The sequence below is a fragment of the Haliotis rufescens genome, unplaced genomic scaffold (genome assembly GCF_023055435.1).
Source record: "Haliotis rufescens isolate VD_foot unplaced genomic scaffold, xgHalRufe1.0.p SCAF_6, whole genome shotgun sequence".
Taxonomy (NCBI): domain Eukaryota; kingdom Metazoa; phylum Mollusca; class Gastropoda; order Lepetellida; family Haliotidae; genus Haliotis; species Haliotis rufescens.
In genome coordinates, this window is record NW_025964334.1 from 31,649,288 (window position 1) to 31,765,188 (window position 115,901).

The window sequence follows — 115,901 nt, forward strand, 5'->3', positions numbered from 1 at the left end:
TACGAGCACGGGTATGGTGCTGGCAAACCTAGAAATATAATCGGGGCGAACCAGGATTCGAACCCACAATTATAGGTTTCTGGCGTGTCCAAGGGACGCAACTCTGCACAGCGAATTTCAGAGCCTTAGACGACTGGGCCACCGGGGCGAATTCGAGATTCGAACCCATGCGCCAAGCTGTATGTCAAGAGGGATGATTTCGAATTTACAATCGTGAAGTTCCCCCTTCGTGTCGAGCAATCTAATCTACTAGTTCCTTACTAGATTCTTTAGAGCATACACATTGCATTCAAATTAAGTGGTTAAGTCTTTCCAGATATTTTAGGGCAGACATTCAGAAGCAATAATTTACAAAATATAGCATGTTGCTTGTCACGCGAAGCTATTCTGGTCTATGAACTTACATGGCGTTTTCACACCTTACACACTGGCAATTACTTTAAAGAACCACATGGTCAATCTCGGTGACTTTGGTTGATTCAGTGGCGTTATATCCCAACAACTTGGATCATTGTGTATAGTATCAATCACTGGTTTGTTTGGTCCAGACTTGATTGTTTGTAAGTGCGGGGTAAGGCACGTTTATTAAAATGTTGTTGCATGGTCGGTGCAACTCCTGTGTGTGTCCCACTTCCGTATCGTGTTGTCAAGGATGTCCCAGTCGTGATCCATCGGGTTAAGATCTGTGATCACAGTTGTCAGTGGGCCATCTAGTTATCCTTCCAAAAGGTGCTGGTGTCACAGGGTTGTCGCCTGACAAAGCAGAGTAGATCACGATTTTCGCAGCTTATATCTGAATTTCTGAGCCATGTTGAACAAGAATATTTATTTCTTCCAAATGTTCTATTGCGAACACATATAGAGTCAGCGCTCATGATTGTCCTATCTATTGCACGAATGAATGAACATATCATCATTATAAACTTACCTGAGCTCACTGTGTGTTCTGAAGTCAAATCTCTGTAAGGCTTCCTGCACGGCTTCGTTCACGTTTACTCGCAAATGTAGGATAGAAAATCCGAGATTCTGTGTGTTCAATGTTCGACTGCATATTTGTGACAGTCGTTCGTTTATTTATTAAGATTCAACAAAATCATAAATCACGTTGAGTTGCTCGCCTCTCTTCAGTTGCTCACACTCTCCACTGATGCTAGCTGCCTTGGTTTACTGGAGTCCGGATATAACTAATAACAAACTCTGTCCTAATTATGCTAATCGCGGAAGTGCATTGTACTTGATGAAAACTTAGTTATCATGTCACACTAATCCTTGTTTACAATGAACGCATGTCAATTGACTAAACTAACATCCCTTTTTATATACTTAAGTAGAAGTATCATGATGGACAGTGCATACAACTGTTTGTCAAATAATATCAAGCAAAATTTTAGATTTAGAATCACCATACAATGACATATCAGAATATATATAGATTAAATTGTATATATTCATATTTGCCGCTAGTCATGGCATATTTATTTTACCGTCATTGTTTAAAACTACTCTGAACTACTTGTTTGTATAGACCATTTTATTTGTAAACAGTAGAAGTACGTATTATATATCTAACTGTTACAAAAGTCTGCTCAATTGTTCTATTTCTTTGTTGTGTAAAATGCTGTCAACATGAATAAATGCCAATTATTTCATAACACTCCAAATATAGTTGTCACAATGAACCTAGTTTTAAAGTATTATTGTCCCATGCAATAATACTGTCCGGTATTATTAGTAATATTTTCAATATCAACCACATATTGTGAGAATTTATGTCTGGGGTAAGAAGAAACTGATTGAAGCAGTGGTAAAATGTACCCATATATACAAAATTGTATATTTTTGGATATACCATCTATACAAAATTGTATATTTTGTATATATTGGAATTTTCCCTTGTGTGGGTTACCTTTTTTGGTTACACTTGATCACACCGGTTAGGTATGCATCTGGTATGTTTCCGGTAGTGAACACGGCATTAAAGTTATGAATATATACGGGTGCTAATAATTCTAAGGGGCTTATTATATACCCAATTACATGGAGATCTATACCAAAAGCTTTGCTATTTTTCAAGCTTTTTACAGCTTTACGTATTTCTTCTATTGTGATATCACTATTGAGCATTTGATCATCGTGCATGGTAGTATTTGTAGATTCTTCATCAATAAGTGTGTGTGTATTCATGTCTTTGTTTATAACTTTATAGTTTTCATAAATGTCTCGATATCAGGCTTAATGTTATTCACCTTACTCTTATTCTTGATAAGAGCCTTCCAAAATTTACGTGGAATCTGTTTTCAATTGGCTCTAAATAGATGGCATAAATCGTTTCTATGTTTCTTTATATGTATATATGCCTTAGATTGCTTAGATTGTGTTAGTTTTTTTAACTTTCTGTTTAGCCTTACGGAAGTAGTTCCTATGATTTTTACATTCGTGGCCGAACCAAGGTTCTTGCTTTCTCTCAGTAGGAGCGTGCGCATTACGCCGGAAACAAGGTCTCGACCTGAATGTTGCACGTGCAGCATCGACAAGCACATGTACGATTTCGTTTGTTATCTCATTCATGATGCTGCAGAAATAATGGTCTACAGAGATTAATCGACGTTCCTTGAATGTGTCAAAATCAGGAATGACACACTAAAGGATGTATTTTGGTGTTAAGTTTTACAGACATTAACGTTCTTTCATATGATATTTGTCGTCAACACTTTTCTTCGTTCTAATACTTGTTATTACCATTTATATTTCATGATCCCGTAATTTTTCAAGGACCCGTGAAGATCAGGGGTAGAATAGGTCTTCAGAGACCCATGCTTGCCGTAAAAGGCGACTTTGTTTGTCGTAAGAGGCGACTAACGGGATCGGGTGGTCAGGCTCGCTGCCTTGGTTGATGCCTGTCATCGATCCCAATTGCGTGGATCGATGCTCATGATATCAATCATTGAATTTTCTGTTCCAAAATCGATTATTTGCACACCGCCGTCATATACTTTTTCAAGAGCATGTATTGTTTTTGCACACTGAGTAGTTCTATGTAATGCCATTAAATTAAACATTTTTGACTCTCACACAAATCGCACAAATACTGTAGATCTCCGTTGCAAAGCACTGTTTCTTACCATTAATATTATGAAGATCGTCGGGAACTAACAAAAAGTGAGCGAACGTTCATCGTTTCATATTACGCTAGCCGAAGGTTGCGTCACATGGACCAGCCACATGGGCCTGGTTATCATGGCATTTTAGCTTAAACGCAACGACGTCCACTTTAGTTGAGTCTCTGAAATGAAAATAATACACAAAATCTCTTGAAATATGATAGAAGCAAGTCGTTTGTATGACTTGATTGACGACATCTAGACTTGCTAAACTATTATAAGACTTGCAAACATAGTTTAAATATCTCAGATCACATACTTTGTTTGTAGTTGACTCAGCATAACTGATAAATGATCCTAAGCTTCAGACAACCAGCAGAAACATCGACCCTGTTCAAGAAAATATAGAACGTCAACGCCAGAGAAAAAACAGTCCCGTATATTCCATTGGGCATAAAAGGCAAAATAGCGGTGACATTATATGAATGGTTCACTGAAATTAGTGATACCAGGTGTTCGCGAAAATGGTAAGCATGTCCTGAACTCGCGGTAGCGCCCGCCCCTTACACAATTTGCATTAAAAGTGTATTCTGTGGCCTGAATCATGAGCTTATGCATCAATATCGAATAATGGTAGTTCCAGGTGTACGCGAAAAAGATTCGTATACATGTGAAAACAAGGTTGATAATCGTGTATTAGTGATATTTCTTCACTGAAAACGTAGTTTATATACATGTGCTTGTCATCAACATTCAATAAATGACACTTATGTCAGCGGCAATGTCTAAGTTCTACCAGTGAGTTAGCTCAAGCTTTACTAAATACATCTGAAATAAAATGTGTTTTGGAACTTCTCACGATACAGGTTTAATGATACATCGCGTGTTTACACTTATGTTTGATAACAGCCTAGTGTCTGGGTGTTGCAGCAGTTTAAATTGCTGTACTTGATGTTGTTAATGCAAATTTGATACAACAGACAATATACAGGTTTCATGAGTTGATGGTTTTAGAACGGTAACAGGCGTTAATATATATGTGTATATATATCCAAGATTACATACATAGAAAAATGTGTGGTTCATCCAGTATCTATAATTATATACTCCTTTTAACTCATTTGCCCTTATTTGAAAATACACTCAAAAACATAACCGTGCTGAATACAATGTAGTATTGTTGTACTACCATATGACTATATAGCATACATGTACATTTAGCATTAACCTCACCGCTTGTACTGGCTTCGCCATCGGTTTGGGTTTCAGCCCAGTTAACCAAATAATAGACACCTTCGGTTCAGAGTGTTGTGATAAGTAATTGTTACAATAACAGAACGTAATCGACTACATTATGATATTACATAGATCACTTCAGTTGGATTGTTTGTTTGTTTGTTTTTTTAACGCCGCACTAAGCAATATTCCCGCTATATGACGGCGGTCTGTAAATAATCGGGTCTGGACCAGACAATCCAGTGATTGATATCATGAGCATCGATCCACGCAATTGACATGCATCAACCAAGTCAGCGAGCCTGACCACCCGATCCCGTTAGTCGCCTTACGACAAGCATAGTCGCCTTTTACGGCAAGCATGGGTTTCTGAAGACCTATTCTACACCTGATCTTCAAGGGCCAGTATCTTAGTAAAAGCCTTTACTTGCAAAGTCTAAATGTGTCCCCAAATGTGAATATAAACTTCATCTTCAACCATTTTGAAAACCTGATTGAGTTAATGATGCACATTACTGTATGAGGGTTGTTCGACGATAATGGCTGAAAAACGGTAACGCAGAGACTAAAACTTAGATTTGCGCATCTCGTATAAAACTTAAAAGAGACGCTTCAAACGTCAGTATCGAAAATCATAAAGGTCCAACGAAAATAAACCCTAAGGGAAATTGAGAGGTCAATTGATATAAATTCTTTTTAGATTTTTTTTAGAAAACGAGTATGACATAGATATTGTTAACTATAAGAATGAAAGTGGCTCCACACCCTTATATCTACATTAGGGGGTACATATTTTTCAGATTTTGCCAAACCCTATCATTCTGAAAGATTTGATTCTAATAGGTATTTAAATAAGACATATCTTGTAAGGTACAGATATTTAAAAAAGATACGAGAAAGGCCTGACGGGGAATTGCAAAAAGAATTAACTCTCATTGCTCACGAATATTTCATCTATATGACGGCGGTCTGTAAAATAATCGAGTCTGGACCAGACAACCCAGTGATTAACATCATGGGCATCGATCCACGCAATTGGGAACGATGACATACGTTAACCAAGTCAGCGAGCCTGACCACCCGATCCCGTCAGTCGCCTTTTACGACAAACAAAGTCGCCTTTTACGGCAAGCATGGGTTGTTGAAGACCTATTCTACCCCTGATCTTCACGGGTCAAATCCGCCAGCAGGAATAAATACCCAGGTCCGGGTGAGATTACAAAATAACATATTATTCATGCAGAAAAAAACCATCTTATTTATTCCTTATGTATTCTTTTTAATCATGTGATAAAACCGCAACAGGTACCTTATGATAATAGACTTGGCATGGTTATACCAATATATACTGGAGAACAAAAGTTCCTGTGACATTGAAAAAGATTTAATGCAAAGTTATGTTCTTTTACCAAATCGGAACAATTTCGGTTTGCAAAAGATAAAAGACTCATGTACGTGTTCAAATGGTTTAATTTGCCATACTGACTTCAGAAAATGCGTGATTTCATAAAAAAAAATATGAACATGCCAAAATGTCAATTTACAAATCAATAGCGTGTGTGTCCACCTCTGGTTGCGATGCAAGCAACACATCTTCGTCTCATGGAATGGGGGCGGTCGGGTAGCCTAGTGGTTAAAGCGTTCGCTCGTCACGCCGAAGACCCGGGGTCGATTTCTGGTGTCCCCCGTCGTGATATTGCTGGAATATTGCTAAAAGCGGCGTAAAACTATACTCACTCACTCACTCACTCATGGAATTGGCCAGGCGTCGCACAAAGTCCTGTGGGATATCTGTCCATATCTGCTGGAGCATGTTTCGAAGTTCCTGATGTGTCTGTGGAACACGTGGTTGACGTCGAAGGCGCCGATCCATCTCATCCCACACGTCCTCGATTGGTGAGAGATCAGGGGAGCGAGCCGGCCAGGGGATGACATTCACGTTGTTTTGTTGAAGAGGATTCTGAACAAGTCGAGCAATATGAGACCGGGCGTTGTCATGTTGAAAGGTAATGCCTGGGCCATGACGACGCAAAACGGTAGAACAACAGGGCCGATGATCTTGCCGCGGTAGCGCTGTCTATTGAGTTTTCCCTCTACCACTATCAAACGGGTCCTCTGTCTTGCTGTAATCCAATAACTTATTCCCACTGCATTGCCGTCCAGCGTAGACGCTGTCTGCACCACTGTAGACGTGCTTAACGGTGGTTTTCTGTCAAAATGGGACGTCTGGCGGGTCTTCTGGCGACAATCCCTGCACATCTGAGGCGACGACGTACGGTTTGTGAAGATATTCGTCGAAGGCCAGGGATGCCTCTTGCAGTCACTGTTGTTGGCTGGAATCGATTTCGTAGGTGTGTTGTTCGAATGTCGAGTATTGGTTACTCGTGGCCTGCCACTCAGAGGATGGTCTCTGACTGCATTCGTCTGTTGCCAACGTTGCCATAAACACCAAATGGTGTTTCTGTGGATGTTAAATTGTCTTGCAACATCACGTTGACTCGATCCTGCTTCAAGCATACCAATGGCACGCAGACGCTGAATTTCGGACAGGCGTGGCATTTCGTAATGTTGAATAATTGCGTAATTTTGTTGTTTTTCTGAGTGGTTGTTGTCAGCACGATGCTAAACAATGCATATGGAATCCCGTTAACGCACATGTTTCTTTACCCATTTTTGGGAAGTGAAATGCATGGGGCTTGCATAAAAGTCAACTTTTGCATGGAATGCATGCTTTTCTGTAGCAGTTGCGTTTTTGTGACTTAATTTCATACATGTGCTACAATATTGAAAACCAAACTTTACTTGTTTGAAAAACAGGAACTTTTGTTGTTGAGTACATAAGGGGAAGAATGGGAAATCTAATCATTGGTATTATAGAGGTATTACTTTAACATCATGTTTTGGTAAGTTCTTTGAAATATTACTGCTCAAACCTATAGAAGACAATAACTGTTTGGTTTTAGAAAGGAACACTGAACTATTATGTCAGAATTTACTTTGATCGAAGGCATTCAGAATTAGCGCACAGAGCACTAATGCACAGTGAATGCTGCGCTATACAAATGCATATAAATTTATTATCATTATCATTATTATTATTACATACAAAGGGACTCCGGTGTCTATGCTGCTTTCTTTGATAATGAAAAAAGCATTCGATAGAATAGGGTGGTTATGCAATAGATTCCAATATAGCGATTCTTGGACTTTGGATAGCAAACCAACTGCATATATTGATAAATTCACAATTTTATTTCTTCGTCGTTTATACATCCTGAACTGTAAAAACTCTGCAAAAATATATTGCAAGCCCTGTCAAATCAAAGACAATATGTGGAGAACTTATATCAACACTTGACAAATACAGTTAGGGTTATCTACCTTTGTTCCATACGATACTTTCTCTCCAAAATTAAAATGGAGCAATCTTGTTAATGTGACTATATGCAAATACGAAGAACTATTATGGCTCACAAATGTATCAAATAACAAAGGCATGTCCCGTTACAAGAGAATTCATATGACATTAACAAACAAATATACTTTTGCAATTAGCTTTGTGCATCCGGAATAACGACCTTCTTTATAACATTGTGTGAAAGTCTCACCAAGCAGTAAACTTGCAAAGAATGCAAACTCTGTAATAAGCATGCTTTCGACAACGACAGACACATTATTTTCATTGTGAAACGCTTTCAGATAGAAATGCATTTTTCTTTTATTTGATGTTCAAACATATGTTGATTTAGAAATTTCATACTCGAGTATGAAACAGAATTTACGGGCCAACATGTGTGGGGAGCTGTCATACAACAATAGCCTCACATCTGTACAAACTGAAACATCTTTTGGCAAACAACTTGTATCATCACATGAACACATGCTCATGATAAAGTCGGTATCGTACAATCGACTCCGTTTTTGGCAGATAATTTCATATGAATATGGAAAGGGTTTTGTAGCTTTTGTTCACAGATATATTTAACTTGTGTGGAATTGTAAATATGTTATGCCTCTTCATTTTATCGTGTACGCCACGTGAAATGGAATATATTTTCATTGTAATCTTCGTAATGACATCTGGAGGAAATAATGAATGTCTTTCACAACTCCGGACTCATTTTGCATGTCATCCCTTGGGACACCTTGTTTGGTCCCCAGTAACCTCGCGTAAGGCCTTCCTACTTCTCTCTCTCTATCTCCCTCTCTCTGTCTCTCTAGCTCTTTCCACTTTCTTTCCACCTCCCCTGTCTCCCTCTCTCTGTCAATCTCCCTCTCTCTCTCTTAGTCTCTCTCCATCTTCTCTCTGTCTCTCTAGCTCTTTCCACTCTCTCTCTTTCCCTCTTTCGACCTCCCCTGTCTCTATCTCTCTGTCAATCTCCCTCTCTCTCTCTTAGTCTCTCTCCATCTTCTCTGTGTCTTTCTAGCTCTTTCCGCTCTCTGTCCCCATTTCCCTCTCTCTCTTTCCACCTGCGGTTTGGAGGCATCCTTTCACGACTAAATTCACTTTCGTTTTGTTCTCAGGTTACAGCCATAAAACGTTTGCAACTACCTGTGATGTTTGTGGAAGTACGTATACGTCTGCTGGAGATAATGCCACTAATAATGCACAGAAATGCACGTAAGTCATAATATATCTAATTGATATTGTCACATACTGTCCGTCATGTTTCTTTTCCGGAGCATTAACTCAGAAACCGTTCAATATTTTGTTTGCACATCGGGCATCCACTGAACTGGTGACTTTCCAATTAAAGAGTTATAATAATTTAATTTTTCATTGTTGCGAGATGCACTTAGGGTCAAATTGGGTTATGGGGCGTTTCTGTAGCTTATAAACCATGCACTGGTCAACTGGTCATTTGTCTTGAAATGTTGTATGCACATTAGGCAAATGCTGCACCGTTACTGGTGCCATGTACTATTCAGGATTTTTTAAAACTAATACACATTTTATTTTGCGTTTGCAAGGTAAAGACTCTTGTCGATTATAATCGTATGATTTAATACAGTGGCTGTTCGGTTACAGTCCGCTTTAAAATGTTATTATATCAACAGAAAACAGTTTTTCCTCATTTGTTGAAGGCCCTTCATAACCAAAACTTGCGCCATCCTACGTGGAATTGAATTGTACAGTCCTAGACAAAAGTCAAACTCATTTACAAGCCAGGCTGTATGTATCATCTCGAACAACTTATCAACCGTGGTAATGTCACTGACGAGCTCTTGTATTTTACTTTGCAATTTAAGCAATACATGTTCGATCACATCCTGTTCGTATTGATGTCAGTGACGACAATGAAGTTTTTTTTAATACTAGTTGCTATATTAACCGGAGCATGGTCGTCTTGAAAGACTTGAATGTTTGTTTGTTGTTTAACGCCGCACTCGGCAATATTACACCCAGATGACGGCGGTCTGTAAATAATCGAGTCTGGTCCAGACATTCCAGTGATTGACATCATGAGCATCGATTAATGCAATTGGGATACGATGACATGCATCAGCCAAGTCAGCGAGCCTGACCACCCGATCCCGTTAGTCACCTCTTACGTCAAGCATAGGCGCCTCTTACGACAAGCATGGGTTGCTGAAGACTATTCTTCCCCGGATCTAACATACATGCAGTCATCATGAGGGAAATGTATTTCAGAGCATTTATTTTGGCACGGGTCAGTAACAAATTCGACTTCAAATGAGATTAGTGGTTGTTTCCGGAACTCACAAACCGTTCACTGTTTCTTGGTGATCAGATATCGCACATCATGTATATCACCATGTGGGGATCCCTCGGTATGTGTGAGGCGACGAAATAAATTCGGTGACGTGGTTGATTGTGAGACATCGTCCCCCGACAGCGTGGCATGTTGCTCCCGTTGTTCCCGTTGCTCACATTGGCCTGGATTGTCAGATCCTGACTCGACTATTTTCAGGCCACCATAAAATGGCTGGAATATTGCTCGGTGCGGAGTTTCTTAACAAACAAACATATTTTTTTTAAAACCCAGGATTATTAATGACTTTATCTTCCGATTTAATATCTGATTCACAAATATCATTTTTGCCATAAAACCAACAACATGTCTACCAAAAGCACGTGTGATCATTAAGAACTGAATGTTCCTTAGGGGAATTCAGCAAACGTTAACATGTATTATCGCAAGGGTCTGATCACAACTTGGTAAGACTATGAGCTCATATATATGAGACTGAGCTCATAGTCAGCAAAGTCATCGAAGTTAACATTGTATGGCGTTAAACACTGGTAGACAATCCATGAGATAAACAAAGCAGTAAATTGTGGTCATCCATAATAGTCACATCTTGTTTTTTCAAGTTGTCCTGTTGTGATATTATAGTGCCATGCACAGCATTGCACTGTCAGCATTATTTTAACCACGTTATAGAAAAGTAAATATCATAGTTGTTTGTGTATTAAAAGCCTGTCGATGAAGGACAGTTAAATAGCGGGTAACATATCACATATTTACCTTTAAAAGTAGTTGGAGATTTCCAATAGCAGATGACGCGTATGAACAATAATCATGTATAGTTAAGGGATACATGTCTATTTGAAATACTTGTCATGGGAACATTGTGGTGTTCAAATGCGAATATATTATTTCTTTTACAGTGCCCTTGTGACATATTTGACCTGTCTGGAGGGGTCAGGGAAAGGTGACGACGGGTGTCCGCTGCAACCTGCAAATGCTGCCGCCATAGAGACTGATTTCACCTCAGCTAATTGTAGTACGGGTATGTGAAAATATTTAAGAAATAAACAATAACTGGGAGTTGTTTATCTTACAATAAAAAACTACATTGATAATGAACCATAAGGGGCGGAGCCCCGAGTGCTTAATCGTCCCTGCAGTATCTTATTGTACCATAAACAACTCCCACTCGTCGTTTATTTCATATATAAGATATCAGCATTATGAACAACCTCATAACCTCATAAATTGTACAATCATTAAAAATATTTACCCTTATTTAAATAATGTAAATAACTTCCTGTATACAATTCGACCCCGGCAGTCGAACAAGTCCATTTTATGAACAGAGGAGTAACGTTTGGTATTTCACAGATATTCTCACAATTTTCACGACGATTATCTGTAACTTATCTCCCATTACCGATTGTCATATCTCTCCCCCTTTCGGATGCGATCGTTCGGCCAATGCGTTTATCTGCGTTGCCCAGCTACATCTATGGGGGACAACTCACTGGACAGTTCCCTCTAAAAAATAGCGTCGTCCGTCAAGTTGCAAGCGCATTTTCGAATGTCCAGAAACGACGTCATGATAGAACAATGTTTTATCGTGAAATAAATCACGTTCGTTCTTCATGTTTCTTTGCGATTTATCGCGTAGCTTTTTAATATACCAAAATAATAAATCTTAATACTTGCTTGATTAAAATAAAGGAGACCAGTGAGACCACTTCATCTGTTTCATAAAGACCCAGAAGTACAAAACACTCTCCCCTTCATATCGAGCAATATTCCAGCAGCTTCAGCCTTTGGTGTTTACATTTCACAACTTCTGGGATACAATCGAGCATACTCTTTCTACCAAGATTTCAAAGAGCGTCTTACAACTCTTGCTCAGAAGTTGTTCGATCAAGCGTACAACATTCAAGGCATCAGTAAAGCTTTCAAAGCTACCAAAAGACATTTTGAGCACATTTCCAAATTTGACGTATCGGTGACAAAAATGGTGTCCGATGCATTTCCCCATTTTGACTTGTACCATATGTACCCATGTTTTTTCATGTGTTTGTGATGGGTGCCACTGGTGGCTCACCTTTTCGCGAAAACCTGGTATCATTACTATTTGATAGTGATTCGTAAACGCATGCTCATGATATAGTCGGAATCGTACAATCGACTCTGCTTTATGCAGAAATTTCTATTGGATATGGAAAGGGTTTTGTAGCTTTATTTATATTATGTACATGTGTAAGCATGCTACGTATACATATTTAGTCACATCCTGGGAGGTGAACGAGGAAGGGAGGATGAGGTCGAGGTCTGAGAGGTTGATGATGGCACATAATGATTTGAAATGTACTTTGAGTGATGTTTTTTTTATTTTATAGAGGCAGATTTTACGAACACCTGTATATGTCAGAAAGACTTCTGGAAGACGAATCAAAATACTAATGCTACCAAGTGCAGGTAATCACTCTATGCTGTTAGATATCTCAAACAAAGTGACAATTCTGCTAATATAACATGATGGTGAGATGGTGTTGAAAGGCACTTTTCATAACATATAAACTCGTGATAACATATATCTAGTAAAATAGGTGACAGAAAATAGTGGGTTCGAGCTTGTATATCTTGTGAAATAGGTAACAGAAGTCAGTGGGTTTGTCCTTTTATATCCAGTAAAATAGATAACAGAAATTAGTGGGTTCGCCCTTATGTATCTATTAAAATAGTTGACAGAAATTAGTGGGTTCACCCGTGTATATCTAGTTAAATAGATAACAGAAATTAGTGGGTTCGCCCTTATGTATCTATTAAAATAGTTGACAGAAATTAGTTGGTTCGCCCTTGTACATCTAGTAAAATAGGTGACAGGAATTAATGGGTTCGCCTTTATATATCTTGTAAAATAGTTGACAGAAATTAGTGGGTTCGCCCTTGTATATTTAGTAAAATAGGTGACAGAAATTAGTGGGTTCGCCCTTGTATATCTAGTAAAATAGTTGACAGAAATTAGTGGGTTCGCCCTTGTATATTTAGTAAAAAAGGTGACAGAAATTAGTGGGTTCACCCGTGAATATCTAGTAAATGGGTAACAGATATTAGTGGGTTTGCCCTTGTGTATCTAGTAAATAGATATAAGAAAATAGTGGGTTCACTCGTGTATTTTCTTACAGTATTTATGTCAACAAATACAAATGTGTCAAGTTGACATTGTAATATTCATAGCGCCACCACTGCTTACATTGCGTGCTTGAAGTGGAAGACAAAGAAGGCCTGTGATGGTTCCACTACTGTAACAGCTCTGGCTACTGGCGTAGAGACCAGGATAAAAGATCTGGGAAGCACAGCCTGTCGTATGTTCAAAAAATCATCTAGCTTAATTATTTCACCATACATTGAATCATTTAATCCCGCGCTGCACCAATAGCAGAACGGCATTGAGGTTGACTTACACGTAAACATATACGAATACCTACAATAAGTATAGCAACGAAAAGTAGCTTCATCGTAATCACAAACCATTTTTTAAAAACTTACTATGCTTAGATTATCTTGATGACTCATTCATATTTTCAATATCATCTTGTTATCTATTTTTAGCTGTCACCCCCACCTGCCAATGTGAGATTAATGCTACTAAAGCAGACATTGCCAGTGATGCCAAAATGTGCACGTGAGTTAAGCTAAAGTTAGTTCATTGTCAAAACACGGTGGTTAATAAAATCAATTTGTGTAAGCGGCACTGTTTACTTCCAGGTGAGTGGATGTCATTTCAGACACAGTATGAGTAAATCTACCTACCTGTATTTGTTCCTTGGAGTTTATGCCTTTAATATTAGGGTCAAAGCGTAGTGTTTTTCCCGGTTCTGCAGAATACCAATGCTTTCACGGCCCTGGTCTTGTGAGTCTCTAATAGCATTTTGTTATGAAAACGGGGGGTACTCTGACATAACATGGCATCAATACTTTTTGGTATTGTAATTATCATTAACTGAATGTTAATTTTGCATGCTAACTTTGGGTACCACATCACGAATACACGCAGCATAAGAGAAGGACCGAGGGATATTTGAAAATCATCAAAGGGCTTACATTGTGCATTGCAAAGAATATTTTACAGAGTTTCACTTATCAAAACAAATAATGGTATAGGGTAGGTGTTCGGGATATCAACTGATGTCTGAGACGTTCATGTTTTCTAACTTTGGGTACCATGGTCACGTCATGAGAGAAGGACCGAGGAATATTTGTACAATCAACAAAAAGGTTTACACTATACATTCCAAAGAATATTTTAGTTGCACTATCAAATAAATTACATATACTCATTTATTGATTCGTGGAGGAATGGTGTTCGGGAGATCAACTGAAGTCTGAATGTTCCATGTTTTCACTTCAGGATAACGATTGACCTTCCTATAATATACAATGTATAATGAAATTAATGATCACACTTACAACCTATTACTTTCCGTTTCCGTTTAGTAAAATAGATATCAGAAATTAGTGGGCCCACCCGTGTATATCTAGTAAAATAGATATCAGAAATTAGTGGGCCCACCCGTGTATATCTATTAAATAGGTATCAGAAATATATGAAGAAAAACTATGATTTTTACAAGGAGGTCACTTTAGTAAACGCCGAGTAGATACACCTATCCCTGTTAACCTATCTAGGACTGAACATGTTTGTGAATGTGTGTCTTATTGTCGTCACCATATTACCTGGATTTTGACAATGCGAGAATCAGTCTTTACTCATTCACTCTGACATTTACATGCGTTTAAGTTGGAAGAAATTTTGCAAAAAGACATTTTATGAGGGAAGAATAATCGTTTTCATGTTTCCTTTTCTAACAGTGTACTGACCACTCTGAAGACCTGTCTTTCAGCCATCAACACCACTGACGAGCTCGGGTGTGCCACTGACACACAGGCAACCCTTTTAAATGACACTAACACCAAGATAGCCACGTGTAAGTATGGCTGTTCTCTTACCCATTTATGGGGCGGTCGGGTAGCCTCGTGGTTAAAGCGTTCGCTCGTCACGCCGAAGACCCAGGTTCGATTCCCGACATTGGTACAATGTGTGAAGCGCATTTCTGGTGTCCCCTGCCGTCATATTGCTGGAATATGGCTAAAAGCGGCGTAAAACCATACTCACTCGCTCTTACCCATTTATAGAGAATGGGTACGTATACATTACCATTGCATCTGTACATTAGACCGGTGTTATAACAGTGTTCAACCACCAGGTATTTCATGTGTAAATAAACCAACATCAGTAACTTACTCACCTAATCACCTCAGAGATTCCTTTTGGTCAATTTCTACCCGCATAGCGTACAGAGACCTCGTTAATCATTACCATATGATATTGCTTAGCAAGGGCTGTTACCTGCCCTGTATCACGTGTTACATTTAAGACAAGGCCCATTCATTTTCATCCCTACAGGTGCCGCGGATCACGTGACCTTTGCGATGACGTCACTGTTCGTCTCAGTTCTTGTAAACATGTTCCTGTAACGGCCATCGATACTGGTTTATGAAACTCCTGTTTGTTCTAAGTTACTGTTAGTGATAGGGTGTTATCCATTTTCAATCACCTCTTTAATTTGTTATTGGTTAAAACTAATTTAACGATATGTTTCCTAAACATGTTCAGTTGTCAATGAAAAAAGGGCTGACTGATTTGAGTCTCCACATGAAGATATTTTCAATGAGGATTAAAAATTGTTTGTGTGGCAGCTATGTATGACGTGGGCTACACATTATTCATGTTACCACCGACGAACAATATAGGGTCATATAAATCCTGTGATATGCCTGAATGTGCATCTTTGGTTCGGATTTAGGCAAACTATGCACCTTTCATGTTGTTGTTCCAGTCATGATAATCTGTAGGATACTCACATGAATCAGCCCACGTGTTCCGTACCATAATGACGTGTTGACGTAATCCTTGTTGATTGTTCCGCTGAAATAAACGGTACTGTTCACGAAGCCTATTTGTACAGTGTGTGCTGTTCATTTAAAAAAATTAATATTTGTTATCACTATGTCACACTCTCCCGGGGGCACGGGTGGGCAAGTCGTCTAAGGCGGTGCAGTTCGCTATGCAGAGTTGCGTCCCTTCGGCACGCGAGAAACCTATGATTGTGGGTTCGAATCCTTGTTCGCCCCGATTATGTTTCTAGGTTTGTCAGCACTATTACCGTGCTCATGGTAAACGTCTAAGACTTTCATCACTTCGGGCTTTCCTCCCACAAGCTGACACGCCGTGATATATCTGGAATATTGTTAAAAGCGGCGTTAAACACAACTCTCTCACTCACACTCTCCCCTATGCCATACACTTTTCGTAATCCTCGTAATGAAGCATTGTAATCGAATGACCAGACTTCACATCTCTCGTGACATGTAACGAAACGTGATCAAGATATATTGTATAAGTTTATGTAGAGTTTTGTACTATGCCAGGGATAGTGGGAAACATCAACAATATATTCTGATCTATATGGTATTGGAAAATGGAATTGACATGATCACATCTAATGTGGTGTAGGCGATCAGATATAATGGGTTCTAATGGTTGCTGTGATGACATGATGGCGCACAAGGTCATTAAAGGGATCGGGGTCAAATTCGAAATTGACGTTTGTTCTTGGTACACAAATCACTTACTTTCATTGCCAGACATTTGTGTATTTTCCTGTAGTTTCGATTCAAAGCAAAATTCCCTAGGGTGTAAATAAATTATTTTGCTTGCCATTTTTGGAACTACATTTGTGAAAATGTCTTTGAAAAGGATTACCCTGCTATATTCATGCCTGTTCAGAAAATCAAAGCAATGTGCGTTGCTTCATCATTCACACACAATGCAAGCGAGACACCTTATTCGCTGTAATGTCTCTTAATTGTGCAGCGGGCCTATATTGTAATGATTAGGTCAGGGCCAAGTGCTGGCCATGGCATGACGTGGATGTTTTGCTGTTCGGGGAATTGGGGTACAATCCTGGCACGATGAGCACGTGCATCATCATCTTGAAGATGAAACGTTGCCCAACACGTTGTGCAATGGTACAATCGGTCTTGGGCTTGTTTTGTTTCGCCTGAGCGTCCAGAGCGGCATCGATCATCGACGTTTTGTGTTTGTTGGTGCCCCACAATCTGCTGATGACAGATTGAGAGACATGCAGCGTTGGGCAACAATATGCGCCCACCTGCAACATGGCTATGGCACGTATACGTTCAGCACGTTTCCAAAGCCTCAACACATTATATATCATTCGTGACCAACTCGTGTTATTCCGGGACAAGCCGAATAGCGACTCGTGCCCCTCTCATGACCATTTTTGCGACCGGGTTCCGTCTTAGCGCAAACTTGTATACCTAAAACAATTGTCAACTCGTTGCGTGATGGTTCACATATATTTCCCCATATATTATATATATTTCAGATGCAAGTTACAGCACATCGGACATGCGGAAGTATACAGTATGATTGAACACATTTAACTGTGTCTTGGGTATATTTTAAGACGCAAGACATATATAAAATCATTTCTGATGGATTCTTTGACGAAGAACTTGAAATCATACGCGCATTCTGATTGGTTTGTCGTATTTTCGCACATAACATTCATCGATAGGGGGACGAGTCTTCTTGCAGGTGGCGTGTGTGTGTGTGTGTGTGTGTGTGTGTGTGTGTGTGTGTGTGTGTGTGTGTGTGTGTGTGTGTGTGTGTGCTTTTACTACTCCGGACTGATGCCGATTTATAGTGCTAGCACACTGTGTTACAGTGATCGAGTGGTAGAGCGTCCCCCCGAAGAAAGGAAGGTCGGGGTTTCGATCTCCGGCCGCGTCATACCAAAATACGTTTAAAGGATGGCACTTGTTGTTACTACGCCTCGTACTCGGCATTAAGGGGTTAAAACAAGGACTAGTCGGCTCTGAGTCAGTATACTGTGTCTAAGTGGGGTATTTATGTTAAACTGCTTGTGCAGTGACACAAACATCTGACAAAGTCAATGTCCTGTCCTCATTCATCATTGACCTTTGTGGTATCTCACCAATCCGCACGAATAGCTGTGACAAGGGCAGATGAACAATTGAGCTGACGTGTACGGCCGAGTCACGTGACCAATATAACATATAACATTAACATTGATGATGAATAAAACCTGGGAGCAGACAAACAAGCATCGGCATAGACCGCCACTGAATAAGCCGTCTCTGAACGGCTGTTCGCCATTTAAGTGAACTAATATTAAACCCCATGTCACCTGACCTCACCACAAATTGGCTTTGTCAAAATAGACTTTGATTGCCGGACAAGGAAAGTTCCAATATCCTCATTGCCAGCAATGATTTTTTTACCTGGCCAGGAGTAATGATTGAAAACCTCCGCAGACGTAACTATTAACGTCGCATCCTTCGCAGTGATGTATGCCGATGCTTCAAGGGAAACTGCAAATATGAGACACGATAGCAAAACATGCTGTGGTTAACAGAGAGAAGGTCCTACATAAAATGATAGTCAAAAAGAACTATTGGATTTTTTCGCAAAGTTTTCAAAGTTCTGAATAAGAGAATGAAATCGTAACTCCAGACTGCCTTCTTTAACTCATTCTTGTTGACAACATATCTAGATTTTACTTCCAGATTTTTCTCACAATGCATTTGAACTCTGACGTCACTAATCTGGTACCACCCAATTATTGTCCATCAACATCTTCTCTGTAGAAATTCATGTTTGAGTCGCCAACAAGACTCAGGAAGGTACAGAACACAGGATAATGATTTTGTTTATTTCTTGTTTAATGCCGCACTCAGCAATATTCAACCTAGATGACGGCGGTCTATAAATAATCGAGTCTGGACCAGACAATCCAGTGATTGACATCATGAGCATCGATCCACGCAATTGGGATACGATGGCATGCATCAACCAAGTCAGCGAGCACGACCACCCGATCCCGTTAGTCGCCTCTTACGACAAGCATATTCGCCTTTTACGGCAAGCATGGTTTGCTGAAGACCTATTCTAACCCGGATCTTCACGGGTCTCAGTATAATGATCATCAGTTGATATAGTATGACTTCGGCATCCGAGAACACATGACCAAGCCTCGATATAGTTACATGTACATGCAGCGTGTCATCTTACAACGTAGATATCCATAGTGTTAAATATAAACACACCAGGTGCTCGTATAAAATTGCTCGCGTAAATATTGGTACACGTACACAATGGGTCTCAATACATTACGTGTATAGTGGTACATGTACACACGCAGGTTGTCAGCTGTTTATATTGGTGCATGCACAGACAGGATGTCAGTATAGAACATGGTTGCATGCGGAAAATACATGGCAAATATGCGGACCTCGCTTTCGAAATGTCACGCTTGCATTCCAAGTACCAAGTTTTCCGACTCCCCATTGTTCTCGGTGCCTTAGGTTTGGTACCTCCCAATATGTTGACTGACATTGGGAGATTACCCGGGTTTGCTACCGGTAATACCGCCCTTCTAACAATCTGGGTAATGCAGAAGGCTGCAGTGTTGGGGAGTCTTCACATTCTCCGAAAAGTTTTGGGTGGGTTTGACTAGACAGCGCTTCCTGGGAGAAGTCCCATTCGCTGTCTGGGCTGCGTGTAGAGGGGGCAAGGGCCCTGAGCTGATGATGAGCCTAACCAACTGTGCAAAGATCACCCAAACTGCTGCATTTTTTATTTTAATCTGTACATTATAATAATAATAATAATAATAATAATAATAATAATAATAATATGCAATGAGTTTAACACATTGTCAGCGGATAATCAGAATTTGGCACAAACACAGTATCTTAAGCAACATGATGGAGTGGCTCGATCCTTTTATTACTATCTTCCCGATGCAAGTGAGTTAACTGGCTATAAATGTCCAGTTCCACCCTTGCCGAACTAGGCTGGTATTATGGAGTTACATTTTGGCTGGACTTACGAGTCTATGCATAGTCAAATCAAAATCGCGCACCGAAATCGAAATCCGGTTCGTAAAGTTTCATGCAGATTTCGGTCGACTGCAGGATTTGCAAAGCATGTGCACCGCTAACTCGTTGTCAACAGATATTTTCTAAATCTTTTCATGCTTTTAATCAAGGTGCTCACGTGATATGATGCACTTCGCGATGTAAGACTCACAATATAGATCTTGATTATCAATCAGATCGTCTTGACTGGGCGCCACCGTTTTGTTTGAGGCAAATGCAAGTGATACGAGAGGTTGAATCTGATTGGTCAATAGGAGAGGCATAGAAAGGACATTACTCGTAATAGCCACTGGTGGCGCTACGATCGAGCCCAAGAATTCCAGCCTAGTTCGGCAAGGGTGGAAACTGGACTTTTAAAGTCAGTTAACTCTCTTGCCTCGGGAAGATGTTTATTACCGTCTTCACCATGATTGTGTTTTTGACACAGGGATCCATCCATGGTACACAACACGACATGTGGTGTAATAAACTATTTTTACAAGAATTACGTCCCTTGCTACAAGTTTTCAGATTTGGTGCTTCCTGTCTTCAAGGACAAGTTTCCTGAGAAACTGCATGAATATGTGCATGTTTATAAAGTATACTTGATTCTAACAAACACAATTCTGTTGAGCTCTATGGTAAGTGATAACGATGTCTTCTTATTACAATACAGCGAGGATGATTAGTTAATCTCAGAAGAAATGCATTTCTTTTGTTCCTGAACTTTTATCTGCTATGACAAAAGCGTCGCACGCGTACCATCAAATTGGGGATGATGTTACATGTGAGTAGAGGACGGAGAATATTCTGGGGGCGAATATATTTCGTGACACCGGAACTACTGATGTTACTGATTTCAGAAATCTTATTAATCCTCACAAACATTCGGTTTTAACACTAACTACGTAAAAACTGTCAACATATCCACGCCGTTATACTCTGATTTAAAATCGAAAATATATTCTTTAACACAGGCTACGATTTGAAAATGGTACCAGTGTAATACCAGTGGCTAGAATATCATGGTGCAGCCAGGTTTCTGTTAAACATACAACATCATAACTATCTAATTCAGCACTGATTAAATCTACTTTAAAATCTACTAAGACTGCGTACGTTTATATGTATAATCTTTATAAGCAAAGTAATCCAAAATATAGAGAAATGTGTATCATCTTCCCGAAATGATTAGCATGTAGAATAGATTCAAAAACACCTGTATTGAACAACATCAACCGGCATCGTCAAAGCAAAGTGTACATGTAATTGTTACAATGGGGCTGGCGGTGAATATTAATGAAGAACATCTTGTTAAAAAGACACACCGAAACTGATTTGCATAACTGATGACCACAACATATTGCAAAATATCAAAATAGGAAAAATTATACAGTTTAACCTCACACTGAAGAGAAAACAAGAACGACACAGAGAAGTAAAATAGTACGTCATATAGAACTGAGATAAAGTAATCTGAGAAGGAATTCATACGTTATATACAACTTAAAAATATATTATTATGAAAAACGAAAGGAAAGGTGGACTCCCCCCCCCCCCCCCCCCCCCCCCCTTCCACACCCACACATACACACACACACAAGTAACTAAATGTATAACTCAGAAAAAATAAAGGAGATAAAAAAATGAATAAAAAAACACATAAGCAAATTAACATTAAAACTATTGGCAACTGCATGGCAAGTATTTATGAAACGACCGGGGGAGGAAATATTCTGGGGGGAGATTTTATTTCGTAGGGTGGGGGAGAGTTAATTTCGAGAGGGGCGGAACTGTACCTGTATAAATTCGCCGGGGGGAGATTTTATTCTGGGGACGAATATATTTCGTGACACCGGGACAAGTCATTAATACATTGGACTCAAATAGATAATACAGTGAAGTCAAATTGTTTTGTCATCAGTATGTACACTGCGAAGTAAACTAGGACACGTGACATGTTTATTAGAAACGTATGTAGACAAGTATGTAGCTATCCCTGAACTACTCTTTTCCAGCAATGGAATCAAACTTGCCAAAGTTCGGTCGACTGTCGAGGGGGGGGGGGGGGGGGGGGGGGGGGGGGGTATATGCGCTTGTGTTAAGAAGTCAATCATGCCTTATTGCACGATGATATAGATAAAGATCTCCTACTGATAGTAGCGCATGCTCCTTCTTGTTGGTCGACATAGGATAGTGTTACAAGGGACCCGATGTTATTAGAACGTTTAGAGCAGTGGTTGTATGATAGTCAAAGCATTGATGCAGACGCTCATATTCAGTTGTGGGGGATTTTAACGCCGGAGTCGGCTGTGGAAATCAGCCTCCTGTTTTTGTACATAATGAAGCGATCAGAGATTTTTTTTCAAGATGAGCCCGAGCTCCAGAAGATGAGCCCGTGAGAAATATTCATGTCATGGTTGTGTAAATAGATTTGTCAATTTACTTTTAAATTTTTGCTTTATATTTAGATTAGATATACTCAGTAGTCGTGTTGCCGGAGATAGTGGTGGTTCTTTAACTTACATCTCTGAACAAGGATGTAGTGGCATGGATTATTTCATTTCCTCTGTTGAACTTTTTAGCTACTACAAAAACATAACAGTAGATAACAGAATTGAGAGCAAGCATATGCCCGTAGTCTTATATTTCAAAGATATTGTAAAGGATATCATACCAGTAGAAAACATACCATGTCCTGTAAAGTATGGCTGGAATAAGTTGCATGCTGACACTTTTATAGCCACCATGATGGCCCTAAAACACTATGTTACAGACTTTGTTAATATTATATATAGAGAGAGAAGTTAATGAAGCTTTAGACATGTTTGTCAGTTGTATATATAGATCAGCGCAATGTATTAACAAGAAAGTTGTCATTAATTCCAGAAAGTTTGATTTTTATGGACCGGACTGTCACATAGCATAGATGGAAGCCAAGCGTAGTTCAATACACTTAAAAAATGACAAGTGTTCTTCAAGCAGAATACAATATTTTAAGTTGAGAAACAAATACAAGAGTACCTGTAGATACTGGCAACGTGAGTGCCAACAGAAAATAGGGCAAAGGCTTTAAGACAAGGATGTATGCTGATCCCTGTGCTATTCACATTATTAATAAAAGAATTAGCTACAGATGTTACGGCAAATGGAACTCATGGGATTCTACTCTTTCCAGATATAGTAGAAGTATTAATGTTGTTATTTGCTGATGATGTAATTGTCGTTTCTGATACTATATGTGGTTTACAGCGTCAGATAAATATTTAAGATACACATGCAGATAAGTGGGGAATGACTGTTAACTTGCACAGATCAAATGTTATTGTGTTTAGAAGAGGAGGAAACGTATCAGTTAAAGCTAAAGTTTGGTGTTATAGAGGTCAAGTTTTAGAGGTTGTTAATACTTATCGATATATAGGATTAGTCTTCACTTGTAAGTATAGCCTCAGTTAATATGTTGCTGATCTAGTCCTACGTGCCAAAAAGGCTTCATTTGAGTTACTTACGACAACAAGAACAATATCAACTACTGCCCCCAAAGTGTTCTCAACCTTATTTGATTGTCAGATTAGTCCGATTCTTTTGAAATCATCTGAAATTTGGGGGATCAATAGATCTGAGAGCGCAGAGACAATACACTTACTGGCTTATAAAAACTTCTTACAAAAAGGACCACATATACCAAATGCTATAGTTTATGGTGAATGTGGCCGATATCCAATGTATATAAACTCACTTGTTCATAGTGTTGGATACTGGTGTAAAATATTATCAATATCATGAGGACCCCCAAGAAGCCTACAATATGTTATTTTATTTGGGTGGCTACTGAGTAGGACCCGGGTACCCACAGAACATTGTTTAATGACAAAAAATATGCACCCATTCCATCTGACTTTTAATATGGTTGAATAAAGATATAACTTAAGTCAACTTCAGTGTATGCATGACCAGAATGTTTAATTCATGTGTCTCAATAAGTTTTGCCAGGGTTATAGTAAAAAGATTCCCAATCGGACATTTTGTACCTATCTCTTGAGGCCTACAGTGTGTATCCGGGGAGGGTCGGGTAGTAGGGGGTGGGTACCCGGGTAGTAATTCTTGACTCGGCCCAGCCATAATAGTTATTATGCACGTAATTGGGGTTCATTTAACTTCAATGAGTTACACATATCCCCATTTCATTACCTGAATAGAATTGACATGCATCATTGTTATAGGGAATTCAATGAGTTACACATATCCCCATTTCATTACCTGAATAGAATTGACACGCATCATTGTTATAGGGAATAGCAGCCTTATGAATACACCGGGGATGAAGGAACGTAGGGTGTTCAAATCCATGAAGTATTGACGACGCTTCCACCGAAGTCACCTTTGTTTTTCTTCCTACTTCATTCTGATACGCCATGATATAACTACAATACTGTTCAAACTGGTTACTCTTTTGGCTTGGATTATTCAAGTTCTTGTGGTACGAAGTCTGGAATATCCTCTGGAATATAATTTGCGAAAACCTCATCTTTGGTTTTATGTTGTATTTCTGATACTCTTTTGAAAAACATATCCTCAAAGTCTCCTATTGGGGGGTCGTAGTTGCCGTAGACGGTGATCCTGTAGAGGAGGATGTCGATGATGTACATCAGGTGGTACGAGACGTAATGGAAGCTGATGGATAACTGACTGCAGCACTCCGGACCCTGAAACAGGCAAGTGTTCTATGGTGATAGGCATCTATCTGAACCCGGAAACAGACAAGCATGTACTGTGACAGACATCACTCTCTAGACCCTGAAACAGAAAAGCGTTACTATTGAAACAGTCTGTTTTATAACTAAAATTGTTGCGGGGAATTAACTCCGGGATCTCCACGCCTTCAAAAACAGACAGAGAGGTTCTCAGGCAAAATGCAGGAATGTTTGTTTTATATGATATTAAATAGGCAACAAACATACATTTAAACAAAATCTACTTATTCCATTTCATAGTTAATAGTTAGGACAACATAATGAGCAATTAACTGGTATCAGTTGAGTATCAGGCTCAAACTACTCCCCTCGTTCTATATCCGATTCTTGAGTATCAGGCTCAAACTACTCCCCCTGTTCTATATCCGATTCATGAATATCAGGCTCAAACGACTCCCAGTTTCTATATCCGATTCTTGAGTATCAGGCTCAAACTACTCATAGTGGTTGTGAGATTATAACTACCATTTGTTAGATCTGTCAAACAGACTATCCACTCACACTTCCTTTTAAAATCTTAGACACACATTTGTATTATATGAAACTCGGTAAAGTTTGATTCACAAACATCAAATGCCACGTTGTACAGCTTATTAGGTAGGTAAATATATCTGATGTTATTTACTCAGTTTATAATGCGCAGTTACCGAGATATAATGAATTGTAATTGGTGAATCGCTGCATTAAAAATAATAGGTAACATTAATACAAGACCATTAGTTTTCGTGTATAAAGAGACATAAGTGTATCAACCACCTATTACCCAATAAAACAATGACCGCGCAATGACTTCGTACACAAACTTCAAAAAGGAAACTTATTATCATATCACATTAGGTAAAGTAATAGTTTTCATGTGTTTGAAAAATATAGATTTCCATTAATTTTGTTTCATAATGATCGTGCATGCATATCAACATATTACATGAAGAAATAAGATTGTCAAACAGGTCAAGGTGCCAATATAATTATCTTTCTTAAAAATATTACAGCCATTACAATCAAACATCAGATGCAGTATTATTTGAAAACTCAAAGTTAGTAAATCAAACAGAATAATGAATACAAATCTTTCCTAAGTTAAAACAATATTGCAGTAAAGCGTCAATATCACATCATATCCAGCCAGTATGTCAGAAAATAAAGATGCTGATGTGTAACAGTATTTAAAAAGTTTAAACGAAATGACATGATAATGTCCTTAAAATCCATCACATAAAATCTTATTATGCAAAAACTAAATGCGGTGCTATTATCGAAAATACTGTGCTGTATCATCGAAAATATATTATTTGTGTACGACAGACTGTTGCACAATTAGTGTCAAAACATTTGTATTCTTGAAAACAAATGGGGGAGTCATTTGAACCTGGGGAGTTATCTGATCCACGATTTCGTATCCCCAAAGTTCGGAGCCGTATGTTAGAATGGGCAGAACCATGCTATCAAAAATCTTTAGTGCAGTCGTAATTGGTAAGCCACCACACATAGAGTGCAATCTGTATATGATTAAGCATACTTTCTCCGCCTGCTTTGCCAACACCTGTTTCGATCTCGTCCAAACTAGTTTAGGTGTAAAATATAGACCAAGATATTTCTAGAAGGAGACGGTTTCGATCTGAGAGCCCCTGTAATACCATTTTTCATACTGCTGTAGTTATCCACCATTTCTTCGATTTTTGTATATTTAGGTTTATACCCCATTTTTCACAAAAGTTGCTAACGTAATATATTTGTTCTTGGAGTTTGCCTGCGGAATCTGCAGAGTTACCGACATCATCAGCATAGAGAAGTGAACATATATTAGGATAATATCCAGATATGAAAATGCCTCTACAGTTTGAAGAAGCCATCTCAGTAACCAATTCGTTGATGTAAAATGAAAATAACAGCGGGCTGACCATACATCCTTGGCGAGTACCAACCAAGCACTGAAAAAAGTCTGTGAGACCTTGATCTGTCTGTACACAAGTCTGTAGTTTTGAATACATATTTCTTAAAACAGTTAAAATATTTCCATCTATTCCACAGCTAATAAGTCGATGTCAAAGTAAAGTGTGATTTACGCAATCAAAGGCTTTTGAGAAGTCTATGAAGAAAACATATAATCTGCCACCTGTTGATTTAGAGAGGTATTTTTTAATCATCCCATAAAGAGAAAACATGTTGTCCACCGTCGAATAACCTTTCCTGAATCCAGCTTGATTTTCATAAATAACATCATTTTCATGAGACCAATTTTGGAGTCTTTGGTTTAATATTTTGGTGAAAACCTTTCCAATCACTGGTAATAGAGAGATTCCTCTATAGTTGTTTGGATCAGATAAAGTGCCTTTTTTTATGAAGAGGGCATATGATTGCCTTGCACCAATCAATCGGGAAATTCCAAGTTTTCATTATTTCATTAAACAATTGAAATGAGGAATGTTTTAAATAATTCCGATGGAATTCCATCGCAACCTGCAGCTTTATGGCATTTAACTTCCTGAAAGGTTATGTCTCTATTAAGTTGATCAGGTAGTCCTTTATTGCAATTGTTACAATGTGAATCATGCTCGAATAAATGTTAATAACTTTATCTATAATAATCGACCTGTATTCAGTAACTGTTTAAAGTAATTATGCCATTCAGTGCCACTGACTTTGATACCTGTAGAAGACGAATTGGTCTTTTTAAATGATTTAGTAGATTGCCATATCCATATCCAGCCAGTATGTCAGAAAATAAAGATGCTGATGTGTAACAGTATTTAAAAAGTTTAAACGAAATGTCATGATAATGTCCTTAAAATCCATCACATAAAATCTTATTATGCAAAAACTAAATGCGGTGCTATTATCGAAAATACTGTGCTGTATCATCGAAAATATATTATTTGTGTACGACAGACTGTTGCACAATTAGTGTCAAAACATTTGTATTCTTGAAAACAAATGGGGGAGTCATTTGAACCTGGGGAGTTATCTGATCCACGATTTCGTATCCCCAAAGTTCGGAGCCGTATGTTAGAATGGGCAGAACCATGCTATCAAAAATCTTTAGTGCAGTCGTAATTGGTAAGCCACCACACATAGAGTGCAATCTGTATATGATTAAGCATACTTTCTCCGCCTGCTTTGCCAACACCTGTTTCGATCTCGTCCAAACTAGTTTAGGTGTAAAATATAGACCAAGATATTTCTAGAAGGAGACGGTTTCGATCTGAGAGCCCCTGTAATACCATTTTTCATACTGCTGTAGTTATCCACCATTTCTTCGATTTTTGTATATTTAGGTTTATACCCCATTTTTCACAAAAGTTGCTAACGTAATATATTTGTTCTTGGAGTTTGCCTGCGGAATCTGCAGAGTTACCGACATCATCAGCATAGAGAAGTGAACATATATTAGGATAATATCCAGATATGAAAATGCCTCTACAGTTTGAAGAAGCCATCTCAGTAACCAATTCGTTGATGTAAAATGAAAATAACAGCGGGCTGACCATACATCCTTGGCGAGTACCAACCAAGCACTGAAAAAAGTCTGTGAGACCTTGATCTGTCTGTACACAAGTCTGTAGTTTTGAATACATATTTCTTAAAACAGTTAAAATATTTCCATCTATTCCACAGCTAATAAGTCGATGTCAAAGTAAAGTGTGATTTACGCAATCAAAGGCTTTTGAGAAGTCTATGAAGAAAACATATAATCTGCCACCTGTTGATTTAGAGAGGTATTTTTTAATCATCCCATAAAGAGAAAACATGTTGTCCACCGTCGAATAACCTTTCCTGAATCCAGCTTGATTTTCATAAATAACATCATTTTCATGAGACCAATTTTGGAGTCTTTGGTTTAATATTTTGGTGAAAACCTTTCCAATCACTGGTAATAGAGAGATTCCTCTATAGTTGTTTGGATCAGATAAAGTGCCTTTTTTTATGAAGAGGGCATATGATTGCCTTGCACCAATCAATCGGGAAATTCCAAGTTTTCATTATTTCATTAAACAATTGAAATGAGGAATGTTTTAAATAATTCCGATGGAATTCCATCGCAACCTGCAGCTTTATGGCATTTAACTTCCTGAAAGGTTATGTCTCTATTAAGTTGATCAGGTAGTCCTTTATTGCAATTGTTACAATGTGAATCATGCTCGAATAAATGTTAATAACTTTATCTATAATAATCGACCTGTATTCAGTAACTGTTTAAAGTAATTATGCCATTCAGTGCAACTGACTTTGATACCTGTAGAAGACGAGTTGGTCTTTTTAAATGATTTAGTAGATTGCCATATCCATATCCAGCCAGTATGTCAGAAAATAAAGATGCTGATGTGTAACAGTATTTAAAAAGTTTAAACGAAATGACATGATAATGTCCTTAAAATCCATCACATAAAATCTTATTATGCAAAAACTAAATGCGGTGCTATTATCGAAAATACTGTGCTGTATCATCGAAAATATATTATTTGTGTACGACAGACTGTTGCACAATTAGTGTCAAAACATTTGTATTCTTGAAAACAAATGGGGGAGTCATTTGAACCTGGGGAGTTATCTGATCCACGATTTCGTATCCCCAAAGTTCGGAGCCGTATGTTAGAATGGGCAGAACCATGCTATCAAAAATCTTTAGTGCAGTCGTAATTGGTAAGCCACCACACATAGAGTGCAATCTGTATATGATTAAGCATACTTTCTCCGCCTGCTTTGCCAACACCTGTTTCGATCTCGTCCAAACTAGTTTAGGTGTAAAATATAGACCAAGATATTTCTAGAAGGAGACGGTTTCGATCTGAGAGCCCCTGTAATACCATTTTTAATACTGCTGTAGTTATCCACCATTTCTTCGATTTTTGTATATTTAGGTTTATACCCCATTTTTCACAAAAGTTGCTAACGTAATATATTTGTTCTTGGAGTTTGCCTGCGGAATCTGCAGAGTTACCGACATCATCAGCATAGAGAAGTGAACATATATTAGGATAATATCCAGATATGAAAATGCCTCTACAGTTTGAAGAAGCCATCTCAGTAACCAATTCGTTGATGTAAAATGAAAATAACAGCGGGCTGACCATACATCCTTGGCGAGTACCAACCAAGCACTGAAAAAAGTCTGTGAGACCTTGATCTGTCTGTACACAAGTCTGTAGTTTTGAATACATATTTCTTAAAACAGTTAAAATATTTCCATCTATTCCACAGCTAATAAGTCGATGTCAAAGTAAAGTGTGATTTACGCAATCAAAGGCTTTTGAGAAGTCTATGAAGAAAACATATAATCTGCCACCTGTTGATTTAGAGAGGTATTTTTTAATCATCCCATAAAGAGAAAACATGTTGTCCACCGTCGAATAACCTTTCCTGAATCCAGCTTGATTTTCATAAATAACATCATTTTCATGAGACCAATTTTGGAGTCTTTGGTTTAATATTTTGGTGAAAACCTTTCCAATCACTGGTAATAGAGAGATTCCTCTATAGTTGTTTGGATCAGATAAAGTGCCTTTTTTTATGAAGAGGGCATATGATTGCCTTGCACCAATCAATCGGGAAATTCCAAGTTTTCATTATTTCATTAAACAATTGAAATGAGGAATGTTTTAAATAATTCCGATGGAATTCCATCGCAACCTGCAGCTTTATGGCATTTAACTTCCTGAAAGGTTATGTCTCTATTAAGTTGATCAGGTAGTCCTTTATTGCAATTGTTACAATGTGAATCATGCTCGAATAAATGTTAATAACTTTATCTATAATAATCGACCTGTATTCAGTAACTGTTTAAAGTAATTATGCCATTCAGTGCCACTGACTTTGATACCTGTAGAAGACGAGTTGGTCTTTTTAAATGATTTAGTAGATTGCCACAGTTCATCAGGATTGACACGAATACTATAAAGTTTATCTCTGATTTCTTGCCGAAAAGACGATTTACAACCATGACACACTGATTTAAATATTCGCTTCTTTTGTTTATAAATTTGCAAATCAAGTGAAGCGTCAGTCAATCTAATTTTTTCTAAGGCCCGATACTTTTCACACTTGGCTGTCTCACACTGCATGTTCCACCAGGCTTGTGGGTTGGATGGTATTTACAATGAGTACATTAAAAGCTCTATTCATGTTATGATGCCGGTTTACGTAATGCTTTTTAACCTCGTTTTTGACACTGGAGTTTTACCTGAAGCTTGGCTTGTTGGCAAAATAAAACCAATCTACAAAAACAAAGGAAACCAAGCTGACCCAGACAATTACAGAGGTATTTCTATCCTAAGCTGTTTAGGTAAATTGTTCACTACACTATTGAATAATCGTTTACAAGCTTACTCAGTTCAGACTAATCTGATAAGCGAAGCGCAAGCAGGATTTAGAAAAAATACTCAACAATTGACAATATGTTTATTCTTAAAGCTCTCATTGATATCTATAGAAACCTTAATAAGAAGTTGTATTGTGTTTTCGTCGATTTTAGCAAAGCTTTCGATACAGTATGGAGGTGTGGTCTGTGGACAAAAATGATAAAGTCTAATATCAAAGGAAAATGTTTTAATGTCATATATAATATGTATCAAAATATCAAATCTTGTGTCACACATAATAACAAGGTGTCAGGTTTCTTCCCATGTCAAATTGGTGTAAGACAAGTTGAAAATTTGTCACCTTTCCTGTTTGCTTTGTACCTTAATGACCTTGAACAATTTTTATCTGAAAATGACTTTGAAGGACTGCATAATGTTAATAACCTTTTAATAGATTCACTTGAACTGTACATAAAACTTTTTCTCATTTTGTATGCCGACGATACTGTTTTTAATGGCCGAAAGCCCAGAAGATTTAAGAAAGTGTCTCACTATATTTGAAGAATATTGTATCTGGAAACTTAAAGTCAATGTTGACAAAACGAAAGTTGTTATTTTTGCCAAGCGCTCCACAAATAGAGTCTTCAAGTTTATATTAAATGGCTCGTTTCTTCATGTTGTTAAAGAATGTGTTTACATTGGTATTTTATTTACAAACACTGGTAGATTCTGTAAGGCACTAAAGAGACTGACAGATCAGGCATCTAGAGCAATGTACGCTGTATTTCGTAAAATTAGAATATTAGAAATTCCTATTGACTGTCAACTGAAATTATTTGATCAACTTGTTCAGCCAGTATTGTTATATGGATCTGAGGTGTGGGGTTTTGAAAATGCTGTTGTCATTGAACGTGTATATCTTAAATTTTGTAAATATATTCTCAAGTTAAAACAGTCAACACCCGATTACATGGTATATGGTGAACTAGGGAGGTATCCTCTCAGCATTTTCATTAAGATAAGAATGATTTCATATTGGTGCAAGCTAACATCATCACAAACTAGCCTTTCTAGTATAGTATATAAACTTATGTTTCAAATGTCCATTGCAAATCCAGATTACCATTTCCCACTATTAAAAGAAGTAAAATGCATTCTTCAAAATATAGGCTTTAATTACATTTTGCTGTCTCAAACCTTTATTAGTGCCGCATGGTTGAAACAAAATGTGAAACATGTTCTCATTGATAAAATTTCTGCAAAGATGGCGAGAATCAAAGGAAAATTAATCTAAAGGTTCCTATTATAACATGTTTAAAGAGTTACCATCTCTAGAACCTTATTTACTAGAACTACCAATCACCTTACGCATCTCTCTTGCTCGTTTTAGAACAGCAAATCATAGATTACCCATTGAAACAGGAAGATGGTATAATATTGTGAGAGAGGAAAGAAAATGTACATTGTGTAAAAATTTTATATGTGATGAAATGCACTTTTTTTTAGAATGTCCAAAACTCTCAGAAATTAGAAACAAGTTTTTGCCTCAATACTACTGTATGTATCCTTCTGCCGTAAAATTCTCTCATTTGATGTCCATTACTTATAAGCCAACACTATTAAAACTGGCAAGTTATATAAGATCATGTATGGAAATGTTCCACTGACATGTTTTCTTCATTGTATCTTATTCCTGTGTCCAATTACATCTCTGTATCACTGCCGTGATTTACGAGAATAAACACCATTCATTCACCACGCGGGCTGTCTGGCGGGTATAGAGTCACGTGACCCATGTCGTCTGCTCATTGAAGCTGCTGCCCGCTCGAAAAGATGGGATATCTTATTGACGGCGTTATCAATATCCTTATAAATTTCATCACTAATAACCTTCATGAGTGATTTTGAAACATCATCAGTGATTATTTTATCAGAGACTTTTTGGCAGCTATCTCTCCAAACGCATCTTTCTATGTAGAAGGTGTCAGTAACATGTCACTGGCTCTATCCATAAGCTTAGTCTTAATATTCAATTCACAAATAATAGGAAAGTGATCAGATTCGTCCAGACTCAGCAAGCATATAATCCACTGTGCTACGTCCATTGTTTGCAGTACATGTGTAATTACCAACCTAATCCCCAGAAAACCTTCCATTAAGAAATTGAACACAATATATACAGCAAATTTCAAGCAGCCTTCTACCAAAGTTGTTTACCTCTTTATCTCTGTTTTTAAGGGGTAGTGAAAATCCATCGCTGTCATACCAATCACTAGCAGGTAGATATTCTGCATTGTCATCAATAATGTAGTCTTCTTCAACACCTGTTCTACAACTAAAGTCTCCTATTAACAGTAATTCTGCATCATATGTATTATTCATTTCATAAAGTGTTTCTTCAAGAATATCGAGACTGTCTTTATCTGTTCCCTCATAGTAGGTTGAGTTTTCTGGAGAGATGTAGAGAAATCCAACAATTACATCTGTTTCCATATTCAACTAGTTTCCATCCAAAAGAATGTAAACTGCATCCTGAACACATTGTTCAATTCTCTTGACACCATAGCACGTAGACTGGTGAATAAACACACCTATTCCCCAATGTCTACCTTTACTTCTACAGAAGTAAAACACCTTATAGGAGGAAAGAAAGTCACACAGTTCTGAATGTGAGTAGCACCATGTCTCTTACAAACTGACAATCATGTATTGTGAAAAATATCGTTAATGTTACTGTTATGTTTATGCTGTTTCAATGACTGACAATTCCAAGAATATTGAAATTGTTTATACAGGAGGAATGAGTGACTTTGTATCAATCAAACCCTGGCCACACCCCTATTTCAGTTCAATGAGTTCCTCTGTTTCAATATTTATATCAAAGAGTTTATTGTCAATCATTAACTTGTCAAAGCGGAGATAGGCTTCCTTGCTGTCTTTCCTGGCATCAAGCACATGTGGGATAAGTTTCCTCCTCTTTTGTCTCACTGTGAAGCTGTAGTCCTCGCTCACCTTGAATGGAGACTGCTTCAGCTTGTTCCTGGCACGGAAAAGAATGTCTGACTTGGTCTTACTACTGGTAAGCTTAACCACTATTGGTCGAGACTTACCCCCAGACCTCTTCCTACCCACTCTGTGTGCTCTGACTATCACAACTTGATTCCCATCCTGTGCATTTTCCATTTCAAGTTTATCATAATGTTTCTGACCTGTTCTTCTTTTTTACTCCTTTTTGTAAACCCTTTACGATATCTGCAAGTTTCTTGACTGTAATGACAGGACCCGGGTTAGTTTCCACATCACTACAAACAGTTATTGTCAACATCATCATAACGAAAACTGTAGCCACACAAAGTGACATACTCAAAGTCGGGATTCTAAACTTCACCTTCAGTTTTCTAGGCGAAAAGGTTCCAATTTTCACTCTCGATGTGACAATGTCCACTCCAATACTGCTTTTAGTGAGTTAACTTGCCTTCTTTTATGACTTTACAAAAAAAATATTGATGAGCTCGTTGTTTCATGTAACTGTCAGGGGAGGTCACTCTATCATGCAAGTATATGAAAATATATTAAAAAGACATTGCATAGTCTGTGCGCATTAAGCTAAAGAAACAGTTTCACTTTTTGTGTATTGTATTCCAGACACATATTTATTTAAATAAATACATTTAGCTGCCGATGCTGAGGTACTCATTATTATATTGATACATAAAACACAGTGAAAATACAAACAATGAGATTAATAACATGATAATAGAACACGTTGACAACCAAGTCACGTGATACAGTAAACGTTTTACACGTTGGACAATAAGCATCCATGACTTCCAGAACTAAAAGGGCGTACGATTTTAGATTGATACTTAAACGACTGGAATACCATCACTAATATGTTATCCGGGACTCTCTATTATTTACTCTTATTCAGGTGAGGTGAAATGGGGTTTAACGTCGCGTCCAAGATTATTGCACTTATATAGCGACGTTACTCTTATTCAGTCTTATATTTTGATGTCTAGTTTAACTACACGAAGTTAACATATCGCAGCCAAATCGTAGATTTCAAGTTCATTGTACCAACAGAGTAGTTAAGTTAGAATAATTTTAAGTAAGTTTAAACAAAATGGCAAGACACAGAGATACTCCCGCATTTATACCGGAGACCTCCTGTCCACGTTTGAAAGCATGTCGATACCCGTCTGTCCAGTTTGGAATCTTTAACAATGTCTTAACACATGTTGGTCATTTTATGCAAGTTTTGATGTCCTGGTTTGCTTTGTTAATTGTTATAGGCTGGTCAGCAAAGAGAGTCAACAAGGGTCAACAAGGGGAGTCATCTGGCCCCAGGAGGGGAGTTAGCTGAGCCTAGAGGGAGTGTTTTGAGTCTGGCTAGAGGAGTCATGTGAGCCTAGGCCCTTATGACTCGAGAGTCTTTTGAGCCTATGCCCATATGACTCTAGAGTCAAATTTAGGGGGAGTCGTTTGAGCCTACTACATCGGTTCTAGAATGTCAATAGCGCTAGCTGATTAACATCTACCAGCTCGTTTGACTGGTTTCGACAGCTTGCATCTCGAAGCGTTACGTATAATGATACAAGTGAAAACTGAAAACTATGTAGCGTTTACTGGCTTGGGAATATGAAACCAAAAGTAGTAGAATATATTTGAATTTGATAAAAACTTGGCAGAAATATATAGTAATTTTGACACTTTTATGGTATGACAGACATTACTCTGTACCCTGAAACAGGAAACAGTGATGCACAGTGACATGCTTCCGGCTGGACCTTGAAACACACTAGCGTTGTACAGTGATATACATGTGCATATGTGGATCCTGAACAGACAACACTGTTATAGTATGACAGGCAATACTCTGTACCCTGAAACAGGAAACAGTGATGTACAGTGACATGCTTCTGCCTGGACCTTGAAACACACTAGCGGTGTACAGTGATATACATGTGCATATGTGGATCCTGAACAGACAACACTGTTTTACAGTTACATACATCACTCTCGACCCTGAAACAGAGAAGTGTTGAACATTGACAGGCGTCTTTCTGGACCCTGAAACAGATAACAGCGTGAAACGAACAACAGAATTGTACATTGACATACATCTCTCCGGACCCTGAAACAGACAATAGTGTTGTTCAGTGACGGGAAACTCTCTTGACTCTGAAATTGACATCAGCGTTGCTCGGTGACAGGCTTCTCTCTATATCCTGAAGCAGACAACAGTGTTGTACATTGACATACATCTCTCTTGACTCTGAAATAGACAACACCGCTGTACAGTGACAGATGTCTCTCTGAACCCTGAAACAATCAGCACTTGTGTCATCTTCCCGAGGAAAGGGTGTTAATTAATGTACAAAAGTCCAGTTTCCACCCTTGCCGAATTACGGTGGAATTTTCTGGCTCGATCGTAGCGCCACCAGTGGCTATTACGAGTTGACTAATTGACCAATCACTTGCATTTGCTTCAAACAAAATGGCGGCGCCCAGCCAGGACGATCTGATCAATAATCAAGATCTATAGAGTAATAAAACGGGTTTTACCTCGCGAAGTACATCAGATCACTTGAGTACGTTGATTAAAAACATGAAAAGATTTGGAAAGTATGTGTCGACGCCCAGTTGTTGGTACACTGCTTTGCAAATCCTGCAGTCGACCGAAATGTGCACCTTTAATTCCATGTTGTTTGCGAAGCGGTTGTCTCGTTCGTCACGCGATTTTGATTGAACTGTGCATAGACCCGTTAGTCCAGCCAAAATATAACTCCATAATTCTAGCCTAGTTCGGCAAGGATGGAAACTAGACTTTTATAGTCAGATAACGCCGTTCCCTCGGGAAGATGCATTTGTGTGCACTTATTTGGGGGACTGGCTACATCATTCTGGAACAGCGCCACAGGGTCTGGCAGAAGTACAGCGAGAAGCGTTACTATCCGCATTGAAACATCACTGATTATATTGGCCAGTTAGATACCTACGATATTGGTTTAATTGATCCAAACGTGAAAGCATAATAACTCATTGGAACATCACTGTTCTACATGTTTTACATACTTACTGCTTGGACTGGGTGAGCCGGATACACTTTGAGATACCATGGTAAAGGACCGATTATGTGCTGTTCAATTCGTTGAGGGTGAAATGTGTCTCTTCCAAACTTGTCATAAGACACGTAGGCTTTGGCGCCTATCGTCTCCATACAGCGACCAACATCCACATCCTCATCGTTACCGTCTTTAGCGCAAGGTTCATCCTCTCCAAAGCCTTTCTCAACAAGCAAGCGTAGAGCTTTCTTACTAATAGCATAACTTCCGCCCCCACTCATATAACCATTGTGAACCAAAACCTTAAAATGATAACCAATGTAAACCGGTTCAAGTGGGGAAAATTTTGATAAAAGAAAACGTAGATTTTCCATGATCACATAACTGTCGTCGTCCGCTTTCAGGACCCAGTCGTAGGCATCACCGTATTCCTTGTAAACCGTTTCCAAAGCTTGCATAGTTTTGGCTGTCAGATGATCGCGACCGTCGAGGACGTCCAATGATATATGATTGAACTTGGAATGGTGGGCAACAAACACGAACAGCAGTTTGTTACATCTTGCCCCCCACGTCGCATTCACTGCATGGACTTTCGTATGTTCGTTCTGGATCGTTGTTGGGACAACACATAAGATCCGTACTCGTTTCTGTAATTCTCCGGAAATTGTGTTATTAACCAGGACTGCAAGAAAGACAACTCTGATAATATACTGAGTCAAATTAAAAACTTCAAATTTTTAAAAGTAATCCCATATATGATATACAACGGACACATGTATCAGAGAAGGTAATTTTTAATCATTAATGTCCAAAGAAGGATTTAATTAACGGTGGTAACCAGAATTTGTTCCAAGCACCTACGGTATTCGGTAATAACATCAACAGTTTAAATCATAAGTCCCAAGCACGACAATCTGATGGCACACAAGTTCAGTAGCGTGTATGGCCGCCATCTGCGTTGACAACTGCCACACAACGTCTCCGCATGGACCTTGTGATGCTTGTGAACACATGTTGCTGCAAAATAGTGCCAAGATCTTGCAAATTCTGTGGTTGGTTCTGGAGAGTGCGCAGACTTCTGCCAAGAGCATCTCAGACGTGTTCGATGGGATTGAGGTCGGGAGACCTTGACGGCCAGTCCATGACGTTGACTCCCGCATTCTGAAGGAAATTCCTTGTCAAAATTGATGTGTCGGGTCTGGCATTGTCGTGTTGGAGGATCAAGCCGGGTCCATGTGCTGCCATAAAAGGCAGAAGTTCTTGTACCAGTACCTGGTCGCGGTAAGCAGCAGCGTTGAGGTTGCCACGGATGACAAGAAGCCTGGAACGTGCATTGCCACCGAAAGCACCCCACAACATGACACTTCCGCCGCGAAACCTGTCAACTTCCTGTACACAACACTGGGCGTAACGTTCATGGTGGCGCCTCCACACCCTCGCCCTACCATCAGCAAATCGAAGATTAAATCGGGATTCATCACTGAAGACGACTTCATTCCAATTCCTCTGAGTCCATCGTTAGTGTCGCTGTGCCCACAATTGACGTTGACGTCAGTCAGAATCGGACCGCAGTATGGCCGTCGTGCTTGAAGGTGAGCAGTTCTCAGACGGTTTCGAACAGTTTGCGCGCTCAGTCTACCCCTAAACAGTTCATTTCTGGTTGATGTAGCCGTCTAAAATCGGTTACGGAGGTGACATAAGACAATATGACGATCCTCTGCATGTGACGTCACACGCGGTCGACCTGGCCGAGGGCGATCAGCGGTGGTACCCGTTGGCTGTAGACGCGTCTGTTAATCATAAACCGTCCGTCGACTACAACACATCGTCCTTGTGACTTAAGCTACGGACGTTCCCGTCTGCAACATGCTGATGGCACGTTCACGTTGCACATTTGAAAGGCGTGGCATGACAAATGGCCGTAATGTCTTTTGTTTTCTTTTGTTTTTCTTTTTTTGTTAATGACTGCTAACAAGTATGGCTGAAAACACGTGCGGTATTAAGGCCACGTGACCAGTTGCACGTGAAAAAACACTTTTGCTGTGCACATGATTTTGATCGATTCACCAGCACAAAAACGGGTGTTATCTGAAGACAATACGTGGCCATTACTGTTTAAATACACAATAAGGGCCCACAATGATAACTGGGCAAAATGTTGAAATTTTAGGATTGTGGAGTTTTTAATTTGTTTCAGTTTATATCAAAGAAAGCATATCGACATACAAAACAAAATCTAAACTATGTGAACGCCACTCCACAACAAAATGGACGCCGAGTTACTTACTTTTTTAAATTAGGAATTTAACGTGCGCTTTCCGACATATGCGTATTTCGCGCACGGGCCCGACAGGCCATTTGGTGTTATGTCCGAAAAGGCTTTTCAACTGAAGTCATTCGAATTAATATCGGGGTCCGGATCAATGAGTTTTTACTGTATGGGTATTGTATCAACACCGAATAGATGGTATCAGTCAGAGAAAGCATGACGTCAGCTGACCTTATGTTACGTGTATCTTAAACTCGTCAACACTCGAAACACTTTTCAGGTATCATGTTCCATCGGTTAACATGACGTTCAATTAGGCCGACATTACGTTACATGAATCTAAAGACGTCAGACCACAATCCTTATCTCCAGAAAGATTTCTCAAGTCTTACGTGCCATCGGTTAACATGACGCTAGCTGAGACCGACATTATGTTACGTGTATCTAAAGACGTCAGACGGCTCTCCTTATCTCTGGTAAGATTTCCCAAGTCTTACGTGCCATCGGTTAACATGACGTTGAATGAGGCCGACATTACATCCCGTGTATCTAAAGACGTCAGACCACTCTCTTTATCTCCAGAAAGATTTCACAAGTCTTAAGTGCCATCGGTTAACATGACGTTGAGTTAGGCCGTTATTATGTTACGTTATCTAAAGACGTCAGACGGCTCTCCTTATCTCTAGTAAGATTTCTCAGGTCTTAAGTGCCATCGGTTAACATGACGTTGAATTAGGCCGATATTATGTTACGTTATCTAAAGACGTCAGACCACTCTCTTTATCTGAACAGGGACACATATTTTAAGTCTTATATTCTCATGTCTGATAAATGGGGTATGATCCGGACTAATCCATTTACCACTTGGGTTACAGGCATTAGACATTGGGAGAACTCAGCCGTGACATTTGTGATTTTAAGCTATCTGACAAATGAGATGTGTGACAAATGGGGTGAGACCCAGTAACCTACCGCATCTTGTCAAATTGCTTACGTGGTCAAATTACGACAAACGCCAGCCAGTGCATACTTATATATGAGCATGCTACTACCACCTTCCTTGTCAACTACAACAACAGATGCATCTATAGTTTAAAGATCACGGACTGACACTATAAACAGAGCAGCCAAAAATAATAATGAAATTATATCAATACACGAAAATAGAAATAATATCAATACAAAAACAGAAATTCTACAAATACCAAAACTTGCAATAGATATGTGTACCCTACTCACATACGTGAGTCCCAAAGAGGGACACGTCAGCCGAAATTGCTATGGCAGAAGGCGACCTTTAAACACTTTAAAGAAACAACAACTGAGCTACCTTTTCATCACGCTGCTTCCTCCTGTTAAAAAATAACACGTGCAAAAGATACGCCTACGCCATATTGCAGACACACAGAAGATACGTATACACTACTTTGCAGAAACACAGATGTTAGGTATACACCACATTGCAGACACACACATGATAGGTATACAACATATTGCAGATGCAAAGGAAACGTATACACCACAATACAGACACGAACGATACGTATACACTATATTGCAGACACACAGACTATACGTATACACTTTTTTTTGCAGACACACAGACGATAGGTATACACAACATTGCAGACAGACGATACGTACACACCATATTAAGACACACAGACGATACGTATAAACGACACTGCAGACACATAGACACTACGTATGCACCATGTTGCAGACACACAGAAGATACGTATACACCATATTGCAGACACACAGAGGATAACACTGGTAAAGCAGGTGATGTGCACAGTTATTAGGAACCGTTCAGAAAGGTATTATAGATAAGGGAAAGAGCTTTCCAGGTCAGTAGGTCAGTTATGCCGTTATAGGACATTATGATTTGACAGAGCATATCCAACTTTGCAGAATTGGAATTAAATCCATCAAAATATCTTAATCGCTAACGACAAGACCATATGCATATGGATGTAGACACGTTACTGACTGTGAGGACTCAGCGGACGCGGCTGGCTACATAGAGGTGAACAGGGAATAGATCTTGGAGTTCAGTCCAGAGCAGTTCGAGTTTAGACGTCAAAAAGACGTCAAAAGATTGTAGTTCGTGTTAGTCTGCCTGGCGCACGGCATTAAGACGAGGGGTTAAAACAAGGATTTACCATCTCATAATTAGTACATTGTGTCTGAATGGGATATTCATTGAAAACTGAGGTATGGTATTTCAATTGGCTGGTACGATTAAACTGACACATGCACAGGAACACGACTAGTATGAGCAGCCACACGAGCATGCATACATAAGTGATATCTTAAACGAGAAGTTAATCCCATTTCACATAACCCCACTAGCTAACTGTTTTGTACAATACGTTTAATCATATTTAAACCAACAACAAAATCCCTTTCGATTTGCGAACGCCTCCGTGGTCCAGTGGTAGAGCGTCCGTCCCGAGGGAGGGTGGTCCGGGGTTCGACCACCGGCTGCGTCATACCAAATTACGTTAAAAGATGGTACATGTTGTTTCCCTGTCTGGCGCTCGGCATTAGGGGGCTAAAACAAGGACTGGTCACCTCGGAGTCTGTAAACTGTGTTTGAATGGGGCATTATTCATGTTAAACTGCGGCATGGTATCTCAGAAGGCTAGCACTATACATCGGCATCAGTCCTGACTAGTACAAACAGCTACATATAGGCACACGTGCGTGCACGTCGCTGTATAAGTGCAGTAATCTCGGACGCGACGTTAAACCCCATTTCAACTCACCTTTCAATTTGGTTATTCCAATATGTTGTGATAAGAGCATGTTTTTAATCTGCATTTAGAAGATGCTTAAGAGATATATATTTCCAATCAAGATACCACAGTTTGGAGACGTCTACTTTTTTAGTGCATTCTGCTAATATAAAATCTCTTCTGCAACCCGAATTATACATAACAGTACTCAGAGACAAACGATTAGTTGGAGCAATGTGTAAATTTCGAATATCTCTTTACAACGTTCGAGTCAACATTATTCGCAAAAGGTCATTGTTAAATATACTTCATACAGAATCCATATGCAAAGAATGTGACCTGCATTTATTAGAGGATGAATACCATGACATTGTCTTTTTTTTGTGTAAGAAATATATTCAATTGTGAAATACTTTTCTTACCTCATAACACAGAAATATTATATAGGTAATATTACGTTTGCAAGTTTATTTAAATCCTCTGATATTATTGTCCTAAGCTTGATAGACCCGTGAAGATTCCGGGGTAGAATAGATCTTCGGCAACCCATACTTGCCGTAAAAGGCGACTATGCTTGTCGTAAAAGGCGACTAACGGGATCGGGTGGTCAGGCTCGCTGACTTGGTTGATACATGTCATCGATCCCAATTGCGTGGATCGATGCTCATGCTATTAATCACTGGATTGTCTGGTCCAGACTCGATTATTTACAGACCGCCGTCATATAGCTGGAATATTGCTGAGTGCGGCGTTAAACAACCAACCAACCAACCAACCGGGGTAGAATAGGTCTTCAGCAACCCATGCTTACCGTAAAAGGCGACTATGCTTGTCGTAAAAGGCGACTAACGGGATCAGCTGGTCAGTCTCGCTGACTTGGTTGATGCATGTCATCGATCCCAATTGCGTGGATCGATGCTCATGATATCAATCACTGGATTGTCTGGTCCAGACTCGATTATTTACAGACCACCGTCATATAGCTGGAATATGGCTGAGTGCGGCGTTAAACAACAAACAACAATGAGTGACTAATTGGCATTTAGCTCACTCACTATATTTATATAAATTATTTTAAATGAGATCGACAGAGATGTAACACTCTTGACATGTGACCTAAAACCTAATTTATCTTACAACTGTACTATGGGCCATGTGGCCTGAATTACGAAATAAACTTGATTAAATTTGCACGTTTAGGCTTTAATTAATACAATTTATATATAACAGTATATATAAAATTCCAGTCAATGTGCAAAACCAGTCAATGCGTAAATGTGACTGACTTATTGCGCGCATGTTTACCCACGTACATGGATGGTTGCATACATGTGTGTATATATGGCATGAGGGATGGGGTATTTGGGTATCTACGTATATTAAACGTATGTATTCCTCTGTGTGTGCGTGCCTGTATGTATGTTAGTGGATGTGGGGTTGTGCATGTGGGGTCGGGTGTTTTTGTAATAATTATATATTGTTATATATATGACATAAATATGAACGTATATATAATGACTTTTGGATATTTGATGTTGTGTTGACCGTGGTGTATCATAGACCAGCAAATGGCCGGATGGTTATTTATACTCACTGTTCCGCAAACTAGCATTTCTCCATGTAAGGTCTGATGTGTTTCGGATGGCTTCTGCAAATGTTATGATGTACTGGTAACATACTGTCAAGAATGGCATGATATAATACAAATGACATTTTCATGATGTCGAGGTGTGTTTGTTTTACACTTTCCAAATTTCCAGGATATATTTGTCTTATACTTTTGGAATTGTCTGTGTTGACATATTGGTAACATACTTTCAGCAATATGTCTCTTGGAACTATTCTCTGAATGTTGCTTCCCCGTGAATATGCGGGTTAGGATGGGTCTTCAGCAACCCATGCTTGTAAGAGGCGACTAACGGAAGGACAGGCTCGCTGACTTCGTTGGTGCACAATTTCGTTTCTAATTGTGTAGATTGATACTCATGATGGCAGTCACTGGATTGGCTGGCCACACTCGATTACTTACAGAACGCCGACATATAGCTTGAATATTGCAGAGTATGGCGTTAAACAACAAACAAACAAATAAACATCCTTTTTGTATTGAGACTCACGTGGTTGTTCTCTCCGACACACATAGCACACATACAGGAGCGCGACAATTACCAAAGATGGTATGCTCCACCATTTCGCACGAGGATTATGGAATCTACAAGGAATGAAAGACATTATTAGATGCATAGATACAGATTATTTACATCGAACGCACAGAAAACCTCAGATTAAACCTTAATTGGTGTGAATGTTTCAGAAAGCAGGATAACAAACTGTTTCTTATGTGATTTTTGTCTAAATGTTAAGAAAAACGGGTAAATTGTCATTGTAGTGACACATATCCTGACGAAATATCAGCTCCCTTGGCTTTGTTGTTTCTGAGAAAACGATGCTATAGAATAACACTCCATTTAAAATAAAGCCTTACAAGCATTATCATACTAGCATAAACAAGTCTAGATCTGTGTGCCTTGTGTTGTTACACATATCAAGAAGCGGCAAAAATAATAACAACACAAAAACAGCAATAACAGCAGTAGTTGCCCCAGGGGGAGGCACAGAACACGCCCAAGAATATCTTGGACGCAACAACTTAAGTCCACACTTCTTGAGTGTGCGAAAGCAACAGGGTGGCAAAAAATACCAAGAGTAAATGGCAAATTGTTGAAGCAGCATTGGGACAAAGCCATGCCAATGTACATCTCACAGAACAAAACATCCGTGACCAGCTCCCGCGACTGAAATTATATTTGCTCCGTGAACTTGGTGGGCTAATAGCCAACACTCGTCAGGCGCCTTTGCAGGAACCCTCAGTTCTAACAGTAGCAGACCCGAAATTGCAAATGAACGTTTGCATTATTCTTCCTAAATTACCTGATGAAAATGTCACTGATGACCCACACATGGGATCATAAATGAAATTCCTGATGGTTGCCCCGAAGATTTTGAGTTTTCTCCCTCTTCCGACCCCTCTTTTGTCAATGATCTTACTAATGGTCCTTTGTATATTTTGTTTATGTCATCCTATAATCAAACCTGTGATTTACCCATTGAGAAAGGGAGGCCAATTAAACATTTTAATAAATTCCACAGAAATTGATAAATTAAATTAAATCATCACTGTCACTCTCAATGCGGACTGTTCATTAACTGTTGCGTGTATGTTGCTGCTCGAACATTGGAGGAACTCCATACAGTTTCCAAAGACAATAAACCACAAAAGGGTAATAAACAAAATCTTCCATAGAAAAACCGGTTCCAAATAAAACTAAACGAAACAAGGAAAGACATATCTTGGATAGAACTTTGCCTAAAAGTACATTCCTCGGGGCAATCAATGTCAAAACGGCAAAAATCAGTTTGGAAAACTTTAAAAACAAAATACAAGACAACAGAGAAGATTCTTAATCAAATTCTTGATTCTCTGAAAGCAAAAATAAAGGTTTGGACAAATAGAAAGTTTGACAAGAAAAATAATTTCATCCGACAAAACAAATTGTTTAAATCTAATGAAAAACATTTTTACAGGCAATCAAAAACATCCAATGGCAGTAATGAGAAACGACCCACCTTGGATTCCAGTGAAAGGTTTTGAAAACAGTTGTGGTCTATACCCAGCATCTGTAACCTCGAGGAGGTGAGGTGAAATGGGGTTTAACGTCGCGTCCAAGATTATTGCACTTATATAGCGACGTGCATGTACGTGTGTGTGTTTGTGTGGCTGCTTGTACTAGTCCGGACTGATGCCGGTTTATAGTGCTAGCTCATTGAGATGCCAGAAAGGGATGTCTAGGTTGTAAGGATCAACTACTAATTCAGAAAATGACCTTTGAAGAGGCTAAAACTTACCACCGTAACCGCTCAATATGTTGGTTAGACTACAGAAAAGCTTATGATTCTGTACCTCACGAATGGATTTTGAAGTCTCTGGAATGTATTGACTTCCCCGACCAACTACTTGTTTTACTCAAGTCTTTAATGACTTGCTGGTCAACTCAACTTGAGATGTATTCGCAGGGGCAGGTGGTGACTTCGGAACCCATTTCTATTAGAAGAGGAATATTTCAGCGCGATTCTTTTCGCTCTTTGCTTTTCTGTTTGTCACTAAATCCTTTAAGCTTTTTTTTGCTTAGCAAAGAGGAAGGTTATCATCCTGGACCTCCTCAACACAGATCCCCAACACACCTTACTCACATCCTTTACATGGAAGACCTTGAACTTATTGCCAATGGAGGATCCACATTAAAAAAACAGATTCTCCTTGTCGAGTCCTTTTCTAATGATATCAGCATGTTCTTTGGCCTCGAAAAATGCAACATTCATCATCTGAAACGTGGCAAGGTAGAAGAGGGTGGATCAGTCAGTTTACTTGGAGGAGTTATTGAGGATCTCGTAAAAGGTCAGGCCTATACGAACTTAGGGATGCAGATTAGGGACAAAGTCCAGAATGCCAATATCAAGGAAAAACTTTGGACAGATTACAAATGTAGACAAAAGAAAATCTGGAGTTCAGAGCTGAACGCTCGCAATAAAGTCAAAGCCACAAATACTTATACTGTAACCGTCCTTTCATATTCTTTTGGTTTTGTTGACTGGACGAAACAAGAAATTCAGGGTACTGACACCCTCGCACGAAGATTTATGTCAGATAATAGATCCCACCACCCTCGCTCTTCCCTCAATCGCTTATATTTACCAGTCATTATGGGTGGACGTGGTTTGATTAACGTTGGGGTTCTTCATGATAGAATTGTTTTGTTCACTTTTGCACACATTAATTTGTCTGAGGATCCCACAGTCTTCTAAAACGAGCCAAGGATGTGGGACATAATCTCAATGTCGGTGTTGATTTTGTTGATGGTTTTCGTCTGCTGGACGGTACAGAAATGAGTGTCAACCAAGCCAAGTGCCACATCAAATATGCCCAGATTCAGTTTTTCAAAAAGAGGCTATCTGAACGACCACTGCATAGAGTTTATGTGCAGTGTGTCAGCTGACCTGAAAGGTGAAACAGAAGGCTTTCTGTTTGCTGCACAGGAACAGTCACTTCCAATTCAAGTGTGAGTGAGTATTGTTTTACGCCGCTTTTAGCAATATTCCAGCAATATCACGGCGGGTTCCCACTCGAAACCGTCAATGTGTGATTTTGCATCAAAATGTAGATATGAAATGTAGATTATGTAATGGATTTAATGAGACTGTCCAACACATTGTCAATTGATGCCCAGTTTTGGCACAAACACAGTACCTTAAGTGACATGATGGCATGGCTTGTTCATTTTATTACCGTCCTTGCCATGCTTGTGGTTTTGACACAGAGGTCCATCCATGGTACGACCCGGAATATGTAGAGGGCGTCATGGAAAATGATAAATACAAAATTCTTTGGAATAGGCCAATTTACAGCCTCTGACGTATCCAGTCTGAGGCTGTTTAACTTTAACTTTAACTGTCCCCGTGTTTTTTTCAGGTGAAAATTGACTTGACTTGACATTCTATGTGTTTGTGAATAGTGCCACTTGTGGGACAGGATACGCCCACCTTTTCGCGAACACTTGGGATCATCACTATATGATCGTGATTCGTTACACAAATACTCATGATATAGTTGGATCCGTAAAGTCGGCAGAGATGTCTTTTGAATATGGAAAGCGTTTTGTCGGAGATAAAATGACGACATATCACAAGCATACTTAGATCGTTGGTGAGTGAGTGATCGAGTGAGCTAAATGCCAATTAGTCACTCGTTGTTGTTGTTTAACGACGTACTCAGCACTGTTCCAGCTATATGACGGCGGTCTGTAAATATTCGGGTCTGGACCAGACAATCCAGTGATTGACATCATGGACATCGATCCACGCAATCGGCATTGATGACATGCATCAACCAAGTCAGCTAGTCTGACCACCCGATCCCGTTAGTCGCCTCTTACAACAAGCATAGTCGCCTTTTACGGCAAGCATGGTTTGCTGAAGACCTATTCTACCCCGGATCCGATTTGTCAGTCATGCGTATGCATCGCCCTTACTACAATTTGTTCAAAATAATATTACCTTCTAAAGAGCCATGTTTTCATGTTGTGGTGACTGAAACAAAAAAGTCAGCGGTTTAAAAATGGTGGCTCACATACAGAGGGGATGCAGGGAGGGGATGTCTCCTCCCTTTTCAGACATAAGAAACATTTACAACATGATATTTTATATATGATATAACATATTTTAACAAAGTTAATGTTTTTTATATGTTTTCCAAAAAAATCATACGACTACCAAACCCAAATTGCCTCGCGAACTTTTTCCATCATCTGTCATGTAAAGTTAACACCTTCATTACCTCAAAGTCGGAATCAGCAATGTATCCGTTTCGGCGGATATTCAAAACTGTTTTTTCTCACATATAATGGTTTGTTATTTGAGGCCTTGTCAGTGGGAACAACAGCAAACTTTTCATGTAGGTCAGCCAGGCTTTAGGTTTCAGCTGGCCGGGACACAATGGGTTTGTTTCATTTCTGTTTTCTCTTTTTTTAAATTTGTGCAATCTACCAATGACAACAGGATGCACAGATTTAACCCACCCTGAAAAACATTCAACAGGTTCCTCTTCTCTTTTGGCCCATTTATTGGCATTTATGCTTTGACAGCTTCCATATCGAGTTTGAAGTTGTGATCCCAAGTGGTAGGAGACTGCTCGCGACATTCAGGTCCATATTTGTCCCTTCATGGACAGTTCCCCACACAGACAGACATTTAGCCACACAGATATTTTCCCACATGGACATTTCCCCACACATACAAATTTTCAATCACAAACATTTCCTTACATGGACAGTTCCCCACACAGACATTTCCCTTCATGGACAGTTCCCCACACATACAGACATTTAGCCACACAGATATTTTCCCACATGGACATTTCCCCACACATACATTTCCCCACACATACATTTCTCCACACAGACAGTTTCCCACACAGAAATTTCCCCACACAAACATTACCCTACTCAGTTCCCCACACTGACATTTCCCTACTCAGACCGTTCCCCACACTGACATTACCTGGGCATTTCAGGATGTCCCCATTCCCCCACACCCAAGTTTGTTTTGTGAGAGTTAATAAAAGGAAGTTTGGTGGTGTTTTTCTAACATTTATCACTAACCATAAGATGATATTGGAAATAAATATAGACTGGCATGCTGTATAGGGATTGTGATCAGAACAATTAGGTGTGACCATATTGACATGATATCATTTAAGGGTTCATGTTTTTTTTTACAGTTGCCCAATAATACTGATTATTGATGCTAAGGGACACAAAAGGTAACTGTTATTTTTAGAGGAAATTGGTAGTGAATGTGGACCCTTCATCAGATATAGTCTTGGGATTTAAAAATGGGGTGTTAGTCTGCCACAAACAATATATTGAATATATTGTTATAAGGTGTTGAATATTTTAAGAATGTACTCAGGTTCATAGTCTCATGTGAGGAAAATCTGGTTTTGCAGCTGTGAGCTAAAAGCATACCCAGCCTCCATACAAAATATTGAATTGAAATAAGTTAACTGTTGTGTAACCTTTGGATTACCTTTGTGGAAGTGTCAGTTCAACATAGTGAAAAAAGACAACCATCAAAGAAAATGAATACCATTTTCAACGTAAAAAGCGCACCGCGCTAATAAGCGCTCACGGCGATATTTGCTAATATATTGGCTAGTGAACAGTCCCAATAAGCACCCCTTCCGATTGATAAATGTACACAAGACTATTTATTCGTGCATAATACGTTTGTTATATGCACCCTTAATTATGGGCAATTAAATTCTGGAAAGATAATATCCGTCGTTTATAAACGTTTTAGGCTGTCAGCATAAAGCACGAAATTTACGATCTTTCAAATCTGTTGTTTTTCACCAAAATAATATTCTATTAAGAGCCCCCTATTTCTAATTTTGAGAGCGCCCTGGGTGCTTATTATGTCGAATACGGTATATGAATATGTTATTTGTTACCAAAATTCTATTGATATATCATGAACTGTAATCCATTCATGTACATAATTAAAATTCATTGATTATTCTAATAATTAACAACTATTATAAGGAACAGAAATCATACATTATATATTAACATTTGATGTCCCTCTTGAAGTTGACAGTACATGTATTATGCTTTGTCTTTACCAGTAACAATCTCACTGCCAAATCTCTCAGCCTTTTCAGGGGGCACGGGTGGCCCAGTCGTCTAAGGCGCCGCGATTCGCTGTGCAGAATTGCTTCCCTTGGGCACGCCAGAAACCTATGATTGTGGGTTCGAATCCCGGTTCGCCCCGATTATGTTTCTAGGTTTGTCAGCACCATACCCGTGCTCGTGGGTTTCACCGAAGTGGTAAACGTCTGAGACCTGCATCACTTCGGGCTTTCCTCCCACATTAAGCTGACACGCCGTGATATAACTGGAATACTGTTAAAAGCGGCGTTAAACCCAACTCACTCACTCACTCACTCAGCCTTTTCACTGTCCAAACGTCTTGCCTCTGATCTAGTTAGAGCTAATATTGATGTTATCACTTCATTATGTTCAGGTCTAGCATATGTATATCTAATCTTCATGACTTAATACACTCTTCAAATAAGGATATTTATTAACCATATGTAAGACTAGCTACACAGAATATGCGTGAACACAATCAAATGAAATTAGACACAGTGATCGATAAAAGCATTGTCGTCATTGTCAGCATTAATTCAGTTCAGTCATTGCACATGTGTAGCCACAAGGGGGCGTCATGGTCAGTACCTGGTCACACCACCTCTTGCAGCCGTCACTGCTCGACACCTTGGCACAGATTGCACAAGTCGTCGGATTCTTTCGTGGGGAATTCTTCGCCATTCCTCCTGTAAGGCGTTCGCGATTTGTGCCAGTGTGTGTGGACGCTGGTGACGTTGACGGACGCGTCGATCAAGTTCGTCCCACAAATGTTCAATCGGGTTGAGATCAGGCGATTTGGACGGCCATAGAAGGACATTGATGTTCTCATTAACAAGGAAATTAACTGTTGCACGTGCTGTGTGGGGCCGAGCGTTGTCATGTTGGAACAGCTCCCTCTGGCGGTCCAAAGTTGGGAGGAGGTGAGGATACAGAATTTGGTCTATGTATCGGTTTGCTGAAAGATTGCTCTGGACAACCACTAACTGTGATCTACCCGTGTAGGATATGGCTCCCCACACCATGACACCCTCCACCAAATCGATCCACCTGTCGAACGCAGTTCGCCACAAAACGTTCATGTCGACGTCGGTATACACGTTGTCTTCCATCCCGTCATTGAGGAAGAAAACGTGACTCATCGCTGAACCAAACGCGTCGCCAGTTCCTGAGATCCCATGCCTGTGTTCTGTTGCACTACCGGACACGTTGTTGACGGTGTACACGTCGCAAGACAGGTCCAACTTTTGGTCGTCTCGCTCGAATTCCCACTTCCCTCAGACGATTTCTGATGGTTTGGTCGGAAATTCTTCGCATACCAGGCACTTGTCCTGCAGTGTCCGTTGCTGTAGCAAATCGATTCCGAAGGTGATGCAACCGGATGTACCGATCCTGAGCAGGGGTGGTCACTCTTGGTCTTCCACTTTCTGGGGTGATCTTGAGTCGAATTAGTGCGGGTATATCGATCCTATAGTCGAGGTATGGTGCTTTGGTGAACGTTGAAGTGTCTTGCAACGGGACTCCCCTGCTTCCAAACGTCCAATGGTGATATTTCGGTCAGCTGCAGTTAATCTTGACATTTTTCGATCTCCGTTCACGTCAGAAAATTCGTAATGAACTGATGTATTTTGTAAGGTATTTTATAGTCAGTGCCTCTAATCTTGTTTCCAACACTTTGCACGTGCATTGTGCTAAAAACTTTTTCTGAAAGCAATTTCCGTGCATCCTTTGCATTTTTGCTGATAAACGTTTACAAAAAAACATTTTGAGATGTGTTTGCGCGCAATGCACAACAAACATGACATGATTAACGGGAATCAAACAGAAGAGTTGTCTTTATGAGGGTTGCTTGGAAAAAAATCTAATTGGAATTCTCAAAACACCTATGCGTTTCTTTTTTTTAATAGTGTATGTTTGTTTATTGTTAGGCTCAACATTCTCACTTCACCCTTCCCCTCGACTGTGACTGAAGTTTTTACTGTGATGTTATATATTGCAGGTTCCAATCCCACCATATAATAGTAATATGTTCTTGTATATTGAGTGTCCTTCTACTTCTACAACCTATGCTAAATAAATAACTTATTCATTTTCATGATTTTCACATTACCATGAGCCTATGATGTGTAAAATGAATGAAGAACTTAGTAAAAAGGTTAAATATCACTTTGTTCAAGATAATGGTATGCGTATGAGTAAAAATAATAGAGAATATTTTCATTACAATTTGGTTTAGTCTCATGACGATCGTTTGTGCGCATCATTATTTTTGCATAAAAAAATCCCTCTGTAGTAGCAGTATTGGGTATAAATCTGGTTCCAGTGGAAGTGGTCCAGAATCCCCATTACTTATACTACTCATGATGTAGTCATCCTTAAAGAAAACTAAGCAATCTTAGCAAGGCTTTCGTTCCACACCGCGCGTAACCATTATGACGTCACATCGCTCATTGTCGCGCAAAAGATAAGAGGTCACAGTCGTATATAGAAAAGCGCCAAATTTCAAGCTCTCTGTTCTCTCCAAAACATAAATACATTCTCTTTGTAGATTTCTATCTTGTCTTCTGCACTAAATGTATTGCGACACATTCATGGAATATTGTAGTAACCTCCACTGTGCATTTTGTAACCTGTAATTGTAGATATAATTATTTGAATATGCCTACCGATAATGACTGAAAAAAGAACTATTCTATGAATATAAGCTTCCGTGGGGATGCGGCCATCAAACCAGCTGTTTCAATCAGAGGGGGTTTATTGTGATTTAATAGCCTCTGATTGGAAAAGTCATCTGGAATTTGATCACAGCAAACATGGTGAAGGAGAAAGCTTCAACTGGGTGGAAAAAGTTGCCAGCATATGCTAGGATACACAACGAAAGCCTTCATTCTGCTCTTGGTAAAGTTTGAATATATAGCTTTGATTTAATGTGGGGATATGTCACACAGTGTGAAGCACACAATGTAAGCTTATACTTTTCAGACTGTAAGCATCGTAAATGTAGATATGTGACATTGAATTTTTTAAAGCAATGAACAACAAATAACAATCATGACACAGTGAAATTATAATGGCTCATTACAGAAGGTACAAATATTTCATAGTTGACCAGGTATTGACCAAAATATAGTTTCATGCATCCTTCAAGTTACCGCAGATTTATAGCACTCTGGAAATATCAAGATTGCCAAAGTGTAGTTATGACATTTATTGTTGAAGGAGACATGAGAAACAGGCTTGTATTTAAAAATAAATTCCTATGTTAACAGGTTTTTAACATACAATGCCATGCTGGGCTGCCCTCCAGTACACTTCAAGAGCTGGGAATACAGTTGATGCATACTCTTGCTCTGAAGAAGATGAGCAGAGTGTGAACTATCTGCAGGTATGGAGGATTTATGTCATTACGCATAACAAGAGGACGAACTCATCTATATACCCAACCCATTCTCTAGTCTTAAATACAATGATATGTGTAAATTATCAGTATGTCTCACCTCCTTGTGGAAGAGGTTGAATACAAGAGCTGATATAACATCTCCATAAACTTTGTACAAATATCTGCTTTAGTAAGACTGTAATGATAAACCAAGGTTATAGTCATCTTCCAGTTTGTGAAAGCTAAGAATATTTGTATACTTGAGCACTGCACAATTAACTCATTTAGATATCATGAATTGGATTGTAGAGCATTGTTTTCAGGCAGGTATTGTTACAGCCCATTACAGGTACATATAGTCTACCAGACTCAGGTACACGGTACAGACAGGCTACTAAAGTTGTAAGCATGCTGACCCCCTCAAAACCTGGTGAATTTCAAATACATCTACTATCAATCCTTTTAATGGATTTATTGCAGTGTCTGCTGGGGTGTCATTTAATTAGAATAAGAAAAAGGATAATATTTTGAATTTTTTAAAGAACAAAGACTCTATAACAGCCATAGAGATATATTGATCAAAGTTTCATGGAGAAGTACATAACAGTACTGAGGTAAAACAATTAAATTAACTTCCATTCAATTCAAGTATAAATTTATAAAATTTGTATAAAAACAATTATTGGGGGAATAAATAGAAAAAAGGCACATCTTCACTACATGGTGAATGTGCTTACCAAGTTTCTGAAAGATATCTCTAGAAACAATTTCCAGTTCTATTCCAGAAATAAAACCCACTGCTTTCATTTAGTTCGGGGAATAAAATATAAATATAGATAATCATCATAAATAGCAAAAGGCACATCTACAATATATGGTCAATGTGTGTACCAAGATTCATGAAGATATCTTGAAAAGTTTTTTAGTTCTGCTCTGGTAAAAACACACTGCTTCCATTCAGTTCATAGACTAAGTCCAAATTTCAAAACTTTTTACAAAATTAAAGAAATATTTGTAGGGATGGGGAAAAATAACTGTCATCGGGTCCTTTAAACCTGTGCAACAATGACAGAAGATGTGACAAGTAGGGGCATATACAAAGTACTATTTCAATTGAATGATATTAGAAATAATGATATGTTTAGAATAGGAGGTAAAAATACATGTGAAGTGGAAGTGATATCATTTGACGTTAATGTTATATATGTGGACATATAAACATTGTAAATGTAATACTTTATTATTTTTTAGGATACTGAAGACGAATATGGCATTAAAGAGAGAATAGAGGCAATCGCAAACCTCAGGAAAAATGTGCTGCAGTCGTCACTGACCAAATCATCAGAAATGATTAAAAAACACCAAGAAAACAAGGACACATCAGTGTACCAGATAGGGGATGAAGTTCTGGTGAGGGTTCACGGAAAAGATACCAGAGTTAAACGAGGTGGGCCCCCAAAAAGGGATGAAAAAATGCAACGAAGGAACTATTATAAAAATAGATTCCCAGAACTCACAATTCAAGGTTGCCTATCCGAGCAAGTATGTGCAATGGGGACAGGTGTGTGATATTACTTCATGGACAAGAAAAGAAGAGAAGAGGAGAAGAATGAGGACATGTGAAGGTACATATTTCCAGTAGTGGTTTATGAATATTATGAATTAGCAAGTATATTTAATATTGTATTTAAAATAAAATGATTCTTACAGATTTGTTTGTTTGTTGTTTAACGCCGCACTCAGCAATATTCCAACTATATGACGGCGGTCTGTAAGTAATCGAGTCTGGACAAGACAATCCAGTGATTGACAACATGAGCATCGATCCACGCAATAGGGATCGATGACATGGATCAACCAAGTCAGCGAGCCTGATCACCCGATCCTGTTAGTCGCCTCTTACGACAAGCATTGTTGCCATTTACGGCAAGCATGGATTGCTGAAGACCCCGGTTCTTACAGAAGACAGAATCTTCTATCTTGATGGACTGCAAAGACATGATATTTGTAATGTATTTGGTGTTTTGGTAATGTTCCCCCACCCAGCTAAGTGCAGTTGGGGATATAAAAATGAGATCAGTGTGTCCATCTGTCACATTTTGTATCCAGAGCATAACTTATAAACGTTCAATATTTCCTCATGAAAATTTGTATGAGCATCCGGCACCCTCACAATTGGTGCCTTTTCCCATGTGGGAATGTTTATAATATTTCTTTTGCATTTTCATTGCAATAAGATGGTTCAAATGAGGGTGGGGTTCCTTTCCAGAGCACATTTCATAAACCTATGCATATTTCTTCATGAAACTTAATATACACATCAGGCAGGATCTAAACTGGTCCCTGTTGCTATTCAGTTTCTTTGGTAGACTTTTTATATTTTGCATTTCTAAGAAAAGTTGGACAAGTAAACGGTTATCTAAGATGATAAACTCATGTTGCAACTGCAGGTTGAAATAGGTCTCCAGCAATACATACCTGAGGTGATAAAATTGATCAGGTGGTCGGGTAACTTGGTTTATTGTATGAAATGGTACCCAGACATAGTGGATGTTGCTTATACTGCATTGTTAAATAAAAGAAAATGCACAGCATCATACTTAAAATCAGGAACATACACAAATTAATGTTGTCGCTGTTGTGGAATTATGATTCAGAGTTTTTAAAATATTATATGGATCATAGCAAATGTAATTACATGCCATTACTAATTGACGACTTCGCAAGGTATTGAAATAATTTGGAGTAGTCATTAATTTTATGTCAGTTGTACTCAAATCTTTAGGATTAATGAGGTATATGATACTTCCTGTGATGTTATGCATCACTTATAAGGCACATTCATTAGTTTGTCTTCTTGGAACTAAAGCTAACATTGACACAGGAGGTTCAGTGGTATACAATACATAACTGATAAAGGGTCTGGAATCAAAGTGAAGACAATGGTTAATGAAGCATTTGTTGATTTTCAGTTCAGTTCAGTTCCTTAACCAGTTAAATTGGTCGCTCTATTACATACCCTGAACATTGGTGATATGTGGGTATGTGCAGAAGAAGGCATAAATGTTATTTTTCGAACAGATGCACTGCCAGATGCAAGAGAAGAGGGTAGAAAGCCACTCAAAAGGGGAAAAACACAGGATGAAAAAAGTATTACAATTTGAGACACCTCATAGGACTTTTCAGGATTATACAAGTATCCATCACAACTTTTGAAAGCTAACATGTGAATAAACTCAGTTCACTGAAATTTAAATAATTAAGGCACTTGCAGTGACGAATTAACAAGTAATCAGTGAGATAGTATAGAAATACAGCTTCATTGTAAATAGACAAATGCACCTGTGAATAGTCAAGGTTTTAAATAGCGAGTGAAACAAAGACGAGGTGCCAGCCTACACTGGAAATGCTGCATGCTGCATGTCCAGCCTCCATCAACACCTCCAGTGATCTTTTCGCGATTCCGAATCTTGCGCATAACCATTGTCATGACCTGGTTGAGGGACTTCCATCAACGTGAAAGGATTACCCACAGAGAAAGAAGGGTTAAAATTCTAAAAATATCCCATCAAAATGGTATAAGTACTCACAACCAATTTCCTCTAATAGTAAACTGTCACGTTTGGTATCCCCAAAGATACTCACCATGGTCATTGGGCAAATGCAAATGTCTACATGGTCACACCCGGTGATTGTAAAGATCTAAAATTCTATCAACAGTGAGACAAAATGGCTGTTCATATTCATTTCCAATATCCTCTTAGAATAAGTGATAAATGTTAAGTCCCACACAAAACTTTCTCTTAATAATTCTACAAAATACCAAACTGAAAGCAGGGTTTGGGAAAACGGGACATATTCCTACGTGAAATAATAAGACATAACCAGTGATGACTGTTCTATCACAATTGTACTATCTAAAGCATAAATTTGTAGTCACCCTGAATGACTCACGTGGGCAAAACTTAAGACGAATATGTTCGCAATCCACAAACGATCATTTCATTAATGGCGAGCATTTACCAACCCGCGACAATCGTGTCAACTCGGGGATTCCCGTAGCAATAAACTCGCTTCTAAACTCACTGCTGTTCTATTGTCGGGTAGCCACAACGGCTAGACTGGACCCTCGTGGAATGGTTCATGCCATAAAAGTCCAGCAACCGAACACTAATTAAGACTGGCCGACCTTGTGTTCATGGTCTGGTGAACACAGGTCAATGGCCGCTCATTAACTCAAGTTTCACATCTCACTGTTTTGATTTATCTCTCTATCCATTTGATATATTTTCCAACTTCAACTGAAACCCGGTCCCGTGTTACACGCGTGGCACACGCGTGTGCAACGGGTGCCCAACCCGTGTGCAACCCGTTGAGCACCCGTGTCACATGCGTGTTACACGCGTTTTCAACGCGTGTTAGGGGAATGAACTTTTAGGCAGTAGTGTATAAAAGTGCTAGAAGGTATTGTTGGCCGCTTTACCTCACCCCTACACATGAGACAGCTACATCATATTTTTTTCTTCTTTGGCACTTCCAGGACCACTGTGGATCTACCTCTTGCTACTGTTGAGTATGCTTCTCCCATTTGCGGTTTCCTCAACTCCAGATATCGTCCAGAGACTGAACTATGGTATTGTCTTCAAACCAGTCCTTCCTCATCCATATGTTACATTGGGTACAGAACAATGGCTTCATACTTTTGAACTGCCCCTCCCAGAACATGTTCACATGCCAATGCGTCCAAAATGTCATTCCGAATCACACAAATGTACCGCATTGAACAGTGTTAACACACTTCTACACTCAATTCATACCGATGTCATGACAACACTCAATGAAACAGTCAAACTTGTGCATACATCGGTTCCACACACGACCTTTCCATCACCTAGCAAAACTAAACGTGGTGATCTGTCTCGATCGCTTTTTAATACAGCCACATCAATGCCCTTACAAAGGATCGTTCTCGTATCACCAATGCTTTAAGTTAACATTCAGAACATCTTTCATCGTTTATGGCATCAGCTGATAACAGGTTCCAAAATATTATTCGTGGTATGAAACAAAACCACGACGATATATCGAATATCACATATTCGGTAAATGCAGCTCTTTCGATCCTTCAAGCTGAAAACGTATTCGTGGCTTCCCTGCTTACCAAACACATGATGCAATCATCACATTTAAAACACCCACTCTACCAGCTTAGTTCAGGTGTACAAGATCTAGCAAAAGGAAAACTTCTCCACTCCTTGTACAACCACAGTACATGAGACACAGTATTCGGCAAATAACTGCCATTATACATGACAAATACAAAACGTTTACACTGATGCACCAAAACACAAACTACTATTATTCACAGGCTGAATTCATCTTTGCTCGACACCACAAGAACTTATATGTTTCTGTTAAATTCCCCATCTCAGCTATGAAATTACCAATGTCTCTTTATGAAATTATTTCTCTTCCTGTTCCCATTAACTCCACTTCAGCTCATGCTACCCAACTTTTAGTTTTACCCAAATATTTAGCTATTTCTTCAGATGGTCAATATCATGTTCCCTTAACATACAAATATCTTTCCCAGTGTCAAGGACTCAAACAATTACAATGTCCTTTCAAACTCGCCCTGATACCTAACACCCAGTCGTCCTGTGTGATGTTCTTGTTTCATAACAGGGTAAAAGATGGTCAACAGTTTTGCAACTTCCGTTTTCTTATCACTACCAAACAGTCACATTTTATTCAAATATCCCCTTCCAAAGTACTAGTTTATCATGTTCCTCTAATTTCATTGGACTGCGAGTCAGGTTTAAAAATGGTAAAAGGTTGTAGTTTCTGCATATTGTCCATTCCATGTCGATGTGCGCTATCTACCCAATCACTATTTATTCCTGCAAGTCTAAATTCATGCAGTAACGCAAGTGACACTGTTACTCCTTCTCATCCAGTCAAATTGGTCTTGCTACAACTTTTTTTTGAGGACAATACATTAGAATCACTTACAGGAACCACCACCTACCTATCTCCTGTCAAAGTTGAAATTCCAGACTTTCACATGTATTCACACAATTTTTCGAACATCATAGCTAATGACCATAATAGTCATCTCAATCTCAGACGTATGGCTGAGAGTGCTAAAAAGGACCAACTTAATTTCCAAACACTTACTGAACCCTTATTGAATGGTCAAATAAACTTACAAACGTCATGGTTGGATGTTAAATCCATGCTTCCTTATTCATGGTATGTGTATTATCCATTATCAGTTTTTGGATGTTTTTTAAGATTGCGCGCTCTTACAGCAATGATGATACTGTTTACCCAAACTCCATCTGCCAAAGCCTTGGGAGATCCGACCGTTCCATCCTTTAAATATTCATTTGAGACCACGCCCCCTCCCCCTCACCAGTCTACATTGATGTAGATTATGCCTTCCCCTTAACATTATTATTGGTTGGTGTCTGTACATTGCTTGTACTTCTTCTGTTCATTTCGAAATTGATTAAGAAGCGTTTCCACACCACTGAGCTACATTTGGAAATCACCACAGGTTCTGCGTGTGTTATTATCCCTATAACCAAACTGTCCCTCTGTCCGTCATATTGGCATCTGAAACACCCTACTACCATCGATAATTTATCCCTGACTGGAACGTTTTGGCCGACCCTTTCTCTTAACTGGCCAGGATTCAAAATTGAAAACAAATTTTCGGGTAAAAGCATATTAGTAAGTTCTACTCTGAATGTACCTTTCCTTTCTGGTAAAACATTGAAGGTCGTATTGAAGCAACCCTTTCAAGCTCACATTCTAGTTGTACATAAAAAATTATTCACCTTATTGGAACCAGAGATTATCAATGACAAAATGTATCCAGACATGTGAATACTAAACCCATTACAGAACCAATCACCATGCCTTTATATACGTATGTGTGTATATATTCCATATATCATTAGTCTTATATTCAATATGTCATTTGTTTAACATGTTCTTTAGTTCAACTTTTGAGGCCAAAAGCTAAAACACACAAGAGGGAAATTATACCAGTGTAAAATACAGTCAATATTGTTCCAATATTTTCTGTAAATGTTAGCGTTTTCTGATATAATTATTAACTAAATATAAATGGAATTAAAATATACATGAAGGTTTCATTACCCACAGTATATCTACAAGCAAGTATATCTTGTAGACGTTCACGTGTCAAACTGAACACTGACAGCTACATTGTAGGCTACCGTAAGATTGGCGTATCCATCAAACCCATCGCGCTCAGTGAAATCTATTGTCCAGAGGCCGCAGTCGCACCGGCGTAGAAGTTATTATTATGTTATAATACAGCATCATTACCTCGTGACGTATCGTCGGTCATGATTTAGATTGAGACAATGCACAATTCACTGACTAGGGAATCACTCAAAGTCAAAATATACGAGGCGATTACTATAAAAGTCAAGCATCTCCACTGGTCAGTACACAACACCACTGACAGTAAAGTGCTTGACCGTAATCGTTTCTCTTCTTCTTCTTAAGGTAAGAAACATTTTATTATTTGATACATTTGGTCCTATATTATATATATATCGATATATTCTAGATTGTCTATGTTTTTATAGGTGGTTAACTTTAGCAATCTAATGTAAGATGGTAGAGACATATTTGCGCTGTGTTTACCAGAACTTGTATGTATTATGAATAGATGTTTACTATACTTTGTATGTTTTGTGAAATCTGTTTAGCACCACATGTGTCTGTTAATGAGGAGTACTTCCCTATTAATTGAATATGATTATCCATTATCAATATCCGAATATACACGGTATCAGAATACAATATATTTCAAATAAGTGTCATGAAAGTAACGTTAATCGGGCGGTATGTTGAACGATAAAGACACAGACAGTTAGTCTGTATATCTAATGTTCGGCCGTTAAAGAAACTGTTACCCTATCATATTTTGATACACACGATGACAAAGCATTGATGAACTTAGAAATCAAATCTAACATCGTGATAAGTCAATGCAAATGATACTGTTTTGATTATCAATATCGTTCATATCCTACATCTACATGTTTTATTATACTTGGTTTGAGGTTATTGTTATTATCGTTTATCGCGTTTATGTATATCTACATTTAGTAAATAGCGCGTCTCACTTCAGACGTAATAAACCTAGCGTATTTATAGTGATGTAACTTACAAATGCAGTCACAGGTCATAATGTTGGTGTCATGATGTAATGCTCTCTCTAGACATGAAAGTGTGCTCAGCTCTACCTATAGCTATATCCCCTACCTTTCAAGCTTTCCAACTTAAGTATTATAACCGTTGCTTATTCGATGATTATTCTATATGTTTCATGTATTCATACTATTATCATTCTATGTACCATGTATTGCTATTCTGTATTCTGTATTATAAAACACAACACCAATGACAGTAAACTACTTGACTGTAATCGTTCCTCTTCTTCTTATTAAGGTATAATCAAGTTCCCAAACGCGGGACAAAAGCTTGATTATATTTACCCCCTGAATACAGAAGTGCAACATCATTATCAAATTTTAAACATATGATTAAAACAACCATTGCAGCTCCACCTCCATACTTCTCAACCGGCAACCGAAGAGCTAATATTTTACATACACGCCTAAGGCATTCTTGCAGTTCTCTAAATGCAGACCTCTTTAAAGTAAATGTATCTGATACTTTGTCCTGCTCTTGTGGAAACCCATGTGAAAACAACATACACTTCTTTCTTGAATGTCCCAATTACACTATTCCCAGAAATATCATGTTCGCTAACATTATAAAAGCTGGAACTACATGTACAATACAAAATAGTCTCTACGGTGATGTATCCCTAGCTGAAAGTTACAATAACCTCATCTTCAACAGCGTTCAAAAATATATACTGTCGACTAATAGATTCGAGTAACCCTTTATCATAAACATAGAATATCGGTCTGCGACCGCTTATTAATAATTACGCCTCAGTGTATAAACTGCATGCATGTACATGTATATGAATACATGGGTATCTCTGTATATCCCGGTGTATGTGTGTAAATATGTGTATGTGTATGTATATATATGTATGCATGCGTATACAAGGGTATATGTGTATGTATGTAGTGTGTGTATGTGTGCATATATGTACATATATATAAGTGTATGTATGATTGTGTAATTATATATGTAGTCTTGCATGTATTTTGGATTAATGTGTATATACAAGTAAATATTATAGTGTTTATATAGGCAATTCTTATGTATGTCTATGTTATTCTTGCAAACATTATGTTTATGTTCTTGTGTAAATGTATTTCTCTTTGTTACTATAAATGTAATATGTGCATATATATATATATGAGTATGTGTATGTATGTATGAGTATGTATGATTATGTGTATTTATGATTATGTGTATATGTATGTTTTTATGTATACGTATGTTTATGTATGTGTGTATGTATATGTGTATATATATATGTAAAATCAATGTCTGTACATATAGAGTAGGGAAAGGGCCACCTAAGTTGATGAGTTTTGCCCAATCCCTTGACCATATATGTCAATAAAATATGTTTAAAACAAGTCTTGTTACCTTATTCATTGTTGCCACAGGCTCTGTTGTAGCGAGTGAAACGCTGATAAATCTAACTGACATGTATGGGGGAGATAAGACTGCTTATGTTCTTATCATTTTGAAGGTGCTATACATTTTCTATTTACATGCAAATACTAAGCAAATATCAGAAATAATATGCATTTTTACACCCATGGTTATAATCTGAAAATAATTTTCAATAGTGACTCAACTCGTATTGAAATATTTAAATCAGTGCAGTACTTTAAATAATGAGAACTAACTTTTTTTTAATTAAATGTTGATGTTTTGCAACTGCAACATTCTTAAACAGATTCCATTAAGTAAACTTACGGTATTCGATCTAACCATATGCATTTAGTTATGTTTAGAGTTAACATGTTTATTTTACCAGCTCTAAGCCAAATGATGCATATATTTTAAATGTTTGTCACATAGGCCATGGAGTAAGACGAGGTTAACATGGGTGGAACGTCGGGAGAAAATTGATAGCCATGACAAGCCCTGATAATATTTCAAAATATGTTTGTCCTTTGTTAGACTTTATCGCAGTATAAAAGGGACCATAAACATTGCTTATATTTAAATATCAGAAAAACGCTTGCTTAAAACATTGTATAGCTTCACATATACACATGATCAAAATATTAAAGAGTAATGAAGTAACAAAACTATTTCGTAGCAAACGTATGTTGTGTAAAACAGATAGTTGTCAACGGTATGTTTGCAAATTCATCTTTGCATATCCCAGGAATTGGCGTTGTTTCAGTTTTGACGTATAATCTCGCCCTGAAGGCATCGACGTGCAGAATGAATGGAATCTCTGTGAGGTTGTGAGTATTATCATCTGTTAGGGTGTACGTTTAGCATTTCGAATCACCAACCTTCCAGAATGGAAACTACATGTATGTTTTGATACTTATCTTTTGAGGGGAAAGGGGTTGTGGCTGAAAATTATTAAACAAGGACATTTCTTAGGAATATGGAAAGTATTTTGTCGCTTTTATTTACAAGTTGAAACACACAGATGTAACAAAATAAAAGATGATGAAAGGATGTGTAATTTATGCAAGCATAATGATGATGAGTATCAGTATTTAAAACAAAGTGATTTCTTGGAAGGGAAAAAGAATGTCGTTAACCATGGAAACATTTAAAATAGCCAGGAATAGAACAAGAGCTTTAAAAGTAGATTGTGTTAAGACATCTTAAGACCAGAAAACAACACATCAATCGTTTACAGGATGCACACTTTACAGGTGATATGGAGACACAAAGATATTAATGACACTAAAATGAGTGCAGACTTATTTTATATTCAAAGTATAATTTGACTTTGATCTTGCCAGAGAAAAAAGTACGTTGGTAAGGAAAATTATCACGCACGCCAGACTTAAATTTCTTCCAAAACACCTACGCTAACACACCACCTAACACATATAGTACGGTCCAAACCGTGAATCTGCCTGTTTCCTGTTTTCTATTTTCTATTCGAGGACGTCAGGAAATTGTCTTGTCGAAAGTCCAACCCAAGCTATAGATTAGATCATTCACGATATCGAATTACACTACAATAGACTGATACGGAATACACCAAACTTCTGAAAAAGTGAGGAAGCTGAATTGCAATATACCAATTACATGGGCAGTGATAGCATAAACGTATTTAACTTAAATGGAAAACTGTCTTGGGAAATTTAAGTCAACGAGCCTTACCACCTGATCCCGTTGGTCGCATCTTACGACAGGCATAGTCGCCTTTTCCGACAAACATGGCTTGCTGAAGACCTATTCTAACCCTTTACGGCAATGGAATCTGTTTCGGCGGATAAGCGAGACTGGTTATACTCCGGCGTTGACCTTTGTATAACCATGAATAATAAACTTCGATCTTCGACATCCTGTTGGAAGTCGCACTTTTTAGATCATAACCAAGCCAATACATGCCGGGCACAAGAAACGGTTCTCATGAACGGCACATATGATCATATTTGTTCAGGTTCGGGCGGGAAATCTCGCTATTAAGATAATTACAATGCTAAGACAAAGTGCGGAGGTCCAGGAAACGGTTCCCACGACCTGCATGTATGATCATGTTAATTCTGGTTCAAGTATATTATGACTGGATAAATGTTTCATGTTATAATGCGACTATAAATTCAGTAGGACTACCATAAAGATTTGTATACATGTAAAGGCGGGATATTTTGCCCAAGTTCCTTACACCAGTAACCAAAATATCCTGCCAATTTACTTATTTTAGAATAGGGTTTTGGGGTTCACGGCACTGGTCTCATGCGTCCCATAGCAACAGCTCTTAGCCAATAGCCTGGGGCTATGGGGTAACATGACAGGGGCCAGTGCCACCGTGGGACCCCTAAACCTTTTAACAGCCTCTTTCTGCCTGCACTGCCTGGACACCAATATCGCCAGATAGCCCTGTTCATTTTGTTTTAGGTAAGAGCACCAGTTTCTCTGTATGACAACTATAGGTCTATTGTATGCAATTATAGTATGGCCCAGTGCATAGTTATAACATTTACAGGACTAAGAATCATGTGCTGCATTTAATTTCATTAAGTCAAGCAAAATTTAAAACAAGTGTTTGGCTATTGTCCAAGTCATTCTTTCTGTGCCAAACTGGCAAACGTCGCTCATCTGTGACTGTCCAAAGGTGCACTCAATGGCAATAATGAATGCTTTTTTTTTGTTGCATTATTTTCTCATTTGAAAATAGATTTAGTAAGATACCTTTTGTGTTTGGAAGTAATTTTGCTAATTAGATCGGCCAGTCAAAATTTAAAACTAGCTCATTGCTAAATTCAAAGTTCCAGTTATTCCAAATTCTTTCGTCTGATAAATGCACTTCTTACAACAGAACTCTGTTGCAAGTTTATTTTAAATTAACAAGTGGCTACCACTGGTCATTGTTTCCCAAGCCATGCACTCATGTATGATGATGCCAGACGTCAGTGATTTGTGCAGACATGTGCACAGACACCCTGGTGCCATCTGGAAGTAATTAGTGGCTGACCCCTCACTGACAACTCTTGACCTGTGCGCTGGGCAGCACACATTATCTTCGGGTATCCTCGGCACTCTCCGGCTCTCTTCCGGTTGCATCACAAAATGGCCGCACCGGATGTAAACAAGGCATGGCTCCGTCGTCTGCTTCATGTTTACCTTAACACAGTTTGGCCTACCATACGTTAATGTCATCCTGTCCTAATGTCTATGAGGGAATAGTAACACATACCAGTTAATAAGGCAATTTGAGATTAGTGTACATTCCAAGCATTGGCTATTTTCTGTAACTCTCTTGTTCTCTTGGCGTCTTGCGTTACGCAATCCTACATGATGACAACAGGCTTAATATCTAAATATCTAAATATGAAAATCCCCAGTTTATTAAATACCAATCCTGTCCTTTTAAATATGTAGTATTTCTACATTTTCGGATTGGTGTTATAGAGTAATTTCACTGCGTTTTCCCACTTGATGTGATAGTGAAGTCACCTTGTATTCAATAATAATATAATTTGCCTGCAATTTGAGAAATATGTATTATGTAATATCCATTTATTACATTCTTTTTTAATACATTTGCTTAAATTGCGCATTCATTCTGGGTAGCCTCAAGTGGCTTACCTACTGGGTGTATTGACATACTGTTGGAGCTAGCCCCATATGGACTAGTACGATCATCCAACAGGCAGTCATACCCCACTCCTCTTAGCCACCTTTCTAGTACAGGCCAGGTATCCTGTGGTGGTTATTAGCATTACGTGTTTTTATACATGCATATCATATTCCAAATGCGCTGGGATAAATATTCCCTCATTTTGGGTTTAAATGTATGTTTCCAAAATCTCCAATGGCCCAAGTGATGATTATATTGGGGGGTTATTAGTTAGTATCATTTCTGTAAACGATCATTGTCGTTGTGTGTTTATTGATGCACATATGCTTTTTGGTATTAACAATGCGCTTGCATAGTGTTAAACAGTATCGTTTTCTCCAAGTATTATCATCACATCCCGAATATCAGTTGGATTATTGTTAATTCTTTTAAATATATTTTATAAGCGCTTTCTGCCTGCACTGCCTGGACACCAACATCGCCAGATAGCCCTGTTCATTTTGTTTTAGGTGTTTTCCAGACTGTGCGGCCAGGATTTGCACCCTGTAACTTTCTTACACTATATTACACTATTATTACTGTCTTTTTGTGTTGTGTCATCTTTAACTAGAGTATTTCGCGCAGTAAGCACACTTGCCCACCCCTTTTCCGTGAGACGAAATCGTTACGCAACCGTGGTGATTTCAAAGGTCTTACATACATTTTGCATTTACAAGTGGGCAGAGACGAACAGGCTGGGTGTGGTTTGGAAATGGCAATTCATTTTACAAGAGAAACCACATCTTCTTAAAATGACATTATTCTCTGGACAAAGTGACGTCTTTATATTAGTCATGGGCATGTGACAGTCCCAATAGAAAATCAAATTCGTTTGTATCTAAAGCTTTGACACCAGATCATGTAACCGGATTCTTCAGTGAATGTGCCTTTGAGATCATATGACTTTAAAGTGCTATTTGGTAAATTACAAAGAGTTTTGAAATGCTTTCAAAAGCGACTGTCGTCAACTACACGGATACATGCCACGTCGATAGCAACCGATCCACGGCAACAGCGTCTAGACTCACAGTGATATTAGATTTTTGTGAATGAGCCTTTATATGTTAAACGAGGTTTTTGTTTTTGCTACGCGTCCTTACAGTCTCAGTCTCCTCTTATATTAAATCTCAGTTGGTATCTGTTTCCCCGATATTTCATGGACACGGGAACGTTGTCACTTGTTGTTCCAACACATGATATGTATGTAATGGAGCATAGGAAGAATGGTCTTATACTTTGATAAGTTAAGCAAGAACTTTAGACATGGCAATTAAAACATTATCTTTGTGTCATAATCTCTAGGCTCCTACTAAAACAAAACACATTGCTCATAGGAGCTGAATACATTTTGTTCCCATTCAACTACTGCAGTGTCTGTCTTGATACAGAGCTCAGTGTCTTAGTGAATCATGATAGACTCACAATGGGAATTTTGCCTTGTGAAAACCACACTGACTAGATCTGTGCATTGTAGCGTACATGACATTCTACTGGGGAATTACGGGAAAATAATTCATTCATTAAGACCTCTTCTTAATGACGAATACATACACATCCACTCGATAATTAATTCGTGTCAATGTATGTGACATAATTATATTCTCAGTTAGTACTGACCGTTATTCATTATCAAAGAAATATAGGTTGTGATATTTAAAGTTTATATTTGTCATTCAAAGTCGGCATGGAGCGTTATTTGTACAGGTGCGTTGGCTATTTAAACTCAGTATGGAGCATTAGTCATTACCAACATAACATAAGGTGTGTTATATTCGTTCAAAAAACCTATTGGGTGTAATTTTCAAAGTTTACATTGCCTACACTGGTTATGCTGCATCATATGAACATGTGGCCCTGTGCGTCCGCCGCCTAATACATTAATATATGCCACACACGTTAAAACCTTACAGTGATTAATTATTGATTATATTCCGTATAGTCGGTCCCGATATTTGTTCCACCCAAGAGACACCGTCCCTAAACGGTACCTTATGCAGTAGCCTTACATAACAGTCATGCCTTTGCACTGGGAGAGGGCTATTATAATACATGCATTAGTAACCTAACGCCAATATTAACGAATTGTTCTGCTATATTTTTCAGCTATATATTTATTGAGAAGTGATTACAGTTACAGACTGAGATTATATCATGATGTCACTATGTCATGACGTCACAATGCAATACAGTCACAGATTATATCGAGACGTATGATTAATTTGTGAATTTCATTATATATGTGCTACTGTACACAAGTGAATCTCACCATATATCTACAAAATATGTGAGACTCACACCGAATCAATTTATAGCATCTTCTGAGTCATATATTTGCCAGTAACAAATACATGGCTAGATAATGAAAGGATTCGAGTGTACCGACGTCGAGGTGAACGTTACGTCAATCATTGTGTCATGGAAGAAGATCAGTTCGGGGGCGGCAGCGTTATGGTATGGGGTGCGATTACAGCAAGACATAGGACCCGTTTGATAGTGGTAGAGGGAAATCTCAATGGACAGCGCTACCGCAACAAGATCATCGGCCCTGTTGTTCTACCGTTTTTTGCGTCGTCATGACCCAGGCTTTACCTTTCAAAATGACAACGCCCAGCCTCATATTGCTCGACTTATTCAGGAGTCTCTTCAACAAAACAATGTGAATGTCATCCCCTGGCCGGCTCGCTCCCCTGATCTCTCACCAATCGAGCACATGTGGGATGAGATGGATCGGCGCCTTCGACGTCAACCACATGTTCCACAGACACTCCAGGAACTCCGAAACATGCTCCAGCAGATATGGACAGATATCCCACAAGACTTAGTGCGACGCCTGGTCCATTCCATCAGCCGAAGATGTGTTGCTTGCATCGCAACCAGATGTGGACACACATGCTATTGATTTGTAAATAGACATTTCGGCATGTTCATGTGTGTTTTTTTTATGAAATCACACATTTTCTGAAGTCAGTTGGGCAAATTAAACCATTTGGACACTTACAGGAGTCTTTTATCTGTTGCAAACCGAAATTGTTTCAGATTTGGTAAAAAACATAACTTTGCATTAAATCTTATTCGGTGTCACAGGAACTTTTGTTGTTCAGTATACATGGATTCTTACCTGTGTTTTGTAAAACAGAATATATACTGTGTACAGTTCTTTTATCAACGTAATGCCTATCGCCAAGCACGGGTACTATCTTATTCCGTTTATTTTACCTTCCGCTTTCAGGGGGGCGGTTGGTTAGCGTATTGGTCAAAGCGTTCGCTCGTCACGTCTAGGGCCCGGGTTCGATTCCCATCATGTGTTCAATGAGTAAACCCTATTTCTGATGTCACGCGCCATGATACTCCAGGAATGCTGCTGAAAGCAGTGTAAATACATATTCACCCACTTTCTCACTCCTGCAGACGTCTATCCACCAGGCCACTCAGGCAGTTGATTTCGTGTAGAAGTGGTCCCCAGCAACACATGCTTAATTTTAATTGTCTTACTAGGTGACTTCATGGATCGGAGGTTCAGCGTCCTCCGACGTGCTGGATGTTTCCTCATAACATCAATCACTATTTTGCTCTCTGCCCATGTGGACCAACGTTTTACTCCAAGTACCAGTAACAGCTAAGACGAGCATGCAGGTAATATTCCCTTGATCGGATGGGGGAGTCCGGCTTAGAATCGTATAATGAGAGGCGACTAAAGAGCGACTAAGAGCCTCGGGTAGTTGTGAGTCATCGTACATGTCGGCGTGGGACGTTGTTCATACTTAAACCAATCGTTTGTCTGGCCCAGTATCGATTACATGTATTTATATCGGGGTACATGACACACAATCAACAAAGTCACTATACAAGCATGCCCACCCGGTCCATCGATTGCCGTGTCCTTGAAGATCCGGGTTAGAATAGGTCTCCAGCAGTCCATGCTTGCCCTAAAATGCGACTATGCTTGTCGTTAAAGGCGACTAACGGGACCAGGTGGCCAGGCTCGCTGACTTGGTTGATGCATGTCATCGTATCCCAATTGCATGGATCGATGCTCATGATGTCTATCACTGGATTGTCTGGTCCAGACTCGATTATTTACAGACCGCCGCCATATAGCTGGATTATTGGTGAGTGCGGCGTTAAACAACAACCAACCAACCATCGATTGTCGCCTCACACGACAAGCGAAGCGGTGGGTATATATTAAGCAATGCCCAACATAGACATACACACTACACTGTCCATGGATCATCGTGATTTTAGGCTAAATATATTATTTCGACTTGCTTCAATATATCTTTCCTGTCTTTTGGAGATCTTCCAAACAAGACAAACTGCAATTTCAAATTGAAGCTGTCTGGTTCCTAAAACACTATAAAGTAACTATATACTCCTTTCTGTTAGGTCTGATTTACTGGTGCGTGCATGACCAGTCATATCCGTGTTACCGCTTCTATCTGTTAGTTTTAAATTTGCACACCAAACTTCTGGGCTTGCATTACCTGCATCATGTAAATGTGATAGGGTTAGGTTAAGGAGGTATTTGAGGTTACCAGTTACTTGTATATGTGGGTAGATTGCCACTCTGAAACAATCTTCAACATCCAGCTTGGATACTTCTTAGCATGTTTCAAAGCTTACATTGGTCTACATCTACAACATTCTGAAGTATGTATAAATATAATACATCCTCTATCGTTATCTATCGTTCTGAGTGATGTATAGTTTATATCCGATATACATACTCCCCCGCGTCTTTCATTTATAATGATGTATATAACATGTCTGATATACAACACCCCGCGTTTCATTCTGAGTGATGTATATTTTATGTGCGATGTACCTGTGCAATTTCCCGTATTTCTTTCTCAATTATATACATGTATATAAAATATTCGATATGCACCACCACCCATAGATCGGGGTCAAAGTGCTGTATATGATATATTTGGTACTTGTATACCGTCTACAATATATAGCTATCGTTTTGCACAAACAGAATTTAATTCCGAACAGTCTATCATATAAAGCGATATTAATTTACTCCAGACGAGCGGTAATAACTTTGTAAAGAGAATTTTGAAACACTTTCATCTAGTAATTTTCGCCTAAATCTTGTGGCATAAATGCAGAGGCAAGTGAAATAATTGTGAATAAATGTGTGAATTACAAGGATTCCCTTCGGCACAGTTACATTAAGTAGATTAATGAGGATTAATGTTTTGCATTTCTATTCACATCGTGGGATTGGAGGAGACCGCACGTTAAATTGGGCCACGAACAACAGAATACGGAAAATTGTTTACAGTTACAAACAAAACAAAAACTAAATGGAATGTATATTGAGTTGAGGCTCTTTTATTCTACGGCCACAATCAGAAATATTTCAGAAACCTCTCAAGTTACTTTTACTATAATTGTCATATGGACGATTCTATTACATATACTATTGTGACCACAATGTGATGTAGAAACACGTCCTTAATTTCAATTATTGATCTAATTATAACATAATTTGTAATAAGAAAGAAATATCGTTCAGACACAGTGACCTTTGTGCATAAATGTGAATTGTCGCACAGAAAGGCGTGTGAATATTTGACAAGTACAAAGTAACAAAATAATAATAACTGAAGGTGTTTCCAATTTATAGTGAAGAATTTAATGTGGGTTATTTATTTGGAATGGAACATGGAAATATACAAACGATCATATTCAGTATGGTTCCCAAAAGCAATATAAACTAAATCATATTCCGCATATATATCGCCATGCGTTTTAGAGCTAACCGAAAGCATTACCGCAGTAAATGGGGTTTTACAAAATTGTTTATCCCAGTTCTGGTCGCTACAAACGCCCAGTTTAGAGATTTGTCATTTTCTGTAAGCTGATTCTCTATGCGCGTCGAGCTCAGCCTATGTTACCGCTTATAGTTGAAAACCAAGTCTCGCTTTCACACAGGTTATAAATAGATTCAGTGCTAAAGGCCCCATAGTGACGGTCACAACCCCTGTCACAGGAAGTGAAAAATCCTGGGCTCTATACCTACCTCATATAAACCTTTTATTTCAAATCCTATATGAACATGTATTTTTTTCATATATTTCCGATTTCCACATATGTCAATGTATCAAAATAATACCTAAATATAACCCATCAATGCACTGTAGAGGCTGTGAGAACATGTTTATTGAAGTCGGGTGACCTCAAAATATTCTCTCACAGGGTAGAAGTCATTCACAAAAATATGGGTTCCATCTATCTGAAAGGAAGGAGGGTCCAATTCCTATGTTTTCTGCAATACACATTTTTGTGGTTAAATATTTTCATTTCTAGCAGGCATTTACATAGATTAATTGCCATATGTAAATAATGGAACAATAAACCGCGCTTGACAAACCAGATAATGAATAATGCTATCAGCTTCATCAGTCATTCGCTGTACGTAAATTCTTAAAATTCAGCAACATAACAACTATCATTATCAACAAAAACATGATAAAAAAAAGGTTCAAACAATAAAAAAGCGAGAAGTCTGGAACGTATACGAATCGTTGTAGCAGCTTTCGGGGTCTGGGGCAGAACGTCAGAGCGATTTCGTAGGAGACACACTAATTATGTAGATCTATGTCATGTAAGTAAGAAAAGAATAAAATACTTTTGAACAGTAAATCCTGTACTGACATTGTAAACTTAGAAATTATAAGAGAAGTAATAATAACTGTTCTAATTGTTCGTGCTCAAGTTCATTTTTCCATTGCCCTTAATCAGTCGCATTTTATCTATAGAGTCTTGTAGCATGTGCTGAATGCTTCCTATATGGCATTTGAAACCAATATACAGCATTTCACGAAATACTTTTCCACGAACTAAATTATGGTATAGAAGAAATATCTCAATCGCCCACGAATATCCTTGTTTTTGGAATGCATAAAAGTTCTAGTTTATTTTTGGAACATTTTTCTTAGTATATAAAAAGCATTAGCACAAAATCAGTCGTCAAGTTCAGTCAAGTCGCGTCCAACGCCATGCAATAACATTAGCATTTTATGTGTTGACATAGGAGAGCGTGAATACCATAAGCACGAAATCAGTAGTGCAGGTGTCTCCGGATTATCAAGGGGTCGTCTCCAAAGCAAAGAGTGGATAATTCAGAGTTCACAAATTAAATGTGTTATTCGTGGGAGTATTCATTAATGTACATCACAGTATATTTTATATCACAATATTCACATATAAACACACACTCAAACTGTCAACAGGTATAACTATATTTAGCTAGTCCGTCATGAGAGGGGTTTTCTGAGTAAATTTAATTGTCAATACACATGTCCCCCTGCACGTTCGCAATGCTTCATGTTTTGCGATGTGCGTTTTTACTGTCAGGCCGAATATTGGGATGCATAATAAACCAAGGGGCTATTGATGTAGGACAAACATCACTCCCCGGGTCAAATCGTATTTCAATCAGTAAAACGCTACCTTTTGAAACGCAGAAGGTAGTTCAAGCTGATTTGTTGTTCAGTCGTGTCCCACACCATGCAATGACACAAGCATTATATGTGTTGACAAAGGAGAGCGTATCGAAGTTCTTGAGAATTTTCACTATTTGAAATGTAGCATGTTTACTTTATGTCCTGTGACAACGCCAACCAATTCAAACACTGTAGTCATATATCTCATAAGACAACATACCTAACTGTACGCCTGTGTGTGAGGCCAATGGTTGCTCTCCCTGACATAGTGTTGGGCATAATACTGCGTACAACCATACTGACGTGACAAAATAACTCTCTAAATACAGAGGTAGCATTGATAGTTATAGTTGCTGTAGCAACAGTAGTCGTAGTTTAAGAAATTAAATAGTAGCAATCTGTAGTGTTGATTATTAGTTTAGTGTGTAATAATGAGTTGTTGTCGCTGTAGTAAAATTAGTAGTTGCTGTTAGTTTGTATGTTTGATTGTTGTTTAACGCCGCGCTCAGCAATATTCCAGCTGTATGACGGAAGTCTGTAAATAATCAAGTCTGGACAAGACAACCCAGTGATTGACATCATGAGCATCGATCTACGCAATTGGGAAACGATGACATGTATCAACCAAGTCAGCGAACCTGACCGCCCGATCCCGTTAGTCTCCTCTTACGAGAAGCATAGTCGCCTTTTACGGCAATCATGGGTTGCTGAAGACCTATTTTACGCCGGATCAGTTGTGATATAGTCTCGCATTAGGAATCCAGACGGTCTATTTAAGGATTCATTGTGTATTGTTTTCGGTTCATTAAGGTATGAATCGAAAACTCATTGTGCAAACTGTATGATTCCGCGTAGTATTATGATGTACAGATTAAAATACAACATGCAGCAAAGAGGGTTTGGGTGATCCTGGCACAGTCATTCTGATTAGGCTCATCATCAGCTCAGGGCCCTTGCCCCCTCTACACGCAGCCTAGACAGCGAATGGGACTTCTCACAGGAAGCGCTGCCCAGTCAAACCCACACAGAGCTTTCCGGAGAATGTGAAGACTCCCCAACACTGCCGCCTTCTGCATTACCCAGATTGTCAGAAGGGCTGTATTCCTGGTAGCAAACCCGGGTGCTCTCCCATTGTCAGTCAACAGATTAGTAGGTACCAAACCTAAGGCACCGAGAACAATGGGGAGTCGGACAACTTGGTACTTGGGATGCAAGCGTGACATTTCGAAAGGAGGTCCGCATATTTGCCATGTTTTTCCTCAATCTTGTAAATCACATTGGTGTCAGAGGGGACAGAAAATCCAATGATATAAATGATTTTACTGGATTGATCAAAAAGGACAAGATCAGGTTTGTTGGCCTGGATACGTCTGAGGCTGTAAATTGGCCTATTCCAAAGAATTTTGTATTTAGCATTTTCCATGGCGCCCTCGACATATTCCGGGTCGTACCAAGGGTGGACAGCTGTGTCAAAACCAAAAGCATGGCCGAGACGGTAATAAAATGATCGAGCTACACCATCACGTCGTTTAAGATACTGTGTTTGTGCCAAAACTATTTCACAAGTTTATCAATCTCGATTGAAAGTAAGTTCGGAAAAAGATTTTTGCGCAAGATTTATTATACAAGGGGCATTAAATATTTCAACCATAATATGCATGTACATGATATATACATCCCCATAATGCAATACCAATAAAATCCTGGAATATGTTCAATAACAAAACATTTTTTACTGAACATTTGTGGGCCCAATACATATACCGATCACAAAAACAGAATGATATCCACTGGTACATACACGTACAAGACATGAGATTGGAAACTTTGTACAATGTGCTATGAGGACTACCAAGACATATAATTTCATTCAGATTCGATGTTTGTATGTATCATTGTATAAAATTGTATATCTTGTAATATTGTTTATCCCTGTGTGAAATTTGTATATATATTTTACATTGTACAAATGTATAAATCCGTGTTTAAAATTGTATAAACTGGGAAATTGTAGATAACTGTGTATGAAATTGTATGTGTCTGTGACAATACATAGATGTATACAAAAACACAGATAACTGAATCATTGTATTTGTCCGTATTTGTTGTAAATTAAAATATTGTTGCGAAAACAATCCCAGAAAAGTGCCATCAATATATTGCTGGCATATTGCTTAAAAGGGGCTTTAAATCATACTCACTCACTGAAAGAGATACATTCTTTAAAATAAGGTAAAACAACTTCAAGTCATTTGAAAAAGAATGAAAGTATCTGAAAATATCAAGCAATGAATGTTCATATCTTTCTCTGTATAGTTGCAACCGAATGCTTCTTAGATGGCTATTAATCTCTTATTTAGTAAAATAGTTCTAATTTAACCTCATTATATTAGAACGCGCAGCCGAATCGTTTCGGGGACAGAGAGGAAATACATTGACGCGTGAAACTGGCGTATTTCTCCATATAGTGTAACAAGGAGCAAAGACAAATAATTACACGCTACTACCAATATTGACCGCAGAAATATAATCTGTTTTCAAAATTAAAATCAGTTATTTGCAACAGCATTCCCTCTTCTTGAAATATAACAAATGTCTTTAAGTTGTAATTTCACAAGCAATCTATGCGCGCTGCTGTGATTATTTTGGGGTCTTCTTTCGACTAAAGTTCATTTCGTCTGCAGTCAGTTTGACAACAGTGATTGTGGTAAGGTGCGGTAATGAAACTGCACTCAGTTAATTCCATTTTTCCATTGATAATATACAGGTCTGCGCTCCATAATACTGGAGACAAGAACCTCAATACAACTCAAACGTGAAACATAGCCGAATACTTTAACACATACTGCGAAGAAGTAACTGTTTATTTTTGGTGTCATATGCACAAGCCGCTATGGTAAAAACATTTGACATAATACGTGACTGTTCAAAACAAAAGCTATTAGGCTTATGAGACACATTAAAATACAAGTGTAACCATTGTGAAAAAATAATAATAATAATTATTATTATAACAATAATAATAATAATAATAATAATAATAATAATAATAATAATAAATCAAACATAGACAACAATAATCATGGTAATCATAATAATAATTGTAATCCTAATAATAATAATCATAAATTAAATATACATATACAATACCAATAAAAATGATAATACACTAATAATAATAATAATAATAATAATAATAATAATAATTCCTCTTGCATAATAAAAATCCATTTATCTAACCTGCCTAAATTTTAAAAATCTCTGTTAATACCAAAAGCTTCTTGTAAAAGGTCAAAACGTAAATCATCATAAAAGTCACATTCGATGAAGAAATGACATTCATCTGCAACATAATTTGGGGGAGCATCGTGTTCTTTAGAGTATATACAATATTTACATATTCTTTGAGACAAAGGTGTGGGAAGCTCGGAGTATCGGCCGGTCTCAATATGCAGTGGTAGATTACCGCATCTAAAAGAGGCTAAACTCCTTCTGTGATCCTTGAACTCAACACGCTTGACATAAAAATCGACATCAGGAAAACACTTCTAAGTTCTTGAAGTTCGTAATTTGTTCCCGTTTGGTTCATTTCTAAATAGTAAATAAGGGGAAGCATTCTTTGACTAAAACAACAATTAGTGAGACGCCTAGCTACCCCTTCATCTGCGTGGTGTCTCACATGTCTTTCATTTATTTTAGTATAAAAACATCAAACGACTGAGGTGGCTTGCTAATAACATCAAAACAGATTATTTATACACAGTTTTAGGATTCCATAGCCACGGATTAACTAACTACTTTCCTTTGAATAAATATATTTCTGAAAAACACCCCTGAGTCAAATAACTTACTGTAACTGAAGGTATATAAGTGTTTTATTCACAATTATCACACACTGATCTGTAAGAACGGTCATATGGCAAGCCGTTTTCACATTTATTACGGAATTACCGATATCTTCAATTGTTTTAAATATATCGATATTCTATTTAAAGATATAAATAATGTTTAAAGATATCATAAAATAATTAATGATATCTTGAAAACATTTCTGATATCCAAAATACAATTACTGATATCATAAAATGTTATCGTGACATCAACAAAATATTTCTTGATATCTCTAAATGTTTTTAAGATATCATTAAACAATTACCATCCTGCTGTACATAATCTTATTAGAAATAAATTCAAGATATTTAAAAAAATTCAGTTCAAGATATCTTGAAATAAGTTATATATATATATCCACAAATGCATTACAGATATCATTAATTCGTTTTAGATATATTTAATTCAAATAGAGATATCTTTAAAACAATTGAAGATATCAGTAATTCCCTAATAAATGTGAAAACGGCTTGCCATACGGCCAACCCTCAGCGTCCCAACGAGGAGAAAGGCAATGGCCTTAGATACAGACTAAATAATACGCGACTGACAAGTGTCCATTGGAGATCTGTATCCTAGATGAATAAAAGCCATTCTACTACACCAGGAAACAATTGATGAATAGATGAATGATTATCTATCGATGTTATGTTGCATGGAATATATATGTATACATAAGAGTTTTCATTAAAACATGACGCGATTGTGAACATCATAGGTAAAATGCATATACAATTATACGAGTCCAATAATGCAGCAGCGGAAACCTTTACATGTGGTCACGTAATTCGGCGAAGGTGAAAGAACGAATAATCTGCTTTCAGATACTCACTCAAAATAAACTTTGCTCTATATCTGCAAATAAACCTCCGAAACATCTCCTCCAAGGTAATGAAAGCAATTACCACTATGGGAGACGTGCACACGTGTGTGTATCAAAGACTGTGTATCCGTGCTGAGCAGTTTGTTGAATGTGCGTCACGTGGCACGGAAAAGTTCGTTCATCCGTCCATAAATTAGGAAAACTGAAACTAATATAATGTTATATTCGAATGGTTTCACTCTTAAAATATATTCATATACACATGTAAGTGAAGATAATACGTTGTCATTGGTGAAAACATAGAAAAATAACAACAAAGCCTCCACAGACACCGTTTCATGGAGATAAAACAGTGGCCCAGTCGTCTAAGGCGCCGCGATTCGCTGTGCAGAGTTGCATCCCTTGGGCACGCCAGAAACCTATGATTGTGGGTTCCAATCCCGGTTCGCCCCGATTATGTTTCTAGGTTTGTCAGTACCATACCCGTGCTCGTGGGTTTCACCGAAGCGGTAAACGTCTAAGACCTGCATCACTTCGGGCTTTCCTCCCACATTAAGCTGACACGCTGTGATATAACTGGAATACTGTTAAAAGCGGCGTTAAACCTCATTCACTCACTCACTCACTCAACATGTAGTGGGGCACCTTGCAATTATTTGTTCATTTCGACGGAGTTATTGCCCTTTATTATTTCGTCATTTTAATTTTCTTGGACAACTTCTAAACTACCACATCGATTTCTTTCATATGTGTACGTAGGTGTATCTACAGACACTGTCCGACGTGCGTTCATTCCCATTACCATTGTGTGACCATTGCAACAGAACTGAGGCCACCATCGAAATTGAGAAATTGTCCGATTTCGTTCAAATTGTGTATATTGGCATGTTATGTGAAACTCAAACATTTAGGTTTTGTTTTTACCGTGGCTATGGAAAGGCGGCTTCTGGCTGCTCCTTTAAGTACTCTACCCTATTTCATATAATCTTAAAAAAACAGAGGATGTGATTATGTCTTTCGATGCAATTGCTGAAAGACGTTTGGATACTCATGTTAATATTATCATACGTCACATGAACAATGAACAACTTCGTCATCAATCATTTGCGACAATGGGTTCACATGACGTAACGTTACTATGCAAACAGTGGAAACAATGAAACACTTGCTTAAAATAAATTATTGAAAATAGTTTCAGTATCCGTGCCCTTATGGGTGATATATTATACAAACATCCATGTATCATACATTTAATGTACTGTTTCTGATGTGTTAATGTAATTAGAATATACAGGCAATACAAAACATGAACGCCAGTAAATAAGTCTATTTTACTTTTAATATTGATTAATTTTAATATAAGTGAAATTATGGATGAAATTGGGATTTGTATCAACGTCGTAGTTTGCCTGAAGAATACCTTCAACAAGGGTCCGGGTATATCACAAGCACGTGTTTGTGAATCACTATCAATTAGTGATGATAACATGTTTTCAAGAAAAGGTGGACGTATCCTGCTCCCACTCCTGACATCCGTCTTAAGTAATGCAAGTTCAGTGTTAACCTGTACAAATGTGAATAGACACTGGTATCGTACATTTTGTCCATGCCCGTTTCCATAGTGATCGTGAGTTGTATTTGGTTTCAATATGTTAATGCCCTTTTCTCAAAGGTATAGGCGTGGCAAAAACTTAAACGCTCTTCAATGATGCACCATAATAATCCATTGATATCCACCTGTCGTAATGCACCATTATTTCTGTATATGTGTTGGCCGAAGAGTCCAGGACAGTCTTTGAAAATGGTCTTATTGTCATACATAATTAACAGAAAACGCGAATGTGTGAGTTGGTTTTAATGTAACCGAAACACATTTTGAAATGTTATGGATGAGCACAGTATTTCTGACGATGTCTAAGTTGTTCGAAATTCTTATTCTTATTGTGAGTGAGTGAGTATGGTTTTACGCCGCTTTTAGCAATATTCCAGCAATATCACGGCTTCACACATTGTACCCATGTCGGGAATCGAACCCGGGTCTTCGGCGTGACGAGCGAACGCTTTAACCACTAGGCTACCCGACCGCCCCTATTCTTATTGTAAATGTAGTTGTCCCATACATATACAGAGTCAAATTAAAAACTTCACATTTTTAAAAGTAATCTCAAAAAAAGATATACAACGGACAAATGCATCACAGAAGGTTATTTTTAAGCATAAATGTCCAAAGAAGGATTTTAATTAACGGTGGTAACCATAATTTGTTCCAAGCACCTACGGTATTCGGTAATAACATCAACAGTTTAAATCATAAGTCCCAAGCACGAGAATCTGATGGCACACAAGTTCAGTAGCATGTATGGCCACCATGTGCGTTGACAACTGGCCACACAACGCCTCCGCATGGACCTTGTGATGCTTGTGAACACATGATTGGGAAGACGACGCCATTGTTGCTGCAAAATAGTGCCAAGATCTTGCAGATTCTGTGGTTGGTTCTGGAGAGTGCGCAGACTTCTGCCAAGAGCATCCCAGACGTGTTCGATGGGATTGAGGTCGGGAGACCATGACGGCCAGTCCATTACGTTGACTCCCGCATTCTGAAGGAAATTCCTTGTCAAAAGTGCTGTGTGGGGTCTGGCATTGTCGTGTTGGAAGACCAAACCGGGTCTATGTGCTGCCATAAAAGGTAGATGTACTGGTGCCAGTACCTGGTGGCGGTAAGCAGCAGCGTTGAGGTTGCCACGGATGACAAGAAACCTATAACGTGCATTGCCACAGAAAGCACCCCACACCATGACACTCCCGCCTCGAAATCTGTCAACTTCCTGTACACAACACTTGGCGTAACGTTCATGACGGCGCCTCCACACCCTCGCCCTACCATCAGCAAATCGAAGATTAAATCGGGATTCATCACTGAAGACGACTTGATTCCAAGTCCTCTGAGTCCATCGTAATTGTCGCTGTGTCCACAATTGACGTTGACGTCTGTGTAATTGAGTCAGAATCGGCCCGCAGTATAGCCGTCGTGCTTGAAGATGAACAGTTCTCAGACGGTTTCGAACAGTTTGCGCACTCAGTCTACCCCTAAACAGTTCATTTCTGGTTGATGTAGCCGTCAAATATCGGTTACGGAGGTGACGTAAGACAATCTGACGATTGTGGTGGTACCCGTTTGCTGTAGACGCGTCTGTAAATCATAAACAGTCCGTCGACTACAACCCATCGTCCTTGCGACTTCAGCTACGGACGTTCCCGTCTGCTACATGCCGATGGCACGTTCACGTTGTGCATTTGAAAGGCATGACAAATGTCCGTAAAGACTTTTGTTTTCTTGTGTTTTTCTAATTTTGTTGATGACTGCTAACAAGTATGGCTGAAAACACGTGCGGTATTATTGGCACGTGACCAATTGCACGTGAAAAAACACTTTTGCCACTATAGTGCTGTGCACGTGATTTTGATGGATTCACCTGCACAAAAACGCGTGTTATCTGAAGACAATACGTGGCCATTACTGTTTAAATACACAATAAGGGCCCACAATGATAACTGGTCAAAATGTTAAACTTTTAAGATTGTGAAGTTTTTAATTTGGTTCAGTATATTTTTTATAATATTCGACATTTTTCATCAAGGAAACGACATGTATTTGCTATTACTTATAAAGGAGTCAAGACCTGACGGGTGTTCAAACTCATATCTCCGTCATATGAAATAACACGGCCCAAATAAAACGAGAGACTAATTCGTTGCTATTAAACGGAGGCTTGACAATCAAAAGTGAACATTCTAAACATTCGTGAGTGCATTTACATTAATTCTGGGGCCTGTTACTTATTGCAGCTGCCACATATTTGACCCATTCTAATGTCCTTTTTATTGTAAACCTCTTTTGCACAGGGCACAAATCAGATGAAGTTGAGCAACGTCGGTCGCGGAGAGTAGTTGGATAAGTGAAGCAGCTTGACTCCTGAGAGTTCCTGAGGCTTGGGCCCTGTCCCGCCCTGATCGAAGCACATGTGGTGTCTTCTTTGGCAAGTGACTTTGTTCGAAATATAGACTTTTCACTCAGCAGTGAATGGGTCCCAGGAAGGATGAGATTTTTAACCCTATAGCGCATCATAGGCAGCTTTGGCTTTATAGTCATCAGGGAGCTGAGAATGATAATCGAGTGCACACTGATCCATTGACCGTGGTAATATAATGTAACGCTTTGATCAGGGTGTTGATTTTGTGCATTACGTATATCCCGATATTATTAAACATAATACTATGTGTTTAAATATCATTTATTGATTATTCATTGATCGGGTGTGGTCATTGACTAATTTCACTATTTAGTTCTGTTCATACCAATGTCTGGGTTAGCCTTTCCGTTTCAATTTGAAAATCATCTTGTAATAAATACAATTATACAAAATAATAACAGATGAATCAATGTATATATTCTTGTACCCTGTGACAAAGCCCACAGTATAATTGGAAGGTCCCTTTATGTCGCGAATATTCAATCAGCTCCAGCCTTGGAAACAACTTTTAAGGTACTATCATGGGATAACTTTTATACTAAGTTATCTTATAATAATTAGATCTACATCAAGTGCTTTTATGAGTTATCATGGTGTAATATTTATACATCATTTCATATAATTATAGTTTAGCAAGTAATAATTATCATTAGGTAAAATGCATATACAAAATATCAGTAGTTTCAGTTAAAGCTTTTTAGATGGTTGCTAGCCTAAGGTAATGTGAGCGCGTCTTCTAGACATACTATTCAATAAGACAAGAGTTACGTCTACATAGTTTAATTGATTAACACATTTTCTTACCTCTCGGTTCTTTATAATTATAAGTAATTTGAGTTATTCCCTTCTTATATCAACTTCACAATTTTCATGTGTACACATGTAACTAATGCGTGTAAAAGCGTGTTTACGAATCAGATGACGTGTTGAGCTGCTGATGGACGTTGGTCGTTCCACTGATATAAACTGTTCAGTTCATGCTAAATCAGCGTTTTGTTGTTTCTTGTGTTTTGAGAACTTCCTTGGCGAATAGAAAACTGAACCAAAGCTGAAAGGTAATATCACAGCAGTGGCTATGAACAGTATTTCACATTGATGTCCAAATCGGGTAAAATAGTTTTAGTGAGAATTACAATAACATTCAGTGGTAACTGGCTTATATACGCCTTTATAATCTGTTGATGGTTTGCGAAAAGGTCCAATACAACGTAAATGAATTGTCGAAAATAATTGAACTGTTGATGATTGAAGTTTTACTCCCAAATTGCATTCACTAATTACGTGTCCAATCAAGGCTCGGTTTGAAAAATATATTCGCGCAGGGCAGATAATCCTTAACTTTACATAATCATAAGAAATATCTCCTAAATACAGACTCCGTTAAATGATTCCAGCTACGCCATTAATGTATTATCATGTGTTTATGAATCACTATTACATGTAAATAGTAATGATAATAGATGTTCGCGAAAAGGTGACTGTATCCTGCCCCACCGGTGGTACCCATCACAAACACATGCAAGTGTTCACCTGAACAAACATGGAAACATGTGATGAACATCAAAACAAGGAATTGCATCAGACATTATTAATTTTTGTTCTCACTATGTCTACCATAAAAAAAGTTTTAAGAGCTTTACTGGGATGAGGATATCGATCGTAGTCTTGTTCAAACAACTTTCGAGCATGATCTACGGTACTATCATGGGATAACATTTATACTAAGTTATCTTATAATAATTAGATCTACATCAAGTGCTTTTATGAGTTATCATGGTGTAATATTTATACATCATTTCATATAATTATAGTTTAGCAAGTAATAATTATCATTAGGTAAAATGCATATACAAAATATCAGTAGTTTCAGTTAAAGCTTTTTAGATGGTTGCTAGCCTAAGGTAATGTTGTTGTTGCATTAGGTGTTTAAGAGGTCGCCTTCTGCCTAGGCAATTTCGGCTGACCTGTCCCTCTTTGGGGCTCCTGTGTGTGAGAAGGGTTCACATATCTATTGTGAGTTCGGTGTTCACATAATTTCTGTTTTTGCATTGATATGATTTCTATTTTCTTATATTGATATGATTTCATTTTTATCCTTGGCTGCTCTGTTTATATACGTTCGAGCAGCTGTCCATCTCTCAGAAATAGAGTTAGTTTGGCCTTCGCTATTGCATCTCTTGGCTTTAGGAGATCTATGACAGATAGCGGATCTAACTGCAATTCTTGTTTTAACCTAGCCCGGGCTGGGGCATGGTCTTGACATTCTAGTAACAGGTGGTCAATGGTTTCAGCCTGATTGCAAGATGAACAAACCTTGTCATAGTGCTTTTTGTGACCAAGTCTGAGGCGTGAGATAGCAGTTTCAATTTTCCTTTCATTTGAGTATGAGTTTGGCTTTTGCTGGACCTTGGGTTCAATTTTGTATAGCCATCTGCCGATCTTACTTGCGTCCCATTGGGTTTGCCATCTTTTTGCTATGGAGGCTTTGATTTTGCTTTTTATCTCTAGTTTACTAAAGGGAATAGGCTGTATATCCGCTTTGTCTAGAGCTAGCTTCGCCAGTGAGTCTGCTTTTTCATTTCCATGAATATCTATGTGAGAGGGGATCCAACACAGCTCCACCTGTTGCCCTTGGTCCGATAGTTTTGTATATTCGTATAGAATATTGTTGACTGTGTTTGGCCTGGAGTTTGAGTTTCTTCCACTGATGGCCTGAAGTGCACTGAGCGAGTCTGATAGGATGACTGCCTTTGCTTCCGGGAGTTCCGGTATGAGTTTGAGTGCATGATGAATTGCCTCCAATTCAGCCGTGAATACTGACTGACCATCGGGCAAGCGAACTGAATGTGCTTGGGGTTTGGAGCTGTGGATATGGATCCCGTAACCAGCACTGTTGTTGATAGGATTCTTGGATCCATCAGTGTATATATGGGCCCAGCTGTCCCAGGTAGTTTGAATTTTAGTGATAGCTACTGATCGTAGTAGGGTTGGGTTTTCTCTTTTAGTGACTTCTGATGTTAAAGCAGTGTCAACTTTGGGAGTTTGTAAAGTCCAGGGAGGGTGTAACCCTTTGTAGTGACTTTCTGGAGGCTGAATGTCATCGCAATTGTGACTTCGAATGAGTTCACGTACTAATATCCCAGATGGCTTTAGTGAGGGATTTTTTTCGAGCTAGGGCCTCATCTCGAGCGTTTTTGTCTTGCCATATCTTTTTAACCAAAGGGTTTGATGTTCGTCCCCAGAACGATAATATTGCCTGCTCTCGTCTTAGTTTCAATGGGAGTTCTCCCGTTTCTACTTGTAGTGCTTCTAGTGATAAGGTAATGTGAGCGCGTCTTCTAGACATACTATTCAATAAGACAAGAGTTACGTCTACATAGTTTAATTGATTTGAAGCTTTTAGATAAATGCTAGCCTAAGGTATCAAGATCCCATCTCCCAGACAAAGGATATTTATTTAAGTATATCTTTCATCACCTACCGGGGTATATTAGAATAACATTACTCTCAATTCAGACTCATTAAGGATTAGCCCCCATACAAGCTCGTCTATAGGGCATTAAGGATTAGCCCCCACACAAGCTCATCTATAGTGACACCCTAATCTCTTTCAATGCATCCAGTAAATATGTCAACAAGATTAGTGCCAGTCCAACAGGATAAACAGGATTTAGTATTCCCCTCTGTCTAGCCATCCATTTAGCTTAGGACACAACCAATCGTGTATCAACCAATCACATTCCTTTTTATTGTTTACAATTTTTGTTAAATACATACTGTAGGCAGGTTTTAAGCATGGGCATGGCCTCAGCCCTGCATAACCAACAATCAAAAAACAACAAAAGAATCCTAATTCTCACTGACTCGCTTAGTGGGCTACAAGCCCTCCAAAACAAAAATACAAAAAAACGACCTAAATTAATAAACCAAATACTTAAAAGCTCCAACGACCTAACAAAAGCAGGCAAACAAATAACCTTCTTGTGGATCCCCGCCCACGTAGGAATTTACGGCAACGAAAGCGCCGATAAAGCAGCTAAATTATCTCTCAAAATACCAGAAATAAGCCTAAACCTACCCATCTCAAAATCAGAAATTAAAAGTGTAAACAAACAAAAAATAACCAAAAAATGGCATAATCAATATCAAAACTCAAATAGCCAAATCCAAAAAGTGCTCAGAAAACCACTAGCCAAACCTAAAATCCTACACCCCTCTAAAAAAATTGACAGATTAATTACAAAACTCCAAACAGGACACACGAACCTAAATAACCACCTAAAACAACTTAAAAGACACACCACAGGCAACTGCCCCCACTGCAAACAACCCGAAACCACAGAACACGCACTCATCCACTGCACCCACTACCAAACACACAGAACCACACTACAAACCAATCTAAATAAGGTTCCTACTCTGGATGAAATACTAAACCCTCAAAATAAACTAGAAAACTTCAAGGCCCTAGGCGTATTCCTAATCAAAACAGGCCTAATTAAGCGCATCTAAAAACTAATTAATCTACCAATCCAAAATCCAATAAACATACAAACACCCACCTCACCCGGCTCCCTTAGTTCCCTCCTCCACCCACCTCGGCATTTATTCCAAATTTTAAAATTTCAAAAATCGATATAAGCAACCCCTAAAAGCCCCCTCTTGGGTTGCACACACCACTTTCACCCTTCTCGGAATACACTAAATGGCCTGGCCAGGCCCGTGTGCGAAATACGCTGCAGTCGGAAAGCGCACGTTAAATCTTCTATATCAGTCAGTCGGTTTTAAGCTATCGCTATCGGACCAGTGTCCCCTAGAAAATGGCACTCCCCAGGGCAGCATTCTCAGCCCAACCCTCTTCAATATAATGATAAATGATCTATTCGAGGGCTTATCCCCTAAACTAAACACTTCAAAATTCGCGGATGATGGAGCCCTATGGATCCGCACTAAAAGCATTAAAATGGCAGAAAACTTAATCCAAAAATCTCTAAATTAAATACAACAATGGGCAGACAAATGGTAAGAAAATGTGTATGTTCCTACATTGTATTCTATATCTAATCGATTAAGCTAACGCTGTTTTATCAAAGGATTGTCGCCTTAAATTATAAACAGTGAATGTTTCTATCAGTATTAACAGTTACTGTGTAGTTTTACTTCACAATGTAATCCATCAATTAGAATGTTCATGTTAATCCGTTACGAAATATATGTTTTATATTGTTGTTGTTTTTTTCAAAAGAAATATTTTGGTCGAATCTAAGGAATTGACGAGAAAATACCTCAGCAAACTGATCATATTAGTATATAGTCTTCGTCATACTACACCCGTGAAGGTCCGGGTTATAGAATCGACCTTCAGTAACCCATACTTATCGGCGACTGACGGGGATCGGTTGGTCAGTCTCGCCGACTCGTGCCATCGGTTCCTAGTTGCACAGATCGCTGCTCATGTTGTTGATCACTGGATTGTCTGGTCCAAGCTCGTTTATTGACAGACAACCGTCCTAGAGCTGGAATAATGCCGAGTGTGGCGTAAAACTAAATTCACTCACTCACTGACACCAATACATCTAAAAAGTAATGTCATCATTTAAATGGTGAGTTTAAACGCGTATTTTACCATTACAAGGACGAGTGCATTCCACACACCCTTCCTGTTATCAATGTGTCACTGTTTACAGTTCGGGCGAACATAACCCTACAGACATGTGTGCGGGCGAGTTCATTCATTAGAAATCTGTCATTTACGATGTGTTTATAAATATGAACTGCTAACCACGCTCATAGTCATGTTGCGTGTCGTGGTTAGAACCGTAATTGATCTATTGAAAGGTGTCATACATTCGTGTTCGGATATAGATACAACATCTACACGCACATACTTTCCTACATCATTCAAATGTATTAAATACCGGATACGTTTAATAGACACCAACGAAAGAAAGGTTTAATGAGGGGAATACCCATATATATCCTCTCTGAAATAATTCCCTTTTAAAATAACAAATGTACAACACATCTTCCCTAACATATCATAAATACGGGACACTGGTCACACAATTTATGAATGGGAAGCTTCAGGCGAGGCTGGTATTTTGACATTAATTGTAAGGCCGGGGTATGTTGACATTGTTATAGGCGGTCGGTCGCTTAGTTCCCCATCGTCTAACTTCTTCAAGCTCAGGAAGACACTTACAACAACCATCCTCAGTCGCAAAAACCAACAGACGACTATCCTAAAGCAGACGAACTTTTTTCTTATTCGCATCTAACCCGTTGAAAACGGGGTAGCAGACGACGAACGGGAAACCGCTAGCAGACGACGAGCACCTGTGTCAACACCTTCACTCCGCTTGTATCAATACCATCCTTTGTCCCCATTGTTACCACATCATTAGGGAGGTTGCAACGGTCTAACGCACATTCAAGTACCCCCCTCCATTGTACACTCGCTCGCGCTTCATCGCTTTCCTTTGAAATTGGGAGGTAAATGCTATTGTTGTCATGAACTACTAAGTTTTCCTCTACTGGCGATGGCATAGTCGATACCACTAACGTTCTCATTTGTTACATTTCCAATGTATTTATCGTCGCATATTCTTCCATTTACCAAATAAAAGTTGGAATTTTTTCACAGATCTAATAACCTATATCCATGGTTGCTTGACCTGCCTTTGTCTTTGCCATACCGAGTTGAAAGCATATTGAACCCTTCTGTAAATTGTGAGTCGTTGCGAAAATCTAGGGCGTCTTCAGGTAAATACATTCCCACTTTAGACGTTAAATCTGCTAACGGCAATATCACACCAATGGTTAAGTAACCAAAAGTATGGGTTGTGTCATCCACATAATAAATGTGCTAATTTAACATGAGCAGAACATTTTTCGTTGTGTTCCACGTGACGATATGTCAGCGCTGAATATATCAAACACCATTACTTAACATTGACCTTGTAGTAATATCTATTGCCTAGAGTCGTTGTTATTGTCACACAACATTTGATTACCGTAAATTATATTTATGACATGTTCCTACCGTCATTGCAGGCTGTGCCAGCATACCCATCTGTACATGTGCATACTTTGCCTGGTGTGGTTCCTGTACATGTGCCATGTTCATTACAATCGCTGTCAGCAGAGCAGGCGTCGGCAGCAGCAGCACATCGGAAACTGCTTACAACAGGTACGAATGAATAAACCCTATCACTATTATCGTGTGTGACATACTAGGCTTTTATACTTCAACAAAATACTAGTATTTTTGCGTGAAATACAAGAGCACGTTGCAATGAATTCTCTGTCGATGAAACGAGCAAGTTGTTTCATTTAATCAGGCCAACAGTTAAACTAACCTGCGAATATGCAAGGACCCTTCATTGTTCACCTTATCTTCAACGTACTTTGAAGCTGAAATAAATCTATCTAGGTAAACATTAGGTTTTATACTATTTTAGTATCTATGGGAGGTATCTGCCATATCACAGGACCTAGCAACAGGCATTGCGTCTCTTACGTTTATGCCAGAAGAACCTCCTTCGTTTCTATCATGTAATGTCATACATTAATGATTGGATAAATATTGTGTAACATGATTGTATGAAGTCTGTATGCAAAGCACATGCATTATCATTGCTGACTGTGACTGGTTGTTTCTGATATAATCAATCGGCGCACAGTGCTTTCCTCTCAGACAGTTAAAGCTGATGGTAGTTAGCCCTTATCCGATGTGATTTCTAAGAACCAGTGTTTGCAAAGAAAGCAGTCCCGCAAATGTGTGTGTGTGTAAAATGTTCATATTCCTTGATGTGTATGTAATAATTTAAAAAGGTCACTAAAAGTAACTATGATGTCAAAATACTGTAAAAAGTGAGCCTTCACATCATGGCTCTTATATTATATGTGATACTGAATACTTTATTATACACTGAAAGGCAAAAGAAACGTCATGTGGATGTATCATATAAATATCATCTTTATTTTCAAATGCTTATATATGTAAGTAAAGACATCTGAGAAAGTTAGTGTTCGACCCACATGAAATTAACAGTCTGGGGAATGTTTTTGCGAATTGTGAATTTGGGGAGGCACCAGAAGACATCACAGCTGGGGGGTTCAAAATCAGTACCTGGTGTGGCCACTACAGCCACACAGCTCCTGTACATGGCGTTGACTAGCCTGTTGATGAAGGCCATTGGGATTTGGGTCCATATCCTCAGAAACGCTACACGCAGTTCTGCTGCAGTTGTCGGCCTATGGCGTACGTCGTTGAGTCGGCGTTGGATCTCATCCCACAAGTGTTCAATGGGATTCAAATCCGGACTGAGGGCAGGCCAAGGCATGATTTGGATGTTGTGCTGCTGGAGGAAGTCCCTGGTGACTCTGGCAGTGTGGGGACGGGCGTTGTCTTGCTGAAAGGTGTGGTTTTGATGACGGGCAAAAAAAGGCACGATATGGGGTCTGAGGACTTGGTCAATGTAGCGGAGAGCTCTGATGCCATTACCCCTGCCTGGACCAATATTCTGAAAGACCACAGGTCCCACTCTCTGGTTCAGTCCGATTCCACCCCAAACCATGATGCTTGGGCCGCCCCACGGGTCTCGTTCCATAACACAAGCATCAGCATAACGTTCGCCCCTCCTTCGCCAGACCCTGACTCTGCCATCCACCGTTGAAACACAGTAGCGACTTTCAACACTGAAGATGATTCTTCTCCATTGCTGCTGACGCCAATTTTGATACTGCCTGGCCCATTGCAGTCGGGCCTGTCGGTGACGATCTCTCGGGATGGGCAGGACGGTGGCACGAGATGTTGTTGGCAGTTAGGCGACGTCGGACTGTACGATCACTGATGACACGCTGGTGGTTGCCAATGGTTTGCCGAGCTGTTTCAGTGGCCATTCGGAATCGGTTCTGCAGATGTTGGCGTATCATGAACCGATCTTGTCTGGGAGTAGTGACTCTAGGACGACCACTACGCGGTCGGTCGTCGGTGGTGTTGGTGGTGTTGTGGCGATGTTGCAAACGATATATCTTTCTGACGTTGACATTGAATGTATTTGCAACGACCTGTGCACTCTGGCCTGCTTGCAGTCTTCCCATCGCTTGTTGTCTCTCAATTCCTGTCAGTGATAATCTTGGCATGACTGATGAATCGAAATAACGAAAGCCAGCTTAACAGTTTTGGGTGTCTTTTATACCCATACCACCCACGATATGCACGTGCATCATGTTTTTGACAAGACTTTTCCGCAACTGAGTCCCATTGCACTTTTGTATGCTGCGTTTGGGCAAAGCACTCCATTTTAAACTCAATTGTTAAATGACCTTTAAGGCAGCAAAAAGAAGCAGTAGAACCATAAATGAGTTTATTGACCACAGAACATGTAACTGCCAGTGTCTGTTAAGTTTTATCAGTATTTTCAGAAGTGACGTTTCTTTTGCCTTTCGGTGTATTAGTTATGCGCTGAGCACGATGACAAGTTTAAACCAACCCTATCTATATCTGCCGAGTAAGTGCTAGTTAACTGATCTTGACAGGAGGTCGTAGGCGATAACCACTTTGTTGAAGCTCATGAGCATGTTTGGGGCGGTCGGGTAGCCCAGTGATTAAAGCGTTCGCTCGTCACGCCGGTTCGATTCCCGACATGGGTACAATGTGTGAAACCCATTTCTGGTGTCCCCCGCCGTGATATTGATGGAATATTGCTAAAAGCGGAGTTGAACCTTACTCGCTCACTCATGAGTACGTTGGTAATCCAAAGACGAATCTGGAACCAGATGAGCAGCTGCTGATTAATGCCGTCACTAACTAGTCGAACAAAGGTTTACATAAGCATTGACAGTTTATATCTTGTTAAAGCAAGACAATCGTCAACCGAATGTTCTCAACTAAAACATCAAGACAATTATTATCATGCCATGTTGATCATCAGCAGTACAAATACAGTATGGGGTCTGATATACTGCAGAGAAATCTGTATACGTATTAACCTATAGTGTGACATGTTACAACCAAAGGCAGCCACCACGACCGTTTGTGAAAAAGTTAATTGATCGTTCCAATACGTAAGAAATGACTTTAAACCATAAATCATGTACTCAATTATTTTTATGATAAGGATACACAATCACAATATCATCACCTTAGCATAGTGACAGGGCCATCAATATGGTACAGATCGGGGGCTACCATTAGCCATGTTGCGTCAAGCTTACTCATGTGACATGTACTTATGTGACAGACAGACAGAACAATCTATTTACAGTGAGTGAGTGAGTCTAGTTTTACGCCGCTTTTAGCAATATTCCAGCAATATCACGGCGGGGGACACGAGAAATGGGCTTCACATGTTGTACCCATGTCTGGAATCGAACCCGGGTCTTCGGCGTGACGAGCGAACGCTTTAACCACTAGGCTACCCGACCGCCCCATCTATTTACACTACTGCCTAGAAGTTCATTCCCCTAACACGCGTTAAAAACGCGTGTACCACGCATGTGACACGGGTGCTCAACGGGTTGCACACGGGTTGAGCACCCGCTGGACACGCGTGTGCAACGGGTGTGCAGCGCGTGTGTCACTCGTTGCAAATATATCAAATGAATAGTGGGAAAAACAAAACAGAAGATGTGAATCTTGAGTTAATTAGCGGTCATTGACCTGTGTTCACCAGACCATAAACACAAGGTCGGCCCGTCTTAATTAGTGTCCGGTTGCTGGACTTTTATGACATGAACCATTCCACGAGGGTCCAGTCTAGCCATCGTGGCTAGCCGACAGTAGAACAGTAGTGAATTTAGAAGCGAGTTTATTGCTAGGATAACCCCCGGGTTGACACGATTGTCTCGGGTTGGTAAATGTTCGCCATTAATGAAGGGATTGTTTGTGGATTGCGGACATCTTCGTTTTAAATGGGGCACTGATCTAAAGCAATTCCCCAGGACTGGTTGTTGCCTTTGTTATTGTTTTTCCCCGTGAGTACCCGGATGATATAGCAGAAATCTAGACTAGTTCGCGACCTGTGCTACGCCATTCGGAAACGCCTTTGTCACTTTTATTGATAGTGTAAGGCGTATGGTCACATTGATCAACAAAATGAAATACATTTTTGGAAATAATAAGGCAATGTAGGTATCTCTGTGGGTAGCATCGGTAATGGTGAAGAAGTTTTGATAAGTCACTTGCTTGGAAATTGTGCGATTTTCGTTCACACTATTTTAACTTAACAATATTTCAAGTGAGCATTGCTTATTTTATCATGTTTATATTTTTACAGTCAAAATGTGCGAAACCTTCACTTATATACACTTAGATATATATATATATATAGGTGTGTGTGTGTGTGTGCGCGCGCGCGCGTGTGTGTGTGTGTGTGTGTGTGTGTGTGTGTGTGTGTGTGTGTGTGTGTGTGTGTGTGTGTGTGTGTGTGTGTGTGTGTGATGGAGATGAATAAGTGTTATAAAGTTGTAAGCTTCTTCACAACCGTGTAACCATGAATTGGCTTTATTGTGTAATCCAAAAAGACATAGCGACCTAACATAGCCAAATATCATACAATTGTTAAACTACTTGGTGTCGTCGCTGGAGTGTGTAAATATATTATGACGTCGCAGGTGTAATTTATGACGTCATCATAAGTATGACGTCATTCATATGTCATTTGTCAGTTACACTGAAGAGCTGTCATGAGACAGTGAAAGTACTATGTTTGAAACTTATATATATATAACTCACGTGCAAAAGAAACCTTTCCAAACATTTTTCAACTAACAAACAACACAAACACAAACACGAATAGATAATGGCGTTTTATATGAATAACAAAAAGGTATGTAAAGCATGTGTGACAGAAGTAAAAAGAAAATGTTAAATGGAACAGCTGTAGAGTCAATGTTATCACAAGGGGGGCGATTGTCCAGTATTCGAGCACAAGCCAAAGCGGCAAATCACAAAAAGACAGAGGTTGAAATTGGAATGCAGACTGTCAATACCGCGTATGTCCACCCCTAGCGTCGATACATGCCAGAACACGTCGTCGGGCCGATTGTGTAAGTCTTCTGATCACGTGATTGGGGATCTGAGGCCATTCTCTCTGCAGTGCCTGAACCAGTGCATTTCTCGTCAACAGAGGGTGTGGCAGTTGTCGAATCCGACGTCCAAGATGGTCCCACAAGTGTTCTATCGGAGACATGTCAGGGGATCTTGGTGGCCAAGGCAGGACGGGCACGTTGTTGGCGTTGAGAAAGGCCGTTGTGACAGCTGCGGTGTGTGGTGTGGCATTGTCTTGCTGAAACAAGTCCTGGATTTTGCTGGAGGAAAGACAGGACATGGGGCTGCAGAACTTCATCAATATACCGACGGGCTGTCAGGTTGCCATCGATGAAAATGAGGTCAGTCTTGGTGTTCCCACAAATGCCTCCCCAAACCATCACACTCCCTCCACCATATGGTTCCGTTTCCTGAACGCAACAACGTTACGCCCGTTCCCCACGCCGGCGGTAGACATGTCTTCGGCCGTCAGCTCTGTTCAACTGGAACCTACTCTCGTCGCTGAAAAGGACTCTTTGCCAGTTTTGTTGCTGCCACTGACGAACACGTCTTGCCCATGCCAATCTTCGACGTCGATATTCCAGCGTTAACGTCATGCCCTTGAACGGTCTGTTGGCTCTGATTCCTCGCTCACGGAGTCGTCTCGAGACTGTCCACATGCTGACACGATGACCAAGGCTATGCGCTGATGATGTCATCACAGTGAGGAATCTGTTCCTTAAATTAAGCGTACGTAGATAACGGTCTTCTTGTGGCGTAGTGACTTTTGGTCGACCGCTCCTTGGCCTGTCTGCTGTCCTGCCAGTTTGTCTGTAACGTGTGACTAGTCTGCCCCCATCTCCAACATTCCAATAGCTTTTTGTCTCTGTTCCACAGTTAATCTAGGCATGTTCTGCGGGTTTTGCAGACGCTGATGATTGCAAAGAACAGTTTCCAACGGGTTTTATAACCGATCTTCATACGGGTGATTTCCTGCAAGTGCAGGGAATTTCGCTGAATAAAGTCCTTTTTACCCGCTTCTGACATGCAGCACGTGAATTTCCTTAAGATACCATGCATTGGTGTGTTTGGGCAATGTGTTCCGAACTGTTTTTCATGTTTTTGACTATATTCAACAATTATAATATAATTCTAACTTTTGGGACGTTTCTTTTGCACGTGAGTGTGTGTGTGTATATATATATAATATCACTTATTATAATCAGTTATTTCATAAATTGACTGAAAAATATGTCAATCTGTATTGTTATGAACTCCAAACATTGTTTTATGTTTCAAGAGACTGAAAATGTAAGGATTAAAAGTACATTTCTATATTGTTGGGCTTCTAATCCTAGCATAATTAATCTATTGTGGTGTTCTAAAGCCCTTTTGACCGTCTAAATCATTTAAATAAATGGAGAGCATTTTCAGTCAAAATGAATGAAATATTTAGACATTTTATAAATTGCCTGAGGGAATCACATTTTACAAATTGGCTGAAATATATACACGCTTACAAAGGAAAACAACGTGAATCGCGCATCGAAGAACTTCCCAACCAAGACGTAGAGGAACAAGAATGAATCTGTTCAATGCCACAGCAAATGAAGGAGAACAAAATGCAAATATCATAATAACAACCAACCAAATTTATATGTATAATTTTAGGCAGCTTCCTTGTTCGAGGAATGTATCCCTGAATATCCACATAAAGGAACAATATACCACACGTCTGCAGCTGTGCAAAGAAACTTATTCGATGTCACATGTCTCTGTAACAATAAAATATTTTAAACTATATATATAATAGTATATATATCGTGTCGGCATATTATAACCCGTGTTCGTTTCTCAACTGATCACTTAGTTTATTTCAGGTGTTTCATATCGGTGATACGTCTCGAAGGTCAGCTGCGAAAGCCCGCGTGACAACTATTTTCATAATGTCCACGGTCCTTAAAAAATCCATTGAGTTAGATAACAATGAGTAATCAATCAACGTATTTTCGGTTAACCCTTTGAACAAAGTATGTTGTTTTTACATCGGCACTTCACGCCATGATATGAGTGTATTCCCTGTGCTTTAGTAAACCTAGACATGTAAACAATTACTTTTGACATATCCACTGTGCATGATAACAGTGATTAATCAATCAACGTATTTTCTGTTAATCCTTTGATGGCTAGGAATGATCCGTTGATTTACAAAAAAGTAAATTAACTGATCATTCATTTCTTGCTGGGCTGCCACGTGCATATTACATAACACACATTTCACCTCACTTCAAACCTGGATTTAGATTGAATAATTACCCCAGACACAAGAAATGCCAAATGGGAACCTTTATCCTAATTATACCTGTAATAAAGTCATTAACTGAGCAGCAAGTGAATGACGACAAATACTCAAGTGTAGAGTATACCAGAAAAAAAGTGGGTGGCAACAAGGAAGTAGTAATCTATTATCCACGCAATCCGATATCCGAAAATGCTTTAACCGCAGGGATATGTACACACACACACACACACACACGGACCTAATTAACCTGGGCAGGAAATACTGCTGATAGCCTCTGGTCAACACCGCCGCGCTATCACAGAATGTTCGTCCAACTCTGCAGAGGGCATTCTCAGTAGCTTCAAACGCGCTGAAATGTTTTCTTCTTGCATCCAAGATGGAGGACAAGTGAAACCGTATGATATTTGGCTATGTTAGGTCGCTATGTCTTTTTGGATTACACAATAAAGCCAATTCATGGTTACACGGTTGTGAAGAAGCTTACAACTTTATAACACTTATTCATCTCCATCACACACACACACACACACACACACACACACACACACACACACACACACACACACACACACACACACACACACACACACACACACACACACACACACGATACGAGGGTTGGCTGAAACTGTGGTGTCTCAAAGGTCATACTGGCCGGGCATTCTACATATCTACCCGAACTACAATTCTTCTTCTTTTTCTTCACACACACACACACACACACACACACACACACACACACACACACACACACACACACACACACACACACACACACACACACACACGATACGAGGGTTGGCTGAAACTGTGGTGTCTCAAAGGTCATACTGGCCGGGCATTCTACATATCTACCCGAACTACAATTCTTCTTCTTTTTCTTCACACACACACACACACACACACACACACACACACACACACACACACACACACACACACACACACACACACACACACACACACGTGCATGCATGCACATCGCTATAAAAGTGCAATACTCGTGGACGCGACGTTAAACCCCATTTCACCACACCTCACTGTGCAGTTTGTAAGTAAGTCTGTCAGTAAGAAACTAGAAATAACTGCCTTTGTTCTGTAAATCTCACCAAGTTTCAGCTTCGCCTCTTCCTTTGTGGAACGAGGTTTCACATTAGTAAAATGATCTGTTATCTGTCTGTACCATCAACGTAACTGCACTCATCCCCTGCAGTTTTTCGTCCCATATTGTCAAGCAGGTGACCCACAAGGAGGAATACGGTCCTCCCTGTGGCCTCAGTCTAGACTAACGTCTAGTCTCTGAAATCTTATATTGCACAATGTCCTTCTTGACTCTAAAAATCAAAATTCCCTATGCTGATTTGTGGAATAGAGCTAGCTGACTAGACTTGCTTTTGTATACGATTCTAGATTATTATTTTTCATAAAATAAATATATTCCACGGTCATGGTGCAAGACTACCCTCAGTCCAGAATCACGAGTTATACTGTGCCTCGCACAATATGTTGTGAATACGTAGCCTTGCTGTGGACAAACATTTTGTAACAATTTGGCAAACTTTGATATGTAAACAGCACATATAATTCAGTTTTATTTCATCTTAATATATCATTTGAATCCCACTTGACCTTTGAAGATCCGGGTTAGAATAGGTCTTCAGCAACCCATGCTTGCCGTTATAGGCGACTATACTTGTCGTAAGAGGTGACTAAAGGGATCAGGTGATCAGGCTCGCTGACTTGGTTTGATGCATGTCATTGTATTTCAATTGCGTGGATCAATGCTCGTGATATCAATCACTGGATTGTATGGTCCAGACTCGATTACTTACAGACAACCGTCATATAGCTGGAATGTTGCTGCGTGCGGCGTTAAACAAAGAACAACAAAAACGAAAAAACCGGATACTACTTATTTTGTAGATACCATAACAATAAATCAAACCAATAGATCGTTTGAGCTAACTAAATATAAAACATAGTCCATAGTCATAATTCCCTCTGTTGGCCCCACGTGAAATGTTCTTCATGAATACTGTAAATCATGAATTTAACGCAATAATAAGTCAGCACATTAATGCGAGTATAGAACCCTGGCCTAAAATGCGTCATGACATTTATGAGAGTAGCTTTGCACAAATCATTTTAGACTCACAATTTAATAATGTAGTATTGGCTGATAGACGTTCGACCGAATAATATCATTTGATAACTTCAACTGTTCATCTAATTTCCATTGATGTATGTTACATGTTAGATAATATGTTCATGGGTTTCTTCACTGAATGTATAGTGTTGAGGACTACTTCAGTGGAGGATAAGTAACTAATAAGTAAATAATGATGATATTATTATGATATTATTGTCATTATTATTCCTTCAGATTATTTAAAAGTGTTATTATGTTTTCATATTAAACATAGAGAAAGAGGTATGGATATTGTGGAGATTATTTTTATAGATATTATTTAAAGATATTATGTTTTGTGTTTGTCTAATGCCGCTCTCAGCAACTTAAGGCTATTACAACATACATACATTTAGGTTCAGTTGTATTATTAAATTTGTTTTATTTTGCAAATGTTACAGAGACCTGATAAAGTGAAATAAAATGTATAGTCGCTATTCTTAAAAGTAAGCATATGTTAGATTTATCAACCAGAAATATTGCACAGCAAAGGAACATTATATATCATGACACTATTCTATGTCGAAATCAACGATATTTGTGTACGCTATTGCTACATGATTGGTTATGACACGGATACGTCATGATAAAGCAATGAGAAATTGACATTTGATGATATAAGACAGCTACGCGATAAATCGCAAAGAACAAAGAAGAAGGAAGCGATAAAACATTGTTCGATCATGACGTCATTTATGGAGATTCGAACATGCACTCGCAACTTGAGGACGTCGTTAATTTGACGTTGTTTGTGAGAGGGAAGTGTCCAGTGAGTTGTTCCCAATAGATGTAGCTGGAGAAGGTAGATAAATGCAATGCCCGAACAATCGCATCCGAAAGTGAGAGCGAAATGACAATCGGTATTGGGAGAAAAGGTACAGATAATCGACGAGAAAATTGTAAGAATATGCGGGAAAGACTAAATCCAAACCCTCCTGTTCATAAAATGGATTTACCTGGCATTGCCGCGGTCGGATTCTCTTCAGGGAGTCATCATAATTTGAGTACGGGTAAATATTTTTAAAGCGTGTACTTTTCCCTAATTTAACACCCTTAAATAGGCTGTACGTAATGTTGATATCTCATATAAGAAATAAATGAGTCGTTGTTTATCGTACAATAAACAACACCCACTCGCGGCTTGTTTCTTAATTACATGACCATATACACTGACATTATATCACGTTTATCAGTTGACAAAAACGACATAAGCCGTTCCATCAGCCGACAACACCAGGAGCATGTGTCATTATTCACCATAAAAAATGATGACACTGGGTGCTCGCAAAAAGGCGATCTCATCCCGATCCACTAGTGGTACCCTCCACAAACACATGCAAAGACAAGCCAATTGTTCACCCGAAAAGGCACGTAAAACACGGTACAAGTCAAAATAGAGAATTGCATCAGACATCATTTTGGTCATTGATATGTCAAACCTGGAAATGCCGTCTACACCTCAAACACAAAGCCCAAGCTAGGACCCGAATCCTTTAAACCCGCCCAAACAACCCCCTGAGAACGAAGCTTGCCGAAATCCAAAGTTCTGTTAATTACATACATTATCCCCTAACCTAGAGTAATCTATACTAGTTCTGAAGTAAATCGTGTTTACCCGCATGAATCGCCATATGTCATTTTTTGCCGATAAACAGAATATGCACACTTTCTGACAGTAATGTGTGATAAGTCACACACCAAACCTATACTCTCGATATACATATTGCTCTTACTTAAAACACTATTGGGTTAACAAAATACAAATATTAAAGTGCCAAGCTTTCTTGACGTGCTATCATTCTAATTTGAAATAATGACATAAATAGTTACCACTCATCCTTCAATATTTTTCAAGGTCGGGTTAATCACAAACATATTTGAATATATGCAACAGCTTACTTATCTTTATAGTATAACTTAAAAGCATTAGGTTTGTCTGTCATACAGACCCCGAAACATTTTTTTTCCAATACAGCCCAAAATTTGGCAAAACAAAGAAAGTCTCTTGGCTCCTTTTTATTATATTTTATAACTATTGTTTAACAACTGGGTTTTTTCTCTCAAATATGTTCATTTCAGAGATTAGATGTTAATCTAGCATCAGGTCTGTGGTACGTTCACTGCATGAGCGTTGACATAAAAACGATATTTACATATATAAATACATACAGAGGAAATGCTTAGCATTTATCTTATAATGAAAAATGTGGGACTTGCTAATTACATATGTATGTTGACATATATGTATGGACATTTGGATGAATATAGATACACCTCCTTATAGATAGTGATCGTAGATGAATGTAGAACGTGCATGAAGAAAATGGAATAATTATGTGAGTAATCGGGTAAATACCACGTTTAGCAATATTCAGCCATATTGCGATATCTGTTTGCAGCATAAAAGACGGACCATGAAATTACGACTTGAAAATTTGGACCTGGCTTTCCGGTGTGATGTAACACCCCATAATCTCCTGTAGAAAAAGAGCTAAAAGCATGAATAAAGATCACGAGATGAAACTGATGTATACATCTTGACATCATTATGCATCAGTATACATATTTTATATTGATTTTATATATGTATTTTGCGCAAAAGGATATTGTAGGATCGACGCTGACATGCGCATATAACCTATTCACCAGTGCTCTAATATTTAATTCATTTGTCTTTTGATACATATCGATAGGAACATGGAGAGTCTGTCTGAAGAAATATAGACATGCATGGGATCTTTTTGACAGTTGTACTTGACGGTTAGACTAACGCTTAGTCTCTGAAAATATATTATTTTGGTTAAAACGAGAAACTATATTTAAATTTAAAAGGAGCCCAAGTGAGATGGAAATTTCAGCCTGAACCTGTTGAACATCTAGGCTTGCATTGCAGTAAGGCCTGAGCGGAAGGGAAAATAATATGGTTCAGGGACTGTGAGACAAACTACTTCACGGTTTGTATCGCCGTCGTGATCTTTAGCGCTACGAAATTAGAACCATCTGAGACAGCGACACGACACCTGTTTGCACCCATCAGATACCAGTCACTACTGTCACTACTTCTCTCTCCAGACGATCAAAAATACGAAAAATGACGGAAGTGTATATATCTAATCCTTTTAATTTACTATTTAGATACATGATTTAACTTTAAAATAATTATATGTATCTCATGTTCAAAAATGTATTATAGGTATCTGTGATGCTGGTACCCATTTGTCGCCATTGTGTAGCTTTTGTGGAGTTATTATGAATATCAAATACATGTCTTGAAATATGGACTTGTAAAAGAGGTCATCATTGAACAATATGCAGTCTAACCCATTTAATTGGCGTGTATGGATATATTATCCATTTACTTATACACACTTATTATGGACATATACATAATTTCATTGTACCTTATTATTAAAAAAAATACCCGTGAAGATCCGGGTTAGAATAGGCCTTCAACAACCCATGCTTGTACGAAGGCGACTAACGTAATCGGGTGGTCAGCCTCACTGACTTAAGCTTGGTTGATACATGTCATCGTATCCCAATTGCGTAGATCGGTGCTCTTGATGTCAGTAACTGGATTGTCTGGCACAGACTGGATTATTTACAAACCGCCGTCATATAGCTGGTATATTGTTGAGTGCGGCGTTTAACAACAAACAATCAAACAAAAACTATTATTAAACACCTTCCAACAATGAGAAATTAAACTTTTATTTTCTGTATAATTAGTTTTATTTATAAAATAATTTGATTCATAATTTAATCATTGCGTTGCTTTCGTGTCTGTTATTCAATGCACATGTTCAAACCCCTAAACTTTTAATATTTGATTTTTCACAAATGGTTACATTAGTGAGTTGCCTCGATCTTTCGTTACCTACTCACACGAACAGATTAAAATAATTTGTTTGTACTATCATATTTCAATTTATTTAATTCATAATACGAAATTAATGATTCATTTATCACAGAATAGATCATATTCGTTTATATCACTATCTGATGTTAAGGTTTTATTGCAGAAATTATAATGAATTCAAAATGTAGAAAGATACACAATTTACCATTATTTGAAATGCAATATTTCTCAACTTTTAAACTATACAAAATATAATATAATGATTAGAATGCCTGTAACGGACAGTTTTTAAGAAAGAAATATTAGTCGATTAGTCCCATTTTTCAGATATGCCCTTCAGTAGTATTATTGTATATCTCCAGATAGATGTTTACATTGTAGTTCTCATTATTTGTGGATAATCCAAAAAGCAACATAGAAAATGTATATTCTACCATGACGAAAGAATACAGAGTATACAATAACTCGCAATTGTTCAAAAAGAGATTTCAAATCACAATAACATATCTGATATCAACAGAGGTGGTGATGCTTTAATCTCTACATTGTGCCCTTGTTCGTGAGCCCTTGTTCTATTCAGCAAACAGCCCAAACCCGAAACTCCACAATATATCAGATAACACTGACCCAAGTTGGCCCCAGCTGGATTCTCCCAAACGTCAGTTCTCCATGCGATACTGACACGCTTGTACGTCTCCCAGACCATAGAGAATAAATTTAAAAGGAATCCAGCTCAAGTCTAGAACGATTTGGCAAGCCCAGATTGCCTCAATTCTATCCATGGAAGTAAACATTAATAAAACAATATTGTTCTTGGCTCCTTTAGATTATATTTTGTAGATACATATTTTTAACTACGAAAATTTAACTGACACTGGTACTGTCCCTGTTGAAGCTATTTATAGCTCGAATAAGAATTTCGAATTATCGTCCATTGTTCGATGTCAATACATCGATGACAAGTGAGGATATCATATAGTAATCGTTGATGCCGCGCTACACTATAATAAAACTTATAATCAAGTTGACTGGTATGTACATTACTACAGTGAACATGTACCTGGTCATGCCCTTCGTAATATCAAATACTAATATGTTATTGTGTGATGAATTTAACTGGATCATTGGTGACATGTGATATTAATATTCCATCAATTTCTTTCCTGGTTGGTCTATCCATGTCTACAAAATAAAAAATAATAAAATTAAAAAGGAGGACAGAACAATTCTTAATTTCAGACTAGAGCTGTGGAAATCTAGACTCTCCAAATCATTGTAGCTTTGCGTTGGTCTCATTTTTATAGTGCCAGAACACTGAGATACCATGCCGCAGTTTAACATGAATACCCCACTCAGACATACTGACTCCGAGCCGACCAGTCCTCTTTAGCCCCTTAATGCCGAGCGACAGACAGGGTAACAACAAGTACCATCTTTGAACGTCTTTTTGTATGACGCGGCCGGGGATCGAACCCCGGACCTTCCGCTCTCCGGGCGGACGCTCTACCACTGGCGGTCTAATTCTGTCATGAAGAGTTTTGTCAAATCTAGAAAATAAATTCTAATTTCAAACTGTTTCACAAGTTTATCAGTCTCGATTGAAAGTAATTTCGGAAAACCATTTTTGCGCAAGATTTATTATACAAGGGGCATTAAATATTTCTACCATAATATGCATGCACATGATATATACTTCCCCATAATAAACTCCTGGAATATGTTCGATAACAAATTAAACAAATTTTACTGAACATTTGTGGGCCCAATACATATGTCGATCACAAAAACAGAATGATATCCACTGGTACATACACGTACAAGACATGAGATTGGAAGCTTTGTACAATGTGCTATGAGGACTACCAAGACATAAAATCTCATTCAGATTCGATGTATGTATGTATCATTGTATAATATTGTATATCTTGTAATATTGTATATCCCTGTGTGAAATTTGTATATATATTTTACATTGTACAAATGTATATATCCGTGTTTAAAATTGTATTAACTGGGAAATTGTAGATAACTCACTCACTGAAAGAGATGAAAGAGATACATTCTTTAAAATAAGGTAAAACAACTTCGAGTCATTTGAAAAAGAACGAAAGTATCTGAAAATATCAAGCAATGAATGTTTATGTCTTTCTCTGTATAGTTGCAACCGAATGCTTCTTAGATGGCTATTAATCTCATTACATTAGAACGCGCAGCCGAATCGTTTCGGGGACAGAGAGGAAATACATTGACGCGTGAGACTGGCGTATTTCTCCATATAGTGTAACAAGGAGCAAAGACAAATAATTACACGCTACTACCAATATTGAACGCAGAAATATAATCTGTTTTCAAAATTTAAATCAGTTATTTACAACAGCATTCCTCTTCTTGAAATCTAACAAATGTCTTTAAGTTGTAATTTCACAAGTAATCTATGCGCGTTGCTGTGATTATTTTGGGGCCTTCTTTCGACTAAAGTTCATTTCGTCTGCAGTCAGTTTGACTACAGTGATTGTGGTAAGGTGCGGGAATGAAACTGCGCTCAGTAAGTTCCATTTTTCCATTGATAATATACAGGTCCGCGCTCCATAATACTGGAGACAAGAACCTCAATACAACTCAAACGTGAAACATAGCCGAATACTTTAACATATACTGCAAAGAAGTAACTTCATGAGATAAATGTGTATTTTTGGTGTCACATGCACAAGCTGCTATGGTAAAAACATTTGACATAATATGTGTTCAAAACAAAAGCTATTAGGCTTATGAGACACATTAAAATACAAGTGTAACCATTGTGAAATAATAATTATAATAAAATGAATAAATAAATAAATAAATAAATAAATAAATAAATAAATCAAAATAGATAACAATGATCATGATAATCATAATAATGATTGTAATCCTATTCATAATCATTGATAAATTAAATATATATATGCAATACCAATAAAAGTGATGTTTTAATGATGATAATGATAATAATAATAATAATAATAATAATAATAATAATAATAATAATTCCTCTTGCGTAATAAAAATCAATTTATCTAAGCTGCCTATATTTTAAAAATCTCTGTTAATACCAATAGCTTCTTGTAAAAGGTCAAAACGTTAATCATCATAAAAGTCATATTCGATTAAGAAATGACATTCATCTGCAACATAAGTGGGGGGAGCATCGTGTTCTTTAGAGTATATACAATATTTACATATTCTTTGAGACAAAGGTGTGGGAAGCTCGGAGTATCGGCCGGTCTCAATATACAGTGGTAGATTACCGCATCTAAAAGAGGCTAAACTCCTTCTGTGATCCTTGAACTCAACACACTTCGACATCAGGACAACATTTCTAAGTTCTAGAAGTTCGTAATTTGTTCCCGTTTGGTTCATTTCTAAATAGTAAATAAGGGGAAGCATTCTTTGACTAAAACAACAATTAGTGAGACGCCTAGCTACCCCTTCATCTGAGTGGTGTCTGACATGTCTTTCATTTATTTTAGTATAAAACATTAAACGACTGAGGTGGCTTGCTAATAACATCAAACAAGATTATTTATATACAGTTTTAGGATTCCATAGCCACGGATTAACTGACTACTTTCCTTTGAATAGATATATTTCTGAAAAACACCCCTGAGTCTTACTAACTATAACTGAAGGTATATAAGTGTTTTATTCACAGTTATCACACACTGATCTGTAAGAACGGTCATATGGCAAGCCGTTTTCACATTTATTACGGAATTACTGATATCTTCAATTGTTTAAATATATCGATATTCTATTTTAAGATATCAATAATGTTTAATGATATCATAAAATAATTAATGATATCTTGAAAACATTTCTGATATCCAAAATACAATAACTGATATCATAAAATGTTATTGTGACATCAACAAAATATTTCTTGATATCCCTAAATGTTTTAAAGATATCATTAAACAATTACCATCCTGCTGTACATAATCTTATTAGAAATAAATTCAAGATACTTTAAATTCAGTTCAAGATATCTTGAAATAAGTGATATATATCGTCAAATGCATTTACAGATATCATTTATTCGTTTCAGATATATTTAATTCAATTGGAGATATCTTTAAAACAGTTGAATATATGAGTAATTCCTTAATAAATGTGAAAACGGCTTGCCATACGGCCAACCCTCAGCGTCCCAACGAGGAGAAAGGCAATGGCCTTAGATACAGACTAAATAATACGCGACTGACAAGTGTCCATTGGAGATGTGTATCCTAGATAAATAAAAGCCATTCTACTACACCAGGAAACAATAGGGAAAATGCATATACAATGATACGAGTCCAATAATGCCCATGCAGCAGCGGAAACCTTTACATGTGGGCACGTAATTCGGCGAAGGTGAAAGAACGAATAATCTGCTTCAGATACTCACTCAAAACAAACTTTGCTCTATATCTGCAAATAAACCTCCGAAACATCTCCTCCAAGGTAATAAAATAATGAAAGCAATTACCACTATGGGAGACGTGCACATGTGTGTGTATCAATGACTGTGTATCTGGTTATGGGCCGGAAGAGCGAAACCTAGCCATAATCAACTCTAAAATCTCTTCGCTTTCGTGAAGCTACAGTAAGACTGGTCACGCTACAGTAAACACGGGATATTGCTGTACCGGGAATCTCAAATTACAAGAAAAACACAGATATGCGTATACCGTATTTACAGTAGTAATTTATTAGATGCTGAAGTATAGTAAAGTTGCACAAAGGTACTTTACATTTAACAAATTTAATAACTCTAATACTTTAATATTTCATAGATGTACATTATAATTTCTACAAAAACAACAATAATTTATATCTTAAAATATGGTAAATACATAAATACATTCTAAAATAAATTTGTCATTCACTCCAATTTGATCAGGTCACCAACGTGATCTGTGTACTCAACGTCGCCGATGACGTTGTTGACGAGATTGTCTTTCAGAGCCTGAAGGCGGTTGTCAATCAGCCGGTATCTTCTCTTTCTGGGTGGTGCTGACCAGTGGGCTCCAATTCGTTGAATGGCGACTTCTACGTTGGATTGTTCTCTTTGAACAGTTAGTGCGATGCCCTTGGTTACCAAAATGGTTCCAGATCTCAGGTCTACGTGTGTGTACGTATTTTCGGACTTGTTCGGGAGCAGACAGTACACAAGAGGGAACATGTGGCCTTGGAATTCAGCATGCAGTGTGTAGATCTGCTCAAACAGTCGTGGAGCCGAGGAGAAGGTGCCGTCACCAAACACTTCATCTGCTGCACACAGGTGCTCAATATTCTTGCTTGTGAGGAAGATGAGAATGTCGTTGTCGATGCGATGAAGGAAGTGTTCTCCTGCTTCGGTCAATGTCCACAGTCCTTCAAGATGAATCTTAGGTCGGGTGGCAGGAAGTTTAGGAAGGGTCTTGTGGCTGTTGTCGGTTCAGAATGGTCTTCATGGATGCAAAGGAAGGAATTTCTTTAAGCAGGTCGTCTGGAACTACGTCGTAGTGGCGGCGAAGTCTGGAAATCTCATCTCCGTATGTGGTTGGAATCGGTGTTGTTTCCGTCTTAGCACGGTGGAGGAGCTTGGACTTGAAAGATTCCACTTCCATCTCATATTGGATAGGTTGGTGGGTATGGTTCACCTGCAATTAAATAATTGCATTTTAACTAATATTAACTATAAACAAATACATACGACAAATACCTGTGGTATCTAAAAATAAGTAATAATAATAAGTAAAATAAATAACTGAATAGTTTGTTAAGCAAAGTCTTTTGAGCCTATGTCTTAAAGATTATTATCATCATGATCATGTGCATTATTTTCTAACCTGCAAAGCCGCTTGAAGAATGCCGTTTTCAGTGATCACCGACGCTCTGCAGGCAGCAACAACGCAGTTCCAATAGTTCTTCTCACGGACCGTTTTCTATCAACGAAACTTGAATCTCTCATAAAACAAGTGCTGAACACCTCGCACGGTATCAACCATGGTCACTCGAACTTGTGCATTAGCCATTTTGGACATAGATAAATAAGTTGCAATCTTTATATATACCATCAAATACATACTGTATGTATTCTTAAGAAACGACTCGACTCTCCTCTCCTCTCCTCTCCTCTGTTTGAACAGCACAGGCGCTAATCTAAACTACGGTAATCCGGTGTTTTTATAGCCTGTGCTGAACAGTTTGTTGAATGTATGTCACGTGGCACGGAAAAGTTCGTTCATCCGTCCATAAATTAGGATAAATGAAACTAATATAATGTTATATTCGAATGGTTTCACTCTTAAAATATATTCATATACACATGTAAGTGAAGATAATACATTGTCATTGGTGAAAACATAGAAAAATAACAACAAAGCCTCCACAGACACCGTTTCATGGAGGTATAACAACACAGAAAATAGCTCAAGGGAGATAAATGCTGATTAAAAACGAGATAAAAAGACGCTCTCGTAAAATGACTCATAGTTTGCGACATCTAGCAGTTAATGCATGCAACGACGAATTACGACGAATTACGGAATACCTGTTTGTTTGTTTGTTTGTTTGTTTAACACCTCATGCAGTAATATTCCAGCTTTATGACGGCGGTCTGTAAATAATCAAGTCTGGACCAGACAATCCAGTGATTGACATCATGAGCATCGATCAACGCAATTTGGATACACTGACATGCATCAACTAAGTCAGCAGGCCTTGAACATCCGATCCCGTTAGTCGCCTCGTACGACAAGCATAGTCGCCTTTTGCGGCAAGTATGGGCTGCTGAAGACCTATTCTAACCCGGATTTTCACGGGCCAGGAATATCTGTCCCGAGTAAACTGGAGGGAAACTGTCAACATAAATTCACGAGAAAAAGATAATCCGCAATTCCCCGTTGCGATTTGCTTTTTATTATCCATAGCCATTTTCTGTGAAAATGTAGAAAACTGTCGGTTTCCTCATCAACAACTTCACACAAAATCAAACGAAGTGTGGGGTATTGCGGAATCAACGTATCCGCCTGTCTGTCGGTCTGTCTGTAGAAAATAACTTTGCGGACAATTCCTTCTAAGCTAATTGAATGATTTCAATTTAACTTCATTTCGGCGGAGTTATTGCCCTTTATTATTTCGTCATTTTAATTTTCTTGGACAACTTCTAAACTACCACATCGATTTCTTTCAGATATGTACGTAGGTGTATCTACAGACACTGTACGACATGCCTTCATTTCCAATACCATTGTGTGACCATGGCAACAGAACTGAGGCCACCATCGAAATTGAGAAATTGTCCGATTTCGTTCAAATTTTGTATATTGACATATTATGTGAAACTCGACCATATAGGTTTTGCTATTACCGTGGCAATGGAAAGGACGCTTCTGGTTGCCCCTTTAAGTACTCTACCCTATTTCATATAATCTTAAAAAAACAGAGGATGCGATTATGTCTTTCGATGCAATTGCAGAAGGACGTTTGGATTCTCATGTTAATATTATCATACGTCTGCGGGGGGTATTTAATACCCCATAGGACACTTCTAGTTAGCGTCATCCATCCATTTATAGCTCACCTGATACGAAGTTCCGCGGTGAGCTTATGTCAGCTCCAACAGAAGATCGAATGGTCGGTCCGTAACTGACATGAAATACTCTACAGGTCGTATGCCTAATGTTCTTTTTCGCTGTTTTCAATCAACAATGGTCTTTCTACAGGATATGGTAAACTGGTATAGAAAAGGCGTAGACATCATATCCCCAAAATATGTATGCTTATTTTTGAATCGACACGGTACTTGTGAAACGGACGGGGTGGGTTTTTTCACAAGAACATCCTTGCATTGGAATTCCTGTCCATAATATCATACGGTTCTGGCGTATGCTCAACTGTCATATGCGTAACACTGTTTCAAAATGCCCATTATTATATGCCTAATACTCTGTTAATGAACTATTCTAACAACCTATCCCACCACCATCTACAACTTGGTCTGATCTGCTGGGCATGAGTCCTCCTTTCCGTCGCTATGGAATTATGATAGCCACTGAAATGGGGTTACCTTGTAGAGTACCGTGAGATAACCTTTGTACAACAGTAAGTATGATAGAATCTGTTAAAAGGGTCAGGGGTCATAAACCAATTCATAAAACCTGCATATAGCAACTAGGTGGTCGTTGTTAAAAGGCACTTTAGAGAAAAAGTAAGTGTATGTAGGTCATGCATGACATTTTGCCAACTTCTATCCCTGCCCTAAGGAAGAGTTTGGCCATAAACATGTAGGGAGTGAAACTAAAAATGATTAGTCATTTGCACGTCCAGACAAAGTAACAATCAATTAAATCTGCGAAGTTTCATAATGTTCGATAATATTATTTCATAGTAATAATCCGATATATGAAAGAATATTATCTGTCACTTCAAACCTTAATGTAATATATTTTACATTAAGAGTTGCAACAAGGGTTAACCCGCAATCCTTAATGTAAAAAATGATGTCCTAAACACCACAGGAACCACATTTTTTAATTCAAGAAATCAAAGTGATAAGAAATAATGGGGTTTTAAAGAATAGATAGTTGTAATCAGCATTCCAGAAGCCGTTACAAATATACGCATAAGTTTACAATCGGTTAAATGGAGGACACGGGTGTTCCAGCCTATTTGTGCCAGCTTCATGTGGGAGGACAGTACGGTAACATGGCGAGCAGTATACGGCCTTATGGGAGAGGCTGACAAGAGTAGTCTCCCTTACACAACCGTTGTCAATGTGCGGGACAGGTACTGATTTACTGAAATCATCATGCATTACCCATATCCTTACAAATAACGGTCATTTTACAAGGCCAGGGACAGTTATAGACGAATGGTAACCTAGAAATGTTATATGTTGTGTGTAATAATATCTGAGTTTTCTTTTAAAAAATGGTGATTGTAAACATCATAGATAAAATGGACATGCAAGACACAAGATTCAAGTCATGCTCATGCAGTAACGGAAAACCTTTATATTTGAGCACGTACATCTGCGTAAGTGAAAATACGAGAAATGCGCTTAAGATACTGAAAATAAGCTTTGTTCTAAATATGTGTGCTTTCGTGTGTTAGTGACTGTTTTGTCTATTGTGCAGTATGTGTAGTGAGCGTCACGTGTCACATAAGATTTCGTTCACGGTGCATACATCAGGATAACGGAAACTGATGTAATACTGTTTATACCCGAATAGGTTTAACTTTTAAAACATATTTAGGTTTGTCAAGAAAATACATTATCATGGTGAAAACCTAGAGACGTAACAAGAAAGCCTCCATGGGCCCCGTTTCACAGAGAGATATAACAGCAGAGCAAATAACTCGAGGGAAAAATTAGGATTAAGATCGAGATGAAAAGATGTTCTCGTAAAATGATTCATAGATATATTGACGCTCACTGCCCTTCCTCTACTTAATCTTTCTTGCTACATAAAACGGGTGAGATGAAATGGGGTTTCACGTCGCATTCAAGATTATTGCACTTATATAACGACGTGCATACAGGTAAATGTGTGTTCATGTGGCTGCTTGTAATAGTCCGAACTGATGCCGGATTTGTAGTGCATACTGTTTAACATGCATATCCCCACTGAGACGCAGAACGACTACGAGCCGACCAGTCCTTTTTAATCCCCTTAATGTCGAGCGCCAGACAGTGTAACACGTGTCTGATTCATCTTTTAAAGGGGCACTGATCTAAAGCAATTCCCTGGGACTGGTTGTTGCCTTTGTTATTGTTTTTCCCCGTGAGTACCCGGATGATATAGCAGAAACCTAGACTAGTTCGCAACCTGTGCTGCGCAATTCGTAAGCGCATTTGTCACTTTTATTGATAGTAAATTATAAGGGCGTATGGTCACATTGATCAACAAAATGAAATACAGTTTTGGAAATAATAAGGAAATGTAAGTATCTTTGTGGGTAGCATCGGTCACTTGCTTGGTAATTGTGCGATTTTCGTTTACACTATTTTGACTTGCAACACAAAGTAAATATTTCTCCTGAGCATTGCTTATTTTATCGTGTTTATTTACAGTCAAAATGTGCAAAATTTTCAAAAGGGAAATTTATTAAACGCCTGGATATTCAGTAATTTTACAAACTGACTGAAAAATATGTCAATCTGTATTATCATGACAACGAATTCCAAACATGTTTATGATTAACATCATCATCAAGAGACTGAAAATGTTACGATGAAAAGTACATTTCTTAAAGAAATTGACAGATTTTTCAGTCAAAATGACTGAAATATTTACACGTTTTATAAATTGCCTGAGAGAATCACATTTTACAAATTGACTGTAATATACAAAAGAAAAGACTTGTGAAAACAACGCCTATCGCGCATCGAAAAATTTCCCAAACAAGACGTAGAGGAACAAGAATGAATCTGTCAAATGCTACTGCAAATGAAGGAAAACAAAATGCGAATATCATAATTACAACCTTCCACATTTATGTGTATAATTTTAGGTAGTTTCCTTGTTCGAGGAATGTATCCGTGAATATCCACAAAAAGGAACAATATCCCAAACGTCTGCAGCTGTACAAAGAAACGTATTCGATGTCACGTGTCTCTGTAACAATCAAATATTTTAAAATATATATATCGTTTCGGGATAGTATAACCCGTGTTGCGTTTCTCAACTATCAATTACATAAGGTTATCTCATAGCATATCAATGAACAAGTGATACTGCATTAATTTTGGAATTTATCCCTTATCGTTGTCAAGGAGTAACCATGCGACCTTACAAATAGATCTCTTTAGTAAATATGGAAAATATATACCTATTCCTGTCAACCTGCACGTGATTGTCATCTTACTGCTTTGCTGAACGTGCTGTCCGCTGCCATACGACTCATTTCAGTTTTCCTCGTTCACGCTAACATTTCCATACCTGAAAGATTGAAGTGGTTATTATTTTAAGTGAGGGAAATAATATGTTTTCAAACACTTATGTCTTAAAGTGTCCTGACTACACTGAAAACCTGCCTCTCTGCTATCAACACCACTACCGAGGCAGGGTGTACTGCCACAACCCAGGCAGGTATTCTGACTGACACCAACACCAAGATAACCGAAGCCACGTGTAAGTGTTGTTCCTAAATCCATGCATTTCTAGGAGTGTGTACATCACTTCTTTAACCCTACACTAGACCCGAATTATGCCCGGGTTCAGCCATCTTGCTCGTGCGATATTTCGTGTGATACACACCAAAATCACAAGTATCACTTTTGTATTAATATGAAACTAATTAAGATTATGTCCTTTGAGTAGTTTATAAGCATATAACGTACACTGTACTCCTTACATACTTCATTAATGAAACTCAGCATATGTTTTATTTTCAAGAAATGACGTTATGGTATTTTTCGTTGCAGGTGGGGCTGTTGCGGATCACGCGACCTTTGCGACGACGTCACTGATCGTTTCAGTTCTTGTAAACATGTTCCTGTAACCGCCCTCAATGCTGGCACTTTGAGACTCCTGTTTGTTCTGAGCTCTTCTACATGTAGATGTGACATATTGTGGAATGACGGCAATGTGTGTCTTATTTGAATTTTCTTTTTGTCGTCACCAACTTTGGCAAAGTATGACGTGGGCCATACATGATTCATGTAACCACTGACGAACAATATGTGGTCATACTAATCCTGTGATATATCTGAAAGGGCATCTTTGGTTCCGGTTTTGATAAAGTCTACAGCTCTGCTGCTGTTCCGATCGTAAAATTATGTTGGATACTCACATGACTCAACCTACGTGTTCCGTACCATAATGACGTGTTGACGTAATCCTTGTTGATTGTTCCGCTGAAATAAACGGTACTGTTCACGAAATATTCTTGTTATGTTTGTTTTTCAAGACCTACAATTGTTATCACAATGCCATACTCTCCTTCACGCCATACTTATTTCGTAATCTTCGTCGCTTTATATTAAGTAATATATTTAAGTAATGAACCATTGTGAGGATTCTTCGAATGACAAATCTTCACATCGGTCATGACCGGGAACGAAGTATGATGATTTGAAGCGAAATATGATCATGTGATCAGTCAGTGTAAGGTTTAAAAGGTTAAATATATTATTTTGTGAGATCAACACGTTGTCAGAAATAG

At 38.5% G+C, this 115,901-nt stretch overlaps 2 protein-coding genes across 2 annotated transcripts; one reads left to right on the plus strand and one right to left on the minus strand.

The window, feature by feature from the left end:
- The first annotated feature begins 8,127 nt into the window (after positions 1-8,127).
- On the plus strand, positions 8,128-16,057 carry LOC124119155. Its single transcript, XM_046481568.2, has 8 exons — positions 8,128-8,188; positions 8,862-8,958; positions 10,972-11,093; positions 12,439-12,517; positions 13,280-13,407; positions 13,655-13,727; positions 14,915-15,030; positions 15,510-16,057. The coding sequence occupies exons 1-8, from the start codon at positions 8,128-8,130 to the stop codon at positions 15,578-15,580; spliced, it is 747 nt and encodes a 248-aa protein (XP_046337524.1). The 3' UTR covers positions 15,581-16,057.
- A 6,115-nt stretch (positions 16,058-22,172) lies between these two features.
- LOC124119156 (glycoprotein-N-acetylgalactosamine 3-beta-galactosyltransferase 1-like) lies at positions 22,173-91,542 on the minus strand. The gene is made up of 6 exons (XM_048386495.1): positions 91,385-91,542; positions 48,311-48,343; positions 44,317-44,411; positions 43,794-43,847; positions 37,204-37,871; positions 22,173-24,777 (listed from the first exon to the last, which is right to left on the minus strand). The coding sequence occupies exons 1-6, from the start codon at positions 91,540-91,542 to the stop codon at positions 24,535-24,537; spliced, it is 1,251 nt and encodes a 416-aa protein (XP_048242452.1). The 3' UTR covers positions 22,173-24,534.
- Between the last annotated feature and the right edge of the window lie 24,359 nt (positions 91,543-115,901).

Excerpts from the sequence above, each read along its gene's own strand:
- LOC124119155 (XM_046481568.2), top strand. The coding sequence starts at position 8,128 with ATGTGTGGGGAGCTGTCATACAACAATAGCCTCACATCTGTACAAACT. Across the intron at positions 12,518-13,279 it reads ACTAATGCTACCAAGTGCAG|CGCCACCACTGCTTACATTG; the intron begins GTAATCACTCTA and ends TAATATTCATAG. Across the intron at positions 13,408-13,654 it reads TCTGGGAAGCACAGCCTGTC|CTGTCACCCCCACCTGCCAA; the intron begins GTATGTTCAAAA and ends ATCTATTTTTAG.
- LOC124119156 (XM_048386495.1), bottom strand. The coding sequence starts at position 91,542 with ATGGCCTTCATCAACAGGCTAGTCAACGCCATGTACAGGAGCTGTGTG. Across the intron at positions 44,412-48,310 it reads AAAACATGGCTCTTTAGAAG|ATTCCATAATCCTCGTGCGA; the intron begins GTAATATTATTT and ends CATTCCTTGTAG. Across the intron at positions 37,872-43,793 it reads AAATGCTAGTTTGCGGAACA|TCCTGGTTAATAACACAATT; the intron begins GTGAGTATAAAT and ends TCTTTCTTGCAG.